Genomic DNA, 144,179 nt, shown 5'->3' on the forward strand with positions numbered 1-144,179 from the left:
AGCACTGCTGTGAAGTGAGTGTGAAGTTCCAATCCACGGTTCCGTATTCTCTGCGAAGGGAATGGCAGGAGACGAACAAAGCATGTAACAGATCGAAAGGAAGTGCTGTTTTATCCAAGTGTAGGCTGGTGGTGCCCAATATATAGGCCCGGTGGTGTATCTTGTAATCCTGTTTTTGTTCTTAAATGTTTTGAGTGTGACAGGGAGGAAGGCCATGCATTATCTAAGTAACATTCTAGAAGTTTTCGTATATTTGCTGTGGTGTTTGGTCAGTTTCCCAAATATCGGGGGTGGGGTGTTGGGGGGGAGGGAGGCGGATGAGGCTGAGTGATAATCAAAGTGGCAGACAGAGGGAATCACTTCTTTGATAGTTTGGGCTCAAGCCCTGGGAATATTTGAACAAGCGGGGGAAACTTGGTAAGAAAGGGAGGAGAATGAATTTATTTAGGAGGGATGTATTTAACACCTGGCGGACAGAAAGTGGCCTTAGATTGGGAACAGCCTATCCCCAATACTCTTTTAAGCCCCCATATTGACAGATACGTAGGAGTGATTCCTTGTTTTGTGTGTGGGCTTACTAACAAAGGACATGAGAAAAATTGGCACTTGGCTTGAGTCTTGTTGAAATGTAAATCTTGTGAAAAAGGTGGTATTGTCCGTCTAGAAGACGGAAGACTGTGTGTCCCAAATGTTTTCCCAAAAGTCCCGTGGATTTATGATTGGGAAAGGGCCCATCAAGAATCAGAAATAGTAAAGTTTGTATATGGAAATTAAAAGTTTAATCGCAGAGAATTGGGACGTTTGGGAAGAAGACTGGGAAAAGACGGTGTTCATCCGATTTGTGTCAATATGGAACAATGCTAGGGCCACATGACTGTGGTGGTTTTACTGTGCTAGGCAGCTAAACACCACAACTCACCCCCCCTCCTTAGATGAGGAAGGGAAGAAGTAAAGCAAAGAACAACTCACGGGTTGAGATAAGGATAATTTAATTAAAGGGAAATAATAATAATAACTAAAGAAAGATTATTATGAACTAAACAATGTAACTAAAGGGAAAAAAAAAGGAAAGGGGAAAAGGGAGGGGGAAAGGAAAAAAGGGAGGAAAACAAGCAAACAAAACAAATAAAGGCTATGTGGAAGTGCAGAGGAAAGAAATTGCTCTCTACTTCCCACTAATGAGCGATGCTTGACCACGTCCTTGAAGCAGGGCCCCAACACACATAGCTGGTCTTCGGGAGGAGGGACCGGTGTTCAGGAGGAGGGACTGACATTTTCGCAATGAGAGCCCACCCCTCCCCTCTTCTTCCTGTTTCCACCTTTTATTGCTGAGTGTGACATCATATGGTATGGAATATCCCTTTAGTTTTAGGTCAGCTGCCCTGGTGATGTTCCTTTCTCACTTTTTTGCCCACCCCCTAGGAGGGTTAGAGAGAATCCTGATGCTGTGCCAGCACTGCTCAGCAGTAGACACAACACTGGTGTGATACCACTGCTGTTCCAGCTACAAGTGCAGAGCACAGCACTGTATGGGCTGCTGCAGGGAAAGGAAATGTTTTTCTGGCAGGAAAAACATTCCAGCCAGACCCAGTACAATGATGAAATGTGACCTTCTGTATTACATACCCTTGTATAACCATAAGTCTAAGAGAAACAGAGTGGTTAATGTATATAGATAGTTCTTGTATCTTGCAAAAGAATGGTCTAGCAGTTCATGTTGTTATATATAGAGTGGTAATTTGTGTGGAGAAAATGGTTGATATTAATAAAGAAGGGGGAGACATGGGAATATGGCCATGGGGGTCAGAAAGCCCCGTGGTTGATGATAACATAAGAGTCTTAACAATGAATGAGGCCATCAGGAATATAAAGGAATTTAGAGGGAACAAAGAAGGGTGATTCAGGAGACTCCATGCAGTCTGCAGTTTCTTGTTCTCCAGCTGCTCTCTTGTTCTCCAGCCATTAAGGCATGGAAGTTTCTGGGTGTTTGCTGTTGCTGTTACATGCAAAGTTGTTTGACCAATGAAAAATTGTTTTGAAAAGAACTGTGATTACCCAGTCAATGGGAAAACAGGGGAGGGGCCCGGTCATCGAGAAATAAAGTATATAAACCATATTGTGACTAGTAGTGCACTCCTGCTTGTGGGATGCCCGCCATTGCAATTGCGAATAAATTACTACTTCACTGAGATCCTCACCTTATTAGTTATTGTTGTTGGCTATGGAGTGTCTCTCACAGTTTGGACTGATTCGAAATAGACCTTTGGTGTAGTGTGTGCACATGGGGCAATTTGGAAATCCACACTTAAGGTCCTCTGTAGCCTTATCTGTTTCTAATTTCCTCTTCATGTCTTGGTCTAAATAGTTGTCATGTAGCTGCTGCATACTTGATAGTTGGAGAGATGAATCTCCTTTGAAAAACATAGGTATTTGTTAATCTTTATGAAATTGCACCAGACAAAGATCTGAGCACAGTGTAAAAAGGGCTCTTTTCAAGGAACAATAGTCCTTTCTATCTTTAACCATAACATGCTTTTGCTCACATTTTTCCCTTTGAACAGAAAAGATAAAATGAATGACAACAGGATCTGACTTTACAGCCTCTAATGTCTGAAGTTGTCTGTGTGGTAGTCTTTGTGCTGCATTTTACTGAAAAACACCCAAAGGATAATAAAGTGTCGTGGTTTAACCTGGCCAGCAGCTAAACACCACGCAGCCGTTCACTCACCCTCCCCCTCCCTCTCTGGGACGGGGGAGAGAAATGGAAAGTGAAGCCTGTGAGTTGAGATAAAGACAGTTTAATAAGACAGGAAAATAATAATAACAAAAGTAATAATAACAACAACAATAATAATAATACAATGGTGATAATAGGAAAGTAATAATAATATGTACAAACAAGTGATGCACAATGCAATTGCTCACCACCCGCTGACTGATGCCCAGCCTAACCGAGCAGTCCGGCCCCCTCCCCCTGGCTAGCCACCCCTATATATAGTTTAGCATGATGTCAGATGGTATGGAATACCCCTTTGGCTAGTTTGGGTCACCTGTCCTGGGTCTGTCCCCTCCCAGCTCTTACTGCACCCCCAGCCTGCCTGTTGGCAGGACAGAGCAAAAGGCTGAGATGTCCTTGGCTTAGTATAAGCACTGCTCTGCAACAATTAAAGCATCGGGGTGTTATCAGCACTCTTCTCATCCTAAGCCAAAACACAGCATTCCACCAGCTACTAGGAAGAAAATTAATTCTGTTCTAACTGAAACCAGGACATAAAGAAGAAGTTAATCTGGAGAAGCATTAAATTAATACTGTTCTATGAAGGATATTTCAAATGCTGTGTTAAGACAAAAGAAACATCAATGTGGATGCAGAGGAAACTCCTATCTCATTCTGTTACAGCAGTTGAGTACTTGAGACTGTTTAAGATAAGGTTATTTCTACATAACTCTTATTATTTGCTCTGATACCGGAGAAAATATAGCTGCATTACTGTGGTCCTGTGCCTGTGTGAAATAGTCCTGTCAAGATTAGCTCGGGGTTATATCATTTTAATTGAGAGCATAGACTTACCAAACTTGGGAGGAAGTCAGGAGGTTCCCCCCACACTTGCACTTTAAGACAATTGTTTTGGGCTCCAGCTTCAAGCCAGAGCACCTTCAGGCTGTAATCTTTCCTCCTGTCCTTGCTTGGCTAAAGCTTCACCTTGCTTTATGCAAGGCATGGCTCTGTCATTAATGCAGCTGCCTATTGATGCCAATGACATTCATAGTTTATTCAGTAGATGGTACTCAGTCATCCCCTCAGTCATCCCATCCATCCACTGAACACTGCAATAAGCAATGCTCTGACACTTGCTAAATTTAGAGTTGTGCGGATTTGTTTTAGACACCTTCATTTGTTTTGCTCGCAGTCAACGTGTTTTCCTTCCTGCCAGGAAAACATCCATTCCTTTTTTGTTTATTTGCATATCTTGGGGAGGGGGAAAAAACAGGGCAGGGTTACATTTTTAGGCAGAATTACACAGTCAACATGACAAACCTGCTTTGTGGATCCTGTAGGTGCTTGGTGGTCTTAATGTCATAGAGTTGTGGGATATCATTTTTAGAAGGTCTGCATGCATCTGGCTCTTGCTGACTTGATTTCAAGATAGATATGTTTTTGAAAACTGCAAGATGTAAATTCTTGGTACCAGGTGTCATGGTTCCGCTCGAGTGGGCAGCCGAGCTCCACCACAGCCGCTCTCTCACTCCCCCTCCTCAAAGAGGAATGGGGAGAAAATATGTGAAAAGGGCTCAAAGGTTGAGATAAGGACGAGAAAATCATGCAATAATTATTGTAACGGGCAAAACAGACTCAGCATAAGGAGATAGTAAGATTTATTGCCTATTACTAACAAGTGAGAGAAGTGAGAAAAAAAGGAAAAAAAAAACAAAAGCACCTTCCCCCCCATCCACCCTCTTCCACCTCCTCCCCCCAAGCGGCGCAGGGGAACGGGGGAATGGGGGTTATGGTCAGTCTACAGCACTTCTTCTCTGCCTCTCCTTCTCGGTCACTCTCGTCCCCTGTGCTGTGGGGTCCCACCCACGGGATGCATTCCTTGATGAACTGATCCGGCGTGGGCTTCCCACAGGCAGCAGCTCATCCAGAACTGCTCCAGATATGGGTCCGTACCACGGGGTCCATCCCTCAGGAGAAAACTGCTCCAACCTGGCTGTCCTACGGGCAGCAGCTCCTGCCAGGTCACCTGCTCCTGTGTGGTCTCCTCTCCATGGGCTACAGGTCCGGCCCAGAATCTGCTCCGGCAGGGGTCTTCCACAGGCGGCAGCCTCCGTCGGTGCAGGGCCACCTGCTCCACCGTGGTCTCCTCCACGGGCTGCAGCGTGGAACCCTGCTCCACCGTGGTACTCCATGGGCTGCAGGGGGACATCCTGCTTCACCATGGTCCTCACCACAGGCCGCAGGGGACTTCTGCTCCGGCGCCTGGAGTACCTCTCCCCCTCCTTCTACACTGACCTTGGCACGTGCAAGGCTCTTCTCTCACTCCCAGCTGCTGTGTGGCGCAGCGTTTTTTCCCTGTCTTAAATATGCTCTCACAGAGGCGCAAAACAACATGGCTTATTGGCTCAGCTCTGGAAAACAATGGGGCCCTTCCCAAACATGGGGCAGCTTCTAGATCTTTCTCACAGAAACCACCCCTATGGCTCCCTGCTACCAAAACCTTGCCGCATAAACCCACTACACCAGGATGTAGACCTGTAGCTTGCTGTGTTGGAAGAAGGTGATCAGAGCATGAAATCCTTTCCTTGGAGTTGAATTGGGTCCTCTCTCTTAGGATGAGGACACCCAGTACTAAGTCACTCGATGACTGCTTTGCACTAGAGATGTTCTTCTTTCCCCGCTAATGTATCTCTTTCTTTCTTTGTGTGCTTTTCTTCCTGAAGCCAGATATGAACAGCACTGACTTCTTACACATTATTGAGCATGAGATCCGAGGCAAGAGGTCCCTTGCAAAGGAGAGATGCAAGATGGTAGCTGTGTGTGAGCCTCCTGTCCCTCCCCCAGAGAAGGTGGCAGTGCCAGCTGCTCAGCTGCCCTCTGACAGCTCTTCACACCAGTCCTCCCTGCTGCTCTGTGGCCATGCAGTTGTGCTGCACCAGTCATGCTCTTGCCATTGGTCTTCCAGCAGATGTTCCTATTCCAGTTTATCAGATGGGGTTGGGAAAGGCCACTGGTGCTTCAGGGAGGGAGGGAAGTGGTGACCTCTGACAAATGTCCACCACCCCTCCTCTCTATGGGGTCTGACCACCCAGGACAATGGGGAAAATTGTGTGTATGGGACCAGGCAGTGAATCTACTTTTTTTTTTTTTTTTTTTTTTTTTTTAATGCCAGGAGATGAGTGGTGGTTAGTTGAGGTCAACTTTGAGACAAAGCTGGTGTTGCTTCAGGCACTGCAAGTGTTGTGAGCAAGGAGGGTTTGTTGATTTCCTTGCACTTGCCAAAGCATATCATTGCTCATTTTGCCTTCTCAGCATTTTTTCTGTCCCTTTATGATTTATATTGTAGGTTCTCCAGGTGGTGCATCTGCACCTTCTTTAGGTACATAGCCTGATGGAGTGGCATCTCAGTCTGGTTGTAAATGCCTCCCATCCTAAGGGTTTGCCCTCTTCATTTTGACTCCCTGTGGAAATGATGCTGTGTGGTCACACTCTCAAAGTATGTGTGTCTCCCTTCCTACAAACTTCTGAACTCATTGTCAACATCAGTCATATCTGAGAGAGAAATATATGTCTCAAAGACTGTAAGTTCCTACAAGGATTATGAAAATAAATGTTTGGATGGAGGAGAGCGGTGCATTCACAGCAGTCAGTAAGCTTGTGCCATGCAGGCATCAGAGAATCCCTAAGGGAAGAGACCCTGGAAACTTTGTTCATGGAATTATTTTTAGAGGGGAATCATCTCTGTAATAACCTTGTCTTTTCTAAAAGTGGTGTTGAATATGTATTAGCCTAGGAGCATAAAAAACAGCCACCTGATGTAATAGGTGTGCGTCTTGGTGGAGGCGAGACTCCCGGCGCACCCAGCGCTGTTTGCTTGCCTCTATTCATTTAATAAATTGTAAACTTTAATTGCAATCCTATTTGGGACTCAGTCATTTATTACACTGCCTTTCTTCTTGTCACACTCAAAACATTTAAGAGCAAAAATAGGATCACAAGATACAACGCCAGGCCCGTATATTGGTCACCACCAATCAAAACTTGGATAAAACAGCACTTCTTTTCAGTCTGTCACACATTTCTTTTGTCTCCAGCCACTCCCCTCACAGAGAATATGGAACCATGGATCAGAACACCGCACTCGCTTCACAGCGAATCTGCGTCTCACTCACACAGCACAATCACGCAATCACACAGAGAAACCTCCAGCACATCTCATTCATACCACAAGAATATATAATTTAGAATGATAACCAACCAAACAAGTATTGTTTCTGACTGTGTTCTTCGTGGAGTGATGCATTCCACTTTGTTTCAAATACACTTACACAAACACTTTCAACACAAAATACCTGGACATTTAAGAATAACACATACAGTTATTAACACTCCAGTTAGTATCCCTCCAGCAGCTGAAAATATTACCCAGGTAACCTTGTCACAATTGTGAGAGGCCCGCTCACAATTGTGAGAGGCCCGCTTACCCTTCTGCTTCTTATATAGTCATTAGCAGGTCCGTCCTGACTCCCAAAACTGGGATGCAGCGATAACCTCAGATTTGCTCGATCTACTCCCAAGATCACTAGCGGCCGCTCTATGGGACAGCAAATCCCCATTGACTGCTCTATCGGTCAGCTCGTAGGCTACCCTCTTCCCTTACGGGGACTATGCTGCACGCCAGACATCTCTGCGCGATTTACCAGTGGCCCTGGCCACATGTACAACTTACAGGCCCTTCCTTTACTGTAAAACATACTGTTTGTCCGCAGCTTCAGGAGGTCTTTGTCTGCTCCCACAGTGAGTGGCTGAGAGTGGAGTCCCCTCCGAGCAAAATACTCAGGATGCACGTAGGGGTGTCCACTCCGCAGTCAATCTCGTAGCCGAGCAGAGTGTCACAGGGGGTAATCCCACCAAAGTCATACGCACCTAACGTGGCAACTTGCTTTGGTTATATGCAGTCAAGAGTTATATATGCTTCATGCATATATACATGCACTTCATACATATGCATGAAGTTTACCAATATACCTATACATATGCATAACCTGTCCCCGCTTAATATTAAAATTAGCTACAAGAAGTCATTTCCATAAATTCCTCTTGTTTGCGCTTGTGCGGTGCCTTCTGGTGGTGGGCTCTGAGGGTCGTGGGGATGAAGTAAGATGTCTTCATCAGGGTTGAACTTTTCACCTCATCTCTTTGCGCATGCTCTCTGAGGCCTTGGTCACAATCTGGGCCATAAGGTTGGTTTGATCTGATTCCTGGGATCCGAGGGGCTCCTGTTATCTGGAGGTCTAAGCGCAGCACAGGCACAGTACATCGCAAATGTAGCACATACTCGTTCTTAATCAATCACTCTCTAATTTCTAATTCCATGTTTCAACGGGAGCTCCCGGATAATTTTACTTTTTCTGTAAAATATGAGTTGATATACAACTTTGCAGATTGACATCTCTTAACCCATTCAGGTCATTAAAGATCACCAGAAGCATCTTTGGATTGTGTAGACAAACCAGGGAGAGTATGAGGCTCCTGATGGCTGGCACTGCAGAGCAGTCATGTATTAAATATGAGATTAATGTTGGTTCTCATAATCTGGTTCAACACATAAGAATGTAAAGCTGTCTCTCTGAATGCTTTGCACATTATGAACTGTCATTAGTTTCTCCATTTGCCTGAAGTGCCCTCATGGGATCTGCAGCTCCCTGTCCCTCCTTCCTGCACTCTCCTGCTCTCTGGCCAAAAGCACTTTCTCATGCTGTGCCATGCAGGAACCATGAACACCATCAATTGCAAATATCTGAGTACAGCACCAGGGCATGAAGGTGGGGAAACAGGATAAGAGCAAGGTGGGAGGTTCTGTGTCGCTCTTGGTACCAGCAGCAGCCTCATGGTGCCTCTGTTGCCTTGATTTCATCCCAGGGCTGAGCTGCTGCCCTGCCTTGCTGGGGGGAAGCGATGCAGTGGGTGCCACGTTGTCTGGGTCTATGGAAAAGACACAGCTGGGGTCCAGCACCCATAGGAAAGTAAGAGCAATGGGGAAATGAACTATGACTCCAGTGATGCTCTGTAGCAGCGAATTTTCCTTTTCACACAGCTGCAGGCACAATATATGCTTTTTTTTTTTTTTTTTTTTCCCTTGCTAATAGCAAAACAAACAGAGAAACAAACCAACATTGGATATCTCCCTGTTTCCCACTTCAACAAAATTCCATTTTCCAATGGAAGAATATTTAATTCCTAAAGTTTTCATCCAACTTTACCACTGGCTGCTATTTCCAATTTCCTTCCCATGATGTGTTGAGCACCAGTAGTGTATCCTAAAGGTGTGCTTTCATCAGCTCCTTAATGTAGGTGAGTACATCTCACTGCAAATTACCCAGGATTTTTGCAATTTGTCTTTTGGAAATGATCTGTAGTCTTTTTACGCATGGCCTCAGCTGCAAAACACACTTAAATCTTTGTCAAATAGGTAATAATGAAGAGAATATGTTTTTATGCAGCATGGACCTTCTGACTTCTGCATGTAGTAATTTCTAACCCTCCAATGTTCTCGATGACAGAGTTCAGAGCATTGAACTGTCAATCATCAAATGATCTGGAAAGAAGAAAAGAGACAGAGAAACTGAAGAAAATTCTGATACTGGAGTGAAACTTGCTTTATTAGCCAACAGAGCTCTAATAATGCTTCATGTCCCAATAAAGATTACTGCAGATTGTGCTTAATGGCAAATTAAATTAACTGTGCATGCTTAATTTGGATCTGGTAAAACTGACATTTATTCAGAAAATAAAACCCTGCATTGAAAAATTCACTTGCAACAACATACCTCTTCCAAGCAGTCTGTATATGTGCACCCATACCGCAATAACTATATCTACAGTGCAACCTTAATATCCCTTACTGTCCCCTTAGACATTAAGCTGTCAAGACAAAGCCTGGATAACAGTGCGTGGGTGCTGTGCATGTTTGCACAGGGCTTTGAGTAACAAAACCATTCAGCAACCTTATCTTTGCCCAAAGGTGTATCAGGTGGAAGAGAAACCAACAGGGGTGAGCATAAGGGTAACAGCAATGAGAATATTTGTTGGTGTTGACTTGATGGTGGCTACTGAGAATTGCAGATGCTGAAATCAGTCCCATGTGAGTTGGTGTTAGGGCTTTGGCAAAAACACAAAGCAACCAGAAGCTTGCAATGAAATGGTGACAGTTGGCATGGATGTGCCTCTTTCTGAGAGAAGGCAGATTTTTAGTGGCAACTGGACTGCATTTCTGATGGTACATGTGATCGAAGGAGAGTATTTGTCACGGCATGGTTCAAGTAGGGTTTCTGCAGCACCGATTTTTACCATGGAGTGAGGCAAGTGTGGGGTGCTGAAGCATCACTGAATAGATTGTTGGTCTTGGCTTGAGTAGCAGTCAAGGTGTCTTACAGCTAATATGAAGGGTCATCCCCACATCTTCCATGTCCTTGTGGGAGCTAAGTCAAAGCAGCCCTGTTTTTGTGAAGATGAGATGACCACAGAGTGCTCTGGACTTCATCCTGTGATAGATGCAGCATTTCCTGAGCATCTGCAGGAATCTCTATGCCCTATGCACAAGTTCTGTGTTGAAAGAAATTATCCTCTGTCATCACGATCAGCCTCTTGGCAATATTGGCAGGTGCTACAGACCAGTTTTGAGTCATATTGGTGTATCTGGTCAGTAAAAAGGAAGATTGCAAGCTTCAGTCTCTGGGTCTGTCAGTAATGCATAGTGCTGAAACTTCATTTTTCTCTTTTCCAAGTGTCATGATTTTTTTCTCACTCAAATGCAGTATTTAATACATAACTTCATGTTGTTTGAACATGTCAGTAGCCCTTTAGACTCCCAAAACTGAAATATATCTTTCTTTATTTTTTTCCTGAAAAATCTGTGCTACTGTCAGTACCATATATTTGTTTTGCAAGGCTCCTCTGAAGGCTTAGAGCTGTGGAAAATCTGATTTCCGTGTTAAAATAAGAAATCACTGAAGCAACTGGTGTGAAAAAAGCATAGATTATTGCATGGGTATGAAAACAGGGAAGGAAAATATTAGCTCATATTTTGTGTCTTGTAGAGCAATCTGCCTGTGGTTTCCTTCTTGTGTACCTGACTCATCTATAAGTACAAAGGTAACTACCGTCTTTATATGGACGAGCCTCAATTCAATCAATGTTCCAGACCCATCTGCTTGTGTCCAAATGAAATCTCAGCCTGCCTGTCTGGCATTTCCTCTTGATGTGTCATCCTCAGCTCCAGTTTAAGAAAGCTAAAACTCAGCTGGTCAACCTTCATCACAACTCTTAGCTGTTAATCAACAATCTCTCTTTTGGGGCAGCTCTGCTGTTTGGTATGTTGCCTATTTCTCATATTTTTTGAACACTTAGGGGATTCTGCTTGTCCTTTGCTTATGTCTTCACATTTAGGAGATACTCCTTAAACAACAACAACAAAAAAAAAACACTAATCTCTAATCTTTTGTTGAATTCCTCAATAACATCCTCATTTGATGTGAGGCTGAAAGAAAATCCCCTCCCCCAAAAACCAGCAAGCATTTCATGAATACCTAAAATATCAATAATTTTACTTATGTTTACTTTCTTAAGCAGAGGCTTAGAGTATTCAGATTTTTTTTTTTTTTCTTTTTTTTTCCTGAAATGTGCTGGTATTGCTATTTGAGCAAGATACTGGCACTTGTAAAAGCAGTGTGATTTGGAAAGGAGAACAGATTTTACTATAAATCTACCTACCTTTGGAATAACAATAGATTGACTTCTTCCACTAAAGGACTCCCACGGCAAGAGTCTAATAGCAACAAAATTAAAATGTTGAGTGGAAAAAATAGCAGTCTTTCATCCAAAATTCATACTTCAGACCCCCAAACATGGCTGTGGTTTGGTATTTTCCTCTGGCCAGGCAAGGGAGCTGTGTGGTTGTATTAGATCCGTGTTGCCTGACTCTGAATTTGTATGGTTGTGCCTTGTATGGAGCTTTGTGGCTACAGCTACAGTTTGCAAAGGACACTGTTTTCTAATTCATTAATTTGCTTGTAGCTGTTACCATGGTGCTTTTATTTGGCAGGCACAGAGCACTCTTAACAAGTGCACTGAAATCAAGCTGGAATTAATTCCTGCTTTCTTGCTGTCTCTTTTCCTTGCTCCTCTGGTGGGGTGGTTTGGAAGGAGACAGTGAGGAGCATTTCTTGTGGTGTTATTCATCGATCAGCTACAGCCAAAACTCTGCTGACTTACAAGGCACGAGAGCACAGAAATGGATTTTTTCCATCCAGTGTACACAGGATTTTCTGAGCACTGGCAGAAGAGCCTGACACTGCTTTCTCTCCAGATCTGCCTTACCATCTCTTGCTTTTGGAGTCACCATGGGTTTTCCCCAACTGTGTTACATCACTGTAAATTGGGAATCATTGTTCTCTTTGTCTAAGTGATTTTTCTCAGTGTGATGAGAAGCCACAAGAGCTGTAAAAGGGAAGTGCTTGCACAGAGAGCAAGTGTTTGCACAGAGACGAGGGTTTCAGCTTCTGGTGCTGCCCTGCCAGTGAGGAGGCTGGGGGTGCACCAGGAGCTGGGAGGGGACACAGCCAGGCCAGCTGGCCCAAACTGCCCACAGGGATGTTCCACTCCTTATGGGGTCATGCTGAAGAATAAGATGGGTAGGGTGGTGGTGCTGCTTGGAGATGCAATGAACATCAGTCAGTGGATAGTGAGCAATTGCATTGTGCATCACTTGCTTTGTATATTATTTTATTATTTTCCCTTCCATTTCTGTGCAATTGAACTGTCTTTTGCTCAAGCCATGAGCTTTTAGTTTTTTTTCCTCCTGATTCTCTCCCCATCCCACTGAGGGGGAGGGAGAGAAGTGAGTGAATGGCTGTGTCATGCTTAGCTGCCTACTGGGTCAAACCACAACAGTCTCTTGCCATTGTCCATACATTTTTCTTGGTATTCCCTTCCATCTACTCTTCTTAGTATGTCTTTTGCATGGTGTCATCCTTCCTTTCCATACTTTTTTTTTTTTTCTTTTTTTTTTTTTTCTGAGACTTGCTTTATTGTTATTGTAATGGTAGACCTGCCTCCCTTGTTTATTGGAAGTCAATGGACTAACAGCAATTATTATACATCTAGACATACTGACTTGGTTAATAAAAATGTTAATATCAATTATTGAATACACAGAACATGCTGCTAAGTCAGCTCCACATCTTGTAGCACAACCTTAATTATGTAAATAATTCACACACAAATAGTTCCATTGAGTTAATAGGGGTACATGAGTAAGTGAGGATTTCTTATTAGGCATTCAAAATTGAGCCCAATGTACAATATAATGAGCCTATATTACAATAATTCTACCTAGCAAGGTAAAAATAGGAGAAGTAGGTGGTAGAGGAAGGAAAAAGAAAAAAAAAAAAGATGAGTATTTATCTTATTAACAGTTTGAACTAGTCTTAAAATGAGGCTGGGGAGAGAGAGCATTTTCTGGTAGTTTTAAAAAACACTGTACATCCTTTGCCTTGGGGGGATCACCTTTAAGTTTTGTTGTTGTTGTTGTTGTTGTTGTTTTTCTTGTCATTAATTCAAATAGCAGCAATATATTTGCTTCTACTATGGATAATGCCACATGAATACTTACTGTATAGGTTCCTACTTTCAGTTCAGTTGCTGTGATCAGATCTCTATTCCAATTCCAAGTATTTTTTTCTATTAAAGAAAAATAGTACAGGCAACTAAAGTCCCCCATTAAGATGTTAGCAGAATAGTTCTTGCTCCTGAAAATTCAATTTTATTGATAGTGATCTCCATCTGTAGCCCCTTTCTTGGTCCAAATAGTTTTGGAAGGTGGGGATGGACTAGAAAACAACAACTGAAGAGGGTTTTAACTTCAATGTCTCATCGAAATGGGGACTGTGAAGTTATGTCAGCCTCAGTTAATTTGCTGGGTTTGCTAGTGTTACTCTGAGTAATGTGGTCTGTCATCTGTCCAATGGAATTAGCTCTATGTTCAGGGAACGAATGAGGAACTTTGAAACCCAAGCTCTAAGTAGAGCACAGGATCAGTGTGAAAAGGGGAGGTGGGGATATATTATTTCACTTGACAGTATTACTTCAAACAGTATTGAATAAACTGACTGATGGGAGAGTACTCCTTTTAAAGTGAGTCTTGTCCATCCCTGTGGTTATCAAAGCACTGCATTGTCTTGCACTGCAAAACAGAGGAGGTCTTCTCTCTTCTGGTTTCTGCTCACCATTCCTGCAGGTCAGCTCTTCCCTTCTGGCAAGCCAAGGGACTGTGGCAGAGTATAACTCAGTCCCAGGCAAAGCAAGTTTCCTTCTCCTATCAGCCTTGCTTGGCTTCCTCCAGTGATTGCTTCAGTTTCAGCAGGTGCAAGACCCATTAAACTGAGGAAGTACAACACAGGGCAGTGGTTTAAATCCAGTAACCACAGTGCCTGGGAAGAGCCAGTCGGGAAGCTTTACCTGAATTTCATCTGAGCTAGAGAATATGGAATCAAAAGGGAGAACAGTTAATAGATACTAGAATAGATACAAAATATATAATAGAATTAGGTACAATAATAATTAGAATCATTAGAAACCCCATGCAAAAGAATTTAATTCCCACTAGATCAAAGACTGCTTTTTAAACAAACTTTTTGAATAATAGGTCAAATATATATCATAAACCAAAAAGTGTGAATATAATTGTTGTATAAGTACCACAAATAACTTTCAGTTATTGAAAGCTGCCAAGTGTCCTTAAGAGTCAAGTATTTACAGCTTATGGGAAGGAAATAATTTCTCTCTCTCTCCTCTCCTCTCCTCTCCTCTCCTCTCCTCTCCTCTCCTCTCCTCTCCTCTCCTCTCCTCTCCTCTCCTCTCCTCTCCTCTCCTCTCCTCTCCTCTCCTCTCCTCTCCTCTCCTCTCCTCTCCTCTCCTCTCCTCTCCTCTCCTCTCCTCTCCTCTCCTCTCCTCTCCTCTCCTCTCCTCTCCTCTCCTCTCCTCTCCTCTCCTCTCCTCTCTTATTTTCTTAATCCCTTGCTCTGTAAGCCAGATTTTCTTCTCATTTATGCAGGTGGAGGTCAACTGCAGTCAGAGAGACTGTTTTTCATTTAGAAGAGTGTAATAAAATAGTCATTTTAAATACACGATATTAAATGAAATCTTTTGCCATGCCAGTCTTTTTGCATTAGCTCATACTCTCCTCTCTATGGTGAAATAATTTCTTGACAGCACATAGATATATTGTAAATATCTAATATATTCTGCACTAGTTTATATTGTCAGTGATCTCATCTGTTTCAAAGAACACTTTAAGGGAAAAAAGATACAATTTGACCTACAGTTTGGGTGTGACCACATTTTTAAAAAGCTTAGTGCAAAAAGCATGCAGCCCGTCCACTCTAAGCTGTTTGTTCCCTGAGATCTTGCATGTAAAGATTAATCACAGAGCAAATATCTGTGTGTTCTTCATCGTTTTGAACCACTGAGTACACAGTATACTTTCTTTAAAGGAGAAGAAGCCAATAATGTTTTACCCCATGGTAAGGAATGGAGTTTGGCTCCCTACAAGAGTCCAGGGAATCAGATACTTGGGGAATTCAAGGTGAGTTGCTGGGTTTGATTTTTTTCAGTGTCTTGATCATTTGGGACATCATTTTATCTCCATTTAATTTCCTTTGGTCTCCCGTTCTTTCTCTTACATAAAAGTGAAGGAAAAGTGTCACAATGGGCCACAGCTCAGGTTTTCCATGAGGAGGATTGGAGTAACAGGAAAAATGTAAGATCTCTTGCCTTGTTCATCTGCTTCATAAACAGCTGAAAACTAAGTCACACATATTCTTGTTTTTCAATAGCCAAACCTGAAATGGTAGATTTCCATCATGCTTGGCTTGTTTACCAGTGCACAAGCCACAAGGCATGGAGGTCACATTGCAAACAGACTTTGCCTTGAAAGGGACGTGCATCACACACTCACTGCCTCTTTACAGTGGAGAGATGGAAAATCAGTGCCTGCATTGAAGAATGTCTTGCATTTCATGTAACCCTATCCCACAGAGAGACACTTTTCTACATGTTGACAGGCTGCAGGTCTGATTATTACTAATGGGGGCTGCCAGGACTATTAAGTGAATGTGTGCCCGCTTGTTGGATTGAAAGAAGAGGGCTGTGCTCAGCTTCCAATATTTCCAGCCCCATTCTCACTGTGACAGGTGTATGTCTGTGATACCTGGAAAAGCAAAGTGGAAGGGTGTCAGACACAGGTCACTGGGCATGGGAAACCATGCTGCTGAGTGTTCCTATGACAAAGTCAAGAAAGTGTTAAGATTCAGTCACAGATGCAAATATTTTATAATGCTCCGTGTACATAGAGCAGCATTAATTGTGGATCTGAAGAAAAATCATGTTAATATCCCAGTAGGTATTTACCTACTGTTTGCTAGCATGCAAATTGTGTCATTTCTATGCAAATATACAATAGCATACACCTATGAAAACACATGTGGTCGCAGTTTGATTGATGGTAGTCTAGCATCTCTAAGTGCCATGAAGTGAATTTATGGGTAGAAAAGCAGTCATAGTCAGATTTTCTTTCCCTGGTATCAGCACAACTTGATGGTCTTTGATGCTAAATCTGCTGCCTTCTTGCTGCTAATGTTGTAGTTTACTACAGTTATGTCTGCAGAACAGTGAGGCAATATTTTCACCCCATTTGCACAAATGAAGATAAATTCTAGCTAATACTGAAAGGCAAGTTAATTCCATCCTTTTTTATCCTTTTTTTATAATTAGAAATCTCTCTCTATATATGAATATCAGTATAGGTACTACAAACAGCTAATGTGGCAAGGTAGATAGAAGAAATTATTAGCATGGCAACTTGCATTCATATTTTTTTAGTCATATTTCAAAGATTTCTGCCACTATGAACCTGAAAGGAAACAGCTATCATTTTAAAGGCTTTGGATAAAGGTCTGGTCATGATGTCAGAAATGTGTGGGCGTTTCAAGGAACCAACACAATCCAAAGGACAGGCATTAAAATACAACATTTTTAACCATGTGGGACCTGCTTCCCCACTCCCATATGTTTCGTAGATCAATATTAGCTCCTCTACAGTCAATAGAGCTCACTGATGTAAAACTGCTGTGTGCATGTTCTTAATGATTCATAGTTTTGAAGCCTGGCCAGTTCTATAATTCAACCCTCGCAAAGGCAAACAGCCTCCTGCCAATCTGCCCTTTATTCTCCCATCCTGTTATTTGTTAGGCATCTGTAGCCCATTAGCTGGCTTACTATGGTATTAATATGTGGTATAATTATTCATAGCCAGATCTGCTGATAAGAAATAGAATGCTCTGGTAAACAACTTGCTGCTTTTTTTCCATGACATCAACAACAAAGTCAAATGGGGTGCTGGAAAAAGGATAATTCCCAGGATCATGTTTAAAGATTACATAGTTCTGTAGCAAAGGGGAAACCTGTTTTCAAAGTACTCATCAGGAATGTTCTCTGTCATTTTCAGCAGATACACACCAGCATGTCTTTGGCTCACAAAAGGGACATAAAAATATATGTGGCTAATGAGTACATAACAAGCTTGTCCAACTTTAAGAAACAGATAGGACTTCATGGTGTAATTCTTTAATATTCTTTTTCAGTCGTATCCCCTCCCCCCAGTGTATCTCTGTAAAAATTAGGGCCATACTTCTTCACACCTGTCTCCCTAAGCTAAAAGGTTAAGTCTGTGGCAGCTCCTTTAGCACAGATCAGCTTTTCTGTGCAGCCATTTATATTTGGGATTGCAAAATGTAACAGCAAAGTTAATATACTGGTACAATCCCAATTTTAGTCTCACTCATGCATGGGTTACTCAGGGCACACGTAACAGCAGTGACAGAAACACGTGAACACACCTGACCAATGGTGACCATTTTCCCCTTGTCCCCTGCTGCTGCTGCAGGCCCACATCTGCCCATATCAGCAGCAGAGTCTCTGTGGCTACGTCTCCAGGGGTAGTCACAGGGCTGGCCATAAAGGGAACCTGCCTGTGGAGGAAAAGGGCAATGGAGGAAAATGGTCTTTTCCTCTGTAAAACCAGGTCCTGAGGGTACAAATGGCTATTGGATCAGTTCCTGGGACTTTACTTATATGCCACTTTTGCAAGGGCCTGTTGCTGCTTGTCATCTGTGAGAGCTAGTTTTGGGGAAGCCCTTTGCTAACTGCAGAGCTGGCTAAACAGGTGTCTCTCTGCACAGAGGGCTGGTCCTCACACCTCTTTGCTTTTGTGTAAGTCACGTTGGCATGGGTACAACCCCCTGAGGCAGAACATGCCTTCCCATGTGTTTTGCATTATTGTGACTCCTCTGGCTTCGTTAGGGTTGCTGTGACATCAAAATCTTCCCCTCCTCCCCTCGCCCTTCCTAGTGGCTGGCTGACTAGTAACAGGTTTCGAGCTTGAAATTAATGGTGATTAGACAACTGAAAACTCCGAGTAACACTGCAAACACTTGGGCAACACTTTTTGAAAAAGTAAGTGTTGTTTTTAAGGCTTAAAAGCATTTATGCTTCTTGTTCCTGGATAGCACAATTGCTCCATTTTGTTTCTCTGAAGTGCATTCAATAACTTAGTGCAAGGATACTTATAATTAAAGGTCTCTCAAATACTTTCAGTGATTCATTCCCACTTTATATTTCAGGTTAATAATGATGGTTTTTCAACAGCAGCTGAGGGAGTTTGAGTTCAGTTTCAGAAGCGACCCTTACATCACCTCCCACATTTCACCTCTCCTTCCACCCCCTCTCCACCCCCATTTTTTTTTTTTTTTTTTTTTTTTTTATTCTCATGGTTTTGCAAGGTTACTTTTATCTTGGGGCTAGTAACTTCAGTGTTAGATGAAAGTAATTTTCATAGTCATTTATTTGTCAGGTGGAAATTCTGCCATTGTTCTAGTATATTGGCTATCTGTTCTGATACCCTTGCTCCTCAAAACGTAAGCTTTATTTTTGGTTTGAATTTGTCTCATTCATCTTTGAGTCCTTGGTGCTTTTTTATGTCAGTATGGACTAAAGAACATCTCACTGGCCTTGGCCTTGCTCTCTGAAAGTAATAACAGTAAATGACCAGATTACTCAGAAACTATTCTCCTTTTGACAAGCTGCTGAATGTCTGGTAGTCATTTTTAACACCTCTGTTATCTTTTTTTCCCAGTGCCTAAATTGCGACAACTTCTGTAGCTCATGTTCTTCTTATCTTTGTTGCCTGCATGTGACCTTTTTTGTTGGTAAATCCCTACAGCATCCCACTGAAGTTTCTTTTGTGCTGTGTAGAAAACCTGTGTAGCTTAACTCCATTTTAGTACTTCTCAGGATGCAACTATCCTGACCTGACGGTCTGTGGCTTCCCTGTCTCAGAGGAAAATGTTTCTGTTTATCTGTCTGGGAAAGAGCTTGCTTCTGCGGGTTCTGGTGCAGAGAGCATTCAGATTAGAACAGGGCTATGCAGCAGAACTCACCAGGAACATTTCTCAAAGGAAGGACTCTCCCCTGGCTGTTGATTTTTCCAAACTACCAGTTTACTGTAGGTTTTATTAGGAACAGACAGTGCTGTTTCTTGGTGCACTTGATAGCACTGTGCCGAATACTTTGTGAAGGCTTTCTGTAACTACTGTGCAACAAAACTTTTGAACCCAACTCATATTCTTTTCCAGGAGTGAAATCAGATCTGCTGACATCTTTTTTTTTTCTTTTTTTTTTTTTTTTCTTTTTTTCTTTTTTCTTTGTGGTGGTTGATAAGGATTTCATCACTCTTATGTGAGAAGTACCTTTTTCCATGTCTTTCCAAACAGGTGAAAGTGTGTTTGTCTAGTACTGAACTGAAACCTCAGCATCAACATTAGCTGTTGTTAATGCAATTTCTGCTGTTCTGTACGTACCCTGAAAACTCCTTTCTCCTGGCACTGACAGTCCTAGATCTTTCCCTGGTATCTTCAGCATAAGCTCAATTTTTTCATGTGTAGAGGAAAAGAAAAAAAAAAAAAAAAAAAGGGAAAGGGAAAACTAAACACATTAAGGAAATATCTAGAATCAACTCTTTACGCATTATGATTTACTCCATATCAATTTCTAATGGTTTCAGTTTCTCTTTCTGGTTTTTAATATCAGCAATTACTGACTTTATCACAAAACCAGGGAGTGCATTTAGCCAAAGGACAGGTTTTGCGTCATTGCAGTAGACTCCCTCTGTAGATGGTGGTCAGGATACAATGGTGCCAGCATACTTTTGGGCTAGTATTCTTTTGCCCAGAAGATACCACCTTACACAGAAGTGACTTGGAAACTTGATACAGCAACATACTTGCCCTGGCTGTAGGATCTCCTGAGAGGGGTATATATGCACTTCATGGGATCCAGTGTCTTTTTTTTTTTTTTTTTTTAATGAATGCATATGTAGGCATTCAGTTATTCAATTTAAAATTTTCTTCTGGTTATTACTGATCATGTTTCATTCATGTGTCTCTCATTGTCTTGAAGCGTTAGGTCTTCTACCAAGTGCATCACCTCCTGTCACTTCCTTCTCTCCCTCCTCTATCACATTTTAAAAAATTATTCTTAATCCGTTTTGTTTAACCTCTTCCTTAATTCTTTCCAACTCCAGAATGCAGACAGTTGGATTACTCTGACCTCCATCCTGCCATGTGCTCCTGGAAGATAGAACTTCATACCCCCATAAAACCCTCCAACACCACTGGGTATCAGTTCAGCAGGGATGAAGGCCATCATTTAAAAATAAGGATGGTGTCTAGACATTTAACTTACTCCTCTGGGATTCTTTTGTGATTTCCAACATCAGGAAAATAGTGACTGCTGCTGGTGTTACTTTTTACCCAGTTGTTTCATGGGTGCTGCTGGTGATCAGTGCTGAAGTGCTGTATGTACTCATGCAAAGAAGGACACAATCTTTTTGGTGGCATTTATTCAACAAAAGACATCTGTCAGGTGGGAGGGTGGGCCAATACAAAATAACTTCCCTGTGCACATACACCTCAGCATTTCTGACAAGTGTTTTGGTAACTTCCCTCTGACTATTGAAAGCAAGACAAAACAAAAGGGCAGCTGGCATGCCCTGTGCAAGGCTATATGTCTATGAATGACAAAAAATACATGAGTTGCATGGCTTTTTGCTTGAAATGGTGTGGTAATTTGGGTGTGAATACTGAACAGCACTTATAATAATGTCAGATTATCTTTTGCTGGAAGGACACCTATGCTCTGGAAAAACCATTATGAAGTTATTATCTTCTTTTAATTTAATTCGAAACCATCCAGCCTTTTATTATGTCAGCTGCTGCATCTTACTACTGAGAGACAGTCAATTTGGGGAAAAAAACAACAACAAAGAAACAAACAGTAATAAACTTATATATGTGTGTTTATCTGCAGACCAAGAGCAGCAGCAAGAGATTTTAGAGGACTATTCTTTCTCTTTGCTCACTGATATCTCCTCCGTCCCCTCTTTGTTTTCCTTCCAGTTGCCAGACTTACCATCTCGTGTACTCAAAAGGAAGCAGCAGAGGTAGTGGTGTGTTCTGCTCTGCTCAAGCACTATGCTGTGCCCATGCATTTGTACACATGGAGGCATAGGGAACACTGGGAGGATCAGACTTTTCCTTAAACCAAACTGAAGTTTGCAGAGATATGTTAGAATTTTGGGTGAGATGTTGAGGGTATCCGTGGGGCAAAGGCTGTGGGGAAGCTGTGATGGGGAGTTTAGGGAATGACAGAGGCCATGTGGGAGAAGCTCCTCCTAGTAACAGGATTCAAACATATGATAAGCTACATGGAGTCAGGACCTACCTGAACATGGTTTGGTTTGCATGAATTTTGTGGCATTTGTAAATGTAGGAAAAGTGGGAAGTGCTGCTCTATTGAATCTCTAATTGTGTGCATTTGTGTGTAATTGTGCTGCATCTGTTTGTTTTAGCCCAAGTGGACCTTGCTGTTGGAGTGGTGCTCCTGCAGGAAAGATGGTTTGAATCAGTGGGTGCTGTTTTTTGCCCTGATGATGCTGAGAAAACACAGACAGGACCATAAAAACCTAGCTGGCATCTCCTGAAAACACTGCTGTAATTCCTGCCATGGCCCATCAGCTCATTCCAGCAGGTGGAAGAAGGTATGTGGATGCAACTGAAGATGAGGAGTACATGTGCTTTTCTTAGACCTGGATGAAAGGGGAGGTGCTGCAGGTGTCCTTGCAGGTGGGCAGGACTGGGCTGGCTAATGGCCCCAGGTTGTTCCCTCCTGCATGAGCAAGTCCTGGTAGATGTATGTATTACACTCAGCTCATCTATTTGTGGGTACAACTAGTGCAAAGTTCTCCATAAGTTTCTCACTCTCTTACAGCATTGCTTTGGTCTGCCCTGGATTCAGTTGTAACTCCTGGTTCAGCTGATGTATTAAATGCTCTGGGGCTGCATGGCACATCTACAGCATTTCACCCCAGACTTTTCCTTTGGCAATTGCCAAAGGAAAGTGTACTCCATGATCAAGTTATATTATTGAGGTGCTGTTGCCTGCCATTATTATTACCCTGAGTTATCAGGGGACTGAAAACAAGGCAATGCTGAGAAACACCTAAGTCTCTGACCCTCAGGTACCAGCACACCTTGATTTGGTAGCAGACAGCCTTGCACTTCACTTTTTTAATTATCTCACTGTTCCCTTAGGATGCTAGGAAGATAAAGTGTGTCCACTGCCCATTACCAAAGACTACATGACAGGCCCAATCTTGCTCTGAGACATCTAATTTGTATGCTCCAGCCCTATCTGTCTATTGTATTATTTATTCCTCTGGCTTTCCCACTTTAATCTCAGTTTTCAGAGGTTCAATTTTTCCTAGCTATCACGTTGTGTTGTGATGTATCATGAGTCATGCCCCATATACTGTGCAGTAATAGCGCATGCAAAGAAAATTGTTAGAGCCAGCATATCTGAAAAAAGTATCGTTTTTGTGAAAGCTGAATCTGCCCTGCTGCAGCAGAGCTAGTTTCAAATTTCCAATCTGAACAAAGTTGCTACCTAACATTTATTTTCTTTGAGATTTATTTTGAATACATGCCATTACAACAGCTTTGGTATCTTTTATGACATTCTTCTGTGAAGCCAGCAGGACTGTAATTAGTTTAATGTCCACTAAATGACAGCCCAGTGTGTGAACTTTAATCACAACTGCTCTGGGTGTTATTGGTCTTTTAGGACTTTGACTGAGCCAAGCCATGCAGAAATGGTGTTAATCTTGCACTGTAAATATGATTGAGAGCTTATTATGAATTTCTCCAATTTCCACAAGATTGATGCTTTAGATCAACCTGTCTCTCTGAGCTCCAGCTAACAGGATATTCATGCAAAAAAAAAAAAAAAAATAAAAAATTGCACCAAATATTGAACTTTGATTAGAAGGCATCAAGGATTTATTAGAATTGGCCTTTTATTCAGCAAGAATGAAAAAGTCATGACTGGATGCTTCACACATGTGGCATGGGGATCAGTTGTCAACTCCAGGAGGTAATGCTTTTTTATTTTGCCAGCCATTGCAAAGCAAAGGGTATCCTTTCAAAGCAGTTTGTTTTGGATTAAAGTGAAAGGCAGAGTGATGATGAGAGGCTGCTAATTTATCTGAAAACCCTCACGTTAGGACAGCAGCCTGTTCCAAGGTGTAATTTCCAAAAGGCCCTGGCCTTCTGTGGTTTGATGTGAGAATTCACTAGGAAATGAACATTTAGGTCATAGAGAAGCCGAAAATTTAGTCCTGAGTGCCAATGCCCTAGTGTAAATACTATGAATCTTTCAGTAACAGACAGAAAAGAAATTTTGACTTCTGAACATGTGGTTGTCTTTGAAATGTAATTTCACCTGTTTCCTCACATCTCCCAATGAGTAAAAATTTGTAGCAACCTGATATTATCAGTAAATTTAATTAATTTTTCCTTCTGGAAACCTTTCCCTTCAGGTTTCCTCTGAGATGAAAGCTTGTTTTGACAGCTGCTCAGGTGGCAAACTGGGATCCTGCCTGCTCTCTGGAATTATTTCAACATGTGCACTTACACCTTGGCTGAAAATCCAAACAGGCTCAACTGTGAAGCATGGCAGACCCTGCTGATAGGCACCATGACATTCTGCAGCCCTACTGCAGTTTTACAAGGTCTGAGTATGAGAGGCAGTGCTCATTGCCATCTCTGTTGAATAGGGTAACATTTTTCTAATGAAATTTCTTTTATAGAAATTGCAATTTATAGATACCGAAGCATTTGATTTGAGATTTTGTTCACGTTGATGAAATTCCAGCTCTGAATATGCCACAGGGAAATTGTTTGCATGGGTATGTGATATCAAATTTCTTTAGCAGAGGATGTATCAAGCTTAACGGAGAAGTAAGCCATATGAAAATTGATTGTGGTTAAAAGGTCATGTGTTGGACACATCATATCTCCCAGAGACTCCTATGACTATGGGCTTTGCACCGTAAAACACCAGTGCTACATTCCCAGTTGTATTGATTATTTTGTTATGTTGTGTTGACTCTTCAAAACAGGCCATTTCCCCAGCTCCTTAGCCTCCTTTAGAAATGAGTCAAAACCAGAAGGTGTTTTGATGACATCATCTGCCTCGGTAAATCACTGCTGGCAGTCTGCATTGAATGTGAGAGGAATGCAGAAGCTGGAGCTTCCTTGGGTTTCCTTCACACACAGGCTCATGTGAGGAGGAGGAGGATGGTGGCATGTATGGTGACTGTGCCAAAAGGACAGGGTGAATTGCATGTGAGCAGCATTTTGCTAGAAAAAGAAAATGCTTAGCAATAAGGCAGTGGAGTCTGTGTTACTCTCCATCATACACAGTATGCCCTCAATGCAAACATGCTTCATGAAAAGGGTGGTATCCCCGCGATATCAAAAAATGGGTGGCAAGAAGTTTATTCATTTGGATAGTGGATTTTCACATCAAGCGGGATAAGCAGAAAGGGAATACACACGCAGGCATTATTTTGGGGTGTGATAGGGAGACAGGATGCACAAAACCAGTAAATATATATATAATGAGAGCTCATCCAACCCTGCAGCTGCAGCAGTCTAGGGCATATATCTGCGGTGACTCCAGAGCCTAGCTGGGAGAGAAAACTTCGTCACAGAGATGCATAATGCAATCACTGTCTGAAGCATCCTTCTTCTGGAGCCTCACAGGTGGCTGACTTTCAGCTCCAACTGCTTTGTCTGTGTAGTGCCAACATGGCTAACATAATTAGGAGGAAAGGCAGAGTCAAAGGTTGCCTGATGAATAATTTAAATCTATAAATATACTCATTGCCATAAACATCTTTCTTGATTCCTTTATTGTTTTTTTTTTTTTTTTCCTTTTACCTTGTAACTCATTTTTTTCTTTTCTTCTTGTCAGCAAAGATTCCTCACTCAATTTTTCTCAATAACAATCCAAATGTGTTAACTATCACCTGCTACTTAGTTTTAAACAAATAGCTTGTCCCCATCTTACTCATTTCAATTGCCATGCTTAAATGATCTTTTCCAATCTGTGCTAACCCCAAAGCAACTCTTATCTGCCATCTTGATAGGTGACTAATGGCTTTCCATTCTGGGAACCAATGTGAAAGACAGTAGAGAAATAAGACAACTAGAAAAGACTCTTTTTCTAACCTTCCTTTCACCTCAGTCATTTCAGGAAGGAAGGCCAGAAGGGTAATAAATGTTTCACTCTTCTTCAAGCAACACTATGGTGCCCAGTGTTAATTACCTGAAAAATATTTAAATTAATGGACAGAACTGAAAAAGAAAAGTACTTTTCTCTTGCCAAGTTGAACTGGTGGCAAAAAAAAAGAGATTTCCTTCATGTGTGCTGACACTGTTAACACTCTCTCCCTTTGAGGAAGGTCCTACATTGCCCCCTACTACCCAGCCAAGCCTAAGAGCAGGAGTGATGCATTTCATGGGTGTGATTTCAGACCTGCCTGTGTATGGCCTTGGAGCTAAACTAATTCAGTCTACAGTGATTTACTGAGCACCAATTGCTACTGCCAGATGTTTGTGTTGGGATAATGCTTTGGACTCCAGCACTAGCTTGGGTACAAGATTCTTGATGTGCTTTGCAGCTCTAATTCTCTCTAATGAATTTTTATCACTCCTGCCCATTTGTTCTCAGCCCCCAGTAGCACAAATTAATCCAGGCATCAAATGATGTTGAGTTGTTCCTGTGCTTGGGCCCTACAAGGTTTTCCTGATTCTATTCATCCTCCTTAAGCCAAAATTGGGTTCCCAAACTTGTCTTGCCTACTTGAATGATGATCTGTCTTGTAAGGCTTTACAACTGGTACCTGACTGTGACACACAACTGTGTTTTTTTACATACCCAGGTCTCCCTATACTGTTTCCACTGCAGTTCACCAGCACTACTTGGATCTGAGCAGGCAAGCATCAGCTGAGCATCAACCCAAGCATCAACCCTTCTTACAGCATCCTGAAGTCCATGGTTAACTAGCATATCACTCAGCCTGAGGCTCAGCATGGAGTCACCATTCCTCTGCAGCTCCACGCAAAGCTGAGTCCCTGCCTTAAATATTCATCAGCACTGACAGAGGTTGTCCCTGTGTCCCGACCAGTGACTGCTGTCCTCATCCCCATGTGTGTTGCTGGGCACTGCTTGCATCCAACCCTGGCCATGCAGAAAGTGTGAAATCCAGCATCACATCCAGAGGGGCTGAGCCAGGCATGGGCTGCATAGATACTAGGATTGCTGCAAAGACAGGGGCACAGGGCTGGGAAGGAGGACTTGTGGTGATGTTCAAGCGTGGAGACAGAGTCTCAGGATGCAAGAGTATTTACCTTATTTAAGAGTGATTTATGGCCTCATTTTCAATTCCTGCTGGGACATCCTCTGTTTAAGGGCAGCCTTGAAAATGGGTTTGATATTGCCTAGAGGGTTTTGGTTTAACTAATACCAGCTCGTTTTATATCAGGCTGTGTCTGGTGTGGCTGGGGGGTATCATGCAAACTGGCCAGTAGGTAACTCTAATAAAGCAATGAACCCTGAAAGCAACATCTGTCTCATCCTACTCATGCTCTCAGATGATAATTGCATCACCTGCTCTGTACCTCATTAGCACTGACAGCTCTTCCTTCCCTTGCCCCCAAGACAGTGGGGGTAGGTACTTGTCCCATCTGTGTTTGGATTTCCACTAAGCATATGGTTGCTGTGGTTTAACCTGGCTGGCAGCTAAACACCACACAGCTGTTCGCTCACCCTCCCCCCTCCCGCTTTGGGATGGGGGAGAGAAATGGGAAAGTGAAGCCTGTGAGTTGAGATAAAGACAGTTTATTAAGACAGAAAAATAATAATAACAATAATAATAATAATAATAATAACAATAGTGATGATAATAGTACTACTAATAATAATGTCTACGAAACAAGTGATGCACAATGCAATTGCTCACCACTCGCTGACAGATGCCTAGCCTAACCCTGAGCAGTCTGCCCCTCCCACCCTGGCTAGCCACCCCTATATATTGTTTAGCATGATGTCCGATGGTATGAAATACCCCTTTGGTATAATATTCCCCCCCCCCCCCAAAAAAAAAAAAAAAAAAAAAAAAAATCTTGACCCTACACCTCCTTGCAAGAGGAGTGAATTGCAAATCACATTGCTGCACTGGCCATCTTCAGACCCAGCTGTGGAACAGGTCTTTCAGTGGGTCCAGATGCTACCCAGCTGCAGATCAGGCATTTTGCATTCCAGTTGCTCCAGGCACTGCCCAGAAAATGAAAGCCCTAGTGAAGAATATTGCACTCCTTCCCTTCCTTCTGCCTGGGCATCAGTGTCTATGGTGTGAATTGTGTCTGCAGGGGAACTGCTAGGAGACACTACCAACACAGAAAAGCCTAGCCCCAGCATCCTGCAGAGGAATGTCTCACTGCCACTTGGATAATCTCTGCAAGAATTGGCTTTGGCAGAAGGAGAAAAGCCAGAGAGGGGAACCCTTTGCGAGGCTGAGCACAACACAATGAAGTGGCTGATTAGGATGTGCAGTGAGTGCAAAAGAGAATGAGAGAGATTTGCATTCATGTCGCATTTCTTGAGGCAGAATATGCTGACACAGAGTACTAAACCATGTGAATGGGCTGGTCACTGAAGATTTTCCTCCTGTATTTAGTATGACTCATGTAACACTTGGGCCTTAGGGACCCAGACTTCTCCCAAAGAGTCAAAATAAGGTAGCATCTGTTTTTCTCCTTCCATCCTTGGTCACATAGCAGTGGACCCTCATGAACATACAAGAGATTTAAGGGAAATGGAATGAATATGTATTTGTCCCACTTATATAAGCACACTGCCAGTAACTGTTGGTGCACAAATTAGGTGGAGCTATTCCCCTTGTGTCTGGAGTGTGTGCACAGCACCAAATAAACATACCTACTTTACAACTTTACAGGTTGTGGAGTCTGTTTTCTGCAAGTCAGTAGCATAGTAATTACTCAGGCAATGATTTACTTTATTCTAACAAAGGTGAATTTATGTGCCTTCTTCATGGTGTGTGTATGTGACTGACTAGCCCTTTTTTGTTAATTTGAAGCCCACAGGAATGCTCCCGTCTCTTCCTCTCTTTCAGGCCTCCAAGGAGAAGTTATTCTTTATTTTCAATATCTCATTATTGTGAGGCAGACAGGTCAAAGAACTTTGATTTACGTGTTGCTCTGACAATGTTTTCAGTCTGCCCATTTGTATGCAGCATACAGTCCTAACTTTGCTTGATGGATGGCACACATTACAGATCAGTGAGTATCTTGACTGTGCTCAATGTATTGCATATTTGCAGTTCAACTGCCTGCAACTCTGGGGTTTATATGTTATATGCTTTGTCTAATACAGATAAAACTTGTCAGGGCTAAACTTCTCTGTTCATATAGCTGTCTGTCTCAGTACTTGTAGGGCACTGATTACTGTCCTATCCAGGTGCTAAGCATGTTAAGATAAGGAAGAAATCAGCTGAGACAGATTTTTAAGGGAATGGTGTTGTGGTTTAACCCGACAGGCAGCTCAGCACCACACAGCTGTTCACTCACCTTCCCCCTCCCTCTCTGGGATGGGGGAGAGAATCAGGAAAAGTGAATCCTGTGGGTTGAGATAGAGACAGTTTATTAGGACAGAAAAGGAAAATAATAAAAATAATGATCACAGTACTTCTACTAATAATGTATACAAAACAAGTGATGTACAATGCAATTGCTCACCACCCGCTGACCGATGCCCAGCCTATCCCTGAGCAGTCTGCCCCTCCCACCCTGGCTAGCCACCCCTATATATTGTTTAGCATGTCCCCATATAGGATGGAGTTCCCCTTTGGCCAGCTTGGGTCAGCTGTCCTGGGTTTGTCCCCTCCCTGCTTCACCCACAGCCTGCCCTCTGGCAGGGCAGAGAGAGAAGCTGAAAAGTCCTTGGCTTACGGTAAGCACTGCTCTGCAACAATTAAAACATCAATGTGTTATCAACTATTCTCATCCTAAATCTAAAACATAGCACCCTACCAGCTACTAGGAGGAAAATTAACTCTGTCCTAGCTGAAACCAGGACAAATGTCCTCTTGCCTTTGACTTGATGTTATTGAATGATGTTATTAAATGTAATGAATAATTATATATAGGTATTCATATCTATCTATCTATATGTTCATGCATTGTCTGTATGCATATATACAAAACAAGAAAAGAATGTCAGCTTATCTGATAGAACAAGTAATGTTAATTTGGGTAGATGTTGAATGGAGTTCCTTGAACCACTCAGCAAAAGGACATACATTCAGAACTGAAGCAACCCTAATGTAGTTTTTCTGGGCCTCTTTATGTTGAGTCTGCCAAGTGTTCATTCCCACAACAATCTTCTGTGTAAAGAATGATTTTAAAAACAACACTGTTGTACCTCTTAGATTCAGATGCTTATTTATTTATTTTTTTCCCATGGAAATATCAACATTGTGATGACGTGTATTCCCACTGGGAGAAGTATTTATTCATCCTGCTTTACAAAATGTAGTGCACACATTCTGGATGATAATTTGAGTCTATATTTTTCTGAAATAAGAAATGAAACACTTGTGTTGTTCTGATTCTACTTGTAATACAGTAAAATATAAAAGGAGTGTTCATGGGAATATCATTTACATTTCCCCCTCTTATTATTATTTATTATTATTATTTTTAAACAGGGACTGACCTGTGTTGTACATGTGCACTTTCTTTTGTGCTGTGAAATTTTCAGTGCTGTGATACACTGTAAAATATTAACGGAAAATGAACCGTACACAAGTCTACCTCCCCAGGGCTATGGTCCCTGTGTGATACTGTTGCTGTCAGAATTTCTGGGCAGACACTATTCTTGCAGGCAGGGATGGGGCCAGGCTAATACTCTCCACGTTCTTTTTTATTTTATTTTATTTTATTTTATTTTTTTTAATTAAAACATTTTAAATTAAAATGTCCTTAGGATTAATTCAATACTATATTGAAGTTATATTTTTATTTAAATGCAAAATATTATATTTAGAAAGCTGCCCTTGCCCACCAGCAAGTGAAAGAAATTATATATAGAGAAAACGGGGAAAAATGCACCCTTTTTTCTCATTTCTGATAATAATCATAATTAGCAACTTCAGAAGCATTGTAAAAAGCACCAAACAGACACATCGTAGTCACATGTATTTGTTATGCACATGTATGTGCCACACCTACACATCTAGAAACTGGGACTAAGAAGTCTGTCCTAGTATAGACCTTTCCTCTACAGAAGTCTGCATATGATACAGCTATCCAAGGCTCCCTGGAGTGTCAATGAATAGAAACAGGCACTTGTGAGGCACAATATGGCTCATACAGAAGCAGAAGGCTTCAATAGGTCAGATGAATCACACTATTGAAATGCCCATTACTCTCTTTTCTGGGGAAGGAGACGAGGATAATTGAGTTACTAGCTTATTTGTAGACATTTTCAGTTAAATCAGATAAATTACATCACAGAGTTTTGGAAGAATGGTAACACTAACCAGTCTTTTCCAAGATAATAGATGAACTTCAGTCCCTGTGGAATTCAAAGATTCTTTTTACAGTGGATTTTAAATGAGACAAGACTGATATGGTTAGCTGCATTTATTCAGTGTCCTTTAGGGAAAGAAAGATGTAATTTGAGTGCTCAATAAATCCGACTTGTCTGCATACATTTAGAAGAAACAAGTTGGGTTCATTCTCTAAATATATCTGTCCAGTGCCATTGTTTCCGATGGTTTCCAGTGGCTTCTTCAAAAGGTCACAGCTCTTCCAAATCTCCAGTGTCACTGCCTGATAGTCTTCTCTAATGGCAGATCATGCCTGAAAAATCTGGTGGCCTTCTAAAAAAGGGTTACAGTGTTGGTAGATAAGGGAAGAACAACTTACATCATCTACCTGACGTGTAAAGCATTTGGCACTGTCCCCCATGACATCCCTGTCTATAAATTGGATAGACATGGATTTGATGGATGGAGCACTTGGTGGGTAAGGAATTGTCTGGATGGTTGCACTCAAGGAGTTGTGGTCAGTGACTCCAGATGGAGATCAATAGCGAGTGGTGCTCCTCAGGGGTCAATATTGGGACTGATGCTGTTTAACGTCTTTCTTGGTGAAACGGACAGTGGGATTGAGTGCACCCTCAGCAAGTTTACCAGTGACACCAAGCTGTGTGGTGTGGTTGGCATGCTGGAGGGAAAAGGGAAACCTTAACAGGCTTGAGAGGTGGGCCTATGCGAACATCATGAAGTTCAACAAGGCCAAGTGCAAGGTCCTGCATCTGGGCCAAAGCAATCCCAAGCACAATCACAGGCTGGATGGGGAGAACAGTTGTTAAGAATCTCAACATGAGTGGGCAATATGTGCTTGCAGCCTCGAAAGCCAACTGTATCCTGGGCTGCATCAAAAGAAGCATGGCCAGCAGGGTGAGGGATGTGATTGTTCCCCTCTGCTTTGCTCTTGTGAGACCCCACCTGGACCACTGCATTCAGCTCTGGGGCCTCCAGCAAAAGAAGGACATGGCTGTATTAGAGAGAATCCAGAGTAGTCCACTAGGATGATCAGAGGGCTGGAGCACCTCTTCTATGAAGACAAGCTGAGGGAGTTGTTTTTTTTCAGCCTGAAGAAGGCTCTGGGGAGACATTATAGCAGCCTTCAAGAACCTAAAGGGGGCTACAGGACAGCTGGTGAGGGACTCTTTGTCAGGGAATGTAGTGAAAGAATAGAGAGTAATGGCTTTAAGCTAAGAAGGGTAGATTTAGATAAGATATTAGGAATGAATTCTTTACTCAGGGGGTTGTGAGGCACTGGCACAGGTTGCTGTGGATGCCCCATCCCTTTTGGTGTTCAATGCCAGGCTGGATGGAGCTTTGAGCAACCTGGTTTGGCAGGGGATTGGATTTAGATGGTCTTTAAGGTCACTTCCAACCCATATCATTTTGTGATTCTGTGGCTCCATGATTCCTGTGTAGGCTCCTCAGTCTATAATGGCACTTGGTGCTATACCTAGTTAATTGAACCTCAACCAATAATTACAGCAAAAAGGCCTGTAGGCAATGTTAAAGGCACACAGTGTTTGTGGGAATAAGTGTCTTGTTCACCAGTGCAATGAGTTTGCAGCTGAGCATGTACTGCAGCATCTGTTGCTGAAATAAGTCACCGAGTCAAAGTGGTCAGGTGTAGAGCAAGATGATATTACACTGAGATAAATTGTTGTTTATGGATGGGAGTAAATCATGACTGAGGCAGTTCATGCTCAACTCATGTTGGTCAAGTCCCCCTAGCACTTTGAAAATATTCTGTAGCCAGTTTTATGCTGTGATGTGATGTGGAATGGCTTAAAATATGTTCTGATCTGCCAGAAACAAAATTTAGGATAGCTCCAACACAAAATTTCATGTATGCAGTCTACACATACTACATACTTTACAGAAGAAATATTTAGAAATGGTTTGCTAAATATGGCAAAAGCAAGAGCTGTAGTTTTAAATGGCAATGCTCAGTAATGTATGTTGCTGATGATTTTACTAAATGCTCTTGAAGGTGGCTAACTGAAAATGGTAGAGGTTGATGCAAAGAAACCAAGAAACATACACTTTTATTCTCCTTCCAACCATTGAGTATTCTTTATTAAGCAGAATATTAACTTAAATGTTAACAGCATTCATCTCCTAAAGTTCAAATTTTCTGAGCAAATGTCATATAAAGTCCATTCCATCTTCTGTCTGACTTTTAAGTGCTTGCTAATTCAGTATCTATTGCAAACTGCATATGGTAGGAAAAAAATAATGTGATACTCTTCTGGATTCAGAGTAAGGCATCCAAAATTAACTTGAGGAAAATGCCTTTAATTCATCAAAGTGCTTCAACTTTAAGCATAAAAATAACCAATGAATCACATGCTTCAAGTAAGACTCATGTATGTGTTTCTTGCTAAATTAGGCATAAATTATGTCTCCATATCAAACAGCAACAAAAACTCAGTAAAAAGACAAAACAAAATATACAAAGAAAAGATAACCATGAAAGCTTTGGTTCAGAATCAATGCTTGCTCAGATGTAATACAGTCCACATAAGGTTTGTTTTGTTTTACTCAATCACTTTATTACTTATTGCTCAGTATCAAAAGGAATCAAACTGACATTAATTAAAGGCCATTGTGAGTTGTAGGTAATACTTGTATCATTCTTAGAATAGTATGATGAACATTGTAGGGATAAATTGAAATGATAGAAGACTCAAATAGGGACTCACAGTATGATGCAATCATGTAAACAATAGCACATATGTATAAGTTAATACAGATTTCCTTTGCCTACTTTATAGGCCTGATCAAAAATAGCAGATATTTCAATTCTAACAAATACTTGATTTTTTTTCTTTGAACTAGTGAATATATATATATATGTATATATAAAATCTTATAAAGCAGAGTGGATTAACATGTCTCTACTGCTTTCCTCTTGATCTTTAAGGCTTATCAGAATCCTCTGTTCTCCCACTGAGTTTACTGGTACTTTGGAAAATGAGCTGAGCAAACATTCATTGTTTGCACTGAAGAAAAGCCATTTATAAATTGCTGATATTCTCACAGATGATACGGAATCAGATACTTTTGATCAGCCAGAAGGACATGAATTATCGGAGTAGACCATTTACACTACAAAAGACAAAGTTTCAACAGTAAACAGCCCTGTAACTTCTTCCTCTGCAATTAAGTGACATGTAAGAGCTGCAAAATGTGTCTCTGAGTGGCTGCAGCTTGATCTACCATGTGAGCTTCTGGTCATGTGTAGCATTGCACTGTATTTCTTAAGGCTTTGCATAAGATCAGCTGTCCAACTAGGGCAACCCAACTATGAGACATGAGCTGTGCAACACAGATTCAAACTGGAAGCAGACTGACAGCATCTTTTTAGAAACTGTGTCAACTTTGCAAAAAGGCTTTTACAAACCTGGCAGCATCTGGATTTCTTTCTGCAGTATTGGCATTTAGGGCATTCATTAGGGGCCAATTACAGTAGTGTTAAAGACTGGCATTCAGTATCAAACTGGTCAAATAAGGCATGAATTCAGCAGGGAGCTTTGGGATTGGATTTAATGTCTATGTCATAATACATGCTAGGCAGTTTAAATGTATTTGGTGCAATTACGTACAATTAAATTAGGTTCCCTGTCTTGAAAGATCATAAGGCCCCTGATCTACAACAGGATTGGCACCGGCTGACCTGTGTAATTTGGTCAAGATCCATGGATCCCATGGGCTGCCCTCTGGGTACCAAAATGTTCATATGCCCAAAACATATTTGACGGTGGAGGCTTATGCAGCAGACCAGATCTGGCTGCACTGTCTCACTGAGACTGAAAGGATTTATGGGAGGCTTCCGGTGGTTTAGGCCAAAGTGGAATTTATGTTAGTGTATTTACTGCTGAATCCACAAAACTTCTTTTTTAGCAAATGAAAAAGATGGCCTTGATGGGTAAAGAAAATGCTAAGACACTCTGTGCCTTTCTGTCATGAATTTTGCATTTTGGTAATTACAGACTTCACTTCTATGTGCAGTCTGTCCTTTCCTACCATTTTCGGTCTTCCAGGGGGTCAGTTAGCTGTCTGATTTTTTACAAATAAGATTAATATATAAAATATTTTAAGTGCAATAAACACAGAAAAATATAAAACATTTCAAGTCTGTGTCTCTCTCCCAGCATTTTTTTCCCATTTTCTGTCTTACCAGATAAAGGTTCAGGAAACATGGAGAGACACTTCCAAGCAGGCTTCTGAATTGGATGACCGGCTATTTTTGTGACCTATGAGAGCAGCCATCACACCTGATGCAGGCTGAGAGATTTTGTTTGTATACAGAGAAAACAAAGGATACACAAGGGTTGCTACTGTTTTGTGTGGTAAGATGGCACAGAAAGAGAAAGCTGCCGAACTCCAGGGCACAGTGCATTTCTTGGTCTGACGTTAACATGGTGACTCCAAACTGCTTTGTTATGAGACTAAAAATCAGGATTAAACGCTTAAACTGATCGGTTGATTCTGGGGACAAAACTGTAGAACCACAGCCACACTTCACTACAAGCATTGGACTGAAGTATGAGGACAGTTTGAATGGTATTTTTCCCCCTCCCCCCAAAAAGGTAAGCTGCCCAACAGTTACTTATGACACAAGAACAGGACACAAGTTTAGTTGTTCAGAGCAGCTGTCTGTCTCCATCAGGGTTGTAACAGCCATCTTGCACTAGAAATCAGAAATCCTTTTCTTACCGTATTCCTGTTAGTTTCCAAGGACCTAATTTTCCTGCTGTTTTCTGACTATATTTTCTTCCAATCATTCCACTTTTCTTATTTCTTAGTGTTGCTGTGGCAGTCTAAATGTCTTTTTCTTCTTGTAGTTGCAGTTTTCTCACAATTTCCCTGAACATCTGCAAGACAGCCCATCTGGGTTGACACAGTGTGAGATGAGGCAGACAGGCAATTGCCAACAAAGAGTTCCTGCTGCAGCAAGTGGGCTGTTGAAATCAGATGTTTTCTAAGATGTCTATGGGGACAAAACCTTTCTTCTTCCCACTGTATACTTTGATAAAGCCGTCGTGTTCCTTTTCCGAAGTCACGCAAATCTGAATGCAAAGAAGGTATAAAACCAAAAAACTCTTTGCCATGATCAAGAGACAAATTATTACATGCTATTTAGCAGGTGGGTTAGACACTCTGCTAGTTACTTCTGTAAGCATATGAATCTTTTGTTTAATTCTCACTGCTTTGACAAGAAAACTGAACTCATGTATTCAGAGCATTACCATTCCCCCTGCCTCCCTGAAGTGCCACATATGCATGAGAGACATCAAAATCATTAACAACCTTGTAGCAGATCAAAGATTTTGAAGCTTGAATTATGACTTCAACCTACTCTTAACTATCATGATTTACTTGTCTATATATGAGAAGCGTGGGTAATTCAGACCACAGGCTACCTGGCTCCTTCAACAGTTGGTGTTGAAAATAATCATGATGCCAAGGTGAGTCACACATAGTAGCAGATCTGAATGCTGGCATATTCTCTTTGGCATGTTTAAAGAGCCCAGGCACTTCTCAGATGGGCAGTGGGTTATGTTATTTACTCGGCTCTCTCACCAACAGGTGTCTGTGTCTGTTTTGAATACCAAAGTACGTGATATGAATACAGCTCTGCAAGTGTGTTTGTACAACACATGCTCCTAAAGGAGGCAATTACAGTAGAAACCATATGGTCTTTACAATACTACAAATATGACATCAAGGTAAAGGTTTGCGTTTCCTAAAGACCTTTGCGAACTCATGTACTTCCATTTCAGTGCATATCCTGGGGCATATTTGATAACATTTGAGCTATGTGAAAGCAGAGGGACTTAAGAATGAGCACACGAGCATCGAGGCACATGGAATTAAGAATTGTTTTCAAACTTCTGTTCCAAAGAAGTATGTATTTCCTATTAATCAATTATGGTTAAAAAGAGACAGAAAACTGATTTTGCTATTGAAACCAACTCACTGATTTCTCATTATTGCCAGGTCTTTTAAGCATTCTGTCTGGACTAACAATCACAAATGCTCTGTCTGATAGCTATTTACAGTGTTTAATTATAATAATTCAGAGACTATGAAATGAACAAAAATGGCTCTAAAATGTTCCTGGCTAAATTAATTTCAGCATGACTGTTACAGATTGTATGGTGATACTTAAATACTACATCTGAATTCTGGGCTGGATTGTCCTCCTTTTGTCACACATATAAAATTTACTAGCAATACTAATGCTGCCAGTGAAAAATGAGAGGTCTTAAGATGGAGCTGAAGTTGCTTCATATTTGCCACCTCCAGTATTTGGAAATGGTCAGGTGCATTTCTGTAGCTATAAACATGGGTTTGGAAAGCAAATGTACTCTTTAATATTCTTACTTAAGCTACCTATGTAATTCTAACTGAATTGCATCCTTGGGGCAGAATTACTGGTCTGTATCTCTGAGAAAGGCTGTGAAAACGTCAATGACAACAGAAGAAGCCTACAAAACAAAACACCAGACTATAAGAATGACTGAGCACAGCAGAGAATCCAAAAAACACTTTGGTTGAAAGAGATAAAGTAAGATATATTCAGAAATAACTTAACTGGGATCTAGTATTATAAAGTTACTTCCCATTCTTTCACCCATTTTTTTCTGTTTCTGAGAAAGAAAGAAAGAAACAAAAAACACACAAAGAAAACAAAACAAACAATTGCTTAGATCCTGACTGTTGGCTGAACTTGTCAACATCTACCCTCAGGATTTTTTTATCCATCAGTCAGCCCTGAGCAGATGGGGGACACAAGCAATCAGGAAACAGTCCTTCAAGCTGCCCAGTCATTTATAATTTCCTGTTCTTCTAAGTCCTGTGCTTTGAATTTGAGCTCAAGTGGCATATTCTCTTTGTCACTTTGAATTCACTCTAGTTTTCTGCAGCTGTCTTTTGCTTATCTTCTCTCTCCCATCTATTTATCCTGTATGTCAGCCACAGGCTGGTTCTGATGATCTAGTAATTTGGTTATGAGGACAGCACAATTTTGAGGGCTGTTCTGGAGCCTGCAGCTTTCCATTTCTGATGGCTCCCTACCACACAGCAGGATCCGTCAGTGAACAACACATACTGCGTTCTGTCTTCTGGCACCTCATTCATGTGTGCCTCTTCAGCACAGGTTATCTCTTCTGTCAGCACTCTGAAATCTATGCCTTCTTGCCAGCCCATGATCTCTTCCAGGATTCCTTGGTGGTTAGGTTTTTCCATTCGAGCCCACTGTGTAATTAATGCTATCCACTTACTCCACGTAGTGTCAGTCACATGGTGTGTAGTGGGAATTTTCCTTTGAATATCCAATGTAACGCAGGTAGCTGTGGTGCCAAGAGGAGCTGCGCTTCTGTACCCACAACTTCTGAAGCAGCTTCAACACCCTCATGTGCCATTAGTATATCTTTTTCAGTTGGGGCGTAACTGGCTTCTGATCCTCAATAGCCCTGGCTCCAGAAACCCAGAGGTCAACCTTGAGTTTTTTTCCAGGGTTTTCTGCCAGAGGCTCCAGATGAGGCCATGCTCCTCAGCTGCAGTGTAAAGTATGTTTCGCACAGCTGGTCTGGTATGGACAGGCCCAAGGGCTACTGCACAAGCTATTTCTTGTTTGATTTGTTCAAAGGCCTGTTGTGGCTTGGGGCCCCACTCGAAATAGTTTCTCTTCTGAGTCACTCAATATAGAGGACTCGCAAGGTGACTATAACCTGGAACATGCATTCTCCAGAATCCCATTAGGCCTAGGAAAGCTTGTGTTTCTTTTTTGCTAGTTGGCAGAGACATTACTGTTATTTTGTTGATCACATCCACCAGAATATGGCAACGTCCATCCTGCCATTTTACCCCCAAGAACTGGATTTCCTGTGCAGGTCTCTTGACCTTACTCTGTTTAATGGCAAAACCAGCTTTCAGGAGAATTTGTTTTACTTTCTTCCTTTTCTCAAAAAATTCTTCTGCTGTGTTGCCCCACACGAGGATGTCATCAATGTATTGCAGGTGTTCAGGAGCTCCCCCTTGTTCCAGTGCAGACTGGATCAGTCCATGGCAAATGGTAGGGCTGTTTCCACCCCTGGGGCCCTTGATTCCAGGTGTATTGGATGCCTCTCCAAGTGAAAGCAAACTGCGGCCTGCATGCTGCTGCCAAAGGGATGGAGAAAAATGCATTAGCAATATCAATTGTGGTGTACCACTTGGCTGCCTTTGACTCTAGTTTGTACTGAAGTTCTAGATGTCCAGCACTGCAGCACTCAGCAGTGGCATGACTTCGTTCAGGCTGCAACAGTCCACCGTTAGCCTCCACTCTCCATTAGACTTTTGCACTGGCCATATAGGACTACTAAAGGGTGAGTCTTTCTGATCACTCCTTGGCTCTCCAGTCAATGAACCAACTCATGGATGGGGAACAGGGAGTCTCGGTTGGTGTGATGTTGCCATTGGTGCACTGTTGTGGTAGCAATTGGTACCTGTTGTTCTTCAACCTTCAGCAATCTTACAACAGAAGGGTCTTCTGAAAGGCTAGGCGGGGTAGACAGCTGCCGAATCTTCTCTGTGCTCAAAGCAGCTACGCCAAAATCCCACTGGTACCCTTTTGGATCCTTGAAGTACCTTCTCTTGAGGTAGTCTATGACAAAGATGCATGGAGCCAGTCACAATGGGATACTTTTGCCACTCATTCCCGGTTAGACTCACTTCAGCTTCCAATACAGTTAGTTGTTGGGATCCCCCTGTCACTCCAGAGATACAGATGAGGTCTGTCCCTTGGTAGCCTGATTAAGCTACCAAGGTAGCATTAAGGTACATTGTGTGCCAGTGTCCACTAGAGCTTTGTATTCTTGTGATTCCATTGTGCCAGGCCATCAGATCCACACAGACCAGTAAGTCCAGTTATCCCTCTCCTCTAGCTGGCCAGAGGCAGGGCCGCTCTAGTCCTGGTTGGAGTGTCTGCCACTTAATTGTTGCAAATGAGAAGCAGAGGGGCCTTCATCAGGGTCAAGAATAATATCAGCCCTTCTACTGCCTCTGGAGAACTGCCCAACAGAAACTGGAGCAGCATTTTTCTTAGGAGACCCTCTTCTTGCTGCTGTATTTCCTTGCAGCTCACATACTCGAGCAGCTAGGGTTGAAGTAGGTTCACCATCCCACTTCCTCACATCTTCCCCGTGGTCACGCAGATAAAACCAGAAGGTACCATGTGGTGTGTGTCTTGGGTACTCTCTTCCTCAAGCAGGAAAATACTGATTCTTAGTGGCTGAAATATCACTTTGTCTGGATGAGGAGGGATATGCTCATTCTACGAGATGGTCAAGCCTATGGGAGAGTTTCTCTACAGCTGAGACACAGGCCCATAGCAGAACAGAGAGATTGTCCTCATATTTTTGAAGCTGGCAAGACAGAGTATACACTGTTGGTCCCACCCCCTCCTCCCAATTAAATACTGCCAGTGTACTGGTATGTGATGATGGTGCACTCCGCACCAATTTATGCCACATGGATGTTGTGCCCTGGACTTCATCGGGATCTTGAGATATCTGGGCATTGTCCAAATCACTATAAACCATCTCCAGCACAGCTAATTCCTGCAGATGCTGGAGACCTTTATCCATAGTGGTCCACTTGCCTCTCTGATATACAATATCTTTCTTATGGGGATACCTTTCTTTCACAGCTGCCAGGAGTTGCCTCCAGAGGCTGAAAACCTGTGTCCCTCTCCCAATTCCTTTGTCAATTACCATTTCTCTAGAGAGGGATCCCGGCTGCTTGTCTTCATTGCTGTCTAATTGTTGCCTATTGGCCCCAGTGTCCCAGCGTTGAAGCAGCCAGGTGAGGATGTGTTCACCTGGGCATCAACCATAATCCTTTCGTATTTCTTGCAACTCACTCAGGGATAGGGATTGGATGGTTTCTATTTCCTTTATGATTTCCATCTCTTCTTCCTGCTGTTTTTGCGATGGTTCTGCTTTAGAGGTGCCTGCCTTTTCCTCTTCTCCCTCTGTCTTAGGAGAGGCTTCTTCCCTTACTAAATGAGCTGACTTCCGTTTCCACTGTTTTGACTTGACTGTGGGGTGACTGATACCGTAGTTGGTTGGTCCTCTGGGTCAGCCACAGCACGTGTTATCTAGTCATCAGACACAGAGACTTCCTCCCTCTCTTCAAGGTGCTGGATGATGTTAAACAGTGTTTGATAGGAGTAAGCCAGGACCCAGCACAATGCTGCAAGCTGTCATTCTCCAGCATTATCAGTGTCAGGACATACAACTCTCAAACATTGTATCAGGTTTTTAGGATTTGTTCAGGGGTGAAGTTTAAAATTATTGGAAGAGACACCCGTGACAGGTACCTGCCTATATCCTCCCACACACCTTGCCACCTGCCACAAGACTGTTTCAGGACAAATTCCAGGGTAAGCTTTCTAAACAATCGATTAATCTTAGAGAGAAGAGGAAACCTATTATTCAGAATTAGAAATAGCAATATATGGGTTACACATGGATATTCAAAATATTCAAAAACTGTTGTAATTAGCCCACTGTGAAAGAAGGAGAAGGTACCATTCCTGATATTATTCATAAACTGACTTCCAGATGAGGAAAGGAAGGCCATGTAATTCTGAATATTCTCTAAAAGATGGTTTCCGTGAGACTCAAATGATAACAGTGCAGAGCCTGAATGCCAGATTAAACTCAAGGCCAGTGCTTGGCAGCACAGCAATTTTTTTAAAAAAAAAAAAAAAAAGAACACAGATTGTAGCACACTCTCAGATTGGATATAGAGGAGAAAGGAGAACATGACATGGATTACATTACACATGAATAAACAAGCAAATATTAACAGGACACTGAACATGGTGACTAGCAAGTAAGTGTGTTAGTTGTAAGAGTTTTAATCAATTCTATTGTTATCTCATCCCTTTGTGCCCCACTTTGGGTGCCAAAAAGGACTGTGGTGGTTTTACCATGCTAGGCAGCTGAACTCCACCACAACTGTTCTCTCACCCCCCCCCCCCCCCTTAGAAGAAGAGGGAAGAAGTAAAGGAAAGAACAACTCATGGGTTGAGATAAGGATAATTTAATTAAAGGGAAAAAAATGATTAAGGAAAGATTATTATTAATTAAACAATTTAACTAAAGGGAAGAAAAAGGAAAGGGGAAAAGGGAAAAACAAAACAAAACAAGTAATGCCTGTGTGCATGTGCAGAGGAAAGGAATTATTCCCTGCTTCCCACAAATGAGCAATGCTTGACCATGTCCTTGAAATAGGGCCTCAATGCATGTAGCCGGTGTTTAGGAGGACAGACGTTTTCACAATGAGAGCCCATCCCTCCCCTCTTCTTCCTTTTTCCACCTTTTTATTGCTGAGTATGACATCACATGGTATGGAATATCCCTTTGGTTGGTTTAGGTCAGCTGCCCTGGTGATGTTCCTTTCTCACTTTTTTGCCCACCCCCCAAAAGGGTTAGAGAGGTCCTAATTCTGTGCCAGCACTGCTCAGCAGTAGACACAACACTGGTGTGATACCACTGCTGTTCTAGCTACAAGTGCAGAGCACAGCACTGTATGGGCTGTTGCAGGGAGAGTTAGTATCCCAGCCAGACCCAGTACACCAGGTCAAGAGGTCTTCTGTTTGTCTCTAAGAATGACAGGGACACCGTGAATTTCTACATCTGCTGCTGTCTGTGCACTGATAGTCCTTGTCTAAATGAGCTCTGTGGATGGAAATGATAAGTAATTCGGGTTTCATGCCCATTTTTGCACAGTGCAAATGATAATGACAGGTTTTATATTAGCAGTTTCACTAGCTTTTGGACCAAGAACACCAGCATGTTTTACATATGGCACTTATTTAGGGTTTTAAAGTTGGTGTGGATGCATAATGGGCTGTGCTCGGGTTGTAGGTCCTTGCAGAATTTGTGTGCCACTCAATGTCTCTGAACGAATGTCCCTGTTGAGAAAGACTGGCATCAGTGCAAATCAAAGAGGTGGAAAAAAGGACCCTTTTTCCTTCAAGCCTAGCTCTCAAGAGCAGCATCTGTTGCAGGGGAGCACAAGAATAACTGCAGCTTCACTTTCTGAGCTGGGTTTGTGTCAGCAGTGCAGCTGATTTTCAAAGGCAGCTGAGTCATGCTTTTAGAAATTCAGTTCCTTTTAAAGTACTTCAGGATGTACAGTGTGGGTACCTAAAATAATTCCCAGGCACTGAAAAACCAGATACCAACAAAGCACCCTGACTAATCAGAAGACCTGAGCCTGTTGGATCCCCTAAGCTGCAATCCTGCCCTGTTGAGCCCAGCCTCAAGGTTGGGAGCCTGTGCCTGAATGTGTCCATTCCCAGGCTCTCCTCAGGTGGCTGGATCAGACGTACACATAGCTGCTTATATACATGTACCTAAAAGTTATGTTTTTTGAAATATGGGTGACCGGGTGTTGGGGGATGCCTCAGGGACAGCAAGGCTGACAGCTCTGGTTTAGAGGCTATGGCCATCACAGCAGCAGAGGACTGTTTGCAGTCACTGCAGAACCTGGCTGGGAGATGCTTTCTGCAGTGGGGCTAGTTTACCTCAGTAATATTTAAAAACCACATTCATTGCAAAAAGTTGCACTGATCTTTACATAAACTCACAGTCCACATTTGGATAAGGCAGTTTCTGACTGGCAATCTTGTTAAAAATGTTGTGGTTTGGGGTTATTTTTGTTGCACAAGAGCACTTGTGCAATGTAAGATCAATTGAGTTATTTAATCACAAAGATCTAATCCCTAAAGTGGTTTATATTTGTGAGCCTGTAAACATCAGAAGAGATGCCAATGAAGGGTGTGAGTAGTTTTTGTTTGTTTTGTTTTTGTTTTAAAGAGTTTATTTCCTTTATTTAAATAGGATGTTAGAAGAGGAGTGAAAACAGACATTTAGACAATAGACTATTATGACTTCTTTAAAAATAGGGATGATCAAAAATCTTAGAGGCATTTTAAAAGAGATGCTCTTCCAAACCCTGATGATACATTAGGTAAAACTTTTCAAAATGGTGACTTTTTTTTTTTTTTTTTTTTTTTTTTTTGGTGAAAAGAGGTGAAAACAGAGCCTGTAGGTATGCAAAGACACATTTGTATAATATGAGGATTCAGGTAGACTAGAGCAAAAGTTACAGGCTGGAGAAAATTTTATATATCCAAGTGAAGCTGCAATCACAGCTGGAAACTATGTAGACAGTATTGTGTGTGGGACAGCTTAAAAACATTAAAACAAACAAACAAACAAAAAACATAAAATGGCCAGTTTTGTTTTCCCTGTTAAGAATCCTACTTTATTGACTTTATTGATATCAGGGGCTAAGTCTGCCTCTCTCTTGAAGATTTGTGATTGAGCCCAGTGGTGCCCAGTCACCTTCTGAATTGGTTTCAGGAACCACAAGTCTGTCACTGAACCCTAAACTCCAAGATGCTGGTGTCTCTGAAGCAGTACACTTCTTATTCCCCAGGCCAAGTTCCATATTCCATAATGAAACTTTCAAGGAATCCTTTGTGAAGACTATACCATGCATATTGCACAAGATGTACAAATGTGCTGTTTTGTTTTTCCCTTAGTGCTGCTCTCCTTGAGTATTGGCTTTGCCAGAAAGGTCCACATGAAGCCGAAACCCAACATGTCCTTCACAGGACATGAAAATACCAAATGATTCCAGAGGAAGCCTCACCCACTGTGTTTCAAACTTTGAAAATGGCTCTGCTTGCCTGAAATGGCTTTTCTTAGGTATTGTTGATGTGCTTATATTCCTTGGTGTAAAGAATACCCATCATTTTTTGAATCATGCTTTATAAGTATAGACTCTCAATCTGAGAATATTCATGTAAAGTACAGAGGAGGTACAGAACTGCAGTATAAACTATGGATGTTATCAAGTGATATACTGAAAATTCATATTACTGTCACTGAATGTTTTTTCCTGTTGGTATATCTTCCCTGCCTTCATTGTATGTATGGCCCTGGCCCCTCTAAAAGCCCTGCAGAATTTTCCCCAGTGAATTAACACAGTAAAATGAAGGTGATCTGTCATAAGAATAGGAATACAGGAATTTATTAGATGAGTTAATGAGTTTTTCTAGCTAAAGTGAGACTTGACAGGAATTGGTAGCAATGAATGATCTCTCCTTCTTGCTAATTTGAAACAAGCCAGTGCTTTGCACATAGTACATATATTGTGCTCACGGGGCTCTGGACACTGTGCCCAGAGAAAGCAAAAAAGCCTGCTTATATCCCACACATATTTCCCAAATGGAAATGGAATATTTTTTTTTTTCCAGAAGTCCTATTCAGATGATTTTTTTAAAAACTTTCTATGCAACTTTCTATGCATTCCATGCTGTTCACCTCTCCTAGCAGGAGAAATAAATGATGGAAAAAGAAAGGACAGAAAATAAGAGAAGTGTCTGAAGAAAGAAGAACGGAAAATTGTCTTTGGAAATATAACATAAATTTTTAAAGAACAAAATTCCCAGTAAAAATTATTATTATTATTTTTTCCCCACAAGAATTGTTTTTCCACAGCAAAAGAAAAGTTGTTCTGCTAAAAAAAAAAAAAAAAAAAGACAATAAATTGTGCCATTCAGGAAATGATCTCTGAGGCAGGAACATGTCCTTCAGGCTGGGTCATGGAGTCCTTGTGCTCCTGCCTCCATGCTGCTGCTGCACACTGGTCCTGTGCAGGCTGCCAGCTCCCACTGGAGATTACTAGGGAGCCAAATCCCTTCATGGAGCTACAGGGGGAGGCAAATGACTGTCTGGAACTCAACCCACTTAGAAATTACTCAAAATGTCTTTGAAGCCCTTTCAGTGTCCCCTCTTTGCATAATTTGTGTGAGGGTGGAGCAGGCTTTGTTGGCTCCACTCCTTTTGTCTCAGTGCTCTGCACTCAAATGCTGGTGCAGCCTGATCTTTGTCCCCTGTTTTACACCAAACATCTATTTCCTTTTCTTCCTCTGAAGCCTCTCCCACCGTGGAGCAAGAACATATTAGCACTTGCTTTCACCCTCAACATTTTTATGGATTTGAGATAGATGGGGTTAAACAAGTTTGCTAAAAAAAGGAGGGAGTAGACAGACAGGATGGATTCATCCCCTTTTTGCCTCCCGCTCTACCACAGACAATAATTGACTCAAGATTGTGAGCTCCTTTGTAAACCTATTAAGAACTAGGGACAATCTGAAGCCCTTGTGTTCAGATGCAGCTGCCAGACCTTCCCACTTAAAAAATGTGGTCTTCTGAGAAATAAGGCAAGAAACTGTGCCCTTGCTGTCTGCAGAAGCAGCCACTCTGACAGAGAGAATATGGTACGTCCACTGACAAGGAAGGACTCAGACTGTGACCATTCCCTCATGCTGGCACACCAATTTCCACACTCATTTCCCCAAGCTTTGCCTTTGTGCTTGGTTTATACTAGAGCACAAAGGGTGCCAAACCTACAGTTCTGCTTTGGTAATGATTTTCCCTCTGTGTGTGTATATATAAACAATCAGAAGAAGAGCTGGGTTAAAAAAAGAAAGAAAATCAGGCACCTTATCTCTTTCTAGCAACTTCAGGGCTGCCAAATGTAATAAGTGCACAGGAGCATTTAAAATATATTCTGGTTATTGTATTGCTATGCCTTCCTTTAAAAGCTGCATACACCCAAGGACTGTTAGCACTTGTACGTTTTGCTATGCCACAAGGCAGCTGCAAAAGTACAAGTTAACCTTATCTACCCCTGTAGTGAAACATTACAGAGGTTCTGCATGAATAAAATTATGGTCCTGGAGTCCACTCTGGTTTTTGCTCTACTTATATTAAAATCAGTGGCTTTCCAGGCACTGTAAGGCAACCACCTTCTGGTAATGTGACATAAATCACCTGAGGCAAGGAAATGCCTAAAGAAGTGGAAGAAAGCTGGACTTGACAAGAAACAGTGAGAAAAAGCTGGCTTCCTGTTTCATCAAGGTGTTGTAGAACCTAGGCTGTACATGGCTGTTAGTCAGCAGTCCTCCTATTTACATGAGCTTATGCCCCAAACTTGACTGTCCCTTACTACATATTTTGAGCTATATTCTTCTCTCACTTTACCCCAGCCAGCATTTATTGCAGCATCACTAGACTTGACACTTGAACGTATTAAAAGTCCAGTAATAATTGTCTTTAAAGATGTACTTAGAGTCAGATCAAAGGCACACGACAGAATGGTGGCCGTAGGTTTTATGTTGTGAGCCCACCTAAAAAGCACAAAGTAGAAGCTGCTGAGAATTCAGCAGGATGAATGGACCCTGCAAATCTTCTCTGATTGTGGTGTACTATAATTCAGAGCAGCACTTGTAGTTTAGAATAAATTATGACTTGTAGAGAGGATGTGTAAGTGGCATCACAAGCAATTAATGATTAGAGATATTTTGTAACCAGTGAGTAAGGGTTACATTTAAGATTCAGAAGTTTGTTCAGTGCTGTGTTAACTCTGCTCCTGCTGAAGCTGAAACAATGCACTGTGCTAAATATTTAGGTAAAGTAAGGTCTGGGGAGGGAGCTAATGTATTTTATTAGATTAGCTCTAATAGTGTGGAGAAAAGCAGACCATTTGTCAGGCCCTCAAGGTCTACTTCTAAGACTCTGTGTTTTCAAGCTGTTCTTCTGAGGTCAGCAGGTGAGTAACATGTAAAGCATCTTTATGAACAGCTGTGAGACTGAAAATTTAGGCCACAATAGGCAGGGAGTACGTGTTCACACAAGGCCAATGCTGCTCTTAGCTGGTTGCTAGACTATTACTCCATCAATAAAAAATCTTGAATATGTAGTTAAATTGCAATGAACAGTATCTGCTTGTGCTCAGTTTAGACAGCTTTCCCTCTGGTCACATCAGACTGCTGGATGCTCAAGTCTCATGGGAATCCAGCCCAGGGGATCCCCATGCAGTTACCTGGTTCTCTTTCAGAGTTATCTGTCCCTGCTCCTTGCAGCCAATGAATGTCCTGATACACCTGTAAATCTTCTCATCATGTTGCACTCTCTGAACAAAGTTAGCAGGAAAAAATCCAGTTCTGTCATCAATTTTTCCCTGTGGAGAAAACATATTGACAGAAGAACCTTATTAACACCTGGAGTTTTAATACAAGTTCAACATTGAAAATATATTATATATAAAAAATAATATATGTATTTATATATAATTTATATTTGTTATATATAATTTATAATTTATATATATATATATAATTTATATATAACATAATATATATATATATATATATTTTTCCCTCTGGAAACAAGATACATAGATACAAAATAATTAGCACATACCTTCCACCAGTCTTCATTGGAGTCTTCCAGAAGAGTGATCATATCCCCTGGCCTGTAATTAGAAGAGGGAAAGTGGATTAAGATGACTCAATAGCTATGCTGCATCAGCTCCCACAATTAGCTTCTAATAGGGAGGTGGTCCTTCCTTGGTCATTTTATCTGAGCATTTACTGCAGGTAGACTCAACGAGGCAGCAAGGTTTTATTAAATCATATTAATAATGTAGGAAAAGAGTCTGTATAATGAGGCTAGATCTTTATTGGGAGACGACATCTTCTGTGAACTAGAATTTTTGTTTCCTGTTTAATAAGAAACTGTTTAAAATACAGTCTCTATTTGTTACAGGCATTGTCTTGTTATTTCAAGACATTTCGCATTGTTGGGACACACTACTTTATCATCTGTGTTTTCAAGCTGTGATTGCAGAAGAAAGGCAGCAGGAAAATATTTCTATTTAACTGACAAAGGCAATTAGTCAGCAGGAAATATAATTCTGCTCAGGAATGTCTTTTTGATTTGAATGGGACATATTTACCTTTATAATGCATGGTGCAGGGTTGTAATTGCTAAGTATCAACATCCAGCTGACTAGATCCAAAGCAGAGCTAGGAGAATAATTTGGCTGGAAATGCTGATAGTGAAATGTGCCAAGCTGATTTTTTACAGGTAGTTGAACAATTATTTGACCTCCTTCCCCTCACTGGTAGCACTTCATCAATGTTATTATGTAATTATAATAGTGCTGTGTTGTAGAAAATAAGTGGAAGCCCATTTGCAAATGGATTAACCTCAGAAATCTGTCTGCTTGATAAGAGGTATCTCTTTGATCTTAAAAAAAAAATTAATGGTTGACCCCTAATTATTCAGCTTTCCTTGCACACCGTGTTAGGATTATTGTGTCACTGAGGTATCAGCAAAAGAGCTTGCATCACATCTGAAGTAAGTGATGAACAGAGGGTCCAGTTTAGTGGGCTCTCACAGAGTACACATAGAACATAGTCTTCTCCAGATGGAGGTGGGAGTAGCAGTGGACCTCTGGTCTACTTGCCCAACAGTTATCACTGCTGCTTATGAATGGAGAAACTGGCATTTAGTCTTTCCTCTAACACTGGGATCTGAACCAATATGTTCTGATTTCAAAGAAAGGTGTTAATCAATAGGGCAAGAGGGTGGGATTTTCCTCAATCCTTCCTCAGGAAGCTGTTCCACTGTGTTTGGAATAATTAGATGTTACTGCAGTGAGAAAGGAAGCTAGAGAAAAAGCATGACTTGGTACCCCCATGGTAAAAGATTTCTTCCATGGTAAAGGACATCCAAGTCCTTTATTCCAGTCAACATTTAATATAAAATACTTAGGTTTTGAATGAGCCCACTTCAAAACAAATAGGCTGTAATGTCACTGGTGCCCTTACACTGCACTGGGGAACATTTTCAAAAAGAAGGATTTAGGGAACTCCATCCTCCAAAAGCCTCCCAACCTTGTGGCTACAAGAAAAAATAAGAAAAAAACCAACCAAACAAACAAAAACACAACACAACAAAACAAAAAAACATAAAAAAAATTCAGGCTGTCAGAGACAGAGGGCAACTAAACCTAAAGTTTTCCATGTCAGTGGTCTGAGCACTGAGATTTTACATGCAAGACCTGCAAAGTTTACTTTCTGATTGTTTTAGTACAAGACTAACATAGATGTATCTAATCTCCCCAGAAGGATTCACAAATAGAAGTCTCAGGTGAATCTATATTACTTTTACTGCCTAGACTTAGGCTGCTAAGTGCCTGAAAAGAGGTAACCTGCTTGGTGATTACTGCTGGTTGAAATGTCTCTCTGGCCTTATCCTTCTTCACAGCCCTGGACAAGTTGTTTGCTCAACATCAGTGCTCAGATTTCAGTAGGTGCCAAGGTAGATGTTCATCACTTCAGAGTCTGAAACACAGGGGTTGCATGTCTGCAGGACTTGCTCTAGGCATTGTAAAATAAGTCTCTCTCTTAGAATAAACTTATTATTGGGATATCCCATTTTACTTATGCCACAGTTTTGGGAAACTATGCTGGCTGCTCCTGCTGTTGAAAAAGAAATTACAGCTGTGTCAAATACTAATTACTGATGTCACCAGGGCTGGTGCCTCTCAGCTGCAGCAGTCTGCCACCCATTGCATCCCCTCTGACATGAGCTCAGACTTCCAGAAATCTCCCCTAACTCTTCCTCCCAGCTCAGTTCCTTCCCCTCCTAGTTCTTGTCATTCTGTTAGGCAGGATCAGTGTCCAACTGGTCCCTGACTCGGGGTCCCAGGACAGGGTGCGTCAGTCTTAACAGTGCTACTATGCTGAACCCATCTCATGTGGGTTAACTCAACTATGTTAAATAAAAAGTCATTCAAACAACCTGAATCCTGCCTGGCTCTGCAGTCACCAAACAGCATTTTGGTGCTATTGGCAGCATGTATGTAATAGTGTTAATCCATCCATTACTAATTTATGGCCATGGAACAAACAACATTGGTGTAGCCAAATGACACAAGTCCAAATTGAGACTGGTGTCTCAGTGGAAGGATTGTCATGTCTAAAGAAATGCTAACAAAACAGACTGATAGGGAAGCTCGTTATTTATGCCTTACATCCCACCCATTCTTTCCAGAGCAATGAGAAGCTGCAGCTGGGAACACCAAAAAGGCTTTCTGTGAAGGAGGTGCTGACAACAGGGACATTTCTCTGGCAACTTCCTACATTCTGTGGCATGTGCATGCTTATTTTTATGCAGGGGATGCCTTGAAGAGAGTTGACACATTTAAAGTCAACAGCTCTAGCAAGGTCCTGCAAAATGTGAGGAGCATGAGTCAAGCTAATTGTACCCAAAGGAAAGATGGCCTTACACTTCAGGGGGTTTGGATTACACCTTGCAGCAACTGATGCAGAACTGAGGCAGGAAGTGTTAAAAATGATAATTAACAAGGTTATTTTGCAAAGCTTAGAATGCATCTTTCTGGTGAAAACATTGCCATCCAGCAGCTGGACATCATTTTTTTTAATTTATTTTTTTCTCAGATATAATATGAATATGAGGGAAAATTAAATAGGAGTATTAAAATGTTCAGCATTAGCATGAGAGCTGGTGAGGAATTCCTAGTTGAAAACTTCTGTTTGAAAAAAAAAAAAAATAGGCAACTGAAAACTGAATGTTTTCTAGCTGAAAGCCATCTTCCTCCTGAAGTGATGTAGGTGTCCTTGAAACATTTTATCTGTTGTGTCCTTGCCAAAAAATTGGTTGCCAGCTTTGTTTCTATGAGAATGTGAGTGGTTTCTATGAGTGGATACCTATATTAAAAAAATGTCTAGAACAAATGTCAGAATAAATTCTCCCTTCTGCCGAACACCCTTTCTCCCCTATCACCTCCCTAAGTCATATGTAACCATATAAGTATCAGTTTGCTTGGGTCAAATCAACTAATAAATATTTTGGGACTTTACCTCATCTCTAAGTCTTCATTTTCTTGTGGTACAAATTTGTACAAGGCAACATAAGTGTTCATTTGTAGCGTGCTTTTATAAAATGGTCCCTTTAAGAAAAAAGATAAAGAGAAAATGTAAATATCTGTCCTTTACAGAGTTAGAAATGAGGTGCAACATGTACCGATATCTGGAGCTTATTGATTTGTAGGAAAACTCAGGAATTTGGTTGCCTTTGTCACAGTGAGGAACCAGAGCCTGGTCTTCCAAGAGATGAGACAGAATCTCATTGCTTTCACATCTTGGAGGACTGTCACCCAGAAACACCGTTAGCCACTAAGGCCATAAATGTCTTCATGTATGTGACACAAGATTCTTTGAACACCAAAATCCAATTTCAGGCTTCCAGAGGAGACAAGCAGAAATCTGAACAAGTTGGTCTTTTGGTCAAGCTCTTAAAAATCAGTCTGTCTTTTGCTCTCTGTTAATGTATGAATGTTGCAAGTCCAGTAATATATTACTGGCATTTTATGATGTGTCTATTATACAGTCCTCATTATGGATGAGCTAGAGCTGTACAGTGCATAGCTCCAATGAGCAGAGAGGGAAAATCACTTTCTTAAACAGAAAGCTGTTTGCACTGAACTTCCCATGGAGAAGACTCTCTCACCTCCTCTTCTCCACTGAAAATCTGGAGGGGAAAAAAAAAAAAAAGTACCTAAAACAAAGTCCAGGTAATTTTTCAGATTGTGTCAGGCCTGTGATTTTTATGTTACTGCAGTTTCGTTGTTATGACATGGCCTCCACAGTGGATTTTTTGTGTTCACAATGTCAATTTGTAATAAACAGAAGAAAGAACACAAAAGGCTCCATAATGGGTCAACCAAAGAGGCATCCAATCTAGTATACTGCTTCCAACTGTGGTCAGTAGCCCAGAAATGTTTTATGTGACAATGTAATTATGTGACAGTCAGATACTGACGCTTCCCCATAATAGTGCCCCAGCAGTTGTACTACAGTTCCACAGTCTAAGGTAAATTCACAGCTGTCTGTAAAAATAAGCTTTATATATGTCTTCCCATTCCCATTGCATTCTCAGAAAAATTTTGCCCATACCGGGGAATGTATATTTTTTGGTTCTTCTCCAAAGTGTTCTGTGCCATTTTCAGAATATGTAAACACTGAAATAAAGCAAACATATGACATTTTAGGAATAGGTTAAGGCTCTTCACCTTGTCAGAACCAGCTTAGGTTTGTTAAACTCTTCCTTCCCCCCCCTTACTTTCCATGATCCCCTGTGCTCTCTTCTGAACCTTTTTATACCCCCAACAAAACCAGGTATCCCACTAACCTTGGCTCATGGCTCAAAACAATCTCTTTCCTGAACAATTTACAATCATAATAAATAAGCCATTTTTATCAGATGAATATGCATAGGTACAGCATAGAACCTAAGCCCCCCAGTTGCATTGCTACTTAAAGCCCTGCAGCCTTTTCTTCACACTCAATGCTGTATTTTCATGTTTAGGACCAGCAGGATTTCCATTTAAAAGCAACTGCAAAATCTGATGACCATACATGAGTGATACTGAGGGAAGTTTGTAGCCAACCCTGCTTCTGGACCCTCTGTCCCTGAATGTTTGAGAGGCATTGCCCTCTCTCTCCAGTAGACCCTGCCTGGGGACACTAAATATGCCGCCTCTCCCTCTGATTTCATAGGGTTACTTGATGTGTCTTTAAGTCGAGATGGGTTATATGAGATACAGGCCTGTATGTTTGGAAATTTGCCTCTAAGTTATTAAATCAGAAACTTATGGAATAAGACATGGAGGCAGCATCTAACAGTACCTGATACTAATCAGTTACGCTGTATTCGTAATTGCTTTGTGAGCTGACAGATGCCTGTCTTCACTTATGTCCCTGGAAACACCACAGTGGCTTTATTACATTCATTGAATCCCCCTTCACATTTGAAAAATGACTTGGTGTTTTCTGGATAAAGTCTGAATATTATTTTAATAGCTGGAGTCTTTGAGCAGCTAGTACCATCAGCTTCTCCTCCCACCATTTATACCTGCAGGTGTTTCAAGCAGAAGCTGTATTTTGTAGTCTCTAACAACATTTTGCAAGTCTCAGAAACAGTAATAAGGACCAGGCTTATTGCTTGAGTTTATTTTCTTTTTGTTTTGCTGTGATATTGCTTCATGTATTCAGAGAAAATAAGTGGCTCACTGTGCACTTCACCAGGTCTGGTCACAGAAGGACACTGACCCTGCACACTGTCACCAGCACCAGAAGGGTGAACCTTATGAAAAAAAGAAGAAAAAAAACAAAAAACCAAACCAAACCAAACCAAAAAAAAACCACCCCAAACAAACAAACAAACAAACAAAAACAAAAACAAAAAACAACAACAACAAAAAAACACTTTGCAAAATCTTCTAGCAGAGAAGTATACGGGTAGCTGGCATGTGTATAAAGGGATATAAAGTGCGCACTGGCAGTGTTTAAATCCTACTCAAATTTCTATGCCTTTTTAATTTTTTTTAATCATTATTTTTCTTTTGGTAGAGGAAAAAGAGATAGGAAAGCAAATTGAACAAGTCCTGGTAAATGAGTTGAGTAACCAGGAGCACTTTGGATTTGCAGAAAGTCTTTCATCAGGGTAAGTGGAAGTACTGCAGCACAGCAGCATGTTCAGGGTAATTTCTGCTCAGTGACAGAAAATAAAGCCTGGTTACTAACACGTCTTGTGAGCCGTGGTGCTGACCCAGGTGGTGGGGAGGGGTCATGGACCATATCCTTGTGTATACAGAGAAGTGCCCACCAAACCTGGCTTTGCCAGGAAGAAGTCCCACATTTCCTGAAATCCCTGTTGATAACAGGCTCATACACGCAATTTAAAGTATATTTTGGCCTGTGGAACTTCTGTTACAGATGGCAATTCACAGTAATGATGGAGTGTAACAGGCTTAGAGGAGGCTGAAGGGCTGGAAATTAAGAATGTCATCTTACAGTTTTAAACTAGATAGCTTTGTTGTACAGTTTGTGTGCCAGGGCCTGAAAGACACCATCTTCCCTTGAAGTTACTGTCATATGTCTACAGGACTGATTACATTGCCATGCATGTGCTGAGTCCTTTTTGCTGTTCGCTGTTCTCATTGTTCCCATTAAACAAAGAGACTCAAATGTGCATATTCCTAAAATCTTATTTCCAGAAGTCAGGTTTTTTTTTTTTTTTTTTTTTTTTTTGAAAGAAAAGAAGTGGAATGGACCTGATTCATCAAGGCATTAATGTGGAACCATCTGCTAAAGAGGCAGTGGACAACTGAGGAAAAAGGAGTGGGAATCACCCTGTAGCAATATTCTCAATTTACTTTGTTAAATTTTTAATCTCTGTTTAGCTCATGGTCTCTGGATATTGGAAGGAGGCACTTGAATCTGAAAGGCATACAGCTATGTAATTCATGTCTCCACAAAACAGAAATCCACCTATTTTCATATTTGTTTGCCCTAGCAGCAGAAGACCAAAACAAAACCAACCAACCAACCAACCAAACAAAAACATTTCCATAGTTTGTGCAAATAGTGCAGGCAGTTTATTAAAAATCTACCAAGGGAAAATTTTTGGAGTGACTTATGCATAATTTATACCCTGAGCCTCTGAAGGATGGACTGTAAAAAGCCAGTAGTGATCAAAGGAATTGTTAATGTGCCACGGAAGTTATTTGGAGGTTTGACACATGCTTGGTTTTTAAACTAATCTCTTGGAGTAAGTTCCTTGAATGCCTCTCAGTGCATTAAGAGAAGGCAGATCTCACAGAAAAAAGTATCTTTGGATTTCAGAAATGAAACTCCTGTTCAACAATGAAAAAAAAAAGTTATCTGGAAACTCAGACAGGGCCAAATTAATCTCAGGTGGGCAGGATTACAAAGTGTGAAGCAGTATGAATTCTTTATCTTTAACCAGGTCAGAAAAGCTTACACTTGTGAGATGGAAAAGCTAAATAAATTTTCAGAAGAGAAAAGATAATGTGGATGGGATGTTTACAGAATGAAAGGGAGGAAATGACTGAACACAGTGAAGAGAAGTGATGGCACCATGTGGAAAGTAAAGGAATGAGGAGGTGGTAGCATAAAGGGGGAATAGACAGCTAAAGCTGGCATTTCACCTACGTATATTACCAGCTGCACTTAAGGATCATGGGGGTCTAACAGAAAAAACCTACGCTCACTGTGATTTATTTTTGTAGCGTACATCTCATGTGAGATTCAGCAAAGTAGACTCCTTGTGCTATTAGAAAAGATTCGATAGAAGTGCTTCAAACCTGTTTGTACTTATTGCTTCCCTCACCATGCACCTTACCATTCAAGAAGAGGGTCACGAACACTACCCAGCAGTGTCTGAGATTTCACCCCTAACTCTTAAAAATCCCATCATATCATTGCAGTAAAAACATTACGCTCACTGCAAAGTAGACAAAGGAGTTGGCTACTAATATTACTGGGGCACATACTGTCGTACTGAGAAGCTGCAATTATAATCAGGATTCATTGTGATGGATATTTTATAGACACATGGATATTATATGATTCATTTCCTACCCCAATAAGATTATGTTATATAGAGATATGTAGACAAGTTAGACTTATAGAAAAAGAAAAAAATAAGGTTTATTTTTTTTCCCCTTTACCAATGTGTAACTGAAGCTTTTAAAGTGATTACAGCAATGTTCATGAAGCACAGGAGACAAGGAATGGACCTGAACCTTGTCTCATGTCAGGACACAATAAATTAAGAAAACCAGTGGCTTGGATCTCATCTAACATTCAAAACAAATCCCTTAAATTCTTTCACCAACTACTCGTGCCACCCACTTCCCCCTTCTAAAACCAGAATAGTGCTGAAACATAGATATTCTATAAAAAAAAACATCCAAAACAGGTTGCACACATGTCTGCATAAGGCCAATACACCTGAAGATGCTATCCAGGAGTTGGACTTGATGATTGTTATGGGCCCCTTCTAACTCAGGATATTCTATGATTCTATGATCCTGGCCTGGGAGCACTCACCACTGTTGCTGCGTTTCCTGCTTATGTCAAGGCTGCTGTCGGCTTCCTCAGGAACTTCTGCCAGGTCAGCTGTCTGCAGGGACAGAAAGAGGAAATGAGATGGGAAAAGCCAGAAAAAACAAGTGTCAAGGTGAACTAGGACCACACATGAGCCTTTGGGAAATGCAGCATTTGGGCGCTATCAGAGCAGAGCAAGACAACCTGATGGGTTTGCACAAAACATTTTATCTGGTGGTACACAACAAATACCCTACTCCACAGGAAGTAGTAAAAGCCCAGAAAGAACTCCAAAACAGATTTCCAGCCTAGAGTAAAAAACTTTTTCAGTGAAAAGTGAAGTGAAAGTTAAGGAAAAAATGACTATATGCTAAAAAATGTAGTTGTCTTTATATAATAGAAGGGATTTTGTGGAATTTGTAGATGATGCAGGTTTTCCAAAAAGCTGTCTACAGAAGAAACTGGCTATTAATTGAAACTATTGACTATCAAATTATTAACCTTAAATATTTTTTTTTCAGTAAAATAACTGTAGCATAAGTGTGATTTTAATTCTGTTAACATGTTTTGAAAGAAGGAGCTGGAGAGTGATGGAGCTGGTGAAGTCAGTTTTGAAATATCTGCCTTTTTCTTTTTCTGACTGTATAAAAAGAAACTTTTTATATAGTCATCTGATTGGTATAGTTAGAGACAAATTAAACCAAAATATTGTTGTTAGAATTACTATGATTTCTGATGTGTACAATATTAATGTCAATTGCTATTAGGGACCCATTGTTCTAGGATATAGGGAAATATGGGATGACAAAATCCCAAGCGTTGGCTTCTCCATGTATAGCCTGAGAGGAACCATAAGCTACTCCAAACAACTCTGTTCGAATCTGACCTTACAGAGCTTCAGTTTCTGAACTCTACCCCCATGACTTCTTTTGGGTAAAACATCTTTTATAACTATACTAAAAAACAAACAAACAAAACTTTACACTGAAGAGTGAGACAATGTTCCCAGTATGAAAAACTGCAAGTCCTTATATGCTCCTAAGCTTTATTTATTTCTTGTTAACAGGATTTTAAGTTAAATCCTTCCACGTGTCTTAATTATTCTATGACACTCTAGAATTACACTGTATACACAACTCTATTCAGTGATTTGTAGACCTTTGCCTGAATTTCAGGAAGAAAAGCCAAATGAGAAACATTCATTGCCTTTGTTCAGGGAGCAAAAATCAGAATTGCTTTGCAGCCTTTTATATTATGTTTTCCTTTCATTAATGCTGACAACAAATATTTTTTTTTAGAAAGTACTTTAGCAGTTTAGTATATTTCCTGTAAATTTATTTCCAGTATCAAGAACTTTCCTAGCTACTTCTCAACCCAAGTATACTGATGAATGAAAGAGTTAAGAGTAGATTTATGCCACAGGCATCCTGTGATTATCCTGTTTCCCTTGCTGTTTTTCACAGCCTTATATTTTACTGCTCTGTTAAGCATCGTTTTTAGACTCAACCTTTTGGACCAGGCCTTGCTTGTCTTGCACCTTGCACAAATGGGTCACCCCTGGATAAGAAGGCACTGCAATAGAGATGATAACAAGGAGTCAATGTAGAACATATCTAGGGATTTCTAATCACTGTGTGGGGAAGGGAAAGACTGTTTTTGTTGAAACAGTAAGTACCGGCTACTTTTCAGTTCATTGCTATGGCATGTTCCTCAGTCTTCTTAGACTAGCATCAAAATTGTTAATTAGCTTCATACTTTGTTGGGTACTACTGCATGTGGGATATGCAGTGACTGTCTTTTCAACATATATATCATCTGAAACCTCAGGCATGCCAAAGGACTAACTCAGTTAAGAGTTATATGACAAAGGGTCTAATAGAAATCACAGAGGTACAAAGCTGCTTTTGAGAGGAGCTGATCCCCCAAACACTAACAAGAACTGGAATCACATTTACATCACCTCAAGTGACTTTATAAATGTGGGTTGCAGAAACACATTTTGAAGGAAGCAGTAAGTACTAAATCTGGAACATATGGCTACTTTCTTTTAAAGGAAGTGCAGAATCTGGGCTGAAAATCATAGTGGGTGCATCCACACTGCTTAGTTGTGTTAAAAATACCTTGGCTAATTCAGAACAAGACAGTATCTCTACACTGCACAGGCATGAGCTGCAATCCTGGAAGCTGTAGAGGCAAATCCCAGCTCCTGGCCTTTTAACTAGCCTTGACAGGTGCAGCTATACTGCTGTGACCATGAGCTAGCCCTTTGCTGGCTTGGACACACCTGCAAGGTGCAGAACGTTCCCAGATGTCACCATATCCCTCATGTCCACAGTTTGGTCCCACAGCAGAACCCCAAAGCAGTCCCCAGCTCCCAGGACTGGGGCATGGATGAGCCACAAAGGCCCAGTGATGCTGTGAGCCTCACAGCTGCATTGCTGCTTCTGTTTTCCAAGGAGTAGAGCAGCACAGAGTTGAGGAAGTACTGGAGAAGGAGTTTAGTCCCTATGTGTTGTTAACTGCACAGACAGTTAGCATGCATACTCCAGTGCATTTTTACCTGGGCTCTAAGGGCTCTGCGTCACTCTCTGCTCTGGATACTGGTCAGTGCCTGCTCCTTGGTGACACATAATGGCTGTGAAGCTCTATGGCCCCATCGTTTTGGATAGGATTGGGTCTGCCCCTGGTTTTTATCCTTGACTTAATCCACAGGCTTGCACTGGCAGAATGTATGGTTTCACATGTCTGTTTATTCACGGAATCACAGAACTGTAGGGGTTGGAAGGGACTTCTAAAGATCATCGGGTCCAACCCCCCTGCCAAAGCAGGTTCCTCAGAACAGGCTGCCCAGGTAGGCGTCCAGACAGGCCTTGAATATCTCCACAGAAGGAGACTCCACAACCTCCCTAGGCAGCCTGTTCCAATGCTCCATCATCCTCACCGTGAAGAAGTTCTTTCGCATGTCAGTGCGGAACTTCCTGTGTTCTAACTTGCAGCCATTGCCCTTTGTCCTATCCCCACAAACCACTGAGAAGAGGTTGGCTACATCCTTCTGTCCCCAACCCCTCAGATATTTATATACACTGAGGAGATCCCCTCTCAGTCTTCTCTTCTCCAGGCTGATTCAGTTCTCTGTGTTCTCTATTTTCTGTATGCTGACACGTTTTTTATTCTCTTTCAGCCTCAATACCCTGTAGAAATTCCCACAATAAACCTGTGTTCCTCATTCTACACCCACACCCCACCTAGTTAAGGTCAGCTCTCTAGGGAAAGCTGACACAGCATTCATGATTTCTTTGCATGAGTATTCATATATATTATAGATATCATATATATATCATATATATATTATTCATATATTATATTCATAATTCAATGCTTTATTTATTTATAATGCAATAATTATATTTGTAGAACTTCTGTTTCAAAGTAAATGAAATAATTGAAAGTAAGAACTGTAACCACAATATGACAGGTGGTAGAATCACTTTTTTTTTTTTAAAGAAAAAAAAAAAAGAATGAAAATTACCAAGTTCCTTTTAAGGCACATACAAGAGTATATGAAGGACATATCCCTCAATAACCCCCTTGCAGATTACACTTGGTTCTTGTGTAAATTTGTCTGCTTTCTTTCCCATCTGAGACAATTCCAAGTCTGTTTAGAGGTCACCTATACCATCTGAAATTACAGTTCAGTCATGTGAGTGAGCATATGTTTGAGTCCTAGGAAAACATTTAACCAAACATAAATAGAATTAAGGACAAGTTTAAATTAAACATTAAGTATTCATTCTGAGGGTTGCAGACCAACTCTCATGGTGCCTCCATGCATGCCATCTTTTTTTTTTTTTCCTGAGGTAAGTGCAGGAAAGATTGTCAGATGGCATGGGTCTAATTTTTAGACATGACAATCAGCTTCAGTCTGCAGTGCATTCAGTTGTGATTGGTTTTCGAGGGGTGAGAAGAATCTCTCGGGAAAAGAAAGACATTACAAGACATTACCTTACACAAATGCTTAAGTGGTATTACTGAACTAGGTAAGGATTTAGTACAGTCAGGACTAAGGGAACTCTCTTTTCCCTTGTCCTCCTTTTCCACCCTCTTGCCATAGTCCTGAAGAAAGTGACTTTCATGACAAGGGAGAATGAATGACAAAGATTAACTTTAATGTGAAAGTCTCTTTACTGGGATATAACAAACTGAGAACACCTGCCAGCATTTGGGATTTGGAGAGAGGAGCCCAACCCTGTGATGCCCCCCTTGAGAATACAATGGAGAAGGAAGAAGGTGTACTTCTAAATCTAGGCTCTGATGACTTCAAACCCAACACTGTCATTTGTGTGAAGGGTAAATGTCCACTATCAGCAACAGGCAAGATGTGTTCACTCTGAGATCACAGTTAAATATTCCTGTTCCGCTTTTCCACAGATACGCAAAAATAAAGAATATAATTTCCTTTTCCAATCTGATAGGAGAACATTATTCACTTAATTTGTACTTTATTCTTTTTCTCAAGAGTCATCAAAAAGATACTTAAAACCTGAGTTTATAAAAATAAAGTGTTTTCTTGTCTCATTTCAGGAGCTGGGAATGAGCTTTTATGTATTTATTATTATTATTATTTTTTTTTCAGCTTGAAATGCAAGTTTTGTGAACTCCAGTACCAGCTCCTGTGAATCAATGTGTGTTGCTCCTCTAAAGAGAAAATGGAACAAAGGTGTGGGATACTTACAGAATTCCTGTTGGGAGAGTCAGACCCACTGCCAGAACTGCCCTTCTTAGTTTTCTGAGCCAAGGAAGTCCCAAAGCGGAGAGTTTCGTACACAGGATCAACTTTATTGCCACAGGCTGCAACAGAAGGAGCAAAACACGCATCAGTCCCTGAAACGTATTTCTGGCTGTGTTCCTGCTCCACTTGGAGAAACATCTGCTTGTACCGACATGTTGGGATGTATGTTTAGAAATACAAGTTGAGAGACTATCCAGATAAAAAGCGCTTGAATAACTTAGTGGAACTGTCTTTTGCTAGCAATTTTTTTGCTGCCTTTCTGCTCACATAAAGATCATCCTTCCATCATACAGATTCTTTGAATCCCTGTCATGAGAAAACCATGACAGAGCATCTGGGTGGTGTGCGTGGGCCATCATCTTTATGCCATTAACCCTCATAGTGCTGCTACTGCAATAACATGGATAAGCAAGATGACCTAGATCTTCCTGGAGAGATGTTGATCTCCCCAGTGTGGGACAAACAGGGGTCTGGGGGCAGTCATCAGAAAGTACTCACAGTTAGGAATTTGCTCCAGGTTGCTGAGCACAGTCTAGGGGTAGCCAGAAAGCCCACTACCCCCACGGGTGTGTCTGATCATTTCTCATTCCCATTCTTCCTCTTAGCTAGTCCTAAAATACTCTCCCATGGCAGAGAAATGGGTGTCTTCAATTGGCATGAATGGATCCAGATGAAACCCTTTTATATTTACTGCATTATTAGACCTCAGCCTCCTTTGTTATACAAGGCAGTAAACACTTAGCATACAGTACCTTAGCATTACTGTATAAAAGGAAGAAAATTTTGCCAAAGTACTGAAAAAAATACATGGAATTTTGATTTTTGATGAGAAAAAAGCACACCTCATTTTTTAGTAAAAAAAAGTCATTTTCTCAAAATGTTTCAACTATTTTTGACAAAAATGACAGATGTTTTTTAGAAAGAGATACTTAAATGAAATTAATTTAATTGACTTTTTTTTTTTTTTAATCATTGAAAAAAAACAAAATGCCATTTTAATAAACTCCTATTTTTGGCATTCATCTTTTTATACTGCCAGGCTTGCTTGGTCATAGTACTTGTGGAAAGGCGTATTATCCGGAACCAACTGAGCTTCTCCATTTCAAAATTTTCCTTTTCAATTATTACAGTGAACAAAATATGGTCTTTTAGATACTTGGGAAAAGTGTAGAAACATTCAATAAGGAAAAAAAAGAAAGTAAGAAAGGTGGGTGAGAAAGAACAGGAACCTAGCAAGAGCCAGACCAGTGATGCAAATGCCTCTCACTGTTTTGATGTCTGTCTCTCACCTGGGTCTTCCCAGCTCAGACCTTCACCTCAGTATTCTACTGTCACCTCTCTTCTAAGTTTCTACCTTGAGATCAGGTGGCTATTATTATAAACAAGATTATTGCTAAGAGGTTATGTGTAGGGGGTTTTGAGTGAAATGCGCAATAAACACACCCTCTCCTCTTCCAGCTTTGTATCTTTGAAGTGGTCCTTTCCTGAGATGGCAAAAGGACATCCAGTCACTGAAAGGAGCTGGAAGGCTGCTGAGGGCAAATACCGTGCTGGAAGTCTGCTGCTGCTGTTGCAGAGCACTGCCAAAGGGAGACAGAATGGAAAAGCAATCAAAACCTACCAATAGGCATCACTTCTTTGATGCAGCCAAACTGTTCATGAATGAGTAGTGGTGAGCTGTAGTACCGTCGAAATCCCTTTGGCTGGAGGGAGAGAAAACAAAAACATATGAAGTGCATTGCTACCATGATTGACATAATAGAAATAAACTCAGCTCTTTGTCTAGTGGCATAACAGAGAGGATTTTTCTTCTGTGAAGTGTGGCAAGGATGGAAATTTGCCTCCTGTTGTTGAGTCACTGCGGGGTGCAGAGATCAGGGATTTATTTGATTTTTTTTTTTTCTCCTGGAAAAGAATAATTTCCCGTATTTATGTGGAAGAAGGATGGGCTCATTTCCAGCCTCCTCTTTTCCTTTGTCTTACACATAAGCAGCACTAATTAATTGCAGCAGAAGTGCTGAATCATTAGACGTTCTGGGAAGCTCTGTGTTCACCTCTCCCTTTCTTCTTATGTGAAGTGAATTTGCATTGATTTGCATTTGCTAAACAAGCATCTATCCTTCCCCACCTTGTCTCCAAATATCCATGTTCTCAAGTAAAAAAGTTGTGAAACCCAAGAAATATAGAGCAATTCTGTGTATTTTTTTAAAGCTTGCTGCTGACTGACCACAGCTTCCACTACTTTTTTTTTTTTTGTCTAGCAAGGTCAAAAAATTCCCCAAGTCAATACCAGATGTCCCCTAAATATCTGTTTGTAGAGAAATGCACTATAACAACTCAGGCTATACCACTGAAGAATACCACAGTATTGTCAATGAGGTTGTCCTATATCACTCTAAAGACCATTCTTAGAAGATTAAATATTTTCTCTTAATTTTCTATCTACCATCTCAGGTTGTAAATATCTCAAGTAAAGGCTGAGTACCCAAAATGAAGGTGCTAACACCTAAGTCTTTGGAAATACCTTTCAAGGCACTAGAGATTCACAAAAGGATTTTCAGACCTCTGATTTTTGCAGGCCTTTAGAACCTCTAGCCACACCGAGAAGTGGAAAAGCCTCCCGAGGATATGCATATTTTCTGTATCCTATATTCAATATATATTAAAAAACAAACAAATAAACAAAACAAAACAACAACAACAACAAACAAACAAAAACCAGAAATAGTTCTTTCACTAATGAACTGCAGTATGGATTATGAAGGAATGAGGGGACTGATATATATGGTTTCTTATAAGAATAAATTCCAATTCCCCAGCCTCAGTTTGGCCCCAAACAAACCAAATTCAGACACCACATGAACTCATAAAACTCCCACGACTTCGCTGGACTTCCTTCTGCTATAAATTTTGCCTCTTGTTTTCTGTTTTTGTAAACTAGTGACCACAACAGTTGAGGCTGGGATCAAGCAATGTGTGAAACAATTAGTGTGACTTAATATTTGGCTTGTCCCAGGCCTGCAAGAGGGTAATTCAGCTCTTCACAGATCAACTTCTTGTACCAGAAAGACTCACACTAGGGCTATGGTTATGCTTTAAATGTATCAAGATTTGCTTCAGGAGTACAAACAATGATAGCACTCACTAAATATACTTGGAGAGAAAAGATCTTTCCAGAGAGAGGTGGGTTTTCTGGCCCTTTTGAAGTCAATGCTTGCCTTTTTCCTCATGTAATATATAAGGTTCTTTGTTTTTAGCTTAGATTTGTCGTAAGTGCCTTCAGTTGTCACATGTTTGCAACAGAACTGAAAACATCTGAAACAGGAATATTTGTACCTATTCTCCGTATTCCAAATAGTCATTTTCCCAAGTGTTTTTTCTTTTTTCCCCAGAAGTAACCAAAAGAACCATTTTCCCATAAAAAAGTCACCAAGTTAAGTTAGAATAATCTCAAATACAGTATCCTGCCTTTGCCAGTAATGAGAACCTGCTGCTCAGAAGGTGACCAAGGCACTAAGGTGCTGTGTCCATACGGGGCAGGTCTCCTCTCCTACTGGGAGATTGCTTCAAGCTCTGTACTGCGAAATCTCCTTCAGTTTTTTTTTTTTTTTTTTTTTTAAAAGATGAATTATGATTTTTCTTCAAGCCCTAACAGTGGAAAAAAACAATAAAACATAACTGAAGGTTTTTTCTTTTGTTAAACTCCGCCAAAATATTTGACTAATATGTAGCTTTTCCTGTAGAAATTTCAACTACAGAAAGTACAGTTTAAATCATAGGAATTAATTCTGATATGTAGCTAGGTTTGGATTATGTTGTTATATTTTCAAGTAAATGCTAGCCTGGCTGTCTGACATACAAAGTAAGGTGTCCCCCACACACACTTGCTGCCCTGGGCTGCTCACTTACCAGCTTGCCCATGCAACGCTGTTGTCCAATACTGTCTGCACACTTGTGGTGGATGCTCATCTTACAAGCTTTACAGCGCAGTCCATGTTTAGCGTTTGTCCCTGTGAAATGCAAGGAAATAATTAAATTAGGCAAAATCAATAGTTTCCATGCACTAAACAAATTTCCATGCATTTAATGAATGACCAGAAAGAGCTGATGGGTAGGTCAGCAGTGTAAATACTGATGGCAAACTTTACCTTGCCTATTTTTTTTGTACGCATATATATATGCATTTTCTTTACATCCTCTTCAATTTAGGCATTTCTTCCCTAGGCTCTTTCTCAAGCTAATGCTGCCTTCAGATATATATATAGAATTATGCTCCATTGTGTGATAGTTCTGTTAGTGATGTCTCATCCTTATGAACATCAAGCAAAATTCCTTTACTATTTCATAAGTGTTTGGCATGGGAGCTGTGTATGGCTGAGTGAGCTACCAGAGGACCATCCAGGCTCAGAAGCTGTCCTTGGGAGCCAAGCCATCAGCAGAGGGACAGATTTCACGGGTAAGAGGTAGCTCCAGATGTGCATGAAAGGGGCTGAGACATCTTGCTTAGTGTTACCCTCCCATCCACCTAGGGGCTGCAGCTCTTGCTTCCCCAGGCCAGTGCTCAGGGACATGCAGAAATTGCTCCCTGCCCCTTGCATAGCCCTGAGCTGGGCAGCAAGGATGTTATGGACCTTTCCTTGGTGTCCCTCAATGACAGTGAAAAAATCTAGTCCCACAGTTTGGGGAGCTCCAGCAGAAATTTTGCTGTACAGAAGCAGACTTCTCCTTGTTGGGCAATAGTTATTCTGCATTATCTTCAATGTGGACCTACTCTTAAATATCAGAGCTGAATCTGTGCTTCCAGGTAGGAGCAGTCACTCTTATTCATACACCTGTAAGACTTTCTGAACTATGCAGTATCAGTTAGGCTGCAGCAACTATTTTCCTCCTGCCATGGGACTGTATAAGTAGGATGAATAAACAGTATGTCAGTTCATTATCCTCTACAGTGAGAGTGAACTATGTAGTAAAACAAACAAACAAACAAACAAACAAACAAACAAAAACAACAATCAAACAGAAGCAAACCAAAAAAATCTCTTGACATTTTAACAAGCCCTCCTTAGTCAGCTATGATAGGAATATTAGTCAGAGGAGTCAGAAGATCCCACATCTGAAAGTACTCATGTAGCTCTTGGTTATTTGAGTAGTTAGCACCATGTACACACTGCTGACTTCACTCAGTTAAATGCTACTTCTGAAAGAAGCATTTCAGGGAAAGATGCATCAAACTAGTGTCAAAAAAATGAGCCTTGATAGGACCGCTTTCAGGGGAGGATGTCCCTGAAGTAGACACTTCCATAACAGGCATAGGCAGGCTGGAGGAGCTGGGGTGGCTGAGCAAGGTCCAGGTGTTTCATTTGTGTGCTGTTTGTAGGACAGGGAACCGGCATCTTCACTGCCTTGCTGCCAAGGCTGTTGGAGAGACAATGAGTGAATGGAACTGAGCATTTTGGGGTGCACTCTGGGGGCCCCCCATGTGCTGCCTACCCATCCCTTCTCAGCTGAGCAGGGAGACTCACTGCTCAGGTACCTGCAGATTCCTAGCCTCACTCGTAGGGCCTTTTTTTCTAGTAAACACAAAATTCACTGGAATATATCCCTGCTTTTTTGTTTGTTTGTGTTTGTTTGTTTTCCTGTGTGGTTGCACCTGTGTGCTGTGAGGATTCTTTTCCATCCCTTCTGATGGTCAGTGACCAACACAGACAGCTGTGAGAAACTGGGACTTCCTCCACATTGCTTTACTAGATCTAATGAATGGAACAAGAAAGGAAAATTACATCTTATTTCGCCTACAAAACAGGTATTTAGCATTAGTGTTTACACTGAGTCTAGCTCTCTTCTCAGGCTTGTCTGTAACGGTGTAACTCTTACCTGCTTTACCAAGTCACTCCTGAGATGTCTTCAGCTAAAAGGGCAGACAGTGCCACAGTCCTTTCTGCTGGCTGTGTTATGCTATTCCAGCCATTTTAATGCTAGTGTTACATGGTATAACTGTGTGACCACAGAAGATACACATTTGTTGATGTAACTGAGCATCCAAATGATGTACAAAAATAATGCAAAGTAGACATGCTACTTTCAAAATCAAACAACTTATTCAGAAGAGAAATCTGTGGGCATGTAGAAATGAGCCATGATCAGTGTAATGCAGTAAGTTACAAAAGACTAACACTTTACATTTCTATTACTGAATACCATTTGTTACATATGGATAGGTAAATAGTTGCTTCGAAGAGAGGAAAAGTATTTCATACATTTGAGTCTACAATAATTTCATTTTTGTTTAATAAAAATGAAATTGCCTTCAACTACCAAAAGCTTCAATCATCAATTCATTGTTACTTTTAACTATTTGGTTTACTTTGGGACTAGGCAGCTTGGAAGCAGTTTGCATGTATCTCCCAGCCCCCCTCTGAGGGCTTAAAGAGGAAGAGTTTATTCTGTGTTTACACTTACCCATCATACCTCAAGCTCTGAAAAAGGCATTTCTACAGGGAATATTTTAATTTTCCCCCAGGATAAATCTTTCTTCTCCAGTTTCTTTTCTCCATCACACTAACTCAAACCTCCTCAGAGGATCATGGCTCAGCTATTTCAAAACTGCATGCCAGAAGTTAGACAAATACATACTGGCAGTGCATCTGCCCCCCAAACTCTTGAGATTCAGCACTGAGGTACAGTGCTCACACTGTGAAGAACTGGTCCACACGTGGTACAGGTGTAAATAAGATCCGGGATTGACCAATGGGGTCAGTTTTTTGGGCTAACATGTAAGCAAGCTTGTTGACTTTGCAGGGCTTTGTTTGGCTTTGCTGGTTTTGGAAGGCATCCCTGTAGTTTGAAATTGGGAAAAAGTAGGCCGAACATGGGTGTTGCGAGCAATTTACATAAAGCTGACTGAACTTGTTGACAGTCACACCAGTATGAAACAGGTATTTCATGATGCCTACAGAAGTAGCATAGGATATAGCAATGTCTAGAAACATTATTTGAAAATAGATTACCCCAGAGAGCATGAGAAAGCAAGGAATTTGGACTGAGCATACGTTAAACAGTATAAAATACATGGTATTAATCATTAAAAGAAAAAAAAATATAATAATGATGGTAATAATAATAACATACTGGGGCAGACTATTTGAGGAAACTTGGGTAGTTTCACTTCTCTCTCATAGGACACCAGGATGTGTTTGAAGTTAAAAGTCTCTCTGTGGTGGGCTTATTCCCACTGGGTTAGTCTTTCCACAAAGTGAAATGTGGGGAAGGGAGAAAATGAGGAAAGAGTTCACATTTGAGATGGCCAAAGCAGTTTCTGGAAGGGGCACTATTGTTGTAGAACCCGTGAAGTTTGGGACACTACAAATGCTCTTCTCAGGGATTTCTGCTGGGCATATTGTTCTGGCAAACAGCAAGCCTGGTCATTGCTCTTTGTTTCCTGCCTCCCTAAATATCTGGCAGCATGATTGCAGCCTACGATTTATTCCCAATAGCAGATATTCCTCGATGCCAACCTTGATGCACAGCTGGAAGCTACTGGTATAACGTACTCACTGAAATGCCTTTACCCATCCCAAACATGCCAGTCATTTCCATTTGTGGTGGACCAGAAACAGAGGGACTAAAGGATTTGCAATTAAGCTGAACTTGTGTACCCTAACTACCATTTGCTTCAGTTTTCTCTCAAAGGAGGAGACGAACAACTTTGATGGACTCTTTATCATTGTTTTAAAAAAGTAATGATCCCTATTCCCTTCTCCGAAGAACCTTATTGTGGTTGCTTAAATTCTTAAATACTGAGGATATCAGAACAAAGGTCCTGCTCAGTCCCTCTTTGTTTGCAGTCTTGAGATTATTTTTGTTCAATTCATTTATACTTCATTCAGTGAACAGAGTGGACAGTGTTTGATGAATGGGTACCTTTATTTAACACTTCTTTCTCATAGGACACCAGGGTGTGCTTGAAGTTAAAAGCCTCTCTATGATGGGCTTATTCCCACTGAGTTAGTCTTTCTACTTCTTCATCAGTCAGTATGTGTTCTTTTACATCATCTGCGTATTTCCAAATAGTAGATGATTAATAGCATCACTTTCCTGTGGTCCCCCTGTCTTTGCCTCTTTATGCCTTGCAATATGAACATATTTGCCAAAACCAGGATGCCATGGTGTTGTGGTTCTGCTCGAGTGGTCAGCCGAGCTCCACCACAGCCGCTCTCTCACTCCCCTCCTCAAAGAGGAACGGGGAGAAAATAAGATGAAAAAGGCTCAAAGTTTGAGATAAGGACAAGCAGATCACACAGTAATTATTGTAACGGGCAAAACAGATTCGGCATAGGGAGATAGTAAGGTTTATTGCTAATTACTAACAAGCTAGAGAAGTGAGAAACAAAGGAAAGAAACCAAAAGCACCTTCCCCCCACATCCACCCTCTTCCACCTCCTTCCCCTGAGCGGCGCAGGGGCAGGGGAACGGGGGAATGGGGGTTATGGTCAGTCTACAGCACTTCTTCTCTGCCGCTCCTTCTCAATCACTCTCATTCCCTGTGCTGTGGGGTCCCACCCACGGGATACAGTCCTTGATGAACTGATCCGGTGTGGGCTTCCCACAGGCAGCAGCTCTTCCAGAACTGCTCCAGATATGGGTCCGTACCACAGGGGCCATCCCTCAGGAGCAAACCGCTCCAACCTGGGTCCCCCACGGGCAGCAGCTCCTGCCAGGTCACCTGCTCCTGTGTGGTCTCCTCTCCACGCGCTACAGGTCCGGCCCGGAATCTGCTCCGGCAGGGGTCTTCCACAGGCATCAGCCTCTGTCGGTGCAGGGCCACCTGCTCCACCGTGGTCTCCTCCATGGGCTGCAGTGTGGAACCCTGCTCCACCGTGGTACTCCATGGGCTGCAGGGGGACATCCTGCTTCACCATGGTCGTCACCACAGGCTGCAGGGGACTTCTGCTCCAGCCCCTGGAGCACCTCTCCCCCTCCTTCTTCACTGACCTTGGTGCCTGCAAGGCTGTTCCTCACTCCTCTCACTCTCCCAGCTGCTGTGTGGCGCAGTGTTTTTTTTTCCCTGCCTTAAATATGCTCTCACAGAGGCGCAAAACAACATCGCTTATTGGCTTGGCTCTGGTCAGCAGTGGGGCCCTTACCAAACATGGGGCAGCTTCTAGATCCTTCTCACAGAAACCACCCCTATGGTCCCCTGCTACCAAAACCTTGCCACGTAAATCCACAGCACATGGCTCCTATCTGAGGGACTAATAGGTAAAAGGGGAAAAGGTGTCTCTGATAAGGCAGTACTTGGCCCAGATACTGGTGTTTAAATCATGAAAATTGCAAGCTGTTAGAACTGTGGTTTAGAATGGAAAGTACTATACATGTTTAGCTGACTTGTAGCACACATAAACATACCTGTCAATGTAGTCACAAACTTCATATAGGAAGACAACACTCTGGTGTCCTGGTGTCCTGTTTATTAACACATCTATTCATTTTATCATAGTCAGTAAAGTCTGGTATAGTTTTGCAAATGAAAAAGCCAAAACTGCCAAAAGAAACAGTGTTTCACTGGAAGCAAATGAGGAAAATTCCTTTCAGGATACTTGAGTAGCTCTTAAACTTACAAATGAGGTTCTGTCACAGTTGTTTTCTTCAGATACCAATTAATGCATCCAGACACCTAACACTAGAAGGACATATTGTTTTGAGAAGCAGGTCATATTTAATAGCACCTTGCTAGAAATACTCCACAACTGGGTCAGCTCCCATCTGAATATCTAAACCAGTGGCTAGGTTTTTTGGAACAGCCATGGAAAATTCAATCTTAAACTGTTCTGATAATGTGACCCTAAATACTACCAAAAGGACATCACTTCCATAAATCTAAGCCTTTTATGGAGGAAGTCCTAATGGGATCAGAACACCTCAATTCAGGTGAATGGAAACATTTGAAGGCAGAGAGAGATAAAGGAGATGGAAAGGGCAGAATTCGATTCCAAGGCTTTATGCCTGTTTCTCCAATTAAAGTAATTTAGTAACCACTCTTCATTTCAGGAAAGTGACATTTATCCTAGGGAATGCAAATGAGAATTGCGTTTGTCACAGGCTTGCAAATAGAACCTTTATCATCCTCTTGGCCAGAACAGCTACGGCTGCAGCACTGCTGGATGATGCTTTTTGCCTGTTGTTTCTAGACTCAACATAAGATTAATAGCTAGTAAGGGAGAATGAGCTCTACAGCCTGAAGAAATCTGAAAGAAAATTTCGAATCTTAGTAACAACATGACATCATGCTGAGTATATAAAGACAACTATATTAGGTACTTATGCTAAAGTAGGGAAAAAAAAAAAAAAAAAGAAGAAGAAAGGGTAAAAAGATTCAGGTCTATATGAGTAAGAGATAGAGAGAACTAAGAAGGGCAAAGACACAGGCTGGCACCTCCAGCTAGACCAGTTGTGACCCAACCACTATTTTTTGTTGTTCCAGCTGAGATGAATGTGCCAATCAGAAATTGTTTTGATTTAAAGCTTTCATAAATAAATACATTTAAAATTAATTATTTTCCACAGAACTTCAACTTCTGCTGTGGGAGGCTGATAAAAATAATGATTGCCTTGCCCCCTTTCTCCCTGAGCGCATTTGGAATTGTCACTGGAAACCTGTCTCTGTGCCAGAAATCATGGGAAATGGAGAATTTAAAGCAAGCTGGGCTAGTACTGTAGCAGTGAGGAGTCTAGGATGTCACCTTGGATGGAGAAAGAGAAGTCCCTGAAATGGCATTTGTGACTCCATTTCCATTTCTTAGTCTTTGCGCAATGTCCTTCCCCCTGCTCTCTTCTTCATTTTTTTAATTGTTTTTGTGTAAAAGCTCTGACACTGAAAGGATGGAGACTATTTTTAAAAATTCCTCTATGGCTACTTCCTTTCCCCATAGCTGGCTGCCACTGGAGACAAACACTCACTCTCCTCCTTTGTCCTCACTCTGCCTCAGAACACAAGAGCTGCAGATAAAACAGAGAATGACATTTTCTGTGCAGGATACCTGCCCCTTTTAATTTAAAAATCTTGATTCCCCAAAATCATTATGTTAACAAGGATAAGCTAGGCATCATTTTGCTCATCCTTCCTTGGTCTTCATCACTTTGCCTTGGCTGACCTCAGGAATTGCCCCTTTACCTGCCCTAGACAACACCCTCTTGCTTCATCTTCTTAAATGACACAGTGATTCCATCACTTGCCCCAGCTGACACACAGAATCCCAGCTGGCCTACAGATTGGAGTCCAAACCCATGCTACCTATACATCCTAAATGACCAGCCACTGAATGTCAATCCTGTGTGATAGTGTTGGATGGTGTGTTGCCAGGTGTATTAACTGATACACAGATACTCCTCTTGCATAAAATTACCAGTAGTATTAGCAATTTACCCATTGCGCTTTCTACTGCTAAATACAGGACCAAATGGATTATTCAAAAAAAGCACTAAGGAGAGGGGAAATGTTCCTAGACTGTTCACAGATAAATGGATTACAGCAGCCCTTGGCATTTCCATTTTGTCAATTCAAAAGGAAATATCTTTCTTTTTGAGGAGAAAAAAAAAATCACACTTTACAGGTAGCCTTCCCTTTTGACTTGCCTAGTTGGTCTACACTCATTTGAACACTGGCAAAAACACTCCATGCATGAATACCATATGGGTAGGATGAAGAGATCAAAGCATATAAAGAAAAGCAGGCAAAAATCTTATTTAGGCAAGTTTTCATGAGTAAAAGCAGCATGGAATTGACTTCAAAAGTTTTACCTTCTGGTTGGTATTTTTTCTATAGTTAAATCTGTCAGTTCAAAACATGCTGAGTTACAGGTAGGTTAATCCTGTAGTTCTTCTGGAAGGGGAATACTATACAGAGAGGTCCAACACCAGGTATGATCTAGAAGAGGAACCCTTCTATTTGCACCCAAGTTGCCAGGTCTGGACCTGACAGCTCAACTGGTTGGAGTGAGCATCCCGTTTTCCTGAGTTCATCTTGTGCCAGTCTAAACTGAATTGGGTGCTGGGACAAGCTGTGACTTGTATGTTTGTATTTTGTAGAGCAGAACTTGATTTCCAGCCGCAGTACCTGTCCTGTTCAATTAATAATTTTTAGATTATGTGTCCCTAAGAAGTCTGGGTCTATTTGAGTGTCTACCCCATTCAGTTTCCCTGTAACAATACACAATTTAAATAGCACAAATATTTAAATAGCACAAATAGTTGCCTTGTATGTAGGCAGGCTACAAAACGGTACATAAAATTAGAACCGACTTCTTAGTGACAGTTTTGTTTAGAAACAGTGTGCTGAGAAAAAAAAGAGGCAGTAGTAGACAAGTTTTCCTTCAAGCGCTGTTACAGAAAAGAAAAATATCCATGCTAAAATAAAGTTCTTTCTAAATTCATGGTTTCAAATCATACATAACAGCAAGAGGAAATGCCTTTATTTCTCTGGCAAATCAACTTCATAACTTCTTTACTTCCAATGCTGACAGCCTTTTTATACTGTGGTACAGGACCAATGAGATTTACTTAAAAGACAAATAGCCTTTTCCTGTCTCCTAGTCCAAAAGAGATTCTCATTTTTGATGTTTAATGATCAGAAGAGGATGAAATTCACTGCCCTGTACTGAAAAAATTGGCTGCAAGGGTTTCTTTTGGCAATACTTTTTTCATATATTCAGCAGCTTTGCTATAAATGTCTGCCCCTGAAAGGAAATATCCACCTCCATATTTCTTAAAATATTGTCTTATGTTTTTGATCATCTAAATGTTAGTTAAGGTGCAGGAACACCATAACAAATTAACTAACAGCTAACTGTATTATCAAAAGAAAAAATCCTGTCCTCTAAAACCCGAACTTAATCAATGTCTCTAATGTTCTTTGCTCTAAATAAACTGACTCTGATATCTCAATAACAATTATTGTAGACATGCAATAGCACTCCAAGACTTCTTTGTAGATCTTTGCACTGGGTTGTTTTGCTGAGAAGGAAAATAGCTCAAAGGTGATAGGAATGGACTTCTCTATGAAGGTTGATATTGAACTACACCAGAGATTGTAGAGCGCTGAGAAGGACAAGGTGATACAGAGAAAATAAACCTGGTATGGTGGCCCAAAGAAAGACTAGGTGGCTGATTGGTGGCTGATCTTGGTCTTTGTAATATTGGCAAATACAGCGTGGACAGTAACTCTCATTGAGATGAAAATGATTAAAGTCAGATTTCAAAAAAGGTCCCCATGTTGGCAAGCTCAATTCATTTGTACCTCTGTTCTTATGCTAAAGTGAAGAGATGTCCAGTTGCAACTTTTTTTCCTTCTGTTTTGAGATTCTTTGAAAAAGCACATGAATATTTTAAAGCCACTTATATGAGAGAGGGAGTTAGGAGAATACAATAACTCGCTAACCTTTTAGAAAAGAATTTACTACCTTTTAGAAAAGGGGAAACAGAGAGGGATTTAGAGGAATCTTATCAAGTAGAGATAGAGTGCTGACAGCATGAAACGAGGATGGTGCAAATTAATTAAAGCAAGAAGCCTTGGGCCCCTTTACCAAGGTCAGTCTCTTGATAAGAGTGTGAACCTATCTTAAGAAACTGGTAGAAACAGGTCCCGTGGATGGACAAGAGCCAAGGAGAAACTGAGTCTGCGCAAAGACAAGAGGTCAACTAGTGGTGATGAGGAAGAGTCATCAATCTTCATCCCCATGACCCCTGATGACCACCACCAGAATACACTGTGCAAGCGCAGATGGGAGGAGTTTATGGAAATGACTCCTTGGAATTAATTTTAATACAAAGCGGGGACAGGTTATGAATATATACAGGCATATTGTGAAACTTCATGCATATGTAACTCTTTACTGTATAAAACCAAGGCAAGTTGCCATGTCAGGTGCACACGACTTTGGTGGGACTACCCCCCACACTGCCCAGCGCTGAATAAACGTACCTACTTTACAATCTTACTGATTGTGGAGTCTGTTTTCTGCCAGTCATATATATGCTGAAATCTTGATTTTTTTTTGAAGGGGTTATACCATTATCGAGCAGTTGAAAACAAGGAAAATATTATGTGAACAAAGACTATGCTGCAAAATGAAGAATGTGTCTCTAGGCTTGCTGAAAATGTGGGAAAAGAGTTATAAAATAAAAGAACAGCCTGCCCTTAGCAAAGAGATTTAATATTCTCTCTGCTCTGTTAATGGATTTTTAACATTTCTTGTTGGTTACAGATATCCATCATTAATGGGCTTGAAATGAGAGGCTGCTATGTGCTAGAAGATTAGGGCAATCTGACTATAAAAGGTTTAGTTAAAAAAAAACACAAAACTGATATGTAAACAGCCAGCTCCTCTCTGGCCTTCTGCTCTTTCAGACTTACTGAGGGTTTTGACTCTTCAGTGGTGCAGCATGAATACTCCCTCATCAGCGCAACCTCATTGTTCCTGTTCTTTGTTAGTGCAGACAGACTAGCAGGCCTGCAACAAAGGGCCTCACATGACATGTGGCTTACCATGGCCATGATTCTCCTCCCTCCCCCTCTTTTACCCATTTCACAGTAACTGGCAGCAAAGCTGGAAGGTGGATTGACAGAGGATAACTACACTCATCTCTGCCTAACACCTATTGCATGGTCAGGATGTGGCCACAAACAGGCTTCTTCTCCAAAGCCATTTCTGCCCTTGGATGCACACATAGCTGGGTAAGACTTCATCAGAAGCTGCAGGTGTAGGTGACAGCAGGATGTGGTGAGATCAGAGATGACTCAGGGCACTGCTGTAGGTAACTGGGCAGGTATAACTGATCCCAGCAAAATGGTTATACCAGTTTTCAGGGAATCATTTTTACTATTAATCACGGCATGCTGCTTCTTTACAGAGTTTAACAACCATATTGTATAATGAGGTGTTTCAGTTCCTTTTCCACAGCAATTATGAAAGCAAAAAAATGAAATGCTAGATGTGGAAAAACATTCAAATGAAACTTTTCAACCCACATGCAAGTGTTCAGAAAAAATCTTTTTCAAAACAAACTTAAACTGACAAATTTCAAGAAAAGGTTACTGATTTCAGCAAAATGACAGAAGTCAGGCATAAAACCACTTTTGACTATTTCTGTCATCTGCTCAGAGTGGCAATCTCAGCCTTCACTGTTACAACCTGAGACCAGATTTAAACCCTGACTCATTACAAGCTTACAAGTGCACCTCTATATGGCATCAATTATTGTTTAAAAGAAAAATAAAACTTCTTTCAAATGATTACATTCAAGTTTTTGCAGCTCAGCAACGCAAAGTAGTGTTACTTGCCTTGGGGTCAGTCTGGGAAGCAAAAAAACAAAAAGGACAGTTAGCTGAAATTTTACTTGATTCCTACAAATTAAACCAAAATTACCAAACTGCTTTCTAAGATTTTACCTATTCCCAGGAACAGCTTCAATGCATCACTGAACATCTCCAGGGTTAATAAAGATTTGCATTATCTCAACTCACCCTAGATTTAAGTAGGAATAAGCCAAACCAATTTAGGTCATAACTTTTCTCATCTGCATGCACAGCTTGCACCAGCATGATAATGTCACTTGTTGTCCAAAAGCCTGATTTAAAGTATTGACCACATAATTATATTACCGCCATCAGAGAGAAGGAAAACTATAGGCATAAACAGTCTAGGTAGCTACAACTGTCTGGCCTGTACTCTGATATAACCTTAAAAAAAATAAATATCCAGTAAATTCCATCAAACAACTTTGCTTTTAGCAAAATGATTTTCTATGCAAGAGGAGCTGTTTGTTGGTGGGATGCCTCTGAAGCCATATATTTTTTTTTTTTTTTTTTTTTTTTTTGGCGGGGGAGGGGGGAGTATTGGGAGGAGATTGCACTGGCACAGATGGATTTTACTAACAGGCAGCTGGGTCAATACATGTATTCAGATTTAGGAGATGGAGCTGTCATAAGCAAATATAGCTAAAATTGTGAACACTAACTGGCAGGAGATAACTGTGTATACACATGTTTGAATGTCCACAACTGAATTCCTGAACTCTAAAGAAGGAGCCTGCTCCTTGCAAGTGGTATGGCTGCTTGGAAATTTTGATAACACTTGGACTAAACAGATGTGGCACATTTCAAATCCTCCAGCTAATAAAAAGACATGAGGCAGACCCCTCAATTAAGAGGCTAATCATGTTCTGTTCTTCTTTCTGTACATAGTCTACTTAGACTGGAGAAACTGTAGGCTTGGTTTCCAGAAGAGCTGGTGCTAGAAGATAGATTTCTGAAAAGAAATGGTCTCAGAGAGAACAAGGTGAAGGCTCTGGTCAGAGAGAAGATCCTGAAAGTAGGGAAATGTCTTCGAGATGAGGCAGACGTGGAGATCAATGTTGGGGAAGGTCCATGGACCTTGGCCAGGGGTGGTCAAGTGTAAGCAGCATCACTGCAGGAATGAACATAGTTCTTCAGTATAACCCACTATCCTCTCTATGTTGGCATTTATGCTGCCTTGCCTATAAGAGGTACAGAGGGCCAGCATGATTTCTGATTCTTTCATTAAGCAACAGGCTCAATTTTACAGATGAGGCATTTTGAAAGAGCATCTGTGAGAAATGCACTCACATTCCATCAAAGTGCTGAATTTTCTGTTGCTCTTCAGAAAAATCTGTTTCAGCTAACAAAGAGTTTGTTGCCCTTAGAGAACACCATTAAGCAATACACTCTGCTGAGCATTTCATCAGCTTGTTATGGAAAAAACTGCTTGTCAGAGGTTGTTGCTCATCTGCTGCTCTTCAAGAGAAACCATCCTGTGTCTTCCCTTCTGGTGATATTTAAGATTTGTTGTACTCAGAGATTGTTTGTCCTATCCTTAGATTATTAATGGAAAATGGATTTGTATGCTCTGCTGAGTTGAGGGACTAGGTTTAGAAAAACAGATCTTTGGTGTAACTTCTCCATGTTTATTAGCTATAACAAACATTACAAGACAGACAACATCTTAACATACAGCTGTAAATAGATGTGCAGATGAACCCCTGATGATGCTAATATGTTGTGCCTGCATTTAGAGAGGTAGACAAGGTGTCACTTTATGACACTACTTTGTCCCCAGGTTTAAGAAAAAGACCTGGGGCAGTACAGAGTCTTCCTGGAAAGTTTCATATGCCACAGGGATTGTAAAGCCTGCTACACTTCTGAGAGTTGCAGCTTGAAAAGCAAGCTATATTAGCATTGCAAATACTCATTCCCTCATCAGTACACAACCCCCATTAACGTGTAATGCTACACCAATGAAACCAATCAGGGAAATACTGACTATGGCTTTGTAGTTCACAATGACTCAGAGATCATGCCAGCCATAACCCATTTCCACTCTTGGCTGGGAAAGTGGAATTGTTTTCAAGGGAGGAAGACACATGCTTCCATCCCTTTTATTAAGAACAAATATTCCAAGATTTTCAAAATCATTACTTGCATGTTTTAAAGGAAACTATAATGTAACCACAGTTTCCAAGTGCAGAACATGTCTTCAGAACTTCAGAAGAAAAAGAGGGGATCCGTGTGCATGCAGAACCCTTCATCACATAATATAAACTTATGTCAAAGAGGAAAAGTTACAGATTCTATATAACCTGGAAAATTAAACTTTATGCAATTTAGAGTAGATAACTACTTAACTTGCATTTACTTGCATTCATATTACAAAAGCAGAAAGCGTCTGGGAGAAGTGATAAGTCTCAGCAATCAATGCTTCATACGAACCACAAGAATCACTGTTCTCTGAGACATCCTTCTATATTAAGGACAGCAACAAGCAATGGTGCGCAGGCATTTTATTCTACATGATGGCAATGCCCTACTTGAAAAAACATTTCTGACAATTGCCTCATTTTATATATTTTTGCAACTTCTAGTAAGCTGGAGCTCTTAATAATTTCCCTTCTAGATGATGCTTTTGTCAGCTATATGACAATGTGCTATCCACGTAATAGTGATACTCTGGTCGACAAAGCCTATGTAGAAAACATGTTTTTACTAGAAGGTTTGTTTCAAAGAAAATGTATCTAATTTGCTTATCTGAAAACACCTGATGTCTCACATGAGCTCAGAAAAAGTACATAGAAGGACATTAAAAAAAAAAAAATATTCTTCTTCATTCCCGGGTCTTTAAAAAAATCTAAGTTTACCATTACGTTCCTCTCTAGGGCTGATCTCAGGAGCATTGGCCAGCACAGAGCAGTCACAGGGACCTAAGATAAACATTACTTCAGCTACATCGGTGTCTTTCAATGTAGTTTTGGGTCATAATCATCTAGGCTAATATAACTTTGAAATACTGATTGTAGACGTACTGGAAATGTTTTTGTTTTCCATCGAGTTAGGCAGCAAATGTTGGTCAACATCTTTAATGTCTCTTTTCACTAAGCATTGACTGCAATTTCATATTAATAGCAATTTTACAAAAATTACAGTGAGCTTGAAAATTATCTAGGAACAAATGTGAAACATGCTTGATGCTGTTCAAGGACAAATTTGAATTTAAAATATATTTCCACCCTCTTTTCTCGGCTAAGCTGTTCCTGATTATCCAATTTACTGATAACATTCCTGCCTCATCTCAGAGGAGGAAGCCCTCCCAGAGGATAAACAGGGTAAATATTTCCTTTTCAATGTTTGCTTTAAAGTATGTTTAACTATTACAAACAAACAAACAAACAAACAAAAAACAACAACTAATTTAACACATGTATAATGTATGGCCCTCTTGTACCTACTTCACAAATGTGGGGCTGCACAAATAGGATGTTTTTTGTCACATTTAGAAGAAATAGGAGAGGTACCCATGGAACATATCTATACTACATATACTGTATGCATGTCTACTTCTCTTTCCACCTTTTCATCCACACCTATTTATTTTGCTATACAAATTATCCATTTTCTGGAAATTTTACAGAGTCCAGATGACATTGTCTATACCTGACTAGTATATAACTAGCAGTTAACTGCATGCTGCATAAATTGATTAATGTAACACTTAACTTCCTATTTCCAGCAGGATTTTGGTTAGTTCTTGTTAGAAGGCTCTTCCTGAGAAGATCTATGCTTATGGAGAATTATTAACTCAAGAAAGAAATCATAGGAGAAGCCTGGTTCAGTATCAAGCTAGTAGATATGTTAAGATCATTATTTTGCTTTTTTTTTTTTTTTTGCAAATGTGTGTTAAAAAATAAATAAACACAACAAAAACAACACAGTGTTTCTTTTAAACTCTTGCACAGCAGGTCAGAGGGGACTGAAGTAATCTTCACTTGCTCAGTGATGCTCAAAAGTACTAGAGGATTTAGGTGCCCAGATCCATTCTGAGTCAATTGAAATGAGAAGCTAATTCTCCCTCTGGCTTTACTAGAGCGAAGGAGGAGAGACAATGACTTAGGCCATTTAAATAATATATGGATTGACACCTGGTAGCAGTCATTAACGAGGTTACACAACTACTCTTTTCCCTCACAATCAAAACCAAAAGAGGCTGGATCCAGACTTTTCAGAAAACCTCTTTCCATAGGGAAACCTGTTGCCCACTTGCATTAATAATAAACAATAATCATAGACACAATACTATACCATAACACACTATCATCTGGAAAATGGACCTAGGAAGGCTCAACTGTGACTGCACAAGTCCAGCTGGTCACAAAGCTTCATCCACAAGCTGCTCCAGAGGCATCTCCTCCTCATTGGCAGCTCTTCACCCTTTTCCATAGGGGACAACTCCTGTGTTGTGGCGGCAACATGTATTTACCTTCCTGAGTTCATCTGGGCTGGCAGATGTCAGAGTGTCTGGGAGGAGGGGAGGGCAGAATGAACACTGAATGAATAACATTTTTTCCTTTAGCCTGCAAGAAAACTTTCAGAAAATAAAATTACCTTAAAAAAAAAAAAAAAAAAGTTCTGGGGGAGCTTTCCAAACTACCACTGCTTGAAAACACAGTTTCATTTTGTGATAGATGTCAAGGAGTGGTGATCAATCTGTGACTGTTTATAGCATCCTTGTCTACCTGCATAAAGCTGCATAAAGGCAGGATTGGATCAAACCAGAGTATCTACTTGAAGCACTGAATCAGCAAGCTTAAAACAAAATGTCAAGAATACTCTTTATGAAGGAGCTGGTCAGACTGGAGGCAGAAATCACTGACTGATATGTGAAATTCTGCTATATTTAATAATAATAAAAAAAAACACAACACATAAATTAAGGTTAGATAAACACTTTCTCAAACTGTGGAGTTTTTCCATCACTTATTAGTTGCAGTTACTGATAGACTGGAAGAAGAGGTACAGATTTAGTGACAAAAAAAATAGGGGACCATAGCTGCAAACTAGAACTCTTTTTTTTTTTTTTTTTTAAATCTCTTGCATTTGAAAAGCTGAGGTCACTTTATCAGTGTTGAGCCCAGCTTTATGGAGGAAGTTGCATTACCACTTTGAGGGGAGAAGATAGCTGAAAGTTCCAAAAGCCACAGCAGCACAGTGGATTAAAGAAACACAGGCTGTTTTTAAAAGATGTGTCCTGAAGGAATTATTCATGGCTCTTGGATGGATGGCTGGAGTTCCAAAAACACTGGCTAAACCAGAACAGACGGAGGTAGGAGTGAATCAGTACTGAAGAGACAGCACAATTTCACTGTTTAAGTGTACTATTAGGAGACTAAAGTAAGCTGTGCTAGTTTTTGGAGTTGTTATTAATTTTTATCTGTGTTTTTTTTTTTTTTTTTTTTTTTTTTTTTTACAGGTTTCTGTCTGCAACTGAGCTAGTTCTGCGAGAGAGGAGGTACTGAACAATTTACCTGCAAAAGGACTGCAAAGATATGGAGAACCTGCATCCAAATCAGAAACGCGATTGCCCTGAGGCCAACTATAAATGCACAAATCTCAGGTACCTAGGCCACAGGCTTGACTGTTCTGTTGAAGTTTCAGATTAAATTCAACCGTATGTTGGCTGCAGATTGTGGGCAATCACATTGCTAGGTACACCTCAGAAACACCAAGAAACATAGAGTAATGTTATAAATGACTACCTATTCCCTTAAAACGCAGTTTAAAAAAAAATCAACTTTCAAGTCAGCTATTTTTGAAAGCAAAGTGACTTACTTTTTTTGCTACACTACTTACATTTGACTTAGATGGAAGTACATTAATTGCATGTAATATGCTTGGAATGTGTGGGAAATAAATTTTTTCCATATGCGTCAGCACAGGAAATGAACTGCAAATGATAAAATGTTGAGAAGTCTACAGATGGAGATTTTTTTTTAAATACACAATGTTTTTCAAGAGTAGAGTATTGACATCATGTTTTCTTACAGAGCAAAGTACCACAGAGATGACCAATGACACACCAGAGACTGAAGAAGAGGAAGAACTTCCTTCTGATCAGCATAGTTAAAGCCTGTAACCTGATGCAATATTAATTTAATGGTTTCTCTCTTTGCTAGTGCCAGACAGCTTTCCCTCCCTGTATTGGACATTGCCAGAGCTCACCACAATCTTGCTAAACACAGAAGATTGTAGATAACACCAGGCCAAAACATCTGAGTTTTCTTCATTTTCTTTTCAGTAATCTAAAATAAACAAACCAGCATCTTCTAAATGATGATTGAGCAATACATTACCTTAGATACTTTGGTTTTCAAAATTTTCCCTTGTTGGGCTTAGATATTAAAATAGAACTGACATTAATTAAAACTAAGAGCAAGAACAGCAATCAGTTTCTAAGAGTTGTACTGTGAGGGAATGTTCATAGTAGGAAATTATGTAACCCATCATGGAGCTGAATCCTCACTCCTAAACCAAACAGCACCTGGAGCTCACAGTGGCAGAAGAGGATGAATTCAGAGTGGTGAAAGAGTGAGTGGCAGAACAGAATACAGAGCCCTGCTCCAACACACTATTGATTTGCTCTGAAATTACGTGAAATATTACTGTTGACTTCAGTATTAAAAGTGAAGATTTTATCATGGTATTTGATGCTGCACAAAGACTCCATTAATTTCAAATGGATGTTCTGTGCACTTTACAGAGCTGCCTTGTATTTGAAATAGTCTCCCATATTTCATTAGGCAGAAAATTACTGCTTCTATGTCAAATTTTCCTTCCATTTACAGAGCTGGAGATTTAGCCCCAGTCTAGTACAGTTAGAAGGAACACAGTGACTCCCATCTTTAATGCGAGGTATAAATACACTATCAATATTGCTTTTTCTTCATTGAAAGTAAACCAATAGACAAGAGTTTCTTTTGAATATGTTGCTATACGCTCTGGGATGCATGAAAAGCATTTGAGTGAGTAAATTTGCATTATAGTCATCCTTGTAAACATCTTTATCTGAACGCTGAAACCAATTATATGCATTTGGCTTTTATCTTCTAACTGTACTTCTGTCAAATGAACAAACAGGTGCACGTGCTGCATCCCAAAGGCAAAATTTGGCTCATGGTGCCTAACGATCAAGGAGAGATGATGCACATATTTTTTGTAGGAAGATAATGTTTCATGCTCCTTTGCTTTAATTTTGCTGTCACTGAAAAGAACAACACAGGGATCCTGCTGCCTCCACTCCCAGTGTTCTGTTCATGCTGAAGCTACAGACAGGCTCTGCCAGGCCAGAGACCGAAGCGTGTACTGCGTGTTCGTGCTATGCACAGTTCATCATGCTGCCCTGCACCAAACAGAGCTGCTCATTTCATAGATTGGAGAACCATTTAAGGTGAACCTGGAATCATTCTTGGTGGTAAAATTCAAACCATCTAAAGTCAAGCTGGGATTTTCCTGGACTCTTTCCCCCAGTCTTCAAAACATGTATCTAGCCTTTGCCTTTACTCTCATGAATAAGGAATTTAGAGCCATAGACTCATTACTCTCAACTGTCACTGCCCATAAAAATGCAAATCAAGGGAACTAATAGGCTCCCAGTTGCAAGCACAAATTCAGAGCCCCTGCACAGTTTTTTTTTTTTTTCTTGTTCTTTTTCCTCTTTCTTTTCTTTTTCCAGTTTGCCTTGGGAGCAGGCTTGACATGATTTCCTGAAAAGCTGCCTGCTTTGCTTCACCATCCCCATGACCAACGGCTGCACAATTTACGTGGATTAACTCAGCTACAAACAGTAACACCCAGATCTCCCATGCTGCTTAAAATATCATACAGTGAAAACATGCACTGTGGTAAGGGTCAAAGACAGAGGATCATGTTAATAGAGTAGACTTTTGTCTATGAGAATAAGGGCACCCAGGCTAGTGCATTATAATGTAAAATTCTTAACAACGTCTCTGCTCTGCTATACCTCCAACTGAAGATGTGCTGGGGGAGGTCAGAGCAATTCGCCTGACTCAGCCTGCCGCCAGACAAAAATAGATCGTGTTAGCTTCTTCAGCAATTATGAAAGGTTTCTTTTTTTTAATTAAGAGGCTATGATACAGAATAGAAAAGGGAAACCCTCAGAGGATATAAAAGAAAAGGAAAAATTCAGAAGGCAGGTGGGGTTAAAGCTGATGTTTTGAAGCTTATAGTCATACTTCAGGACTTTCCTTTCCCAGGCAGGATGCAGCCTAGCAAGGGAGAAGGGCACGGGTGTTTATGAACTGGAGTTGCTCTCTGCAAAGTTTGCTGCCAGTAATAATCTGTCTTGAACAGCAGTGTTTTGGAATAGTGTTGCTGACTCATACAGATTTGTGATCATACTAATCTCCATACAACTTTTATGAGAAGCTGCCAGAAACGAGCACTTACATTTGTAGTATACATTTGTGAAACTGAGCTACAATAGAACATCCATCCACATTACAAAAAGAGACAAGTTCTGGGCCTGCTTCCATACAAGAAGTACATTTCATCTGCCTATCTTCCAGACTTCCCTTCAACCTCTGGACTACGAAATTCCCTAATACTTTTCTCTTAGACTTGTTCTGCCCCTTAAAGTACAAGAAACCTTAAGAGGCTGGAAAATAAGACCATGTATATGGAATCGAAACTCCTCTATTTCCCTATATTCAGTAGAGTTGTGGTACAGAGAGGATGAAATCAAGACTCATGCATTTAATCCTGTAATTTTCAGAAGCAGTATTGTCTTGCATTGGATTTAACATTCTGCAGACAGCTGCCTTTTCCAAAGAATAATAGCTGTCCACACAAATGCGTATGTGTGCAGGGGGAGATGACACTGAGCACTCTCATGTGGAAAAGAATACCCCCTCCTTTGAGAAAGGTCAAGCAATCTATCCGCATATTTCAAGAATTTACCATACTTTTTTACGAAAGGCAGTGACTTCCACACCAAGGGACAGCTTCTTCCAGTAAGCTAGTTTCTAGCTTCTTACAGTAAGCTAGAAAAATTACAGGCAATAGTTTGTACTTAAAGATTTGTACTACCTCTACATGAAGCTAAACCAGTGTTTCAAGTCTTTCACTCCATTTACTGCCTAAAAACATTGAAATTCTATCACTCTTACACTGGTACACTGCCACTGAATTTATTTATCTACTTTGCTGGGACAACTAGATGATAAACAGCAAGAAGACCAAATCATGTACATACCAAGCTAGCCACAGAGATGTGCATTTGTAGGACCACACTTTTGAATAGCAGCTCCTATAGCTTCCCACGGTGGTCACCATGCACTTTCTACACCTCTAGCCACTTGTCACCACTTCTTTCCTGACCTCTTCCTGTATGGTTCCATGCTCAGTTTCAGAGAAGAGAAAGGGAGACCCTTTAAAGGTACAGTGTTTGTATGGGGCTTTTTGAGTACCAGAGACAGGTAGAAGAGAGAGACTTAAGTCAACAATCTCAAGGAATTCTGCAGTGTGAATTCAAATGTTATTTATCTGTTGACCTGGTTTGCTACAACACGTGTCCTAGAGAACCAACACATACAAGTAGCTTGGAGCCTACCCACCACCCAGCCACCCAGCAGATGCTACTATCACCCCAGTAAATGGAAACTGGGGGCACTACAGGGCTGGGGACAGTCACAAAGAGCAAGAGAGTTATAATTACCACTGTAGAAAAGAACAAATTCTGCTGTTTCTAGTATAAAGTGCAACAAGACTTGGGCTTAGTGCTCAGTGTAACCTGGATGAGCATAGAATTTAACTGTAGCAGAAACCCTCACCTGTTATTTATGAAAAGTGTATATGCCACCAAGAGAAGAGAACTGTGAGTGAATGTACGGTTTATATTAGTTTAGCAGATGTGGCATGAACACAGATCCTTTTTGTGTGAGTACACTCAACTAGACATCTGAGCATTATGGAAAGGTCACCTTGCATGTTCCAACATGGATGCCCACACAGAGTTCAAAAATTGTTTCTTACCAACAATCATGTGGTTGCAGACATCACAGAAGGTGGGTTTTTTGAAGATGTGCTCCTGGAAGATGTGAGCCTTGTTTTCTGGCAGCTGCTGGGCTCTGGCGGGGGAGGATGCCTGGCTGTCTGAGCTGGGGAGCTGCCCTGTGCTCGTGCTCACCTCAGGCATCAAGTCCACTTGCAGTTTCACATCACTGTTAGTCCTCTGGAAGAAATTGTCTGCACTTTTACTCCGCAAGCTTTTGGTCTTGAAGGAGAGCGAACGTTTCAGCTTCTGCAGCTGCAACAAATAACAGAACTATAATTAGTGCCTCTTCCTCTTCAAAAGCAAGGCAAGGCTATTGGTTTTGGTGTGTGTTACTGCTAAGTGAACCTGCCTATAGCACCTAGAAGCCATCAGCAAACCTTGAACCACCCGAATAACAAAACTGACTCTAGAATTTAACTAACAATTTCAAAGCAAGGCAAACAGATTCCTACTAGGAAATAACCCACTCTACATATGCTTTCTGATAGATAATAAATGCTTCTGTTTGTTCTTTCTTTCAGGTATAACAGCAAAGAAATACTGCAGAGAGTTATGCACATAGTCATTTGACAAATACATCCTTTGTATTCAAGCATGAGAGAAATTAGAGTATTGCGTGGTCCTTCAGCAGTCTGTAGAGCCATTTCAAGGACAGATGTTATATGCTATTACAAGAAGAATGAATTCAGTAAATAAATTTGATGTGGTTATATATCTTGAATTTGACAAAAACGGAGACTACATGCAGTTTTGACTGAGATTTTTTTTTATTATTATTGACAATTTTCTTAAGGAAAAAATTCTAAGGAGCAGCAGCCGTATAGTTAACTAGTCACCTAGTAGGTTAATACGTTAATTAATACTAGTTAATAGAGATATCCACATATTTTCTTATACATTGCATTGTGTATTCCTTGTCAGATTACTAAGCATCACAATAGGGTATCATTAACTGAAATTTAAATTATGATTCTTTAACCATAAACTGTCTCGTACCTTACCACAGGTCCTCTTATCCTTCCCCCAAAAAAGTTTTATACAAGGCTGAGATGGACACTAGGTGAGCCACAGAAGCTATAAGTGCATCTAATAGACAAGTCTGAAGTTTTATCAATCCTGACAGCCCATAAATAGAGTCTGGGAACATTGTGGGAAAGCCAGCTTTGCATCTACTTCATGTTTGTTATTTTTGAAGTGTAATATCTCCATCTCAGCTTTTACCTCAGCATTATTTCAACCATCACAAAATCATTTCAATCACTGCTGCAGCTCTCTGGGGAAATATGATGTAACGACTGAAATTTTCCATGCCACACAGGCTGTCTGTGATAAACCAGCATGAATGGTTTATATTAGAAACTGTTTATGTTAGAAACAATGATGATCGGGAATCATAATTCACACTAATATAAAGGGAAGGAGTTCACACACTTTCCCCAAAAAACATGGCACCGGTCTGTCACACTGACAGTGCCTCAGAGCCCATGCTCTTCCCAGTTACTGTTTTTGATCCATCTATTTTCTTTGTGAGTCAGTCAAAACCATGCCATGGGACAGGAGCCTCTAGGCACCCTCTCCCACCTTCACATGCAAGCAGCTCACTCTTGGAGCACTGAAATACTCCAGCTCTCTTTCAGTGCTGCACAACACCAAAATAACCTAAGTCCAATAAATGGGCAAAGGGATACCATTGCCTCTGGTTAACAGTGTTTGTGTTTGCTGCACAGAGGGTTTTGCAGCACTCTTCTGGAGAAAGCGTCTGCTCCCTGAGCTGTTTCCATACTTTGGGAAGCTGGGAGGGATCAGAGCCAGGGGCCTGTCCCACGTCCCTTGCAGCCACAGCTCTCTCTGTGCTCACAGGAGGAGACCCAGATCCAAAGGAAGGAAATACCCACCTGTTTGCCAAAAAGGCCTAGCTGGTGGGGAAATGTGTAAATAAGAGCAATTAAGTCATTAAATGTGAACTGTGAGGCAAGAGCAGTTTCTGGTTTCTGAAGCTCTTTCAGCTGAAGGCTAAGTTGTGGACTTGCTGAGCCCAAAAACCACCTTACAACAGCATCGACGAAATGTGAGATCCTCCCTCTCCTGCTTTGATGTTAAGTCAATGGCACCCAAAATCACTGAGGTTATTAAGCACTGAAATTACTTCATGTCCCCAGTGATGACCAGAGACTCAGTAATAATTTGTTCCTTGCTCTTGAAATGCTTCCCACTGAAGTCAGACCTAATTAGTACAGCAAAACACAGAGAATTACAACATCACAAGGTGACTGAAATGGCATTCATTATTGATTTGCCATCCATTTCTACAGTGCCACATGAAGTTAATTAAATTTCAAAACACTGCTTCTGCCACAGAAAGAAGATTAAGCTGTGCAATACAGTATTTGTTTTATCATGAAACAAGTGTCTTGCTAGCTCAGCAATGCAGGATATTTTAAGGAACTCTGCGTTTTCTACCTTTATTGCATTCTCCTGTGTAAAATCATTTGCATGTCTAGGCACCCTTTCAGCACCTTATCAGCACCCTTTACTCACCTAGGCAGAAAAGTCTGTAGTTTTTCAAAGAGCACAGCACTTGGGCTATGCATGTCCACATGTGCACTCAGGTGAATGTGCAGCAGTGCATATTCCATGCATCTACAGCCACAATGTTCAGTTCAGAACACAGATATTCAGTAACAAGTTGACCAAGTTACATCTATAGACCTAGCACACATCTCTGTACAAGCTAGTAACCCTGAGATCTCCTGAGTTCTGTCCTGTGCTAAAGTTGTTAAATCATTTTCCAGACCAGGTAGGCATCCTTGTTGCTACCCAAATGCAGATCCTCATTTTGCAGTTTGCTATGGACTGGGCCCACTCCTTAACTAGAAGATTTTCAATGTTAACACAGGCATATAATTTGCCTGATTTTGATCTGACATAAACTGATTTAAAGTACTTGTGATGGCACTCCTAATAGAGATGCTCACCTTAGGCAGGAATCTGCTCTATCAGTAGAGAGAAGGAAGTATGCAAATTTGATTACTATTAATTTATTTCTGCAGAATTAATGAGTCCAAAGTTAAATCATAGAATGAAACACTGGTGAACTTTGGGAAAAGGTGAGACTAGGGTTGCTCTGCAATTGACAGTACTTGAACACTTCAGTGAAAAACTCATATATTGGCACTGAACAAAACCCTAAACCAATCATGAAGAGGCTTTAAGAAACACATCTGAGAATTCTCCTGGGCCTTTCATATTTTCTCCTTTGCAAGGAAGAGGAGAAGCTTACAAATTATCTTTCATTTAAATACATAAATTAAATCAAAATAAGATTCCCACAAGCACAAGAGCTTTTCTGGAATTGGGATAGCATCACAATACTTCACAATACTGACGTTTCAGAAACCTGAACCCTTGCTATAAAATTCAGGATGCTCTGGTGGTTTTAAACTAGACAGGGAGAAAGTTTGTCTCTATTCAAACACATTTTATCAGTCACATGACTGAACATACTGAGCCTACAGGCAAGGAAAAGATAAGTGAAATAGCTAAACACTGAGCTTGATTAACCTTTTCTTCAGTAACAACCAGCACAATCTTCATCTTCTTCAGAATTACTAAATGCAAGGGATTGGGTAGCTCTGATGCACCACAGCTTATCAACACCTCCTATGCTTCCTAATTTGCTTATACTATAACTATTTAGCTGCTATAACCAGAAAACAGCAGGCAGTGAGAGGACAGCTACTGAAATTCATTCGTAGAGTTAACAGCTGCCACTGATATTGATTTGAATGGGAATTGTACCTGCCCTCACTAAGACTTCATTTTAGTCAAACACTGAAAATACACAACTCTTTTCTACAATTTTGTTTTAAGAATTTCCTGTGGAAGTTAGGAAGATAGTGGTGATTTGAACTGTTTTATAATCACTAGCTTTGCAATTAGAAAAGATAAACATATTTCCAGTCATCCACCCTGCAAAGAATAATTTATTCAGGCTCCTAACTGCTTCCCTGATATCTACAAACTTTTTTCCCCTGCCTCTCTGGCTCTATCTACAGTAGCAGACATTGTGGGTCAGTAAGAGCAGATCTGCAGAATGAAATGGGTGCTGAGGACCCAGCATACATACTGTATACATTTCAGGGCACAGAGTACTCTGAACTAGCCTAGCCCAGCAGCCCTGGTGTGCAATTACTGCATACCTGGAGCACGAGCAGGATGTAACCCCAAGAGATGCAGTCTGTGGTCTGCAAGGCTGTGCCACAAGGACCAAAGAATACCGATCAACAAATGGGAGGTTTGCTTTGAAACTGCACTCCCAAATCAAACTAAAATGCTAAGATAGGTGCCCTACCTGCCATCACTCTTTCTCTAGCACAACTTCTCTATCACACCTCTTACCATTCAAAGCTCAGAGAAAGCCCCCCCAGTCCCTCCACATGAACACTTCATTCCCCTTTCTGAAGCTCTCTGCTTACTCTCTGCTTACTAAGCTCTCTGCTTAGTGATCAACCACGGTTAACTGGGAAGACAAGCTGCTCTATTATATTGCATTTGCTTGGACCATCAGCTTTGGCATTCAGAGCAACTCTTTTGGAGCCTGCTCAAGTCAGCTTAGTTCTCAATATGCTTAGGAGCTTACATGGCTCCCTTCTCAGCCATGGCTAACTATCCTTGGCAGTGTCAGAGGCTCCTGTGTGGCACAGGGCCAACAACAAGATTGTTTTTATACATTTCTGCACTTAACTACCTTTCACGAGAAAACAGCAAATGAAAAAGGCTCATCAGCTGTCCTTTACTGACAGACCATATAACTAAACTCTCATTTTAAGACATCAGCTGGGCTACTGTTCTACCAAAAAAAAAAAAAAAAAAAAAAAAAAAATAATATTGCTTGCTCTTTTCTATCCCTTTCTTTACACTAGTGTTATCAGTATCATTAAATGGATTACAAGTAATGCAGGGCATTAAGAGTTGGAATGAGCTATCAAGCCAGTTTGATTCCTGCAGTTCTTATAAAACATACCTATTTTATTAGCTATGCAGACTAAAAGTGCTCTGTCAGTGGTTTTCACTCATCACTGTGAGATAAACATCCACCTTCTATTAGGAATTATTTCTACTTTATTTCAGTTTCTTAGAGTAACTTTTCAAATTATTTGACTCTCATGTTGTTATAAAAGACAGACTTCCATGCAGGGTTGTTGTGTATATTCACTAGAGATCATGTCAGGTATACAAGACGTTTACCAAAAGGGACTCAGACCAAAACCCTTTCAAAAATAGGAAAGAGCAACAGTGTTGACAAATGGAATCTATTCTACCAAGTACAGTTCATTTGCTGGGTCAAGGAGCATTCAATTTGTACTACCAATCCCTTGAACATACTTCAGATGTTAACTAGATTTATTGAAGGGCTGGATGTTACCAGCATGTCAGCTAGCCTGGCAGCACTGTTGGGCTTCAGCTAGCTACACTGATTAAGAGCAAACAAAGAACATGCTCAAACAAAAGTGCTTACTTTTGTGGGCATGGAGGTTGGTTATTTTATTGTTAAAACTGGGGGGCACAACAGTAAGGGATTTTTGAGCACAGGTGAGGGTGGTAGGTTTTATTTATTTCTTTCTCTCTCTCTCTCTTTTTTTTTTTTTTTTTTTTTTTTCCTAGTTTGGATTTAAAATGCACTGCTTTGGCATTTTAATGAGCAAAAATAAGATTATGACATGCGCAACAAGTATGCAATTTCATAAATATTATGTGTGTTTGCTGATGAGAGAAGCACCATGTCTTATAGGATTAACAAAATAAAATGATATTTCAAACACTTAAGGGGTTAGTATTGTTTACTGGCAAAGCGTCCATGATAAAATCTTTAAGAAAAGCCGATCCCTTTTCTATCTTTTGCTTTCTAAATAAGAAATAGAACAAATACAATGCTAGTACAAACTGAAATGGCTAAATTGACTTCAATTGCTGTTTGTTTATACAGTCTGAGAATCTAGCTCTATCATGTACTTGTGTCTGCCCTAGCCAGCTTTCCTGGAAGCTGTATCTTTTTAATCCACTACAGATAAAATGGGAATGTTTGTTACTGCAGAATCTGCTACATATTATATTTGTGTATTTTCCCAAACAGATTGCATAGCTGGCATTGGAACAAATATGTTTGTTATTGCTGTAAAAAAATAAATAAATCTGTCTGCTTGAATAGGGTATCAGACTAGTTAAAGGGGAGACCTTTTCTGTAATACCTAACAATAATGTTATTGATTTATTGGGTACCTCCACCTACTCTGGTTGGCTCTTGCTGCTCTGACTATTATCCTTATATTACCCTCCATGCCCTCCACTGTTTCTGGAACCTACCCAGTGATCCTCAAACCTATTTAGGTTGTAAGCCTGTCCAAGCAGGGCTCTTTCTGTGATTTTGTTTCACATGTAGAGTCCTAACTACAATGAAACACTCTGATTGGCACATCAGAGCATACATGTAGAAGTGAAAATCCCTGAATGAGCCTCAGGGTTTCAAAGCACGAAATCTGAAGAGATGCTCAGGTATCACTGCTCCCACAAATGTCACTGTGAATCACACATTATCAGTACTGACGTAGTACATCCTTGGCAGCTGTGTGTTTGCATATCTAATTGGCAGACCTCTAAATTATCAAGAGGTACGGTCTGCACAGGTAGCCAAAGTGTGTTTGCTTAGCAGATTACTCCATTCTGTTCAACTCTCATCTGGTTTAAACCAAGCTGAAAACTTTTTCTAGTTCTCAACAAGCTGTTGGTCTGAAAACTTACAGTTTGGGGTACATCTTCTAGTATTGCAAGGAATCAGAACTAGCAAATATGTGAAACAAATGTGAAAAACAATGTCTGAAAAATATGAAAAAGTCTGCCTTGCACTCCAAATTCCTTTATATAGACTCAAAATTCAGCATAAGGTGTGGCAGGACAAATTACTGAAGACCAGGGAGTGGCAGGTTTGAGGCATAATTTATTAACTATAGCAATTGCCATCAAATTTCAAGGAAATCCTTTTTTGTTTCCATTATGTTCAGAATAGTCTACTTAGTCTTGAAATATAGAAAGATTAAACTCTGTGTTAGATATTCTGCAATTCTGACTTACCCTGAATTTGTTTCTTCTTCACTGCCAAATATATTTCAGTATTAGCTTCAAAAGACTCACTGTCATTTAAACATTTTAAAACAGCTTGTAAAAAGGAGGTAACATATGTAAAATAAATATAACAATATTTGTAGACATGTGAAAACCAGAACGTTTTTTTAAACAAAAATTAAGAAAATCATTCTCCCCCCAAAACAACCACATTAAATACCTTTATTTATTTAGCTAAAGCTGTCAAGTTCTCTATCTAGCTCTACTAGAAACAATAATCTAGAAAGAAGAGACCATATGTTATATTTCTGTTTCTGACAGATCTAGTCTCTATGAGTATTTCTTCAAATTCCATAACATGTTTGATTCAAGTTTGGGAAAATGCTTGTGGAAGAGTGGCCATGTTTTATCATTGTATATGTGTTGCTCAGCCATAGATTGTATTAAGCTTGTGCCTAAATACAGTGCATCTTTCTCAAATTTGCAGCATTTCAAACAAGAATATCTTTCAGAGAAGCTTAACATCAGCTTTCCCAAGTTTAGTCCCAAACTAAGATATATTGGTTTTAGTGTTATTACCTCAACAGTCATCAATTCTTCCTCCTCTGTGAACATATGCATAACTCAAAACATGTTACAGAACAAACTAAGCAACACTTCACCCATGACCAAAACCTTGGTGATATGGTGGCTTGGTGTTTTTTTTTTTTTGGGGTAGGGGGTGGAAAAGGCTTTCTCCCTTCTATTTCTTCTCCTGCCTCACCTAGCAAAGAGGTGCTCTTCTACAGATCAGAGGGAATGACTGTAAATCCTGCGTTTAAATCCAGGATTATATTTCCTTTTACCCCAAACAGCAGTTCCAACATAGGTGGCACCAGCTGCAAGAGATCTCTTCTAATTCAGGTTATGAAAAGTGGCTGGTGGAATAGCTGGCTACAAACCTCTGTGTAGCTCTTGTATAGTTGGGCAATTGAATAATTTCCAGTCTTTTCTCCTGAAGCCAACAGGCAAGCTCAAAAAGGAAGCAAGAGATGGTTAGAAACAGTCCTTCCATTTCTTTAAAATCTCCTTCTAACATTCAGATTCAAAATGGACACATTTACAACATCTTGGTTTCTACTATGGGTTTCACCTCAGGCGTCTGGTCGCTAAGTAGGTGGTCATCTCCATACTTCGTGACCATTAGGATGATGCACATGTGTGGTTATCTCCTGCCTCTTGACATAGAATGAATTTGGGCTGTTATCTCTGAGGTCCCTTCTGCGAATCCTGAATTTTGCTGCCCCATTTGGATATCTCTTTTCCATTTCACCCTCTATACAGAACAGTGATTTCCCTTTGGTAACTCCTGATGTGCTCATTTACTAATCTTTGTTGCAGTAGAAGTGGCACAACGAATTTTGGAGATTAAAAGACCGGATTTCAGAATAATGTAAATCCAGGCAGGCTTGCTGAGGGAATGAAGCTACACTGTACATACCTGCTGAGTGTCTTCAATAATAAAAATAATAGGGCCTGAGTTTTGCTTCTTTCCCTTCTCATAAATAATCTGTGATGAATGTTATTGCAAATGTAAGATTAATCATCCTTGATTGTATCTTGTGTCTGTCCATCTATGAAGTGTACATCATAATTTTCACTATTGTTCTTATGAGAAATCAAAGCTCAGTAAGACCCACTCAGACCTTTTAAAAAGCATGACTTCTGCTAAGAAGTGCTGGTCTACTTCTACTAATAATTTCTATTAATTTATTTTGTTCTCTCTCTCTTTTTTTTTTTTTTTTTTTTTTTTTCTTTTTCTTTTAATAGAGCTGTTTTATAAGACTTTAAATGGTACTATGTCTCTTGAAGCAAATATGGAAATACATCTCGCAAGGAGGCTGATACTAACTGAGGGCAAGTTAACATCAGCACCAGATCCCACGTACTGTATAATCACATTTGTATTGTCTTAAAAGAAAAAGGAGGACTGAGATCTATGGGGAGTTGTTTTAGTTAATATTCTGTCAGTGTTTCCACTCCTCCTTCTGGGGTTCCAAACTTAGGCTGTTAAAATTGCTTCATGATGACAGCATGTAAGTGCTCAGCTCTACAACAAAGTTGTTGTCACTGGGCCAAATCCTAAGGTCTTTTCTTGCTGTTAACTCCTGCTGACTTCAGTGAGAATGATTCCTGAGTAAAGGCTTGGGGTTTGGCTGGACTATAATTTTGTTTGTTTTGAAACGAAACATTTTTTTTATAAACTATTTTACACTGTGCATTAAAAGCAAAGGATTTCTGCATGCAGCATGAATAACCACCTGGCCACATGTGGGATCCTGTTATCTGAATGACTTTTTTCATCCTTTCTCAATTCTCCCCTCTTTTTTAAACCCTATTACTGCTTCTCTACAACCAAATGTAGATAAATCCAGGGGACACCTATGCCTCCTGCTTCTTTTGTCTTTCCTAGACGTTTGTTTCAAATTTGTACCAGATGTGACTTAATTCTGTCCACACTTCTTGTTTAACTACTATGGCTTTATTCTGACATGATGTTACCTCATTTTCTGATCAAAGAAACAACAGAACTACATTGCAAGAATTTGTGTGCTTTGTGGCCTATTAGTTTAAAAACCAAACAAACAAAAAGATGCCTTATTTGATACACAGGTTGGCTTTTGGCTTATTTGACCCCACTGGTTTCTGCTCCCTGTTTCTTGCTGTCAATTCAGAAATAGAGATTCAGATCCAGATTGTACAGCTTTTTCCCATCTTTTGATTTCAAACTCTTCTCAGTGGAAAGATCGTGTAGGAACTTATACCTTAACAAAATATTAGCAATGTTTGCTGACTCACTTCCAGTTTTCTTGTTCACAGTCCCCTTCATGTGCTTATTTTTACAACTTGGTTGCAAATTTTCTGCCTTCCATCTGCTTTGTTTCTCTCCTAAAGAGTGACACTGTTCCACCATATAAAAGCTGCTTCTTGCAGCTTCTATTGAGGCCAGGATGTGTGGTCACTTTGGCAATGCCATTCTGACACCCAACAGGACCCACGCTGTCCTGGTGCAGAGCCACATCACTGCCCTGGCACCACTCTGACCAGCACCCATGGTTTTGTGGGGAGTGTCACAGCACTATTTGAGCAAAGCCACTTAATTCCTCTGGGGTTCTCCTAGCTCCATCTGGGGGCCCACTGAGTTTCTTGCATCTCATATTTCTGGTTCTAAAGTCCTATAACAGCTACCAGATAGAAGACAAATGCTGTGTCAATTAAAATCTTTTCCCACCTTGGCAACATCTTCCTGGTTTGCTCTGCAAGTTTGTACTCACCTAATAAATGAAGCATATTCAAACTTCATATTTCTGGTGTTGAGAGAGAAAAGTTGTTGGTATTGACATAAGATGCCAACACATTTAACAGGAGTTGCTTAAACAATTGGAAAGCAAGGGAACTTGACCCAGTAAAACACTGTGAAGCCGTCTGACAGAAATAATGGAATACTTAAGTGGGAGCAGCATGTGGCATGAGGTTGCATGAGGGATTCAGGCAGGCAAGGGAACAGTGGAACAGAAGAAAGATAAGGCAAGGAAAGTCAAGGCAGGACAGAAATCATTTTGAAGAATATGAACATGAACCCTTTGTAAAACTGGATATTTCCATAAAGTATCTCACTTCGTCTAGTCTACTGTCAGAATAGCTGAAATTCTTGGTATCAGCAGATTGACACTGATTTATAAGGAGTGTAGCATATTTCCACAGAAATCAGAGTATGGACCAACTGACCACTGTTGAACTGAAAAACAAGCACGTTGCTAATTTCTGAGATTTATGTTTTCTCCTATTGACTGATTTCATATATACATATGTAATCAGTGGTGACTGTGCTGGAGGGATGATAACTCAAGGAAAGGAGATATTTTTTTCTGGACTTCAGCAGCTGGTAGTAAAGATGAAATGATGTTACCTCAATTGCTACTTCAGGAACATTGTATTTATTGCAGTGTATTCCCTACAGTGTCAGAAAAATTAGGTTGGTTTTCTCATCTTGTTTAAAAAAGGTCTGACTTTTTCTTGTCTTGACTGAGAGGTTACTTCTTGTGGCCATCATCTAGTCACAACTGAATTCTCCTCAGAGGCAGATCAGGCTGTTAAATTTTTTGTTTTAGGCATGGCTGTCATTTTTTTTTTAATCTTTGTGAAATACTTTTAATTTATCTACACTTAAGCAGGTCTACTACTGTTGCTGGCATTCATCCTATCTTTGATAATATCCAGGGAATCATTTATTGAGAGCATTTTTCTTAGATGCCAGGTAGGAATGTCTTAAAAAAAAAGTACTGTTGAAGGGCGGCATAGGAATCCAAGGATGTATGTAGGAACCTACATCACTAGAGAGGCAGGAGCTCAAAAGCCCTTCACTGGCAGCAACGTTGAAAAGGGATCATCCTTAGTTACATTGCTCTTCACCTGCCTACCCAGAGAGGAGACTAGGACAGACTAAGACAAAGAAAGACTAAGAGGGTTTCATATCTATCGGATCAGGAATGTTTTCTATTACCTCATTGTGTGGGTTCTAATTTTATGTAGTTTCCTGCAAACACATACAAAACCCCATGATTACATTAAAAGATAAATAAATAGGCATTCACATGTAGGGAACAGACAGTATAATGCCACACAACACAAGGAAACTAAAATGCAACTTAGAATATTTATTTGTGAATAAAGCAAGCACAGCCTGTATATAGATGCAAAAGAAGGTGCAAACTGTAAGGTTTGTTTTTTTTCCAAGAGTACTTACAACATGAGTGCCAGTATCCACACAATGTTTATAAAAAAATCCCTCCTCCTAACAGAAGAACCTCTATTCATTTTCTTAACAGGCATCTTTAAACTTAGCTAAGCTTGGAAACTTGGAAGTTTTGCCTGTAAAGACTTATCTTGCATTGGCTTATTGTACTGGAGAGCTTGATCCATGATTAAAGCATGTGGGTGAGAATAGGAACAGAGAGAGAGAGAAGCACTGAAAGGCAAAGAGTGAGCAAACAAGCTAGCAAAAAGGAAGTTAAGGGTTCATCTGCATCTTTTGGATGGCAATGAGAATGAAGTCCATTTGTCATTACAACTATCTAGAGAAGATAGATCTAACTGCTGTGCATCTGCCAAAGACTTTTCTGTGCCCATACTTCATACTTCATGAAACTGGTACACCATTCATCTTGTAGCTACAGTTTAATAGTGGTACTTCACATCTTGAAGCCTGGGTAGGCTCACATTTTTCTCTCTTTTTGTCATAGGTACATAACTTTCCATTATAGGTCTGGCTGGAAAACAGCAATTTCACTTAGCAAAAGTTTTCAAAGTTTGAATGATTTTGTTCCACGTTGACATAAAAAAGAACAGCAACGTTTCAAAACATCTTTGAGTACTATCAGCAGAACAGTAAACTTCCAGGAGAGGAAGTGACCTATCAGTTTTTGTCTGCAAGGTTTAAGACCTTGCTCTGATAGACTCAAAGTGGTGTTCACCTTAGTTAAATTCAAGTTCTTAATCCAGCTGTAGCTGTCTACTATGGCCAATGGAAAGTGATTTCCTCTCAAAGAGGCTAATTCAGAGAACATAAGGCAAGCTTTTGCTCTAAATCACCTTTGATGAAGCAATTTCAGTCTGTGTCTGTTACACAGAGAGACTGAACTTAACAGCCTAAAGTTGGTCTCTAATTACAGGTGGGACTGTATCACTTAACACATATTTCTTCTCCCTTTTTGACTAAAAATTTAACCTGTAAAGAGGGAAGGCTTCCTGAATATGCTTTACACAGTCAAGGAATATGAATACTTTCATAAAAGCACAGGTTTTGACCTTAAAAAAAGAGCACTTGACAAGCACGTATTTGATCGTAATGTTCATTACTAAAAATGTTTGGCATACTATTACAAGTCAGGTTATGTTTATTTGTAAATAATTCCTTAATGAGATAATTTGAATTGAAAGAGGATGTGTGAACAAAAGTGAGAAACAAGCTGCATGCACTTATGAACAATATATGCTAAGTACTAAGTAATTTTAAAATAAAAAATTGTATATACTGGGTCCTTGAGTTGATTGACACCAGTTGAAAAAGTAACGGTAGGTGCCCTTTAAAAATCCATATGGATCTGAAGGTCTTAACAACTGGACCCTCAATTTAACAGCACAGAAATCAGTGGCACTCTTCCAAGTTTGCCCTGATGAATTTTGTGTACTGCATTTTGTTTACATGTGAGGATCGGCTCCGGGGCAGACGCGTTCTGTAGCAGAGCGGGGAATCGAGGAGGGCAGGGCTTTTTTTTTTAGCATCTAGGCCACTCAAAGCAGCTGCAGGAGCCGCCATAACTCGGCAGCCCGCTCGAGGGAGGCTGACAAGGCGTGGGCGAAACCAGCAGCGCCCCCTACAAAGGCAACCCCTAGGGAGCGACCAGGACGGGCAAACAGGGAGTGATGCGGCAGTTTCTGCAGGCAGGGAGTGCATAGGCAGGGCAGAGCGTCCCTCCGCATTCATAAGAACAACTCATCTACCAGCTGTATACCTATAGCTAAACCGCCATGGTTTCCCCTAGGCAGACAGCTCTTTTTAGAAAGTCTGTGGCCACCCAGACTGAGTGCCCGCTCAAAAATGTGGCAGTTCACGTCTCTGGATGCACAGAGTGCCTGAGCCTGTTGCTGCCATCTGAGGGTGGCAGAGACACCATGTGTGTGAGGTGTGAGCAGGTGGATGGCCTGGTCAGCCTGGTGGCAGAGCTCAAGGTGGAGGTGGAGAGGTTGAGGGCCATCACGGACTGTGAGCAGGAGATAAACTGGTGGAGCAACTCCCTGCAAGGCCTGAAGGAAAGGACCAGGGTGAGACACCCCAAACAGTGATGGACCCCCTGCCCTGTCCCTGTCGAGCAGAGGGAGAGGACCTAGGAAATGAGAAGGAATGGAAGCAGGTCCCTGCTCGGCATAACGGGCAATGCCCATTCCTACCAGCCCTGCCTCCCCAGATGCCTTTATACAACAGGTTTGAGGTCCTGGAGCTTCAGAGACTGGTGGGTGAGGATGAGGTGAAAAGTCTACCCAGGAGGATGCCTAGGGTGAGGAAGTTGACTACACGCCTCAAAACTGTCTCCACTAAAAAGGACAGAAGAAGGGTGATCGTTGTAGCTGACCCCCTTCTCAGGCGAACAGAGGGCCCTATTTGTCGACTTGACCCTACCCATAGGGCAGTCTGCTGCCTCCCTGGGGCCAGGGTCAGGGACATTGCCAGAAACATTCCTAACCTGATTCGCCCCTCTCATTACTATCCTCTATTGATAGTCCAGACTGAAAGTGATGATACTGAAGAGAAAAACCTGAAGGCTATCAAATGGGACTTTAGGGGACTGGGACAATTAGTAGATGGAGCAAGAGTACAGGTCATGTTTTCCTCCATCCCTACTGTGGCAGGGAGGGGTGCACAGAGGATCCAGAAAGCCCACCTGATAAGCAGGTGGCTCAGAGGCTGGTGCCAACATAGGAATTTATTTGTTTATTTATTTTCACCATGGGGTGCTTTACTCAGCACCCGGCCTGCTAACTGCAGATGAGATGGGTCCGACCTGTCTTGAAGGGGAAAACAGACACCAGTCCAGGAGCTGGCAGGGCTCTCATTGAGAGGGCTTTAAACTAGGTGAGAAGGCAGATGGGGCTGAAACAAGGCTTGTTAGAGCTGTACCAGGGGTAACAATGGCAAGGCTGGGAGAGAAGGCAATGGCCCAACTGAAGTGCATCTACACTAATGCACGCAGCATGGGCAACAAACAGGAGGAACTGGAAGCCATCGTGTGGCAGGCAGGCTATGACTTGGTTGCCATCACAGAAATGTGGTGGGACCACTCTCATGACTGGAGTGCTGTAATGTCTGGCTATAGGCTCTTCAGAAGGAACAGGCAGCATGGAAGGGGTGGTGGTGTGGCTCTCTATATCAGAGAAAGTTTTGATGTCATGGAACTTGAGGCTGGGAATGATAAGGTTGAATCCCTATGGGTTAGGATCAGCAGGAAGGCCAACACGGCAAGCATCCTGGTGGGGGTCTGTTATAGACCGCCGAACCAGGATGAGGAGACGGATGAGGAATTCTACAGGCAGCTGGCAGAAGTTGTGAAATCACCTGCATTTGTTCTCGTGGGGGACTTCAACTTCCCTGACATATCCTGGAAGCACAACACAGCCCAGAGAAAGCAGTCTAGGAGATTTCTGGAGAGTGTGGAAGATAGCTTCCTGACACAGCTGGTTAGTGAGCCTAGCAGGGGAGGTGCCCTGCTGGACCTTCTGTTCACAGACAGAGAAGGACTGGTGGGAGCTGTCTTGGGCAGAGTGACCATGAAATGGTAGAGTTCTCTATTTTTGGCGAAGTCAGTAGCGGGATCAGTAAAACTGCTGTCTTGGACTTCCAGAGGGCAGACTTTGAGCTGTTTAGGACACTGGTTCGCAGAGTCCCCTGGGAGGCAGTTCTGAAGGGCAGAGGAGTCCAGGAAGGTTGGACACTCTTCAAGAACGAAATGTTAATGGCTCAGCAGCAGTCTGTCCCCATGTGCCCAAAGACACGTGGGCAAGGAAGAAGACTAGCCTGGCTGAACAGAGTTGTGGCTAGAGCTTAGGAGAAAAAAAGAGGGTTTATGAGAACCCTCTTTTTTGGAAAAGAGGGTGGGCCACTCAGAAGGATTATAAGGATATTGTAAGGATGTGTAGGGACAAAATTAGAAAGGCCAAAGCTCATCTGGAGCTCAATCTGACTACTGCTGTTAAAGACAACAGAAAATGTTTTTATAAATACATTAAAACAAAAAGAACAATTAAGGAGAATCTCCATCCTTTACTGGATGCAGGGGGAAACAGTGACGAGAGATGTGGAAAAGGCTGAGATGCTGAATGCCTTCTTTGCTTCAGTTGTTAGCAGCAAGATCAGTTGTTCTCTGGATACCCAGTACCCTGAGCTGGTGGAAGGGTATGGGGAGCAGAATGTGGCCCTCATTATCTACGACAAAATGTTTAGTGACCTGTTAAAGCACTTGGATGTACACAAGTCAATGGGGCCAGATGGGATCCACCCAAGGGTACTGAGAGAACTGGCGGAAGAGCTGGCCAAGCTGCTTTCTATCATTTATCAGCAGTCCCGGCGATGGGGGGAGGTCCCAGTTGACTGGCGGCTAGCAAAAGTGACGCCCATCTACAAGAAGGGCTGAAAGGTAGGCCCGGGAAACTATAGGCCTGTTAGTTTCATCTCAGTACCAGGTAAGTTCATGGAGCAGATTATCTTGAGTGCCATCATGCAGCACTTACAGGGCAACCAGGTGATCAGGCCCAGTCAGCATGGATTTATGAAAGGCAGGTCCTGCTTGAGGAACCTGATCTCCTTCCATGACAAAGTGACGAGCTTAGTGGATGAGGGAAAGGCTGTGGATGTGGTCTACCTTGACTTCAGTGAGGCTTTTGACACCATTTCCCACAACATTCTCCTCAAGAAACTGACTGCTCGTGGCTTGGACTGGCATCGTATGCTTCATTGGGTTAGAAACTGTCTGGGTAGCCGGGCCCAAAGAGTCGCGGTGAATAGAGTTAAATCCAGTTGGAGGCCAGTCACTAGTGGAGTCCCCCAGGTCTCAGTACTAGGGCCAGTTCTCTTTAATATCTTTATTGATGATCTGGATGAGGGGATGGAGTGCACCCTCAGTAAGTTTGCAGATGACACCAAGTTAGGTGCGTGTGTCGATCTGCTCAAGAGTAGGAAGGCTCTGCAGGAGGATCTGGATAGGCTGGACCGATGGGCTGAGGCCAACTGCATGAAGTTCAACAAGGCCAAGTGCTGGGTCCTGCACCTGGGGCACAACAACCCCAAGCAGAGCTACAGGCTGGGAGATGAGTTGTTAGAAAGCTGCCTGGCAGAGAAGGACCTGGGAGTATTGGTTGATAGTCAGCTGAATATGAGGCAGCAGTGTGCTCAGGTGGCGAAGAAGGCCAACAGCATCTTGGCTTGTATAAGAACCAGTGTGGCTAGCAGGTCTAGGGAAGTGATTGTTGCCCTGTACTTGGCTCTGGTGAGGCTGCACCTCAAGTACTGTATTCAGTTTTGGGCCCCTCGCTAGAAGAAGGACATTGAGGTGCTCGAGTAAGCCAAGAGAAGGGCAGCGAAGCTGGTGAGGGGTCTGGAGAACAAGTCTTATGAGGAGCAGCTGAGGGAGCTGTGATTGCTCAGCCTGGAGAAGAGGAGGCTCAGGGGTGACCTTACCACACTCTATAGGTATTTTAAAGGAGGCTGTAGTGAAGTGGGGATTAGTCTATTCTTCCACGTGCCTGTTGACAGGATGAAGGGGAATGGGCTAGAGTTGCACCAGGGGGGTTAGATTGGATATTAGTAAGAACTTCTTTACTGAAAGGGTTGTTAGGCATTGGAATGGGCTGCCCAGGGAAGTGGTTGAGTCACCATCCCTGGAGGTCTTTAAAACATGTTTGAAAGATGTAGAGCTTAGTGATATGGTTTAGTGGTTCAATGAAGGACTTGTTAGTGTTAGGTCAGAGGTTGGACTAGGTGATCTTGGACGTCTCTTCCAACCTAGATCATTCTGTGACTGAGGTGCCCAGTCCAAGGTATTGCTCAACCTGTGTATACACAGGAGCAAGTGTGGTGGGGATAGTATTGTCAGTTTCCCTGTTCAATCCTAAGATATTTTGGTTTTCAGAATAATTACCCCACTGTTTAAACTGGCAGGAGAAACACTAGCAAACCAATAGGGAATAGTACACCTATATGTGTGGTATGTGAGGAAGTGACTTTTGTACGCATCAGGTCAGAAATCTGACTTTTGGCCTACAAAAGCTGGTGCTTCCCTTCACTATGCATGAATAATTTTTGTAAAAATCAAATGAAGTTAAATATGGGGGTAGCAGAAATTTGAGTTCAGCTCTAAAACCATATTTAACAGCATTTACTACAGAAACCTGTCAGGTTGAATTTTCTCGCTCACCTGAGCTATGCCTCTGTAGCCTATATTCCTTTGTCTTACTCTGAAAAACAAGCTAAGAAAAAAAAAATCCTAAATACTGATTTTAATAGTTTTGTGAATACCAGTTTCTAGTATTTTGCTCCTTTCTGAATCAAATCTAATCATCCGTTACTGTAGGTCAGGTGCATTTTGCTTTTCTATTCAGAACACTAGACTGCTAAAATGATCTTTATTAATAAAGCAGTGCATGTGTGGCATTTTAATAAAGCTTTTAAATAGCACTCAGAAATGGAGCATATTATGTCTCAAGAAAAGAAAGGCATTGAAGTTGTCACTGTTACTCACCTAAAGGACTCTTGCAATTCTGTGTTGAACTTGCAGCCTCCTGCTGCTGGGAAACACCCCACTCTAATACTTATTAATGCTGGGGTAGTTTTAACAGCTTCATAACTGCAGCCCTTAAACTGTAACACTTATATGTGAAAATGCTTAGTAAACTACTCTCAACAGCTGAAAACAGGTGACCTAAGAAATGCATTGGACAATGAGGAAACTTCTGTGACTGCCTAGCACATTCTTGTGAGTACAGACATGCAACACATTTTTTAAAGAAATAAGAAGATATGCAAACCATTTAACATATTTAACTGGTGATGTCAAAGACTTAAGAAGTCTGCTTTTCAGACTTCCATTGTAGATATGTTTTGCAAGTTTCCCTATCAAGAAGCATGTATGGTATCAGCTGGTCTGTCTAACCAAGGGAGTTTCTTGGAGAAGGATCACATGCCAAAGGAAAACAAGATCAAGTTATTTCAGTAATTCACACATAGAGTTATCATTTTCACAGCTGGTCATCTTTACTAATGAACATACAATGTTTGCTTAAGCTTAAGTTAGAATATAGATACTCGCTTGGAAAAGGCAGTGCATTTAACATTGATTGGCCATTTGCCTATGCAGTTATGCAGAGCTGAATACAGAGTCAAGAATATTCGACTCGTGCATTCACTACTAAAAGATTAGTCTTCTGCCTGACAAACATGGGGAAAAATTATCAAATATGAGTCTGATACAATCTTCTACCCATCATGAGTATACATCAATGGCTCAGGTAGGCAAAAGGAAAAATACTTGTCATGGAAGGACATATAAACAACAGTTTGGAATCAGGTTGTAAAGATATACTTCCGTTTAAATTAAATAAACTGTAAGGAAAAAATGAACCTCTAAACAATGTTTGGTAGTTCAGGAAGATAGCCTTTGATGTGCTACATTTCCTTGAAGAAATTCAAAGCCTTCACCACTTTCAACTCCGTAGGGATTTATTTTACACCACATAACACTCTGGAATGTGACACAGAAGGATACAAGCTAGAATATGTCTGAATTAACGTCCACCAAAAGATGTATGAAGGTCTTAGCAGTGGACTGGAAAGCAGCATAGCAATGTAAGCAGTCACTGCATCTCTGCTAATGAGTGCTGGCTGTCAGCAAGTACTAAGAGCTGATGAACACACACGGCCATGGGTGGTGCAATAGCTTTGGCCTTTGCTAGCCATGAGGTATCAGGTTAGAGATGTGCTTTGTTGGTAAAGAAGACTGAACAGAAACTGTCAGATATTGGATGCACTTATAAGAGGTGTAGAATTTCATCAAAGCAAATATGTTAATACTATCTGGAACATGAAATGAAAGGAAATAAAAATATTCTGTGCATGTGTGTTCCTGGCAAACTACATGAAAATAGTTACCTCAAAAAGGAAATTAGGAAAATACACAGCCCACAAAAAATGGTGGAGAGGGGAGCAAGAGAAAGAAAAAGAGAAAAAAGAAAACTGCAAACAAATACATTATGCAAATAAAATCAGATCTTTCAAGCTGAGTTGCTTAGCTTTAAGCATGTTAATTGACAAGAAAAGATGAGAGTCCCTGCAAAAGGCATTTAAGGAAATGTCAAAGGATTGATGCAAGCTGAGGAAAGGTAAAGAAATAGGCTGAGGTACAGTAAAGATGGGATAAAAGGTAGGCTCAGAACTTAATGAACACTTCATCTCACTTTCTTCCCAGAACAATGATCCTGGGGCAAAAAAATAAGAATAATAGGAAAGAGTTTGCAGAAATAGATGGTACGACAGCCTGTTTCAAGAAAGGGGAAAAGAGATCCCAGCAAATTATTTGTAGGTCTGACTTTAGCATTGCTCAATGAATATAGAAAAAACAAACAAACAAAAAAAAACCCTAAAACCTTGTAGACTGGTTGTCTTGGATAAGATGAAAAATATTCCAGGCAAAGACAATGTGCTAGGTTGAGGTAGATTCTGTCTATTCAGATTTTATTATTTTTTCAGCATGCTAGCAAATAGGAATCTATTAGCTAAGCTTTAAAAGATGGGAAATAGTGGAGATATTGTAAGATAGAAAGGAAAGTCAGTTCAGCGGAAGATTGCAACTGCTGAAAGCAGTACTAACTCGAAGGAAGGTCATTAGTGGAGTTCTTCAAAGAACAACACTGGCCATCTTAGGGCCAGTCTTGCTCTCTGTATTTTCATTACTGAATTTGATGCAAAGTTTAGATAAGTTAGCTTCCCAACCTGGTACGCCCCTCTGATTATTATCCTCTTTTGATAGTCCAGGCGGGCAGTGATGACATTGAAGAGAGAAGCCTGAAGGCTATCAAACAAGACTTTAGGGGTCTGGGACAGTTAGTGGAGGGAGCGGGAGTGCAGGTGGTGTTTTCATCCATCCCTACAGTGGCAGGGAGGGGTACAGAGAGGACACGGAAAGCCCACCTGTTAAACACGTGGCTCAGGGGCTGGTGCCAACGCAGAAATCTTGGGTTTTTCGATCATGGGGCACTTTACTCAGCACCTGGCCTGATGGCCGCAGACGGGTCCCTATCTTTTAGGGGAAAACGGATCCTGGGCCAGGAGCTGGCAGGGCTCATTGAGAGGGCTTTAAACTAGGTAGGAAGGGGGATGGGGCTGAAGCGAGGATTGTTGGGGCTGTGCCAGGGGGAACAATGGCAAGGCCGGAGGATAAGGCAATGGCCCAGCTGAAGTGCATCTACACCAATGCACGCAGCATGGGTAACAAACAGGAGGAGCTGGAAGCCATCGTGCAGCAGGCAAGCTACGACTTGGTTGCCATCACGGAGACGTGGTGGGACCAGTCTCATGACTGGAGTACTGCAATGCCTGGCTATAAGCTCTTCAGAAGGGACAGGCAGCACAGAAGGGGTGGTGGTGTGGCTCTCTATATTAGAGAGTCTTTCGAGGTTGTAGAACTCGAGGCTGGAAATGACAAGGTCGAGTCCCTTTGGGTTAGGATCGGCAGGGACAACAAGGCTAGTGTCCTGGTTGGGGTCTGCTATAGACCGCTGAACCAGGATGAGGAGATGGATGAGGAATTCTACAGGCAGCTGGCAGAAGTTGCGAAATCTTCAGCGCTTGTTCTCGTGGGGGACTTCAACTTCCCGGACATATCCTGGAAGCACAACACAGCCCTGAGAAAGCAGTCTAGGAGGTTTCTGGAGAGCGTGGAAGATAGCTTCCTATTGCAGCTGGTTAGTGAACCTACCAGGGGTGGTGGCCCGCTAGACCTTCTCTTCACAAACAGAGAAGGACTGGTGGAGGATGTGATTGTTGGGAGCTGTCTTGGGCAGAGTGACCACGAAATGGTGGAGTTCACTATTCTTGGCGAGGCCAGGAAGGGACCAGTAAAACCACTGTATTGGACTTTCGGAGGGCTGACTTTGAGCTGCTCGGGACACTAGTTCGTGGAGTCCCTTGGGAGGCGATTCTGAAGGGTAGAGGGGTCCAGGAAGGCTGGGCGTTCTTCAAGAGGGAAATCTTAATGACGCAGGAACGGTCTGTCCCCACGTGCCCAAAGACGAGCTGGCGGGGAAGAAGACCAGCCTGGCTCAACAGAGAATTGTGGCTTGATCTTAGGAGAAAAAAGAGGGTTTATAATCTTTGGAAAAGTGGGCAGGCCACTAGGGAGGACTTTAAGGATGTAGCGAGGCTGTGCAGGGACAAAATTAGGAAGGCCAAAGCTCATCTGGAGCTCCAATCTGGCTACTGCCGTTAAAGATAACAAAAAAATGTTTCTATAAATACATCAACAAAAAAAGGAGGACTAAGGAGAATCTCCATCCTTTACTGGATGCGGGGGGAAACTTAGTTACAAGAGATGAGGAAAAGGCGGAGGTGCTCAATGCCTTCTTTGCCTCAGTCTTTAGCGGCAATACCGGTCATTCTCTGGATACTCAGTACCCTGAGCTGGTGGAAGGGGATGGGGAGCAGGATGTGGCCCTCACTATCCATGAAGAACTGGTTGGTGACCTGCTACGGCACTTGGATGTGCACAAGTCGATGGGGCCGGATGGGATCCACCCAAGGGTACTGAGAGAACTGGTGGAAGAGCTGGCCAAGCCACTGTCCATCATTTATCAGCAGTCCTGGCGATCGGGGGAGGTCCCAGTTGACTGGCGGCTAGCAAATGTGACGCCCATCTACAAGAAGGGCTGGAGGGCAGACCCGGGAAACTACAGGCCTGTCAGTTTGACCTCAGTGCCAGGGAAGCTCATGGAGCAGATCCTCCTGAGAGTCATCACGCAGCACTTGCAGGGCAAGCAGGCGATCAGGCCCAGTCAGCATGGATTTATGAAAGGCAGATCCTGCTTGACGAACCTGATCTTCTTCTATGACAAAGTGACGCGCTGGGTGGACGAGGGAAAGGCTGTAGATGTGGTCTACCTTGACTTCAGCAAGGCTTTTGACACCGTCTCCCACAGCATTCTCCTCAAGAAACTGGCTGCTCTTGGCTTGGACTGGCACACGCTTCGTTGGGTTAGAAACTGGCTGGATAGCCGGGCCCAAAGAGTTGTGGTGAATGGAGTCAAGTCCAGTTGGAGGCCAGTCACTAGTGGCGTCCCCCAGGGCTCGGTGCTGGGTCCGGTCCTCTTTAATATCTTCATCGATGATCTGGACGAGGGCATCGAGTGCACCCTCAGTAAGTTTGCAGATTACACCAAGTTAGGTGCGTGTGTCGATCTGCTCAAGGGTAGGAAAGCTCTGCAGGAGGATCTGGATAGGCTGGACCGATGGGCTGAGGTCAACTGCATGAAGTTCAACAGGGCCAAGTGCCAGGTCCTGCACCTGGGGCGCAATAACCCCAAGCAGAGCTACAGGCTGGGAGATGAGTTGTTAGAAAGCTGCCTGGCAGAGAAGGACCTGGGAGTATTGGTTGATAGTCAGCTGAATATGAGGCAGCAGTGTGCTCAGGTGGCGAAGAAGGCCAACGGCATCCTGGCTTGTATCAGGAACAGTGTGACCAGCAGGGCTAGGGAGGTGATCGTCCCCCTGTACTCAGCTCTGGTGAGGCCGCACCTCGAGTACTGTGTTCAGTTTTGGGCCCCTTGCTACAAGAACGACATCGAGGTGCTTGAGCGGGTCCAGAGAAGGGCGACGAAGCTGGTGAGGGGCCTGGAGAACAAGTCCTATGAGGAGCGGCTGAGGGAGCTGGGTTTGTTCAGCCTGGAGAAAAGGAGGCTCAGGGGTGACCTTATTGCTCTCTATAGGTACCTCAAGGGAGGCTGTAGCGAGGTGGGGGTTGGTCTGTTCTCCCACGTGCCTGTTGACAGGACGAGGGGGAATGGGCTTAAGTTGAGCCAGGGGAGTTTTAGGTTAGATGTTAGGAAGAACTTCTTTACTGAAAGGGTTGTTAGGCATTGGAATGGGCTGCCCAGGGAAGTAGTGGAGTCACCATCCCTGGAAGTCTTCAAAAGACGTTTAGATGTAGAGCTTAGGGATATGGTTTAGTGGGGACTGTTAGCGTTAGGTCAGAGGTTGGACTCGATGATCTTGAGGTCTCTTCCAACCTAGAAAAATTCTGTGATTCTGTGAAGTTCATTTCCTTCTGACATGAGGCTGGAGGCATCGTCAAAACTGAGAAGGCCTGGGGCTTGAGGGTTGGAATCACAGAAATATTATGAAAGCTCAACAGTGCAAATGCAAGGCACCTGAGACCTGTTCCAAACCACTCCAGATGAGGATGGAGAAATCTACACTATTCACTGGAAATTATAGAGGAGAAAATGAATGGTGACCTCAGGTTGACCAAAGAGTGATGAGGAGACATAAACAAGGTACAGGAAGGACCTAAAAGGCAACAGAAGCAGGGTTCCTGGGAAAGTTAGTGAAGCAGTAGTAGTATTGTACAAGGTCATATACAGAATACTGTGCACAAATTCAGTCACCCTTTTTCAAGAAAGATTATTCAAAAATTGAAACAGGTGCACAGATCTGCTACTAGAATGAGATGAAGAATGGAGAGTTAATGTTATATCAGCCTGCCTTCTTTTGTCTAGAAAATAAAAGGCTCAAAAGAGATACAAAAGTAATTGATGGAAGCACAGATTTTTTTCCAATAAAGGAAAAAACTGTTTGAACTAAAGTAACATTATCAAAAATGGAAAGGTGTTGGAACAGTTTGTTCTGGATGCCATCTCCAAGCAATTGGAAGAGAAGAATGTTATGAGGAGTAGTCGGCATGGATTCACCAAGGGGAAGATGTGCTCGACCAACCTTGTTGCCTTATGATGCCATCATAATGGCATCACCAGCTGGGTAGATGGGTGGAGAGCAGTGGATGTCATCTACCTTGACTTTAGCAAGGCTTTCCATACTGCCTCCCATGACATCCTGATAGCAAAGCTGAGAAAGTGTGGGACAGATGAGTGGACAGCAAGGTGGGTTGAGAACTGGTTGACTGGCCGAGCTCAGAGGGTGGTGATCGGTGGCGCAGAGTCCGGCTGGAGACCTGTGACTAGCGGTGTTCCCCTGGGGTCAGTGCTGGGTCCAGTCTTGTTCAACATTTTCAACGACGACCTTGAGGGAATAGTGTCTGCCTTCAGCAAGTATGCTGATGACACAAAGCTGGGAGGAGTGGCTGACATGCCAGAAGCCTGTGCTGCCATTCAGCAAGACCTGGGCAGGCTGGAAAGATGGGCAGGAAGAAACTAAATGAGGTTTAACAAGTGTAGAGTCCTGCATGTGGGAAGGAACAACCACATGTATCAGTACAGGCTGGGGGATGACCTACTGGAGAGGAGCTCTGAGGAGAAGGACCTGGGGGTCCTCATGGACAACAGGTTGACCATGAGCCAGCACTGTGCACTCATGGCCAAGAAAGACAAGGGATCCTGGTGTGCATTAAAAGGAGCGTGGCCAGCAGGTCAAGGGAGGCAATCCTCCCCCTCTACTCTGCCCTGGTCAGGCTTCACCTGGAGTACTGTGTCCAGTTCTGGGCTCCCCAGTACAAAAAAGATGGGGATCTCCTGGAAAGAGTCCAGCGGAGGGCCACAAAGATGATACGGGGCCTGGAGCAGCTTCCCTAGGCTGAGAGACCTGGGTGTGTTCAGCCTGGAGAAAAGAATACTGAGAGGGGATCTCATCAATGTGTATAAATACTTGAGGTGTGGGAGACAGAGGGATTTGGCCAACCTCTCTTCAGTGGTTTGTGGGGACAGGACAAGGGGTAATGGCCACAAGACAGAGCACAGAAAGTTCCTCACCAACATGCGAAAGAACTTCTTCACAGTGAGGGTTGACGGGAGCACTGGAACAGGCTGCCCAGGGAGTCTCCTTCTCTGGAGATATTTAAGTCCCGTCTGGATGTCTACCTGGGCAGCCTGCTCTAAGGAACTTGTTTGGCAGGGGGGTTGGACCCGATGATCTTTCGAGGTCCCTTCCAACCCCTTCAATTCTGTGGTTCTGTGAAAAATACAATGCTACACAAGCTGGACAGAAATTAAATTAAACTGGAGTTAGAAGGAAGAGGAGAGCAGAGGGCATCTCATAGCCATTGAGATGTCTCAACACCTCATCCATCGTGTCTCAACACCTCATCCAGGTGTTGAGACAGCCTTTCAAAAGAAGTGGCAGTAAATTCTGAATTCAATAGCATTACTTTCTGAAAAAGAGTACAGGGTACAGGGTAACAGGCTGTGATAGTAGGGCTGGACTGTCTTCCAGCTTTGAAGACAACTTGTTTTGTTTCAGTGAAAATTTGCACTTCTTAGTAAATCTTTTTTTTTTTTTTTTTTTTTTTTAACCACTTCAGAGTTAAGTCAAGTCATCTTTAGTTGTTGAAAGATATTAGACACTTTCTTCATTTTGGCAAAGTAGAAAGTGTGGATGGAAGAGAGTGAAATGACATTTCTGTTTTGCCTTAGATACCTCAATGAGCCTAAGAAATGATCTGACATATATATATCAAAGCAAAAGCAATACCAGAGTGTTTTAATCAGGGAAAGATTAAGAAAGAGAGAAAGGCCAAAATAAATGTAAATGTAAGAACTGCTCAAGAAATTATTGATAGGAACAGAGTATTACTTTCTTGCTCCTAAGGAAATCCTCCTGTACATAATCTGATCTAACACTTCATGAAAAAGTAACACATTAAAGTAGTTAAGCTCATTGCTTTCCCTTCGTCTTACCTTCACAGTACATACTCACTGTTTTATGCAGAGGCATGTGGGTAAGATTTAAGGAGAACCCTTTTTTTTCTTATGCTTCCACAAGATTTTTTAAAGCTGTTTGGGGTTCCTTTGAAGACTGTAGCAGTAGTTTACATACTGAATATTAATCACTAGTATGGAGGGTGAAACACTAACTGTACACCGTACTCCCTGCCTTTTTAAAATATTCATTTATAAAATAAATATTCATTATCCATTATTCATAACCATCCATGGAGCCTCATAAAGTATTAACTATTTAAGTAGGGAAGATCTCTGTGTAACTGCATAGCACAAATCCTACATGATTTAAATCTCACAGAATCCTATTAAAATCCAAAGAGTTTCAAGTTGTTTATGTTAGTTCAGTATCTAATATTAACACCTGGTTTTGAAAATTTACATAAGCAATACTGCTCCACTAGACCAGTAGGACAGGACAAAGTAAGTTCAACCTTTTTGACTGATTTGGGTATATAAATAACTTATGTCTACATCTTGAACTTCAGCACTGTATGGTTTACTTGGTTCACTGCTTTTCAAAAACTTCCATTTTATGTATTATATATCATGTTAGAAAGTACAATTGTGCTACATCTCCTGAATTGTCTTTCCTGAATTTGAAGATAGCCTGCATTTCCCTGAATAGTGTCTGCTGAATAGACCATGTACGGAAGTGTCAGACTGATGGATTCATTTATTTTGTGAAACGTATAGTCCAATGCCATATTTAATTGGAGTGTTTTTTTTTTTTTTTTTTTTTTTTCTTTTTTCTTTTTTCTTTTTCATTTTCAGCTATTCAACTTACTTAACAGACCCAAGTGTAAGCAATTTTGTCAGGACAATGAAATCATGGTGTGGAGCTTTCACACCAAAGATGTATTACTGCAGCACATCACAATTGCAGCTGAAGCTTATAAAAAGTAGATGGAAATGGACAAAGCTGTGAAAGAATATTTGGCCTTCACAGATATCCACTGCTGTCTACAAGTAAGTAACTTCTACATGACAGAATGCTTCCAATAGCAAGGATCATGGCTTGATAACCTTTCTGGGGTGCATGAAAGAACTGGACAGATGTTTTACATATTTTAAATGAAACACTAATAGTTTGAAGTCCAGTACTGACCAACCCTTCTGCTGCTAGCTTAAGCAGATGCTCAGGTACCCTTAAAATTTAAAAATGGAAAGGGCATTTTCTAAGATGTAGTCCATTGTCTATGAATACCCCCAGCCATTATTCACAATACAGCAAAAGTGCCTTGACTCACACCTAGAGAGAAATCAGCAGATGGTCTCTTTCCTCTTCTTTGAGAAATGCCAGCTAAATATAAAAAGGATAAAGCTAACAGAGTTGTGTGCCAACTATGCCAAAACATATAAAAATATTGCCAGGTGTATGAATCTTTTCTTTTGACTCATATGTCCCTATATTTTAGTTTTCTTTATTAAACTCCAAGGTACGTGTGCATGTAAGACACATGAGAAATATCTGATCACTGCCACTAGATTTCTGCCTCTATTGCTAACTTAGAGATTGTACCAGTGTGCAGTGGTGTCTTTATTGCTACCAACAAGAATAAATCTTTCCTTAGGATCCATTAGCTAATGACTTCCTCCCCTGCTAAGTTGTAATTCTACAAAATTGTTTGTCAAACTGGCCATTTGCCTTCTTGGAAGCCAGATGTGAAGGATCCAAACAGGTAGGAGACGTGACTACAAACACATGCATGTAATCGTATTAGCAATTATATGCATTTATATGGTAATCCTCATAAAGTTATGTTCTTAATATATTTTAAGTATCCACTCAAGTCATACTTAGGTCTGAAGCAAATATTTTCCAGAGCAATAAATTAATAAGTTAATTACTAGTTTTGTCGCATTCGTAACCATTCAAGCTCTAGGGTTTTTAGATCAGCAGCAATATATATAATTCTATAGGATGGCCCAGATACAGTGAGTTTACTAGCCTTTGGACATCTGTTTGAAGTTATATTAATAAGACAGTACACTGGAGGTGTTACGTGTAATGTAGCTGAGGACACACAATCCCAAAGACACATTCACAGAATACAACAATATATCTACTACACCACAAGGCAAACATATACTTCTAACGTGTAAATAGGGCCCGGGCAATGGTGGTGTACTGAAAGTGCATTTGATTTCCTCATTCTGAGCAGCTGCACTGAAATTCAGCTGTGAGATGCTCATGACAAGGAGGACATGCACTGATCTTTCAGCTTTCATCATCTGAGTGTGCTCACCTGTAAATATACTCCTAATCCATAAGAAAAAAGCAGTGGGAAGTTTCAGTGTTTATTAAAGTGAGCTGCTTTCCTGTGGCAGATCTGTGTGACTAATCTTTGAGAGTCATTCCTCACAGTTTCAGCTACTTGTAACAACCTAAAGTTCTGCCTCTCAAACTCATGCTAGTCAGGAATTGCAATATCTCCACTGTATCATCTTTTGAGTACAGTCTGAAGTATGCTAGATAAAACCCTTTTACTGGACTTTGGTACTGTAAGTGACTATCTGATACCATGATCTACTTAAAAAAGACTGGAAGCAAGCTTTCCACATTAACTCAACATTAGTTTTTAAAATTGTCTTTCTGCTGAAATGTTTTCAAATGCATTTTGAAGGTTGGTATTATCCGTGTTGTTTCTGTTTCTATATTTGGAGTCATAATAGTGTTTTGCCACAGAAACAAGTTATTGTGGGGTAATTAGATACTGCACAAAATGTTCTGCAGTAACTGCAGAAGAGAAGAACTTGTTAACCTATGCAACACAGAAACCTCAAGAAAGGTTAGGCCTCTGTGAATGACAGGATAGTTCCCTCAGCAGGGACACCATGGATAAAACTTGTGCACAGGCTGTTGGCACACACCGATTTATACTTTTGTCAGAGTCTTTAGCTTCTGAAGTATATCAACTCCCTTTGTAAAAAATAATAATAAAAAATAATGTTTTTGTGAAATCATTGAGAATTTTTCCATCCTCCAGTTTACTAGGACCAAAAAAAAAAAAGAAAGCAATTCTCCTAATGATCTGAGGGCTCTCTTGACTCCATTTATCAAAATAATACAACACATTTTCTTATCTGTAGTTCTAAAATGTGAATACACAGTTTATATGTTTACTTAAAATATCTGTATGCAAGTAATGGTATCAACTACACAGCCACAGATTTTGCCTATTGCAGTGTATCACTTGAAATGCTCACAAGATTGAGGAAACTGATGAGAATGTTTGATTATAAACCATTTAGTAGTCTATTTGCTCTCTTGCCAGATGTGCCTAACTTCTTTTGTCATCCTTAAGAGCATGTTCACATGCAGCAAGAAAGATCCCTACCTGTAGCACTTCTCCCTCTGTAGATTTAGGATTCCTGCCTGTTCTTTCATTTTGGGCACAGTGCTCTGTCACCCGGTGGGAAAGTCCCTCATGTGAGCAGCATCTCGAGCTCCATATCCACTTGCTTGGCACTGAGTGAAGACTGTAGCTGGGAGCAGAAGGAGCACAGAGCCTTCCAGGCCCTGGGCACAGCCCTGCACATGCAGTGCAGTGAAGGCTCCTGTTATTTCTGGGACCTCCCTGGGGGCTGAGCTTCCACCGACAAATAACAACTCAGAGTTCTAGGGAGTGCTCTCTGCAAAAGATTTAGGTACCCATCAAAATGATCCTTTTACAGCCTGGGATTGAAACCATAATCCATTTACTTTTCATTTCCACTACCAGGGAGACTGCAGCAGCGTATATGTAAATATGTATATGTAAATACCAGTAGTGCCAAGTGTGTATGGTGAACAGTGTGAATAGGTAATGCTATTGTTGCTGGGAGAGCTCTTTTCTTTTACAGAGGCTGTTTTGTATAGGGAATACCTTAGCTATCCTCCTTGGAGTACAGCATCTTAAAAAAATCCCAAAGCCCACGTCAGAACTCTTCACACAGAGACTCTTGCAACTCGTGCTCCGGAAACCTAGTTGTAACTGTGGAATAACCTTCCACAGCCTTCCTATATTAGAAGGCTGTGGATGTAGGAGCAGCCTTCCTACATTAGACCCAGGCAGCCAGTACCTTCAAACACGGGCCAACACAAACCTTCCCTGTCAGGCTGTTTTGCTCATACGGTGCTTCCTAAGGCTCTAATCAGCTGTAAGCTCTTAGTGACAAGGACCTCCCTATTCTTACATGTTTACCCAGCACACAGCATCACTGTGGAAGCCTACAGGAAGATCTAGCAGGTGCTATCATGGTATCAATCATAAGTAGGAAGCAGAGAATAAGTAAAAGTCCATTATCCAGAAAAGCCGCAGAGAACATTCATTATCTAAGATTCATACTTTTCTCCATTTACCCCTCTATCTTCCAAGTCACATACTGGCAGACAGAAAAACTTTTCACGTGCAAGTCAATTTAAAAATTGAGGTCATGCCGTCTGAGCTGGATGTTGGTTTTCAGTAAGGTAAATTGAACCACATTTAGTGATCAATACATAAAAGGCTGGGGGAAAAAAATCATTTTCCAGGTAGTGTACATAATGACTCTTGTGCCAAAACTGCCTCTTATATCCCATTTCAACTGCTGGCTTGTTAAACAGTGAAAGTTCACCGATGGGTCTGCCAGAATAGATGAGGCAGGTGAAACATCCCAAGCCCCCAACAAAATTCTCCTCTCCACACCTGTGAGAAAATCAATCTTTCCAACTATGAACAAAACCCTTTAAGCGATCTGATGCTCAGTGTGAAAATAACTAAAATCATCTGTTTGGCATCGATCCCTACCCTGAACCCCATTACTCCATCCCAGGTCATTTGAGTACTAAGGTAGGTGAAAAATACAAACCAAATTCCGCAGACACAAACATCTCAAAGGCAAATGTTTTTCCAGTTCAGAACCTGAGCCTCCCAGGTGACAGGGAGAATTCAGAAGTCAGAAGTAGGAGTGTCAGAGCAGGCACCGCAATCAGAGGGTGGCTCACAGCACTCTACTGCTGATCCTAAGCAAAGAGCTGCAAATAAAATCAAAGCACACATCTCTTTTCAAAACAAGGGAAGAGTTAAAAAAAAAATAAAAAGGAAAAGAAAACATCTAATTCTTCAAGTACCTTTGATTCCTGGCTGGTGGTTGATGCTGGAGAGGGGGGCTGCTCTGTGCTCTCCACTTCCTTCTCTTGTCCACGCTATCCACGCTGACTTCAGTCATGCTGCTCGGAGGAATCATTTTACCTCTAAAACACTGCGACTATCAGGAAAAAGGGCTACAGACCTTTCTTGCTTTTTTTTTTCATTTAATGTCCTCTTTCTTCTCTGCTCTTCTTGAGCAAATGGACTCCAACCACTCAGTTTCACTACATTTACAAGAGCAGAATTCTCTGGATTTTCTTTTTTCCCTTATCCTCCTCCTCCTTCCCCCCCTCCCCTTCTCTATGCAATTCTGCTGCGAGGGGAGCAAGTTATTGATGGCTCCATAGGGCAGTAGTGTGCCTGCTTCTCTCCTTTCCCCGATCCTCCTCTCCTCTGTGTGAAGCCTGGAGGTGTAGAGCAGAGTCGTGACTGTCAGCCCTGCGATCAGATGGGAGTGAGGCGAAGCAGAAAGCCCCAGCCATGCACATACACGGGGCACTGGAGGGAGGAGTTATATTTCTAATGCTTTGAATAGCTTTGGGGAGCATGTGCTGTCATAGTAGTGAAAGAAGTATGTGTGCATGCGCGCACACACACACACAATACGCACACACACAGGCAGGCAGGGTACATGAGGTTTGGCAGCGTTTTACCTTTTAATTACGCTGAAGAAGGCAGAGTTTTAAGGGCAGCTTTATATTCTCATAAATCTGGTGATTTCCCCAAGAAGGGCTCTGGAAACTGAGAAGAAAAATTACTCTCTCTTTACTTTGTCCCAGAGAAGATTATTAAGAATCCTAACTACTGATGTCTCTAAAACACCCACCCTGCCTTACACCCCGAGCAAGTGACAGGACACAGGCAGGGGAGAGGCACCTGTGGCTCCATGTGCTTTTTCTCCCCTCTAGGGCAGAGGAGCCCTGCTCTGAGCCATGCACATGCAACCATGGTCAGCCTGAGCTCCTGCCGCTGTGTGAATCCTGTACCTGTAGGTTGTCATAGTGATAACACTCGATCAGGCTGCAACAGAGCAGAGGCAGCTGTCGGGAAGGGCCTGCCAGCATTCCCCAGTGCCATCTTTCCCAAGGATGCGGTGCCCAAAGTTGTGCTTGGGGGACTGCAGTAATGCTGGCAGAAGGTCAGCACGACTTTGCTGGCTGGCTCAGATCTTGTCTTGGATTTGAATCAGCTGCCTGTCTGCTCTCTTCCCCACTGACTTAAGGTCTGCATGGTGAAAGGTTAAATAGATTTGCTCCCCACCAGATGTATGTTTTGCAGAGCAGGAGACACTCTGTATGGCTGCTGGAGATGCCTCTTTATGTTTCCTTTGAAGAAAAAAGGAAAAAGTAACCCAAATGTGTTTCTAATAAGCAGTGCTTATATCCCTTAAAGTGAGAAGGAAAAAAAAAAATCTTGCTTAGTAGATTTTTCTTGGAGATACAGGTAAAGGTGTTCGGAGATGATTTGCTGACATCTGGGCCAGATAGGAGTTTCAGGACCTTGTCAGCTCTGGGAGAAGGTACCAGATTCCCTTCTAGTCCCATCCCTTAGAAACACAATTGCTACCTGGGGCTGCCTTGCAGGTCTCCTCTGCCCCCAAATGATCCATGGGTGAAAGTGAAGCAGTTTATCAAGACAGGGATTGTACAGATGAAAGCCTGAGCAGAAAGTGCCCTGCAGCCTCTGTATTCTTTGTAACTATGCAGAAACCAGGTAAAAAAAAAAAAAAAGACTTTCTTTGAATCTCTGGTGAATTTTTAGGACTGGCAGTTAGATGGGGAAAAAAAGCCTTTTTCTTTGAAATAGAACATATAAGATACTGAAATCTTTAACAGACAATAAACACAAAATACCGCAATACTATTTGTACCACCACTTCAGAGCAAAAGCTCATCTTAGGAGTCTGCCAGCAAAACCCATTACTTGGCCTGTAGTCGCTAACACCATTACAGGGATTAAAATAAGAACACAGGTTGCTGTTGAGGCAGCTTCAGTGGCAACTGAGATTGAAGCAAGGAAACACAGAGTTTGGAGGGGCAGATTTGGCAGGTGAAGGAATTGATTTCCAAGGCTTTGATTTCTAAAATACAGCAAAGTCTTAGACTGCTCTCTTTAGAGCAAGAGGAATTCTCTAGGCACAAGTCTCACATCTTCTTCCCACTAAGTGAGATTCAGGTGCTGCTGTACAATCAGCCTCCTAGCAATGAGGAGGGACCGGGCAGAGTCACAATTTGGGAGAATTAGGGTAGCTGCAGGCAACAGAGATCTTGGCAGGGCAACAGCAAATGAATACTCCAGCTCTGGCAGTGGTGTCCTTCCCTGATGTTCCAGCCCAGACAGGGCAAGGGCATGGGGTCTGCCTGCTGCAAGGTTTGCTCTATGTGTCCAGCAGTGGAACAGGTGAGAATCACAAAACTATTTTTCATTCATGTCCCCAGCAGTGCCAAGAAACAGTTTTTTCTGCCAAGAGGCTCAAAAGCACTTTCTTATGGTGAACTTATAGGCCACATCTGAAATAGGCCTGGAAAGGCTGGTTAATAGTTAATGCTCTAAGTGTTGTAAAATCCTGTATATATTTTGTATGAAAAGCTTGTAACGTCATGACTATGTAAGTGACTGTCATACCACTCTCTACTCCCCCCCCCCTTTTTTTTTTGTTTTACCAAATTAGTACTGACACCTGCTGCACTCCCTCTCTTCTCCCAATTACTCACTTGTCAACCACGACTGATCTGTCAGTTTCTTGACAATTAGCCTTGGAAAGATGAGTCAAACCTAAAATCTTACCAAAAAAGCAAAAAGTGAAAGAAGCTGGATTTCTTACATTTTTATTTCCTTCCACAAAAGCTGACTATTGAAAATAAAATATTCAGTATAACAAAACAGACTGATCAAATTAGATGAGCCTACATCTCCCGCTCTCTCCCACGCTTCACTCTTGAGAAGTTGGACTTGTGATTAGTGCCAATCAGTCTCTAAGTGAAGGTACTCAGCGGAAGTATGAGCACTGCAGCACAGTGCTAAACAAGAGGAAATTGAACAGATTCTCTAGTGAAGAGATGAGTGTAGATTTCTGGAGTGGGGAAGGGAAATTTGGATGAATAAAATATGAGAATGGATTCTCAGCCCCCAGCTGAAGTTGTTGCACTGTGTAAAGGCACTTGAATGCTGCCTGGAGTCACCATCAAGCACTCTCTTGTTGGGTGGTGCAAAACTGAGTTCATCCTCCTTCCTGCCTCCGGGCCACACACATGAAGGTGACAGGGTATGATGCAGAGTTCTCCTCTGTGCTGGGACTCCAGCTGTTCTTCTTGAGTACTGTCTGTAGTCCGCGCAATCAGAGCATCCAAAAGACTCCTGGCACCAGGAATACATACTCTGATTATTAATACACACTGCTGTACTGCCAAGTCCTACCTGCTGTAGAGCTCCACAGTGGCAAGATTAAGTTGCTGTAGGTGTTTTGGCCCATGCCATGTTCTTTCACCTTCTTCTGGTGCAGATGTTCCTCTGATATATTTAAGCACCTTTCTGCAAAAGAGTTACATGAGCACAGCTGGATTTCTCTAAGAGGAAAGTTATGAAGTCAGCACTTATCAAAAAATGTTATAACTGATTAGACACCCCAGGCATTTACTAGAGAAAAATACTAAGGATAAAGGAGAGAGGAAACTACAGGTATAATTATTTACTGCCTGGTGCATAAACCAGCTCATAGTCCTGAGCAAAATGGGTATAAGGTTGCTTATAGAGATGATACTGATAAACAACACTTTTAAACCACTACGTTCTGCTCTCTAGGAATAGACAAAGCAGGGAGGAATCAGGATGTCTGCCACTAAAGCACAGCCCTAAAAGGGAAGAGGATTGCAGTCTACTGAGAGTCCAAGTGGTTGCAGACTGAGTGCCATAGAAAACCATTAGACATGGAAAAAGGATATCATTCTGGTACTTGCAGTACAACTTTATCATTCTCTCTCTAAGTCACTCAGTTCAATTTGTGAATGTTCCAGGTGAGAACTTGTAGCTTCATTTCTTATTCCATCCAATTTTGTCTTTGTGGAAACTGGCAACAGGATACCCATCCAGCACCATTTGCGATGGGAATTTTACTTTTGGCATAGTGCATTTGGCCAGACATATCAGTGGACATGTTCACTAGGCTGTACTCTCAAACATTCACTATTGCCCACAGCTGGCTACTAGACTGCAAAGACCAGACCATTGCTTTAGCAGAGAATTTGCCTGTGTTTCCAAGTAACAGGCTTGTGGGAACTTATCCACCAGAAAACATTGTACCCACAGAGATAACAGTATTAAAATAGCATCAGGTGGCTGTTTTTTGTTCCCCCCCCCCCCCCTTATTTTGTTTTGGTTGTAGCCACATACCCCTTGTTTTTGTTTGCTATGGGTAGAATCTTGGCAGCTCATCAAGCAGCTAACATAGCAACAACCCTTCCCACACCCCAGGATTTCATTTATCAAAATGCCATCCAAGGGAAGGGCTACAGTCACCAGCTCATCAACCTGAAAGCAGAAGCCAGTCAATGCTCTGAAAGCATTCACGGTACTAATGGGATAATGTAGACTTGTACTTTGACTAAAACGATCTCAAAGTACTTTTTGGAGTTAAAGTAGTAAGCCTCCCACTGTTCCCAGGAGTGCTTATAATGTAACAATGGAGTAACAATAGAGGAAGCCAAACCAACAGATTTGTGCTTGTGCTTAAGTGTGAGATAAACAGAACCTCTGCCTGAACATTAATTTCAAAACCCATCTTTCTCTCCATCCATGGCAATGCTACAGGGAGCATTGCAGAGACCACAATGCAGCTTGGGCAACTTGAATCTATCTTTCAGAGAGATTATGATGAGATTGAAATACTGCTACCCTGCCATCTAGTTCAAGAAAATGAAGAATGCTGCATCCTCTTGTGACAGCAAGAAAAGTTTGAGAAGCGAAGAAGAGGATGTAATTATAAAAGATGGAATTTAGCCAAGATACATCATGTAATATGTTCAGTCTTACAAAAAGCATTGAGGTACCTTTAAATAACTAGCAACAGTCCCAACCTGATTTTACATCTTTGCTAGCAGTGTGATTCCTTCTCTCTTTTTATAGGAATGTGATATAAAAAGAGGCCCATGGAATCAGTAGCACCACTTCCTGCAACTCACAGATATTTGTAGAAATTCCTGGCATTTAATAGCCATCTACTGACTTGGTCTAATATGACTGTAGCGGGAATGCCCTCATCCAGTTCAAAGGGTTGCTGTGGTGGTGATTCAGCTATGCAAGCACAGTGTACTAAATCCTTTCAGGGTATCTGTGCTCCAAATATTTAAAGAAGTAACAAAGTTATGATAATTAATATCTCCTCCTTTTTTTCTGGACTCTGCTTTAACCTCACCCCTGTTCTCCAGGATGAAAGGCCTCATAGAATATAAGACTCTTCCTGATTACCGTCGGTACAACTCAGAAGACTCTCATATAAACCCAGCCAGCTCTACGTACTTCTTCTTCTCAGCTGGTTCCAGGGTGGGGTGGGAGGAAATCCCAACAGGGTCACCATCCTGGATCTTGGGCCTTTTTTTTTTTTTTTTTTTTTTTTTTTTTCCTGAGTAGCTTTCAGTAGGAAGGAGCTTTCTGTCATCTTTCTTTCCTAGATCTCCTCCAACCTGAATTCTCCCTGAAATTTCCTTGTCCAATTGTCATCCTTTTCAGGTATGAGCTGAGTATTACAGCTCACAGGGCTTCACTGTATTTGTCTCAGGTACCTGCTTGTTCCATCACTCTGGTATAGAAGAGTGTATTATAAAGAGCTAGTTCTTAACTGATGCCAGTGAAAATGAGCTTAGAGCAAAATTTTGCTTAGAATATAAACAGAATCCAAAACAAGATCTGCCTCAAACATCCCCAGCATAGCTAGTGGTGAACACATGGATTTTTTTTTATTATTATTTTTATTTTATTTTATTTTATTTTTTTTTGTTTCTACAGATATCTTATGGCTACGCACCAATTTTAAAAGGCTGTGCATGCACAGAATTTTCTGTCTTAGGTAGTTATAGCATGTCTGTCACTGTAATATTTAGGCACAAACATGTATGCTGAATGCAAGATAAACCTCCCTGTCTACTGCAAATCTGCAACAGTTGCGCTATCATATTTTGCGTTGAAAGAAAATAGGATTTCTTAACGTGCCAATGACCTCTGTCAAAAAAGCAGGACTTTTCTACAGTGTCAGGACTCAGTTACACGCAGCAAATCTTTAAGTGCCTCTGGACCTGGTAGGATGAAAGGCTTCACAGAAATATCAGAAATTATCATTGTCAAGATTAACGTTCCACTCTATCTAATTAGTGCATGTGTCAAATGGAATAGGAGTGTGTTTGATGAGTGTTGCCCACTGTTATGTAAGTTATTGTAATGATCTATACAGTTCTTAAACAAGAATAAAGAAAATGTTCAGCCTATTATAAACTGAATTGGAAAGCAAATACATTACAACCCAAATATATTGTTTTTGTTTCTTGAATCTTGATAAGATGCAAAACTTGAAAGATAGTGATGGAAGATGGGCTATGTTTTCTCTACATAGATTAAAAATGTTGAAAATTAAAATGTGAAGTAAAATGTAATAATTAAGTTTCCAAAAAAAAGGTAAATCTTAAAAACACTGCAAGAGGTTATCTGCAATATTTTGTATTATTTTAAAGTAATGAAAACTCTTATAATTCAGTGCAAAATGATAGTAGGAGGGCAGATATGATCAGTACTCTGATTCTATCAAATATAATCAGTACCTTTTTAGAAGGGCTGTTAAAGGTCAATTTACAAAGGAAAAAAAAAATCAGGTCTCACTATTATGCCTAGAAACAGTTAAAAAAAAACACTAAGCATTTTAGCTGAGAACCTTTCCAACCAGATCTCTTGATAGATATACCATCATTTTTTTGAAGCACTCCAGTTCATACAATAGTTGTAATTTGTTGCTTGAAGCAATAGGAAAGACTATAATCACTTGCTGCCATTTGAAATCTCAACACAGAACTTTTTGGAGTCACTGCTCCTTTTATAAGTAAATTTCATTGCCTCATTATCCAAAGGGGTCAAGTCCAGCTGCAACAACAAAGAATTTCATGAGGAAAGCCAGTCAAGATTTTTAGAAGTGCAAACATCAGAAAAGAAGAGAAATAAAAGAAAAAAAAAAAAAAGTGGAACATTTTTCAAAGTATGAATGACTTTACTTTCCAAATTCCTAATTATTTCTATTCTTTCTTGGATAAAAGAAAGGCAAAAGCAAACAACAACAACAACAAACCACAAACAAACACAAAAAACAATTAAGGTTTTATTTTGTTAGTCATATCGCCTGCAGTAACACCTTGCCATACATGTAATTCTGATGTCTCAGAGTGGCTGTTCAGGCAGAAAAGGATTGCACATTAGACCCAGTGAAGAGCTTTCCACAGAATGGGTTACCTCAATTTCAAATGAACAATAACTGAACTCTGTGGTTTTAGACTGAGTAAGCAGGATCACAGAATGATTTTGGTTGGAAGGGACCTTAAAGATCACCCAGTTCCAAAACCCTGCCATGGGCAGGGACACCTCCCACCAGACCAGGTTGCCCAAAGCCCCATCCAGCCTGGCCTTGAGCACCTCTGGGACTGGGGCATCCACAGCTTCTCTGGGTAACCTGTACCAGTGCCTCATTGCCCTCTCAGTAAATAATTTATTCCTTAGATCTAAACTCAGCCTTCTCTCTTTTAGTTTAAAGCCATTACCCCTTGTCCTATCGCTACATTCCCTGACAAAGAGTCCCTCCCCAGCTTTCCTGCAGGCCCCCTTTAGGTACTGTAATGCCACTATAAGGTCTTCTTAAGGCCTTCTTTTCTCCAGGCTGAACAAACCCAACTCCCTCAGCCTGTCTTTATAGGACAGATGCTTCAGCCCCTTGATCATCTCTGTTGCCCTCCTTTGGACTCATTCTAATAATTCCACATCCTTCTTGTCCTGGAGTCCCCAGAGCTGAACGCAGGATACTGAATTATGTAGTAGATTTATTCATATGATTGGTCAAATTGATTTTAGCAAGATTATTCAGCCAATTAAATTACAGAAGTGATGATTTAGCTCATATATTTATGTATCATTTTAAAGTTCTGTTTCCATTTTGTAGTCCATATACTGCCCTTTTTTTTTTTTTACTGGAACATGAGGAAAGAAAAGACTAACGAGCAAAGAGCATGAGGATAGCTGAAACCTAGAGGAAAAGCAAGTTATTCCACTTTCCTAGGAAAGACTAATATTTAGGATGCTTTAATTTAGCCAAAAGCAGAACTAACAGCAAGGCACAAGTGGTTTGACTTTTAGGGGACTGACAATTAAAGGAATAAGGTATTTATAGTACAAGAAGTAGCCATCATCACATAATGCAAGGGATTGTTTCAAACTGGGGCATTCTTCTGAGATCTCAGAGAGAAGGAAATCCAGTGGATGTGGTAATCCAAATGATCAGAACATTCAAGAGGCACAAACACTAGGAAGATATAACATCAGTCAAAAAAGGATTTTGATTCATAAGATAATACGAAAAGGAAAGTATTATCAATCAAGCTGCAATACAACAGAAGAGATTCTCTTTCCAAGTGAATGTGACCAGCTCTCAAACATGAACTCATATGAATACACAAAGCTTATACCTAACTCTTAGGTGAAGAATAGAGCTTTTCAGGTTCTATTTTTCAGTCCTGCTATTTTGAGTTTTTACAGCACTTAGGATCTTCCTTCGCTTTCTGGCTTGTCTTGGGTATTACAGTAAAAAAAAAATCATTTAACATAGTGGATGCATGTCTGCTCAATCCCAGGAGCACTGTAAATCTAGCTTGTGAAACATTTGGCTGTGTTCAAAGACCTTATCATCAAAATTTTGCTTTCCCTTCTCCCCCACACTCCCAGCTTGCTGTGATAAATGAAATCCTGCTTTTATGCACTGACCATCAGAAACTAGAGGAGGAGGTATTCAAGCATTTTAGCAATGAAAAATAAACCCACAATCATTTTCATGATTGAAATATTTGAAATATTTTCATATGACTGAAATATTGAAAAAAAAGACATCAAATAAGTAGAAGCTAAACACTAGATATTTATATATATATAAATGTATATATGTTCTTATGCTGCATACTTAGCTATAATATAATAATGGCTTCACATATTGCAGAAACATTGAGTGATAGACAATACTAGGCAGAAGTGCTCAGGAAAGATGGGGAAAAGATCACTGCAGCAAGGACTCCATACATCAAAAGAAACAGTACAGAGAATGATCCAATTTGGAAAAAAAAAATAGTTGCTGTGTATTTGTGTGACCACCTAGTAAGAGCTTTGTGTAGCAAATCTATTTTGTCTTCCACACAGAGAAGAAAAGAATGTGTGGAAATGTGAATGACATGTTTTAACTGCAGATTGTTGGTAAAGCTTTTGGCTTTACAGAGGTGTATTTTTAATCCTGTTGCAGCTAGTGGATTTATAAGGATACTTGCAGTACATCTTAAAAGCAGTTTCTCCATCAACTGAAATACTCTGTCCTCAAATCTCCATGGGTGGGATTTTCAAAAATGCATCATGGGGCTTTATCTTCTTCCAGAGATGTGAAAACTGCCTTCTTTTGACCCAGACAAAACACTTGGACCATAACCAAGCAGTTAGCAGAAATCCCTACCACTATGCTTGTACAGAAAGGTTTAGATATATTTTACTTGTTACTATTTCTCTTACTACTAGGCACCTAGAAATTACACCTGGATCATATGCTCAAGAAAAAAATAAAAATAATCTGGTGCTGGATTCACTCACCTTACGTTCGTATTTAAAAAAAAAAAAAAAAGTAATGATTGAAAGCTTTATCCCACTGAACCTGAATTTTATCTAATCTAAATGTAAGAAGGAAGTTGATAGTAGAGTCAAATACATGATAGTAAAGCAGCTAAAAAAATAACCATTTTTTTTCCAAGTCCTTTATTGTCAGATGTTGTTTGCTTAGCAGCTGGTAAATAGGCTATCAAAAAAGACACGGGGACAGTTTTCCAAAAGACATGAATGACACCAGGGCATCAAACTTTGGTTAACCAAAGACAGATAAAGTTAACTTTTTAGAGAGAATTCTAGTAGTATAAGAGAACATATCTCTCTCCCATCTAGGGAGGCACTTTGAGAATTACAGTAATAGCTTCTGTGCCAATTCTATAAAACACCATTCCTGAGCAACATAGCTTTGCATGTGAAGTTTCAGTCATATTATACTACTGACAAGGGGAAGACATTCACATTCAACTTCCAAAAGACTAAATGTTTTTAAAGAGAATTATCTTAAAGGGGAATTTTGAAGATGCATGCAAAATGCTGGGACCACTGAAATCAGTAAATGGTCCCAGGATTTCACCCCTGCAACCAAATACAGATGGTTCCAGATAAGGATGTCTGGTGAGATATCTGTGGGAATAAAATGATTCTGAAAAAACAGGCCAACACAGTTATCTGGCAAACAGATCAGACAGTGCTATTATAGTCAGCAGGCAAACCACTTTCCCTGTTAATTATATGCATCTAGTATCAGAGAGCTAATTATCCAAGAAAAAATTAAAATTCCTAAAAGAGCAAAGAAATGAAAAAATGGAATACAGACAAACATCCCTAAAGTTTTCACTCATGACAATCTTAGCCTCAGAGATGAGCATCAATTTTGACTGTGCTTTAACCTTTTTATTTTTTTCCCTTCAAATAGCATGAAAAAAAGAAAAAAAAAAGTTCTGTATATATAACTTTCAAATATTTACTGCCTTCCAGCACTTCTTGTACCACTTGATTATACTGAATTACCCTGATTATTTCTCTTTTTCTGTCACTGAGAGAGAAAGATCCCTGAAAACAAAAACTTACTTTGGAAAATACAGTCTTACACCAGTAATTTCACCTTTGAGAAGACTGGTCATAAATTCCTAGAGCCACGAAGTAGACCAATAGCTATTTTGTTATGTATTTAATCTCATCAGTTGTGTTCATTATATAAAACAGAAATTAATGTTGGAGTGAAATTCCTTCCTGAAAATGTAAGTTTTCTCTGAATACATATACGTTTTATAGCCTATTTCACATAACACCCCTGCTCAAAAAAAAAAAAAAAAAAAAAAAAAAAAAAGTGGAGGAGCTATCTGATAGCCAATATCTAGACCTCTTTCCATTCCATCTATGGAAAGAGGATTCCACCTATGTCCACTGAAATAGCTATGAGTCAAGACACTATGGGACTATGCTCTTCATACTGTTTTCCTTTAAAAACAGCACTTTTTACTATTTATACAAATAATAAGACCAGAAAACAAGATAAGCTGGAAACTCAAGTTGCATCTGAAGACACATTTAGAAGTTACATTTTGATAGCTCTTAACGTTGTTTTTAGATCAAGCCTAAAACCCCCATTCTCGACCTTCAACTTCACTACTGCCAGAGGGTATAATATGAGCTGAAGGCAAATTTACAGAAGAATACACCAAAAGGAAGAATAAGTATTATCTTGGCATTACAGAAACTATATTAAACTATATCACCTGGGACCACAGAAGAGACACAGGTTAATGGAATTGTTGCTCTCATTTTGTAAAAGTCTACCCATGTGGGAGCAACTTGACAAAATATCTGTTACTATTTTAAATGACAAAACCGAACCAATTCGTCTTAGGTGTCAGACATCCCTACTCAAAAAGGACAATTCATGGATTTAGGAATTGTCCTTTCCTATTTTCTGTAGATTTTCTTTTAATCTGTCTCATAAAGATGTGTAGCTATTCCAATGAATTTCATCACAGTTTAAAAGCGCTCTCCTCATTTCTGCTTCAAGGGCTCTTCTTAATTCCTTTCAAATGTTACATGTTAGTTCAAGAAACAAAGATTTTCTGTTTTACCTAGTAACCTTCATTATCAACTCATATTCTATTATCACTCCCGGACAAGTAAATGATTTATATATTCCTTACAGGGCTAGCTTTGATATTGGAGGACTGATCTAACAAACAGATTGTCAGGGCTCTCCAACAAATTCACTATATTATTGTTTTATTCTGAGAATACCTCTATACTCTAATCTCTAGTAGGATTTATTGCCAGATGCAGAAACGCAATGCTTATCAGATGAAGCAGTGTTGTAACCAGCCAGATAGGTTTTCCCAACATGAAGGAGGTGAGTTGTTGCTCAGTGAGAGCACTTCTGGTGTCTTGATATTTACTGCAGACCCGGTAGGGAGCCACCAACAGTAAGGCTTCTGGGGGACAGGTCTGAAAGTATCTGAACATGCCCATTCAAGCTGCAGCAAGAGGATCTTCCATTCTTCCCCAGGTGGGGAAGGAAAATGTGGAATTATAGAGTAATTAGTCTACACAAAATCTGTACGCCTGTATTCACACCATGTAGACTTGGAAGTGGGATGCAGGCAGGTTTCACAACACATTGGGGAGAAAGGTAGGGTTTGGTCATTGATTTGCTGCCTCCTTGGATGTATTTTTCTACTGAGCTGAGAGGAAAAACTGCCCACTATTTATCAGAAATGAATGCCTATCCACCGTAGACTCACCGGTCACTGTGTCTTGATGCTAGCATGAAGGTCTGTTGTTTAAACTGAAAAGAAATGTTTTTTTGTTCACTCCTAAATTTCTAAATCAACAATGAAAAGTATATTAAGTATCATATCAATGTTTATTGAGCCTTTTCTAAGCCCACCTTTTCCATTGTAAAGCTTCAGTCATGTTGGCATGAAGATATTCAGCAATATGCTCTAAATACTAATACCTATATATCTAGTTATTGAATCATCAAACATCTCCTAATTCCCCCACTCTTAGACCAATGTAAACTACGCTCTCCCACCCAGAGTATACCTTAGCCTTTCATTGGAATAGTTGTACATAATTTCTCCTGTCTCTTCAGACAAAGCTGTACAGTGTTTATCATTTATGGCGTGGCTAAAGCCTTTCAAATCTGTGAGTCATTAGACCTTGGTCAAACTATGTGAGCTCACGTAAGAACAACATGAAGTGTGCTTGTAGAAATGCTTTGCTCGCTTATCTGTTGTACTTCACATAAGCCTTTTTCTAGGCAAATACTCATGAGCAATGGTCTTTCTACAAAAGGAGGGAATTCACTGGGTATACCGTTTTCAAATGAGCTTTTCTTTCTGAATGTAAAATTCTTACTGGATGTGAACTCTACATACCGATGCATATTTGAAATGGAAAATGTATCAAATGGAGCAGAGTGCTGCAGCTGCATGAGCTTCTTGTGTCCCAGATTTGTACAATTTGATACATATATATATTTAAATCCCTTACTATCTTGCTCTTTTACCCTTACTCATCCTTAAGAATTCACATCTTGGCTGGAATGTGGGGTTTGGGTTTAGTTTTGCTGATACGTGAATGGTGGATTTCACCGCAGTGTTTTCAAAGCTGATGACAGCACCTGAAACTTTCACAGCAGAATATCCTATTATGAAACACTTTCACATGCAATCAAATGAAACTGCAAAACGTGTCTGATTTTGATGTCAATCTGTCAGGTGGTTCATCTATTTCAAAGGAAAGTGATTTCAGCAAACTTTGATGTACTTGATATTAGGAGTGCCTTAGCTTTAAAACAAAACAAAAAAAAAAAAAACACAAACAAAAGCAAACAAACAAAAAACAAACCACAAAACTTGAATACAGTAGAGCACCTGATAGATCTAGGTTTCCAGACATTTAGAACCATTTCCCTTATAAGGGTCAACAAAAAGAACATTTACCCATACTAAATTTAATATTGTCACATGAATGCTGTGTAACTGCTTGTCAAAGGCAGCAAATAATTTAAAGGCTGCATTGTAAGACCTACATTTTCTTTGTTAGTAGGGTACTCCCACATTTAGGAGAATATTAAACATTAAAATATATACATATGAACGCTGCAAAGGCATGGTGTGCTGTACTAATTGTTTTGATCACAATAATTACAGCAAACAAAATTAGCTCCTGGACCACAACTACAGAGTGAATAAATCTCACCAGTCTAAACATCTCAAAGTTTGGAACTGAAAAAGACAAACATACATCTGAATTGTGCTTCTCACAGTGCAGCCTTCTCCCCTCTGTTTCCCTCTTGATTTTGCAGCCTATTAATCAGACAATTCATCTCAGTCACATCCCTATCGCATCTTTCTCTCTGCTCCAGTGCAACTCACCAAGTGTAGCCTCTTCACATGTTTTCACATTGATGATACTACAAAATTTATATCTTATGCAACACTGGAAGCTGCATTTCTAGGGTCAGTGGTCTTAGGCAAGTGTCTCAGTCACTAGAATAGAATTGAATGGAAGCACTAAATTATGAAATGTCTGCAAGAACTGGGGTCCAAAACTGCATCTGATGTGGCCTCTCTCAGTCTCTGAAACAAACACAGTCCACACAGGCATACCTTCTATACAGATTTAAAGCAATTTGAGATGGCCCTGCTACCATCTACCAATGACAAGCCAGTTTAAACAGCACACCCTAATCTCCATGTACTGATTGATGTTTTGTGAGTCTCTCCAAGTCCTTAACCTGCAAATTCTCCACCCACTTTTTCCCTCAAAACAGCCCCAACCTAAAACTATGACCTCTGTTTATGTGTGATACAGCTTACCCACAGCACGTCAACAGGACGGGCTTTACTTCTTTGGCATTACCTTAGGCATTCAGCCTCAATTCTGTCCAGAAAAGCAGCTCGTGAGGGATGTCAGTAAAGGTTCATTTAATGCAAGGCAAAAACAGTTAGAAATCAGGACACTGAGCCAAACATGTTTCTCAATCAGGTTGGCTTGGTGCTGTGAACCAATCAGCCTAATTAGGCAGTCATGATGAGGAGCGACTGTCCTCTCTAGAAACACCCAACTGTGTATGGAGCTGGCAAGGATAATTAGCCCTTTATCAGAGAGCTCTGAAAGAAGCAACACATTAGCACGGTGATTACCACCGAATGACACCCAGGTGCAGAGAGTTGTGTAGCTGTGTATATGGTACTGGGGAATTTTAAGCCTGTCATGAAACTGCTCCAATAGCTAGGTTCTCTAAGAAAAGATATAAAGAAGACTGAAGGATGGATGTACATTCTAGCAGAATTAATCAAGAAAAAGTCAAAGCTATGAAATGTTTTTAAAAAAAGGCAATCATATTGCTGCAGCTTTATAAAGTTATTTCTGTTTTAATACAGAAAGAACTGAACAAAACTTATTTTAAAATGTTGAAATAAGAGACAAGTTCTTTCCATACTGCTGTATCTGTACAGTTTTTTGAGTAGTCATAGTTTCTAGTCCTTATGATTGTGACTATAATTTAGGAAACATTGATTGGAATACTATGAAGAGTAGAAATGTCTGCAGTTGCTGTCTGAAACAATAGCTTGGATGGGTATGAATTACTTTGTTCACCTTAGAATATATTAACTCTGAAGACTGATAATAACAATACTGTTACCATTTCACTACTCTTAATTTCATTTTAAATGTATAGCTAAAGCACGTGTCTCAGAAACTTACATTCTCTCTCAAGTGACAAAAACCCCTGACTATCTTTTGTGTATGACCAGATATTCTCCATCCAACCTGCTGGTTTGTTGGAGTTTCTTTGACAAAAATGTTTTCTTTTGGCAAGTGGTTTCTTTCCTCTTCTAGAAAAAGGATCCATCTCCAGTGAAATACGAACTTCAATAAAATGAAAACATTTTCCTAAATCTAAAGTTGACAAAATCTCAACTGGGAGAAGCAGTTCCTTTCATCTTGGGTCTATAAAGTCATGTACTACATTTCCCTTCTGCCACAGTGCTACTTCTCCCTACACACCTTGCCTGATACTCCAAGGACCCAGAAAACTGAGGGTCATCCCTGCAAAATGGATATAACCTTAACTAACATTTAAGCTTAGCCTCGAACAGTCTTTAAGCTCCTTCAGGATCTGGTTAACTTAGTTAAAAGTTGTACTGCATTAGACAAAAGCCAGAAAACAGTGAAAGAAGGAGCCAAAGTGAAAGACTTTGTTTTCTCTCAATCTAATTCCTGTTACATCTTGGTGGTTATTTTATTTATTTGTTTGTTTGTTTTCCTCCCTTGCACATTCTTTCAAATGCATATCTGAAAAGTAGTTCCCCATTTCTAAATTTGTGTCATAGACACAACAACTGCTGTTGTAGAGCACCACAACTGCTCTCTCACTCCCCCTCCTTAGAAGAGGAGGGGAAGAAGTAAAGGAAAGAACAACTCAAGGGTTGAGATAAGGATAATTTAATTAAAGGAAAAAATAATTATTAAGGAAAGATTATTATTAATTAAACAATTTAACTAATGGGAAAAAAGGGAAAGGGGAAAAGGGAGGGGGAAAGGGAAAACAAAACAAAACAAGTAACGGCTGTGTAGATGTGCAGAGGAAAGAAATTATTCTCTACTTCCCACAAATGAGTGATGCTTGACCACATCCTTGAAGCAGAGCTTCAACGCACATAGCCGGTGTTCGGGAGGAGGGCCAACGTTTTTAAATGAGAGCCCATCCCTTCCCTCTTCTTCCTTTTTCCACCTTTTATTGCTGAGTGTGACATCATATGGTATGGAATATCCCTTTGGTTGGTTTAGGTCAGCTGCCCTGGTGATGTTCCTTTCTCACTTTTTTGCCTACTCTCTAGGAGGGTTAGAGAGAATCCTGATGCTGTGCTAGCACTGCTCACCAGCAGACACAACACTGATGTGATACCACTGCTGTTCTAGCTACAAGTGCAGAGCACGGCACTGTATGGGCTGCTGCAGGGAAAGTTAACATCCCAGCCAGACCCAGTACAGCACAACAAGCTGGTGGGAGATGAAGGCAGCGGAATTCCACAGCCCCCCTTTGACTCCAATTAAAATGAGGTCCAGGAAGCAATTACTCTGTGAAAACATATGTATCTGCAACCACCTGGAAGGGGTGGCATTAATTAAGAGTTTTAATGCTGTTGCCTGATTAGAAAGAGGAAAGTTAAGGTTAGCAGTTTTTTGCTTGTCACAGTGATTCAAAGCAAGGCTATGGGGAGTGAGAAATAGTACTTTCAAGGTAAGGGAAGCTTCACTTTCAAGCTCATGGCAGCTATGCTTTTCATCTGATGACTGCGTAAGTTGTAGAAAGAGAAAGGAACAGCCCTAAGAATCCTCAACCTAAAAGAGCATCATGGATTATGGAAAGCAGTGTCTGCTTCAAGAAAAACTAAACTCATCTGCATCAGTCATTTGGAAGGGAGGAACCTGTTGCGAGGACATTTGTTGTCGACGGAAAGAAGACAAGTGCACTCAATATGAGTGATCAGCAAGCTCCATTTTATTGCCCGAATAGCCTAACTTTTATAGTGAACTTAACAGGGGCGGACAGTGTCTCACACAAGATCATTGGTCAAAAGCACTCAGACAAACAGTTACAAGAAAACAACCCCACCTGCAAGAAAACAACCCCCTTGTGATTAGCAGTCACATAGACCTTGTCCTTGAAGCCAGCTGCTGGTAACAGTATTTTTCTGCGTTCCTTAATTGGGCGATGTGAGAGTCATTGCAGTGGGAGGTTTGCACAGTTACTCTGGTAGCTTGGTTTGCTAAGCTACAGCAGGCCCTGAGATTTTCTAAGGCCTACCCCTGCTTGCTTAAAGCAAGCTCAGATTGAACAATTGTTCCACGGGCACATGTCCACGTCCTGTATGCCAGTTCCCAACAGGAACCTTATTTTACACATTTCTTTTGAACCCCAGTGCTATCCCATTACACCTCAACCAACATGTCTCACATTTGGGCAAACACCAACTCAAAATGGGTTTCTTTGGGTTCTGGATGCCTTCAAAATTTTTGGTAATTTTGTTCTTTTCATCACCAAGTAGTGCGAAGTTCAGGGGCGGACATATCTCTCTTGGTGATGTCAAGATCACTGTGAAAGGGTCTGCCACCCTACTTTTGATAATCAGGTCACCCTCCTTGCATTCAGAGTGAGCTTGTCAGGTACCCTGCCAGGTAAGTGGGCTCTAGTCTTTGGCTTTTCCTCTTAACAACAATACCTGTATGAAAAGTCCTATTTTTTTGCCTCAAAGAGGCTGCAGGTGAGGAAACCAACTGTTTGTCTAAATCCCCTTGTACTACAGGGTTTGCTAGAAAACTTTTTCCAAGGCTACTGTAATGCATCCTGAGCTGAATTAAATTGCCCTTTCCCACATGCTATGAGTAGGTCTGCTCCAATTTCCACAGATAGTTTATATTTCATCATTTTCAGTCTGGCTGTAAGGAGAACTTGAGTCTGACAGCATGTCCAGAGGCAGAATATTTCCTACAGCTACTCCGGGTCACTGGATCAGTGGTGGCTTTAAGATGCACAAGTATTGAATCATCTTTCTGCACTAGTCCAGTTCAAGAGACTTAGTAATCAGACCTACCTTGGGCAGATTATTAGAATTTATGAGGCCATGGCCCTATGGATTATATATGCTGCCTTGACAGACAGAAACAATAGATTTATATTGGATTAAGTGGCACTGTATGTCATTTGTTATCAAAATAGCCTCTTCGTGTGTGCTAATTATTTACTTTGCTACTGAAAAATACAACATGGTAATATCAACATAGAGCAGCCAGCACATAACACTTATACTGAACTTTGAGTAATTTCAAGTACTATTTTAACATTTAAGAATGGGGATTGTAGAAACAACTACTGCTCTCATCTGTGTAGAGTATGACCAGAACAAGCTCAATTGCTCTTAAATGCTATCATTCTCCTTACATATGGTCAGTGTTATTGATAGTAAGATACGTATTTATGCATATACAAGCCATACTTCTTCTTTATTTACTGCACAATTAAAACACTACTGTTTTCATCTGCCAGGCAGAATGGTATGTATATATTGCAGTAGAACGGTGCAAGTCTCCAGGGCTGACTGCAGATGATGTTTTTAAAGATGGTCCAGTTCAAGTGCTGTTTTGTGTCTATACCGCCAACTAAAATGAGAAAACTAACCTCAGGCTACCCTTCCAAGATCTCTGAGTTGCAGACTTTTCTTCCCTGAAAGCAGCCAGTGCAGGGGGTCAGCCAACAATCCCTGTATTGTATGCCATTCAGGAACAATTCCTTCACTTTTATTCTCACGGCGGGGAAGCAAGATGCTTAAGGAGATCTAGAGAGGTGCCAGGACTTTCTTCCTTTTCCACTGCCCACATGGTAGGTCCAAGACACAGGACAAGAAGAGCACCTCTAACAGAAAGAAAAAGATTACACTATCACTGCCTTCTAGGAGCTAGACACCAGAGCTCTAGCCTAAAAACCACTATCCAGCTCAATGTGTCACAGGCTCCTGAGCAGAGCCACACAGGCATGCCAGGATCCCTGCTGCTATTAGTTTAAGCTGTTTTTATTAGTTTAAGATCAAGCTCAGCATTTTTCACCCACACTGGCCTGCTGAACACCCTGGCCAAAATTCCTGTTGCAATAGTTTTGGTTAAAAACAAATAGGAGAGAGAAAGAAGACAGCAGAATTTTTTAAAAATATATTCTTTTGAAATCAGAAAGACACCCACATTCTGTATTTTCCTGTATGTTAAATGAAGAACCTGTTTTTCCCAGGATAAAGTTACCATGTGTCTGAATTTTCCTGGCATTTTGTCCTCAGACATTTTGTTCAGGAACAGATAAAGCATTTAGCTATTCCCTTGTAATTTCAAAATATACAGAGTGCCCCTTGGAGCAGTAAGTCTGAGTGGCCTACCCAGCATCCAGAGGTCTGGATAGCTCTTCTAGAGGCATCAGGCACGGGGCATGGAGCCTGGATGTTCTGCATGGAACAGACTTGACCGTGGATAACCGTATATAAGCTATATGTTCATGTAATAGACTGAAGTACAGTTTCAGCTAGCAATCCAGATACATTCACTGCAGAATCAACCCCCAGATGAACAGCATGTCTGATATATCCAGCATGCATTGAGTTCACTCTAAGTGCCTTTATACATATGTGTATCTGGATGACACCTGAGGAGCCCTGGCCTAACCTACCTGGAAAGACTAGAGAATGATAGCGCTGAGCAAGTGATGCCTTTTTATACAATGAAGTATTGAAGTTTTTATGATAAAATAGCAATGCTACATCTACTCAGCATGTTCCTGCACCACATGATTGCTTTAGTTCTAGTCTACCTGGCTTATTTTAGCTAGACAGAAATGCTTTACTACAGCTTTGACTCCATTTTGAAATGATCACCTGCTGTGCTGTTCTCAGTACTTGATAATTCTTTCCTGAGTAGCAGACATCTTACAGTGTTTCTGTGAGGATTCCTCTACAGAAAGTTTGCTCAAATAATGCCTGATAATACCAGCGCTGAGAACTGAAGACAAGGATTGTGAATGTTCAAGATCTACAAAGAAACAGAACAAAGTCCCTAACAGGGCATGTGAGAGAACTGATTATTCTTGTTAAGGAGAAAGAATAAATAAATAAATAAGTAAATTCAAATTTTTCTCTTTAAATTATCAGAGAGACTAAAATGGCACTTGGTTCTAGTCTTATCATCTTCTGATTCAATTTTCCATACTTTCCTTCTGTTTCCTCTTCCCCAAGTCCTCATTCCATCCCACAGCTGCATGCAGGACATTTTAGTGGCTTGATGGAGAAACAGTGCATTTCCTCAATACAAAATTGAAACCTTTCCCTTCTGTAATTTGAATTGAAGTGCCACTGTGTTTATTTCTATTTTAGGGTTGGCATCATTCTCATGCAATGATGTATGAGCAGTGGCTGAGTTGAGTCTATCAAGGATAGCAGTCAAGAGTACTCTCAAGAAATCCTCCACAATAATACTGGACACTGGTGCATCATGTTTGGATAGAAGTGAGTCATCATTTCCAGCCAACATCAGCACTTGCACAGTTTGTTCCTCCTCCTGCAGCCAGCACCCCACTGGCCTCTGACGCCAAGTGCAGCTCTGTTCCTGTACCAAGGGAACGGCTATGTCAAGGCCAGTGACAAGTTAGAGATTCATCCTACCTTGTATGTCAACCTCACTGTTTTTCATGTTTACTAAGCACCAGCAACTGTTCAATTCAAGCAGAGTATCTGGACAGAGAAGAAAACTTTGATGACAAAACAAAAAAGGAGGAAGATGGTGACTGCTATAAGTATTGATTGCCCTTCATTATCAATAGGCACTGACTCCATTAAGAAAGTGGTAAACTTATACTAGAATACTGAAAAATAACATAAACATTGATTGTGCCTTTCAGTGGTAATAAAAAAAAGACGTTATCACAAACCACTCTAACCTTAGGGAATTGAAAACCTCATCAAACAAACAAAACCTGCCAACCGGACAACCTTCCAATTAAACTAAAAGCAAAAATGCATTGACCTGAACATTTTTTTTTTTTGAAAAAAAAAAAAAAAAAAAAAAGGTTTGATTTAAATTCTGAAAAATGAAAAATAGAAAACTTAGCAACAAAAGCATATAAACTTTCTCTGCTACCAGAATACACAAGAAACCTACAATTCTCTATTAGTGACAGGAAGAACTGGGTCTGCAACTGGGCCATCAGTCCAAGAATATTTATACATTTGACATCTCCAGGTATCTACAAATATAGGAGGATTTTTCAAATGAACTCATCCCTTGGCAGGACAAAAAACATGTTTTATTTTTGTGTGTTTGTTTTCAAAACCAGATAACTTTCAACTTCTTCATGCTGTAGCATTTGTGTTGAAATTTTAAGAAGCGCCTACGCAATCCAGACCCTGGAACAATTTTGAAAATCCATTCTCTTAGCCTGTTGCATAAATGCTTACTGTGCATTAAGTCAGTTTTGACATTAAGGCCCAAAATGTGAGGACCACCTAACTTTTGCTCAGATCTGATTCTCAAAGAGAAATGGTGTGAACCACTGACTAAAATAGGCAGAAGACATAAGCATTTAAAAAACAGATTAATTTGTCATTGAACCATATTAAAAGGGGGGAAAAAGCTGGTTAGAAACATAGCCTTTAATAAACTTAATTTCCCACTTCTTTATGGTCCTTTATGCTGTCTTCTGTAGTTAGGACTGAATCTCTTCACTTGATTTCAACCCCTATTAGGTGGAAGTAAATTTTCCTGAAACAGTGTTTATGAGGAAAGTAACAGAGCTCTAAGTTTGCCAGCAAAAGTTTAGACACAGATGGAATGGTATGTGTCAGGGAAGATCAAAATAGCTAAACTTTTACACAGAAAAAAAACAAACAATAACAAAACAAAAACAAAAACAAACAAACAAACAAAACAAACAACAACAACAACAACAAAAAACAGAACTGGTACCTATTTGACACTAGTAAAACTGTCTGGTTTGGGGCTTGTTGATGAGGATGAGAAGGGAGGCAAGGCTGAAATGGCAGCAGTCATGGTCATGGAAAGAAGCTGCATAGGCCTAAGATGACCTAAAGCGTGTGAACACATTTGCAGAAAGGCATGCAGTGATAGCCATTGCCACCCTGGGATCACATACTGCGATTTTGATCTCTGAGCAACCCTGGCAAAGTTGCGAAGACAACATTTGTAGAAAAAAAGGGCCTTCAGAGGGCTGCCAGTTGCTATTGCAAGTAGTTAGCTCATTAAGGTAGATCTTTACTCATGGATAGTACATGCAAAGAAAGCTCAGGTGATGTGTGCGGATGGGATGTGTTTCTCCCTTGGTGAAGTCAGTAGTAGAGGTGCCTGCAAAAGGCTTGGCTGTAGCAGAAAGCCTGATGCTACCACAGCCCTGTGGGTTGCCCAGAAAGGGAAAGAACAGTGTGTATACCTAGCATGAAGTTTGTCAAGGAGCATGGTCAGCATGGGGCTCCATGGGTGCACAGCCCTTTGAGGGAGGAGTAGCAGCCTGTCTGAGCAACTGTCTGCCACGCTGTTCATGTTGGCTCCTACTGACAGCAAAACAGGGGCAAGGTGCCCTTAAAATATCCTCTGTGGAATCCCAGCACATCAGGTGTTGTGCTTGCATGACAGTTCCCTGAAGTTCAATAGCAGACAGACAGCTGAAGCTTTAGGCCTTGAATTTGCTGCTGGGGATGTCTTTACAGGGCTATGTAGACACAGCCACTACCATGAAATGTCAAAATGCTTTTCACTTCTCCAGATTTCCAGCCAGAAGGATAAACAGTAAGGTCCCAGATAAGCTTTGTGATGTTTTTGTAATATTTTGGGCTAGCATGAATGCATGTCTGCATTTTTATTTATTATTTATTTACTTTTCTGACAGCTAATTTCTAACTAGATTGACATGGAAATTGTATGATGACTTTTTGATTGATTTTTTACTCCCTTTTTATTAAGGTATACAAGACAGTGCATTTGCTATGACAAAAATGTAAAAAGAAGATTAAGGAAACAGACTTGATATTATAGAAAATGTTCTGTCACTTCAGAATCAAAATAATTTAAACACTTTTCTAAAACGGCATTTCTTTTTATAAGGAATGAGAAGAAACACATGGAAAAATAATTTGAACTTCTGGCCAAACAAACAAATGCTAACAACAATTTTTATTCTTCACTACTGGATTGGGGGGGGGGGGGGGGGGGGGAGGAGGGAGAAGCAGGCGGAGATTTTTTGCTTAAATGAAAAAAGTTGATCAACTTGTGAGATGTCAACTGGGATTACCACACGACTGACATGAGCAAGTCCAGGAGGTTCCTAAAGCACCTAGATGATAACTTCTTGGTGCAGGTGCTAAGGGAGCCAACTAGGAAAGGTGCCCTCCTAGATCTGTTGCTGGAGAACAGAGACGGTCTTGTGGGGGAGATGGCAATTGGCAGCCGTCTTGGTCATAGTGACCATGAAGTGATTGAGTTCAACATTTTTGGTGACAGAAGGAAAACTGCCACCAAAACTTCAGCCCTGGATACGGGGAAAGCAGACTTCAGGCTGCTCAGGGAACTAGTTAGCAAGGTGCCCTGGGAAACTGCTTTTGAAGGCATTGGAGTCCATCAGTGCTGGTCAGTCTTTAAACAGTGCCTCCTAAAAGCACAGGATGAGGCAATTCCAAATAATTAAGCAGGCAGGGCAGAAGGCAGGCCTGGCTGACCAGGGATTTTCTTCTGGAGCTTAAGCTGAAAAAGAAAATGTACGGCTGCTGGAAGCAGGGTCAGGCAACACAGAAGGAATACAGGGACACTGGTCGCATTTGTAGGGAGAAAATTTGTGTGGCCAAAGCCCAACTAGAGTTGAAGATGACCAGGTCTGTGGGAGACAATAAAAAGTTTTTTTTAGATGTGTGAACAGAAAAAGGAGGACAAAAGAAAACATAGGTACGCTACTTGATGGGAAAGGTCTCCTCACAGTGAAGGACATAAGCAAAGCAGAGATGTTTAATGTCTTCTTTGCCTCCATCTTCAATGCTGATGATGGGCTTCAGGACCCAGGGTGCCCTGAGCTGGAGGACCATGATGGTGGGAATGATAAACTCCCAAACCACCCTGAACATGTGCGGGATTTGCTGCTCCACCTGGATCCATACAAGGCCATGGGTCCAGATGGGATTCATCCCAGGCTGCTTAGAGAGCTGGCTGATGTCATCGCGGGACCTCTCTCCATTATTTTTCAGTGGTCTTGGGAATCTGGAGAAGTTGTAGTAGACTGGAAGCTGGCAAATGTTGTGCCAGTTTTCAAGAAGGGTAAGAAATAAGGCCCTGGCAATTACAGGCCTGTCAGTCACTGCCTAGTAAAATTATGGAGAAGATTATCCTTGAAGTTATTGAAGTGCACCTGGGGGACAATGCAGTCATTGGTCCCAGACAATATGGGTTCACAAGGGGTAGGTCCTGTTTAAAAAAATTGATTTCCTTTTATGATAAGATCACCCATCTAGTTGAACAAAGGAAACCATCTGATCTGATCTTTTTGGACTTCAGTAAAAGCTTTTGACACAGTTTCCCATAGGATCCTACTGGACAAAATGTCCAGGATACAGCTAAACCAAAACATCATACGATGGGTGAACAATTGGCTGACGGGCAGGGTTGTGGTAAATGTGGCGACATCAGGATGGCAGACAGTCACCAACTGGGTCCCCCAAGGCTCCATTTTAGGGCCAGTCCTCTTCAACATTTTTATAAATGATTTGGATGTAGGACTAGAAGGTGTTTTGAGCAAATTTGCCAATGACACTAAACTTGGAGGAGTTGCACACCCTGATGAGGGTGTAAAGGCCCTGCAGAGAGATCTGGACAGATTGGAGAGCTGGGCGATCACCAATTGCATGAAGTTTAACAAGAGCAAGTGCCGGGTCCTGTACCTGGGACGGGGCAACCCTGGCAATACTTACAGACTGGGCAATGAGACGCTGGAGAGCAGCCCCTCAGAGAGGG

At 41.0% G+C, this 144,179-nt stretch overlaps 1 protein-coding gene across 1 annotated transcript; it reads right to left on the minus strand.

Moving 5' to 3' along the window:
* Positions 1-35,027: 35,027 nt before the first annotated feature.
* STAC (SH3 and cysteine rich domain) lies at positions 35,028-119,185 on the minus strand. Its single transcript, XM_032181420.1, is given in 12 exon segments — positions 35,028-35,977; positions 47,865-48,002; positions 48,245-48,296; positions 51,715-51,803; positions 52,810-52,874; positions 56,770-56,842; positions 61,499-61,614; positions 63,177-63,258; positions 65,465-65,565; positions 86,943-87,216; positions 118,703-118,770; positions 118,773-119,185. Coding segments are annotated over 12 exon segments (1,203 nt in total). The 5' UTR covers positions 118,819-119,185; the 3' UTR covers positions 35,028-35,878.
* Positions 119,186-144,179: the final 24,994 nt, after the last annotated feature.

The sequence above is a fragment of the Aythya fuligula genome, chromosome 2, assembly GCF_009819795.1.
Source record: "Aythya fuligula isolate bAytFul2 chromosome 2, bAytFul2.pri, whole genome shotgun sequence".
Classification (NCBI taxonomy): Eukaryota; Metazoa; Chordata; class Aves; order Anseriformes; family Anatidae; genus Aythya; species Aythya fuligula.